Here is a 144,179-nt window from a genome sequence, read left to right on the forward strand (position 1 = left end):
CAGGGGAAGGAGAGGGCCGGTCAGTGGCACCGATGCCTTCGTCATCCAGGAACTGCCTACACACTCTGGCCACATGAGGCCAGGCATTGTCCTGCACTAGGGGGAACCCAGGGTCCACTGCACCAGCTGAAGGTCTGGTAATGGCTCTAAAGATTTCATCCTGGTACCTAACATCAGTCAGGGTACTGTCAGCTATGACATGGAGGTCTGTGCAACCCTCCAAGGGATATGCTTCCCCAGACAATCACTGACCCACCGCGAAAACTGGTCATGCTTGATGATGTTACAGGCAGCATACCGTTCACCACGGCATCTCCAGACTCTTTCACACCTGTCACATATGCTCAGTGTGAACCTGCTCTCATCTGTGAAGAGGACGGCGTGCTTGTGGCGGACCTGCCAATTCTGGCGTTCTCTCGCAAATGCCAATCGAGCTGCACGCTGCTGGCCTGTGAGCACAGGTCCCACTAGAGCGAGGGGCTGGTCTCCTGGTATCTCCTCCATGCTCTCGAGACTGTGCGAGGAGACACAGCAAACCTTCTTGCAGCTGCACGTACAGATGTGCCATCCTGGAGGAGCTGGACTACCTGTGCAGCCTGATTGGGCTGCAGGTACTGCCTCATGCTACCAGTAGTGACAAGGACACTAGGAGGAATCAGTCAGGGAGGATAAGAAGAGAGCAACTGTCTGTGGCCACCACATGCAAAACCATTCCCTTCAGGGCGGTTGTCTTGCTCTTGCCTCTCCACTGCACCTGTTGTCACTTTCATTTGCACCAAAGCAGGTGAAATTGAATCACAATCACTTGTGCTTCCTAAATGGACAGCTTAATATCCCTGAGGTTTAACTGAGTTGGTGTTATACTGTGACAATTAAGTGTTCACTTAATTTTTTTTGAGGAGTGTATTAAATGGCATATTAATCTGTGAACTCTAGTCGGCAAATACAAAGACGGGTAACACCTTTAGCGCGTCATTATCCGATATACAGGCTACACTGTGTATATAGTAGCTACGTCTAATTAATCGACAAATAGAAAACAATAATGCAAATTAATTAATTTGTTTTACTGACAAGCAAAAAGTCGCATAATTGTTAGCGACGTGGACTGCTTACAAACTGAAAACCTACCAAATAACTACAAATGCAAGGCGAAGCTAGGCGACGCATATGCGGCGGCTAACTAGCCCGTTAGCCAACTACAACGCCACGGTGCCTTCAACGGTTATCGCAGCATTTTAAATTGTAACAGGTCTCTTGTGCTGAAAACTGCTCAGCGTTTCATGTTACATACAGCTAAATGTTAGATGCAGCATCGTGTTTGCCCTGGGAGCTTCTTAGTGAGCTGCTAGCATCGAGAGGTAACTAGTTAGCTATATTAGCAGTGTTAATAAGGGGCTGGAATCTGACACGCTAATGTGAGATGTCGGTACGGTATCGCACAAACGAGTCCACCAACAATATGGACTTCTTCAGTACTCCGAGGTTGATAATGAAAAGTAACGACAAGAACAATAGATAAATTCGTCGTTAGCATAAGATGTCAGCGGGTAATTGGATTAACACAAACTGCTCAGTGTAGGTTCGTGGCAACGTTGCTAAGTTAGCTCACGCCTGCTATGCTAACAAGCTAGCGCACGACCGACTCGTTAGCCCAGAATTCGGTTGACGAGTGTGGAGTCCAAACAGGCGTGAGGTGAACTCGGGTGTGCCGCAGTTTGTTTTCAAAGAAGAGCACTGTTTTGAAAACCACACGCAAGGACACGCACTTTTCCGCTGTCTAGTGTCAATTCCTCAAAATGGGGTCTGCTAACGTACGTCTCCGCCATTTTGTGACAGGTTTTTCATTGAGCAAAGGGGTACGTGTAATGGTTGAATGTAACCCCATCAAGAAGATATCCGCTTGGCAGTTACAGGGAGAAGGGATCAGGAGTAATTTTCAGCCATCCCGTGAGATAAAAGTCGTTTTGAAGTGGTCAGCAAGGGATAGGGGCAGCTTACCGCACGGTTCACAAGCTCCCAGCAACAGATTGCACCAGGAAAAATAAATAATGTAGGGACCATATGTGAAGAACCAGAACATGTAAACAACGATCACAATTAATAGATTTAAAAGACACTCATTACGATGTTTAATGAAATTACACATTTTGAGCTGACATCATAATAACGCGTATTTACCGTCTCAAATTCCCCTCAAATCAACCAAATTGCAGCATTAGTAACTTTATATGTAAAGCTACGCCAAATCAGACCGGTATACTGCTGAACATATAAAATCAATCAATTTGTGTCATGTTGTCAATTAAGAAGTCCCACTCCTGTTGCGATGAGACACATCTGTCAAAAATGATTTAAGTGATGTGAAAATAAACACATTTTGGGCCAAATACGAGCAAAGAATTATCAGAAAATGTATGTGCTGAAATGTTCAGATGTATTCAGTCAAGTGGTCAATAGTTTGGTAAGCTTTTAGACATTAATCATGAAAAAGCACATGGCTACTTACTCCTGTATACATAGAAACACTAACCTGTTGTTTTTTTGTCTTAAATATTGGAAAGAAATAGTTCTTATGGAAATACAGTGTCCTTATACCTTATTTTGTTGTAGGGTAGTTTTCATATATGTCAAAAGACGACATAATTTCCTGCATCATTGATTTTTCGTGGCTGTATGGTATTTTAAGATACTGCTGTGGTATTATGAAATTGTTGGCTGACTTACTAATAATTAGTAATATCTAATATCAGTGAGGTTATATTTCATTGTCGCTCATTTTGAAGCCAGTTGTAAATAAACAAAGGCTTCACGTCGGTCAGGAAAAGTAGTATTTTACCACTAAAATGCGGGGTTGCCCTCCATCACACGCCTTGTTGGGATAACAAGGGAGCTATGTTAATTAGTGTTATCCCCTCCCCCCACGGGACATTTCCAAGTACCTCCTGACCCGTTTTCCAAACAGAGACGAGTTGTCAGACGGTCCCTAAAAAAGAAAACAGTCTCTATTGTTCCAGCACCCGCTCTGCTCTGGACGGTGCAGTGCCGCCTGTGGCCGCAGAGGGCGCTGCACGCATGGCAGGCCGGGCTCCGCGGCCTTCACATCTTTTTGTCTGAGAACTGGATCCCTCTGCCGCTCTACAGTGTGTGCGATAGCCTCGGAGCTGCGTCCGTACCACACTGTCAAACCACTCCAAACGAATACAACCGCGACCAAAAGCATTTATTCTACACATTCTGCCATGGCGTTTCTAATCTGCCGGTAAATCGGTCGTATTTGTGACTGTTCGCTGGAACTTAGTCCGGGGTTGAATCGGGCTTGCTTTCTGTGTGCATCAGTCTTTATTAGCGAGCTGCCGCTCTTCTTGCTATCAGCTATTTCTTTAACTTTTTAAACACTCAGCTTCGCGAATGACTGAGCGCCGGCGGAGTATGGGATCCTTGGTGTCTTAAGAAGCGACTGAAGTGGGGTTTAACCGTTTTTGCATGCAAAAACAATGGCAAATTCGACGGGGAAAAATCTACTAGATCAGCGAAGGAAAGGACAGGCTTTCCTGGACGAGCTGCGGCAATTTCACCAAAGCAGAGGGTAAGATTGGGGCGTCTTTATTCCCAAGAAATGTAACTTTAAATCCACATTGCATGCGACTGCGAGTAAACCAAAACAGTTATTTAAACATATGTGCCTTTATTTCTTGTTTTATCCCCTCAGATCGCCGTTCAAGAAGATTCCTTTCGTGGGTGGGAAAGAGCTGGATCTGAATGCTCTCTATATCAGAGTCGTCTCTTTAGGTGGATTTGCTAAGGTGAGTGGGAACTAAAAGTGGATTTTTCTCCACACGCCGCCGTCTGTGGACTCCTCGGTGGACCACTCTACAACTCCGTGTGTGTAAACCGGGACAAGTGTAACCCAGCAGAAAAACGTTAGTGGGTCGGTGTTGGCCTTGTGCTAGTTTGCCATGTATCTCTATGCAATGTGGTGGCTTGTGTTGTTGTGTGGTTTGAATTGAGAGTCCAACCGCTCGGAGTCAGAGTGCAGTCGGAGCGACTCAAAATTAGCGGGCACGTTTAACATCGATTATCGGCACGGAGCCCGGCCTCGGGAAACACCGCGTAGCGCATAGCGCTTCGCCCGGGCTTTTACCGGTAGTTTTCACGCAGGGGGAAGCTTGATTTTTCTTTCTCGCCATAGCCATCTTTCTTCGGCTTCATGGCTGATCACAAAATGTAGGCCTCACAGGCCCATACTCAATACAGTAAACGGTGGCGAAACCTACTCCAAAACCAAACGGGTCGCCGCAAGCCAAAGCATTTGTTCTCTGATGGAGACAGTTCGCAGGAGTTTAGCCTCGTTAGCCTTTATCGCCAAAATGCAAAAGTCAAGTTAGCTTGTTAGCTATAGTGCTAACTAGCCTCAACAGTAACGATAGTATCCTAAAGGGAGTCAGGCAGTTGTACTTACTGATGTGTCAAATGTAAATATGTGCGGTTAGCAAACATTAGCAGCTAATTAAACGCATTTTTACAAACTCCCCTCCCTTTATGATTGAATAGTTTTCAGTATTTTAAGATATTTTCAGCAGTTTGAGAAAGTTATTGATTAGTGATAGTGATATTGCCTCATTGGGGGAACCTGTAGCAGACCAGATGGCTGCAGTGTAACCGCTCTTTTTGTTGTTCTCTGTGTCTTATCTCCTAACCAACTCGTTTCCCCCCTCCCCTCTTTCAGGTCTCTGACAAAAACCAATGGATTGAACTTGGAGAAGAGTTTAACTTTCCAAGGAGTTGTTCCAACGCTGCATTTGCTTTAAAACAGTACTACCTTCGGTAAGTAGCCCGGCCATGCAGCTCTCTTCCTCTCAGGTAGCATGTGGGAAGTGTTTACAAATGGTAAGATGCAGTCAGCAGGATCTAGGCTCTCCGCTCCCCTCTGCTAGGAAGCTGCACTAGTATAATATTATGACAGGCAAAGCAAGGTCTGTCTTGTGTACACAAGCCATGGCGTGGTAGATATGTAGGTACTGGCCTTTTCCACACAAAAGAGCTCTGATCTGACTTTTCTAACAAAGGGAAAATATGACTGAATATTTCTTGACTCTTGGACATGGTTTTTGGAGAACACACTTAAGGAGTATTCTGTCTGTAATGGCCCCTAAACCATACACTAATGATTGTTATTCCTTTCTGAAAATGGTGTAGCCACAGGGCGGTTGCTGTTTGATGATGAGCAGCTCTGGGCGCTCTAACATGTGTAGCATTCAGCCTCAGCACAGTCAGCTGCCAGTGATGGGAGTCTGGTGTAAACGCAGCTCTCCCCAACAGCTGGCATTTGTGGTTTTGGTGTTACTGCTTTCTCTGTGCGCCTTTTCTTCTCCCCCCCTACCCCTTGTAACGATTGTTCCCATCACTAGCACCTGCCTGCAGGGGATTACACCTCCATGGCAGAGAAATAATTGTTTCTTCACGTGGATATTTTACGGGCAAACGGCAGGTCGCTTGGTTGATATCATAAGCAGCGGTTAATTATCGGGGCATTTGTGCTAAGTTGGCTTTTGGTGCAAGCTGTTGAAAGTGTAGCGGTCAATTTGAGCACTGCTGATGAGACTTGTAGCTCCTAAAAAGTTTACAGATAACTACTGTGCCTCTGCAGGAGAGATGCACCTCAGGCACATGTAGGTTTACAGTTAGTTGATGTCTTTCTGAACACCATAATAGCCACAAACCACTATTAAGCTGCTTTATATTTAGTGTAAATGATACAACGCTTTATGAAGCATTTATTCTAAAGCAGTAGATCATGTAATTTAGTGTGATGGTTTGCTTGGAAGCTCAGATGCCTGGAAAGACAGTTGTTTCGGTCTGTTCTGTGAGTGGAGGTAGCTATAGCGCAAAGGTGTTGAGTTTCTGTGATCTGATTTATGTGGGAACTTCTGCTCAAAGGCTTGGTAAAACCCTAACATTCAGAAATCTGCCTTTGTGTTCATCTCTCAGGCTTAGATTTGAGTGTGCCTGAAGTACCTGTCACTGAGAGCCAACTGATGATCTGATTTGTTGAGTCTCTATAATACTTTTCGGAGGACACAGTTAGACCAGCTAATGTGTCTATTATCTAATGTCAAAGAGTGGTTTATAAATACCAGTTGGCTGATACCTTGTTGTGCAGATGACAAGACGAAGCAGAGAATCATATGGAGCCAATAACATCATGACTGTTCTGAAGCAAGAATTAATTTTCACATCTGCTACTGTGATAATTACCTGTAAGAATTATTTCTGGAAGGTGGATGAGCAAAGGGAGCCTGATGGCTGAATCGGCCGGCATGCTGACTATCACACTCGTGTCGCGACAGCCGTTGGAGCTACTTTGTGAAGTTTACCTAAGGCAGTTTACTGTGGTTTATGTCGGAGGCAGTAGGCAGCTAGACTTGTCTTGCCTCAACCACGGCTGATAATAGAGGGACTATCCTCTCCTCCCTCATGCTGCTTTTTTGCTGACCATAGATAAATTAAATGTATCTTTCCCTCCAGTTTTTTTATGCAAGAGTGGACTTATAATGAAATGATTGTTTGGGAGAGATTTTCATTTCGACCTCATCCAGGGAGGTCAGGGGTCATAGCCAGTCACACAGGGGATATGTGCTCTCTGGAGCTGCTTTAGGTTCAGAGTCTCGCTCAAGGACACTTAAGCTGGGTGAATGTTTGCTAATATCAGGTGTTAATCATGATTATGCAGATGAATGACCATCTGTAGCCACTGGCTGCCTGGGTACTTTTAAGCTGTGTGGGCATTTTTCAAACTGCAACTGAAATAACTGCTAGATGTGTGTTTGTAAGGTGATGATTAGATATCTTGAAAGCTAGTAGTAGTTTTAGATCGAAAATTTGCTCGGTAGTTTGTATTTGGTGCAGATTCCTCATGCTTTGTTTTTTTACCAGAGTGAATTCAAATGAGTTTAAAGGACCAAAGGATACTCCACTGCTGCCAGGAGTCAAACTTGTGACTTTTCCGATACAGGATAGTCTGTCTTGTCGACCGAGTTTCCCCTGTCTGAATGAATAGGACGATCATGATGTGGCTCTCTCCGGTCAGCACTTCCCACTCAGAGCAGCGTAATAAGCAGCACTGAAGTTCAGTGCCAGCTCCCGCTGCTGTCTATTTGATATCTGAATGTCACTCGGTAATAAGTGAGCGACGCTTGCCAGAAACATTTTTCCAGCTCGTTTTCAACTTGTTGAAGCGCCGCTTTGACATCAGTCCTACCAATGGCGCTGATTTCATTCCGACTTCAGGGGGGAGGGAGGATTCACACTCTGGATCAAAGAGATGGCATCAAATCACACTGACACACTAAGGGCAGAGATGAAATGCAGCTGTTTTTGGCTCGCTTCGTTAGCAAGATCAGGACAAAATATATAAAAATAAATGAGAGGCGCTCAGGTGTGAGAGTGAGAGAATTATTGATCACTGAGGCATACAGGAAGATGTTGTCAAGCAGAGCTACAGATATAAAGGAAGGTGCTCAATAAAAATAATGAAGGTGGCAAAAACATGATGACCAGAGCTGCCTCAGGACTCAGAAATGCTTGAAAGCTAAGAAATGAAAATGAAATGCTAAGAAAAGATTTTAGTAAATTTTAAAAATGACTGAACAGTGTTACATTATAGCTACAATCTTTTTTTATTTTACCTTTTACATTTCCAGAATTTGGCACATTTACATTTATGTTCTACAGCTGTGCCCTCTGTTCCAATGGATTAGGTTAGTTACTAACGACTGCTTCCAGTTTCCCTGTGGCTAGACAGATTTGGGTGATTCACAGTCAATACTATTCGACATCTCCAAGGTTTTCCTCTTCCATTAGTAGTTTCATAAGATTTTGGAGAGGTTTGCACTAAGCTCTCAGCCATTGTGGAGAAACAGTCCTGACTTTTCGGTAATGCCGTCCCCACACTAGAAGATAATTGGGCAGATTTTGTCTGATTCACCCCTCCCGACAATTGCGGGGGTGTTTCGAAAAAAAGAGGCTGGTCCTAACAGATTATCTGGACAAATTATCCTGGAGTGTGAGGGGTTTAGAGACATAATCTTAATGTCAGCAACTGAATTGGAGTCTCCCCAATTTCAAATCCGATATATCAAATATGTTCGATTACTTCACATCTTGAAATCCTGTAGTGTGAAACAAACATGGAATATTGAGCAGAAACTTGGAATAGCTAAAAAGACAGAGCTGACTGGGAAGCATCAGCAAACAGATGTTGCACATTTGTGTAGAACAGAAACATGGCTGCTGAGAGCATGAGAAGTTCTTGTATCTCCTGAGCCAGGTGGACAGTAGAAAAGGGGACAATCTTGTGGAATTAGGGCAACAGTATTAGTGCTTGTTTAATGTCTGGTGCAGGATGTACAACCCATCTACTACTCGATGAACAAAGAACAAGAAAGTCAGCTAGTAGCAGTAGCTTGCTTGAGACTTTGCACACAGAGTGCAACCAGCTGACGACGACAGTACGCCACAATGTTTTGATTTTTTTGCGAAGTCACGTTTGATCTGTCAGACTCCTTGAATCACCAACCTGAAATCGCCATGTATGTGGTCCCGAATCGTCCAGTGTGCACATTCTTACGCTTAATGTTAAAACTTGGTTAAACTTGTTCTTATACCTATATTCTCCCATGTTTTTAAAATTAGTTTAAGATTTAAAGAGTTCTCTTGTGTTCACCCGGCATTAAAACCCTGTAGTTCGTCCAGGCCGCACCATAATTTGAGAGTGAATGAGACACTTCTGAAACAAAGCCTCTCGTGTAGCTACAGTCTTTGACTTCTTTTCTAAACTGCAGCACACTGAGCACAGTAGCCAAGTCAGGTGACAGAAACCCTGGTTCAACCTTTGTTTGCCCTCTCCAGTGCATCCCAGTTGGGAGGAAATCAGGCCCAGGAGGCACTGACATCGAGGATCCGCTCACTTGACTCTCTGTGTTGGCTCTAATCTGTTATATCTATTGAATTTTGATAAGGTTTGTACACATGGTTGGAAATATTTAAAAGTAGTAACTGATAGTATTTTTGCCTTGTTCAACAATAGAAATGGGGACCGTGTTGCTCTGTGATGTCCTGTCACATGGCATTTGTTGTGAGGAATGATACTCATCCAGATGGTACTTTGGATTTTTAAATTAAACCTTTATGTGATGAGCACATGTAGTGGACCGTTTTTTTATTAATCAGGGCTCAGTTGCAATAGTAAAGTACAGATCAGATTTCACCCTTTGACCCGCGCTACATTATGAGCAAGTTAGGCTTTTAGTTCTGCTGCCAAGGACAGTTTTTACAGTCCATAGTGAATATAGGAAAATAAACCTGCTCTTGACTATACCTCTTTCTGCTGAATCAACCACAGCTAGGTTATCTGTCTTTTTCAGAGTTGAAAATGCTGCTTCCTGTACAGCAAAATTACTATACCACACTTTCGGCAGCCACCTTAACTGTTTGCATTGTAGAGAAGCAGGTGCAATCACATTCACAGGTTTACTAATTTCAGTTGATATTTGAATGCCTCACATTTCAATATGAATCCTCTGCTAACACCAGATCCCTCGCACATGTGTTTCCTAACCGTTACTAGCTTGTGACCCCACTTTTAGGTCCCAAAATTCTCACGACTACAGCAATTAGTTGTCATGTGAATCTGAGCATGACATACTTTTCCCTCCATTTTCCAGGCTGCTGCAAGTGGATTATAAATTATAGTGTTTGAAACTCATTGAATGAGCTTATTTTAACTGAAAAATGGTAAATAAATATAATTATATCAAGCTTGAAGGTCACCTCTGACCCTGTCTGCAGATCCAACAATAACATGTGGATACCAAAGTTCAAATGCCACCACTGGTGCGGAGAGGAGCCTGTTTGATAGAAAGGCCTTTATTCCATTTAATTAGATGTATAGAAATGTAGACAAAGTTAGAATGTGAAACAGAAACATGTTACAGGAATTGAAATCATTTGGACATCACTCTATCTAGTAATATATCTACTTATCCATTTATGTGCTTAAGTAGTACTTTAGTAGTTGAAGTTAATGGTGTCAAACTGCATGACTAATGGTGCATGCAATGTCAAAAGTTTTGATTTTCAGATAACATTTAAGGAAATTATCACCTGATTTAGTCATTTGATTAAGTAAAAGATAACCGGCGATATTTTGGAAAGGAAAAATGGAAAACAAAACACTGAACTATCACCCAGTCTACACCACACACATTTCACTACCTTTTTCTGCTTGGCGGTGTTAGTTTTCACACCTGGTTATGAGATAATTCTGGGTACCATCATGCTTGTTGGTCCTGCTCTGCTTCCTGTGTATGTCGATGGACTCTCGCGCTCATCTGAAACATCTGGATGAAGTGGCCTTTGATCTGGCTTGCATTAGCTGTGTTTGTATTCCCCCGCCTCATCCGAGCTGCTGCTCAGACTTTAGAGATGCTCAGATGAAGACCGGTTATGGATAAAGATGAGGCTGTGAGGGCTAGTGTTTGTCGGTTTCGGCCTTTTTTTTTACAACATAATAGGACTTTTGACAAAGTAAGAGCAGTACAGTGCACTTGCTATCACAGATAACATCATAGGCTCATGAGACTTTGTGTTTTTGGCCTGTCTGTAATTTGACCTGCCCTCCGGCAGTGTTGGCCACCGCTGATAGCCTAATCTTCTTCGCTCAGTCTCCCTGCTAACTAGCAGATGGACAGATCTGCCTTGTACTTGACAGTGAACCTAGAATCTGATGTTATTCATCAGATAGATGATATGGTTACTAAAGGTTTGCTCTGGTTGTTATGAAGGCTCTTCAGTAGAAGGGAAGTTGCTTCACTTGCTCAGTGCTTTTTATACATAACTGGAGTTTATTTTCTGTATTTAGTTCTTTGCAAGTTATGGGAACCAGCTTCTGAGTCAAGAGAAGTCCAGAAGTACATCTCTAACATTTAGAGTAAGAAGATACCCATGTGTATATGAGGAGGTTGTATATACTCTATGCAGAAAATTCTGTCAGGTCTTTTGTTTCATCACTTACAAATTGATAAACCTACACAGCTGTCTGTTTCTCTACACTGTCCCTTATGTCATTCAGTAGTATTTTGGAAAAAATGAAAAACATTGTAGGGCTGTGTAACCAGGGCCCAAAAATTTAAATCTAAATTTTTTTTTAAGCTAAGGGACGATTAATTATTTTGATCGGCATGTTATCAGTCTTGGCCGATTTAAAGGTTTTATAATGAAATAGCTGCTTTGGCCCAAAACATGACGGGGAGTTGAAACAGCACTTTAATTATGCCCACACGACAGGGAACTGTAGACTTAGTAGTTGTTTTCCCCTCTGAATGTCTACATTTTAAAAGCATCTCTGCATCTGCCAGTTGGCCAGCACGATCAGTGTAATAATATGTTAATTTCAAAATGGGAGAGAATTGATGTTCTCTGCAGTTAGGTGGGGAAACAGGCATATATCGGTATCTGCATCAGCATTTAGCCAAAATCAGTAGGAAAATATCAGCATATCGGCAAAAGTCTGGCATCATGCATCCCTAGTAATTATTATGCATATTTAAAAAAAATACAGGCTATCACATAAAGCTGTGGACTATCACTACAGATGCTTCAACATAGTAGAGCCTGGTATTAATGATTTGTTTCAATATAAATATCAAGACGACTGCCTAGTCTAGCTAGCGACTAGTTAGCAACTTGGCTACACGGCGGGGTCAGCATGATCAAATAGAATCTGAACACTGTCCTAACACGTCCATAGCTTCACCTTCCTTAACAAGAGATAGCACTACTTCAGCAAACAAATCTTTATCAGTCACCACCACTACGAGATAGCTAGAGCTAGCTAGCCAGTTACCTGGAGTCTGGCAAAACATGGAGTCATGAGTTGGTTGATAACTGTGGTTAAAGTTTACGGGACTATCGTGACTAAAGACCGCTAATGTAGGCAGCTATCATCTGCATTACTTACTGAATAAAATAAATTCTTTGCATGTTGTAAAAGCTTAATTGTCCCGGAACAGACATTTCACACATCATGCACAAAAAGAACATTGAATTAAATGGGATATATCACCTAGCCCTAACCTACAGCACAACTGCTGCAACACTACGCTTCCACTGTAATCAGTGCAGAGAGAGCATTGCACATGTGCCTCAGAGATCCGCTCTACAAGCGTAAAAAATCTTTTATAGACACGCAACCCTACAACATGCATACATGGCTAAATGGTTCTCATAGGTTACATGCTCACTGTAGGATGTTATGGCCTCAGCTGGAGCTTGTTCCAGAATAAGTCCAAGGTAGAAAATACTTGCGTGATCATCAAGTTTATTTCCAAGTAGTCGGTGTGCCACCAATCTGAAAAGCTATCATGCAAAGGTCTCTTAAGTCAAAGGGAAGCATCTTTTCCTTGACGAGTATCACCTGTTTTGGCAGTGTGTGACATTTTTCTCTGGCAGAAAGCCTAGTTTGAACCCAGGAAATGCTGCTAACCGCTGAACTGCCGTGCCATCGAGATTGGCCAGCTGATAACTGAAATGGAAGTGCTTTGCACTTATGAAAGGCTGGAGTTGTATATGTTTAGCTTATTTTTTGTGTTGGCCTATCCATGTGCATCCATTGAGCACATAGGTGAAACAGACTTGTGAGTCTGTCATATGAGTCACAGGAAATCCATTAGAGCACAGGGGGAACAGTATGAAGTCAAGGAATTGAGTTTATTCTGTGTCCATGTCTTTCATATGGGTGCTGTCATCCACCTCACTTGATCCTAGCTCTATTGTGACTTAAAGTTTGCTTTTGAGGCGACAAATGGTCCGTTCTGTAAATGATCCAGCTTTTTACAGTATTTTCTCATTTGGCTCTGCCGTGAGTAAATGGTCCCGTGATTATTGACAAAGCAAACCACCCTCAGCCTGTGTTGGACAGCCGGCTCCATTAAATCCCAGCAAACATTTCAGTCCAGAAATTGGCAGTGGATGTGTTTTGCATGTCTGCGTCCACGTCCAGCAGGGGGCAACCGACTCCCACACACACAGACACACTGAGGGCATTTGGGCAGCCAGGCAGCTGAGAGTAATTGAAGCCAGGAGTATCTGCACTGGTGTGACCCAGATGACCATAAATAACACAATGCTAATGACAGTGGCTGTGGCTACAGCTCATCATGTCTCAAGCCTGGTTGGTTTCCCACCCTTTGCACTCGGTGTATTATTTTGGAGGGAAAGCACAGCTCTGTGTTTGCAGTGATAATACACACATTTCCCTAAACGGTTGTGGCTTCAGTTGGGTGGCAGTTGCTTGCTGCTCAAGTGGGAGGGGATTGGTGTTCCTCATCATGCATGTATGAAAAAGGGGAAGTGCAGACATGAGCAGCTGCAGTCAATCCCATGCCCCCACCCGTCTATACCCACAGCCTCTTTCCTGCTTATGCCCAGACAGCGGTTGATGACGCTGCAGTCGGGACTGGGGCCTATCTCGGCCGCTCTGGCACTCCCCACTCTCTCTCTCTCTCTCTCTCTCTCTCTCTCTCTCCCTCTCCCTCTCTCTCTCCCCCTCTACAAATGAAGGCTGAGTGTATTTATAGTCCAGCGTGTCACCCGGCAGCCAGCGGACGGGGGATTACCTTGGCCACGATGAACGAGCGGGGCCTCATTCAGAAACAGGCGCTCGCTCGGTGACTCACAGCTACACAGGCAGGGTTCACCACACTATCACTGCTGAGGTATTTTGCTGCGTGTGTGTTTGTTTTTGTTTGTCTGGCAGATTTCTCCGCATTATTATGAGGTGTTTATCGAACCTAAGAAGGCCTGGATCGGTATGTGCATGCTCATGGAGAATTTTTTTTTTTCCAAAGAGCGAACTGCTCGAGAATGGAGAATGATTACAGACGAAGATTGTTTGCTTTATGTTAGCTCACAGCTGTTTCTGCTGCAACTGGTTCATTTGTTTCTATAAGAAGTGGTGGTGTTATTTGTATTAAAAGTAGTTTGAACTACTAACCTCTTGCACTTCCCTGATCTGTCAATCAAAAAGACTTTTTCAATCTGACATGCTCTGAAATATGTTGCATTAAAGACTATCTTTACTTGTACTGTGATATAGAGATACAGTATGGAACACCTAAAGAAAAGAAATTTTCCCTTTATTTCTTGGGATGGTTGATAAATTCTAATGTTTTTTTTTCCCCTTTTTTTAATGTTGCACTTAAAGGTGTCCTTTGCATGATACACTGTTGATTTGTATGTCTAGTGCTTGCTACTATGGTGTTTCTGTGCTTCTCAGACCAGTCAGACGTGGGGGAGGGACTGTGAAGTTTTTCCCTCCAGTTCTCTGTTGATGTTTGGGTGTCTGGAGGTGATGCTCTTTGTCTCTCAGCTGTGGTTGCTAACACTGCTCCTGCTTCGTTCACACTCAGTAATTGTAGTTAGGTGGCTTCAGAAACTGTGGCCGGTTGTTCCAAAAATCCATATTTGTTACTTCATTGAATCATAACAATTAAAGGCAGCCTTTTTGACTCAGTAGGTCATACTGAGTGTCCTGTTGAATTGGGTTACTCGATCAATTACCAATATGTACAGGTGCCGAGCCTTTATGATAGCACTTGATACAGAGAGGGTGATTCATTGAATTCTTTATGAAATATCTGAAAGCAGTGATACTTGTTTGAGTATTCTGTACACAACAGATTGTTTTCCCTTCAGGCATGCGTGAAACTAGATGCTCTCTAGCGTTTGTCCAGCTTTGTGAAATCAAAAATATTTTCATACTGTAGCTTTTATTATTATTCTATTGTGGCTATTCATTTCTACTGTAAACATTTTTAAAATTCTTTATAAATGATTTTTTTCACTCTGTATAATTGAGGTAATTGTTTCCTATAAAGATTTGCAAGCACAACACAATTTTTCAGTATAAATGCAAATGAATTTAGAGAATCTTTATTTCAAGGTTCTGCTTAACAACATCACAGCAGCACCTTGATTTAGAGCCAAGGAGATGGGACAGGAAAAGCAAACAAGGAAAGAAAAATCATCCAGTCAAACCTGTATTCAGTTAGGATTGCAACGATGTACTGTTTTCAAGGTATACTCTGTAAAAAATAATAATAACCAACTTGCAGCACTTTGACATTTTTATGTTTCATGTTATCATGCTGCTTGGAGAAATAGACAGTTGAGTCTATCACAGAGTTAATAGTTCCTCTCTATTGAGGGACATTTGTTAGTCCTGGTTCTTGGTGTTTAGTTGCAAGTGTATTTTGTAAATCTAAGCAGGAAGAGCTTCTGAGACTAGCCAGCAGCTAGTTAAGCAATTTGTACTCACACATCACAGTGACAGAACGCTGCATCAACTTCAAGGCTTCTGCACTCGCAGGGAAATGTGTCTGCATAATGAAAAAACAAATCTTAAGTCACTCATGTCTTGGATAGAAAGTAGAGCACAAATTCACAGCAAAATTCACACCAAGCGAGTCTTGGCTGATTGCCTGTTTCTTTTCTTTTTTTCTCCCTCCACAGATACTTGGAGAAGTATGAGAAAGTCCACCACTTCGGCGAGGATGATGAAGAAGCGCAGCCGGGGAATCCCAAAGCCTCTCTTCCAATCGGTGCAATTCCCAGCTCTTATAACTACCAGCAACACATTGTATCAGGTAGAGACTCAACTTGCTTCTTGTGTACACCATACTTAGAATTCAGAAGCTTTCTGATTATGTCTCTCTCTCTCTGTGGTCACAAGGTTCACTCTCTGTTTCTGTCTCACTCACGTCTGTATCAAGTACACGGATTGAGTTTCTATTTGCATGCTTTCTTGTTTTCTGTCTCACTGTTTCATTTTCTTCAAGTTCATCCTGTCTCTCGGCCCTTCCTCGGCCAACTCAAACACTTGAGCCTCACGCAGATGTGATTACAGCAAAGCATCACTTCATCAGAGCTGTGTGTGAGATGCATGTGAAACTGTTCAGACCACAGGTCAAGCATATGCATGGAAATGTTCCTGAACAAAGGCTGTTTGTTTCTAGTGGGTGAATTTATTTCACAAGAACATGTTGAGGAAGGAAACATGGCGATTGCAAGTGTTGGTGAAGGGTCAGACGGCTTGAATGCCTCTTATGTTGTGTTACAAGCTGCAGAGTTTGGCCTGACCAGTTGTTGTTCTGTTTGTGAAACAGTTTAGTTTAACGGTTGAGAAATTTGCTGTGGTTGACGTTAATAAAAACATGTCAGGTTTTCATCTGCCGCCGCTGTAGTCAAGCAGGCAGCATTTTGTTATGCCGATGGTGCCCTGAACTAGTTTGTGAAAAAGTTAGACATTTGAAGACATGCGCTTATTCACTTTTTTGCCAAGGGCTAGATGAGAACAATGGCACCACCGATAGCTTGGTTTAGCACAAAGGCTAGAAACGGGGGAAATACTGTGGATAACCTGGCTTTGTCAAAGGTAAAAAAAAAATCATACCTACCCCCTCACCTGCAGAAAGTGTAAAAATCATAATTCGCCATTGTTATGGGGGTTATGTGCCAAACTATTTCTGGTCTGGGAGCAGTCGCTAGGCAACTGGCGGAGACTCAAGGAAGTGACTGGTCCCAGCCAACAAATAGTGAAACCGATGTTTTATTTTCCAGTTTTGTATTGAAATATAACAATGTTAATAAGTGAGCTTCAGAGCTACTTGGGAAGGTGGATTTTGTTACCTATGGACTAAGGGTCTGTATTGAGAACCGTCACTTTATTTGTACGGATTTCTGACTGGCCAGTCCCAAAATATTGAAAAGCTCCTAGACAAAATGTTTTTTATGTAACGTTAACTCATTATAACATAGCCAGCATTTACAAATTCCTTACTATCCCCAAATGATGATAAAGCTGCTGGCATCAGGTGTTTTCATTTGACGTTGTGTAACTGCATGTCTCTAGTCAAGGCTGACAGGGCAATGTGTTCAATAGTGTGGGGCCACTTTGCTAAATCTAATGAAAATGCAAGCAGTTGTTTGTAAAGGGAGGTCACTGGCAGCTTCACGAAACACTCACGAATACAACATTTGGTTTGTACAAATCAAATCTGAAGCAGTGCAGGGTGTTTGACTGCTTTAGTAAAGTGGCAGCTGCAGCTAATGTTGCGTCCTCAGTGCAGCCCCCCATCCAGGGCTGAGGGGATTTGACAAACTAAGAAATGTCTCGACATCGTCACGTCAAGGTAACACTTATTATCATTTAAAAGAAAAAGTGAAAAGGCTGTGGTTATTCACTCAGGACGCAGTTGACATCCACTTTAGGCACTTCTAATTTATGTTTCTATATAATCCCATAGTCATTATTCGTTAAGCAGCAGCCACATCTTCGTCAGTGGCTAGCAGAAGTCAAACAACCAAGTCCAACCCATTCTCCACCACTAGACAAGGAAAAACCACACAGGGAAAAACAGCAGAATGTCACAGGGCTGCCGCCAAGTTTATTGTGAAAGATTCAGAGCCCATCTTTACAGTGAAGTCCAGTTTGTTTAGGTTTGCTGAGTAGCCAATATGGTTATCACAAAGAGTATCAATAAGTATCATCATTTATAAGCAGCACCAGTATTGATATTGCTATCAATAAGGCCCTATTGACACCCGTCCCTACTTTGGACAGAGCAGCAGCTACACGTTAATTTTACAGACATGTGAGTGTTCTCATCCATCTCTTGACAAGATGGCAACTTAGCATATTTCCCAAAATGTTGAATTACTTCATTAACCAGTTAAATCTGGGCTGCCAACTGCCTGATCTCCACATAGAGAATTCTGATGTGAGATCTCAGCTCAGAAGTAAATTAGTAAAATCAGAATTTTTTTTTTTATTCACTTGTCTGCTAACTTCAAGATTTCTTAAAGTCCTTTGCTCTTTTGTTTCACCTTTTTGTTTTTGGTACATAATCACCATGGTGATTTTTAGTCATATTCTCATGACAATCTTGAGCTGTAACACCATCCATTAAACATCCCAGGTGCCTCACATTGCTATTTGATTAATTCTGCTTTTCACACAGTGAAGACAAGTACTGAAAAAAGCGTTGAAACAGAAAGGTCTAGCTGTTTTGTGTTTTACTTTGACAAACCTAGCTGAGGATCACCGTCAATTCTTAGCTTTCTGCCATTTGACCACTTCATGACTCTGCTCATTGTGCTTCACATTCATCACTTTCATTACCCAGTGACTCATTTAATTCTGTTTTCACCTTGCTAAGCACTGCTGCGTTTGAACCAAGGCTATGAAGCGTGCATCTGCAGTAATTGTTGGTGCCTTTTTTTTCCTTGCCCACACACACACACCTAAACATTGACTAATAATCTTTTAAACCCAAGCATGCTGCTGCTTTCATGATGAAAGAACAGCCTCTGAGTAACCACATCATATTTTATACTAAATGATTTGGTACAACTCGCCAAGGCCAGCCTCTTGTCTGTGTTGTCCAACCCTCCGTACTCCGTGAATGTGAGCTGTCCATTATCCTCAGTGTTGTAGTGTTGGCTGCTGAGCAGCTCTTGGAGGTAATTGACTATCCCGACAGCAGTTATTGATGAAGGGAAGGGAAGGGAAGGGAAGCACTTGTTGATTTTCCCTCCACCTCAGTTTAGATTAGAGCCTGCAGCCTTTTAGTCGCAGGCTCTTTTCTCTAACAGTCAGCCGTCTGCCTGCTGAGCTAATTGACTCCAAAACATGACCGGGTTAGGAAAAGAAACACAACCAGTCGTGAACTTCGTCTGTGGTTTGTAAGTTTTTCTCATTGACTACCCAGATGAGTCACACATTAAAGACCACAGAGGTTTTTCCCTTAACAGTGAACTCTGCAGTTACTTACTCTGTTGGAGAGCTTGTTTGTAGTAGCTTGTTTACAGAGCTACCATTCATTTAAAAGCTGCTAAACGCACTGTTTTTGTATTAACAAAAGCTCAAATGACAATTGTATGTGAGAAAGGTCGCTCATAGTGATAAACCCACAGTTCTCACCTGACTCTGCAGCTCTGTGCACTCCTATGAAGCTTTACTGCATCTTAGAGCTCATTGTTTGTGTTTTACAGCCTGCTTACTCTTCTGTTTTGAATCACATCACTGTTTACATTACGTCGTTGCAGCAAGCAACCTAAGGCTGTCTATGATATGTCAAAAAAGACCAGTAGAAAACTGATTCTAAATTACCTGAAACCTACTTCTGTACTACATATATAGAATGATATTGATGTATCTGCATTAAGCTAATGTCATCTGATGGATCTGCCTAACCGATTTAATTGCTCTAGCTACAGACCTTTCATATGTGAACGCCGTCTGTGCCCCAGGCTCTGAATTTAAATGTAACTGTAATGTAGTGGGACAGCCAAGCTGAAACCGTGCTATGTTGGCTTGGCAGGCTCAGTGATGGTTAATCATTTGACAGTTGGTCTGGAAATCTCTCACTGAGCTTTGGTCTGCCCCGTTGTCTCGACATGTTTTGCTCGTAGGCCTGCAGAAGCTTTTAATTCACTCCGCTCATAAAGCCTTGTCTGTCAAATTGGATGTCACACATCAGTCCACTGCACTTCTGTACAGTGCTGGGTCGCTGCAGGTGTTGGAGGACGAGCAGAGACAGACCGCTTCTGAATGGAGCTGTTGCTGCTGTAATAGCAACTTGACTGAATTACATTTGCCTGCACAAACCTTTTCAGCATGGAAATCAAATTCACTCAGCAGGACTCCTGTCTGCTTTGTGATTGGTTTCCAGGGGCAGCAGTCTACAAAGAATCCTGCACCAAATTGAAATATCCACTGTATGGAAAAATGATACCTATGCACAGACAATGAGAGATGGCAGAAAATCGAAGTATAGGATGGGAGGAAACTTGGGTCTTCTGTTGACACACTTTCACAGACGGGATCATCTGTCATTTAGTGTCAGTCATGATGGTTTCCCCACACGAAGGCTTCTCCAGTATTCAGGATTAGTAGTCTTTTAATTATAAAAAGCCCATCATGGAGGTCGACTGAGTCGGAGACAAACACAATTAAAAGTTAGAGAACATTCATGTTTCTCAGTCAGACAAGACACGGCTCATCAAACTAATTTGAACTAAAGACAGCTTTTACTGAACAGCTTAATGCCCCATTTGGTTTAGTTAAGGAAAAATAAATCTGAGTTAAACAGGATGGAGGTGTGCAGAGGAAACGGCACCACGAGGGCAACCAAAGGGTTTCCTTTTACTCTGCAGCTGTCAAGTGTCCATTGTGATATTCACATCTTGCAATGATGACTTTCAAAATTCAGACTCTTTAATTGTGTCCGTTGGTTGGTTTGTTGGGTTGTCAGCAGGATTACACAAAAATTAGTTAACAGATTTCCTCGGCCCAGAATAGACTCCATTAACTTTTGGTGGTCTGGATAAAAGGACAGATCCAGAAGCTTTTTTTTTTTCTTTAACATGGGCGTTCTTTTATGTTTTTGTTAATTTCTCAGGGAATAATGCATGGAAAACAGCCATATTTAGGTGGCTGGCATCTATGACTGAGTACAATTTGATGTGGATCTGAAGAAAAATCCAGATCTAGCAGATTTAAATATGTTTTATTTGATATTGGATTTGGTTTGAATGAATGAAAGCCGACTGTTGGTATGCGCTCTACTGAGTGCCATTCTAGTTCGTCTTGTCCTGGTTCATTTCGTCATTTAAATTCCTCCAGAGACAAACTGCTTGAGGTCAAATGTCCTGGCAGTGGTTTTATGTCACATCATTACATAACATTACACTGAGTGAGTACATTAATGCTTTTTGTGTTTGTTTACTTTGGTTGGCAGTAATGCTTCATTCCCTGGCTTTAAATACAACAATGAAATATGTATTTTCCCCATTTACAGACAGTTGACAGTTGAGGAAGTCGAGAAATATGCACATTTTTGTCATTTTTCAAGTAAAAAATGGTATTCAGCAATGTTCTGGCAACCTTTTATGTGGTTACTCTGCTGCTGGAACTCGTCCAGCAAATGTTGAAGTGGGTGTTTGCCATTACACAGAGCCCGGCAGCAAAGAACAAGCTAAAGACGTTTCCTTCACCTCTCTGACATTTAAACAGCAGATTGTATTATGTTTATAGTAACACTGAGATATCTTTTCTTTTCCAGACTATCTCCGCCAAAGCTATGGACTATCTACGGATTTCGTTCCGCCGTGCGACTACAACAAACTGGTGCTGTCTCTCCTCTCGGGCCTACCTAACGAAGTGGACTTTGCTGTTAATGTTTGCACTCTGCTTTCCAACGAGAGCAAGCACGCCATGCAGCTGGACAAGGACCCCAAACTGGTCACGTTGCTGCTGGCCCACGCCGGCGTCTTCGATGACTGTACGTACCCAGCCTCACTCAGATTGGGCTCTTTGTGTGATAATGTACATAACTCTGCATTCAGTTAGTGTATAATATCTACAAATTATTTAAACTGCTTTCAGTTTTCTCCTTTTTCACCTTTTTGTTCTAGGATCAAAGGTTCTCTGTAGCCCTCCTTAATATAATTTATCAAGGTGGACTTGCAAGAACAAGGGAATAGAGACAAATAATACTGAACTGAACTACTCTAAATGCTCTGCTCTAACCTTCCCTCTTTACCTTTCGTAGCGCTAGGCAGCTTCTCCGGGGTATTCGGGGCGGACTGGAAGGAGAAAACCTCGCGGGACTTCATCAGGGTAAAGTTTAAAAAACTTATTTTTTGGATGTGACCTGCTACGTCATCCGCAAGATATGTCTCTTGATTTGTCCATTATAAAGAGATATAAGACACTGCGTTCCTCCCCACAGAGGACCCTCAGAGATAAGTTTTCTCTGAGGTGTCGTAAAAACCGAATGGAGGGCAATTCACTTTGATCTCACTCAATTTAAGAGACATGCATGAAAGTTCAGTCACGACTCAAAAATAATGTATTATTTAATATACTCTTATTCATGTGTGCAGTATCTTGGTTATAAGTCCTTTAGAGAGGTCAGAGGTCACAGTCAGCCAATAGGAGGCCAGTATCTTTGTCAAGGACAATTTGTATAAAATTCAAAAGGCTTTGATGTGTTATCAGGGGAGGGCTGCTCTCCTACTCAGATTGTCTTCATGACATGGGGCAAGAGAGAACTCCCAAATTTGTTAACTATATAGTGGCGCAAGTGCCAGATTAAAGGGGAACTCTACTTATTTTACACATCAAAGAGTGTTTATTGAGCTTACCAGGCCTCTGCAGCCTGCTCCTTATCTCTGAGGCTGATTCTAGAATAATAACACCCCAATCTCTGACCAAACTGTTGTGATCAAGCTGCATTGTGAGTGATTGTAGCCACCGGGTCTTGATTAGGATGAAAAAAATAGTTTTACATCGATCTTATCTGCACGTTAACTTACTATTGCTAAATTTAGCTACACTTGAATCATTAGTACCATTATAAAAGCACTGCTAACAGCTGTTGTCCTTCTGCAGTTCTGGAAAGAGGTGGTGGAGGACACTGAAGTCAGGGAGCTGATCTGGGACAAGAGTGGCCCAGCACAAGGTAAACAAGGTTGGTGTGAAAAGCCACAGAAAGCAATAAAAAGCTACACTCCTGCATGCCCCCACGGTACATTTATTGACACCTAAAATGCAGCGACATGCTCGAGTGTGCAGACTTTGTTTACTGTGACTTCCTTTTCAGTTTTTCTTGTGTAATACCAGTGAGAGAGAAGTGGGGCGTGTTTTGTTGTGTTTTTAAGCCCCTTTTCTCCTTGGAAGTAGAAGTCCCAACCTAGCATACACCGGCTATTTCACATTCCCTTTGCAAAGGATTTTAAATAATGAATGAAAGCAAAGATCACATTGAATAAAACAGTGGTACCACAAGTTTAAATAAATGAGATACACCAGTGAAGAAATGCTACACCTGCTCTTGTAATAAGATGAAACTGACAAACAAGAGGAAGAAATCATGGTACAGTTTTAGGAAACTCTTTAAATGACAATGCAGAGTGATGCACTGTATTTCACAATTTTTGTCACGTTATATAAAGTTGAACAATATGTGCTTTCACCTTCATCTAGCATGGAGCTCTGAATGGTCCCTGCTCTGTTCTCTTTGCAGATGGTACGTCGTGTGAGGAGCGCTGGCAGAGCCTCTTCCACCCGCCACGGAACTCGGGTATCAGTGACATGGAGGCCCAGCGGGTGCTGCAGATTGCCGTTATCCTGCGAAACCTCTCCTTCGAGGAGGCCAACGTCAAGCTGCTGGCGGCCAACCGAACGTGCCTGCGCTTCCTTTTGCTCTGTGCCCACTGTAACCTCATCTCACTCCGACAGCTTGGACTTGACACGTTGGGCAACGTGGCTGCTGAGGTTGGTCAGGCGTTACTATTTGGACCTCTCTTTCTGGGTTTGGCAGAGTCAAAACTGTTGTTCAATGCCAAAATATTTTGCCAAATATAGAAAAAAACCCACCTTTTTTAGAAAAACTGATATTATGGATTTGAGTCAGTTCAGTAATGTAGTAAGAGGAAAGTGCCTGATGAGGAAGATCTGTTTCCAAATGTAGGTTACTGTGACACAGTAAACTGTCTTTTCTGTAGCCATCATTTCTAATCCAAAACAGTCTGAATCGGAGCCTGAGGAGGGCCAAGAAAAAAAAACTGGTAAACTGTGTAGTACACGCAGTGCTCTGAGCTGATTTAATTTATTAAATTCTCCAAAGCCCTCCCCTGTACAGTGTGTGTCCACTCACAGCAGACAGGGTTTGTACTGTTGCTGCAAATTCTTGGAAATTCTTTAAATTTAATGTTCATTGTTTCAAGAATTGAAAAATTCATCTATTTTGGATAAAGGGCTTGAGACTGCTTGACATTTTGGAACATGAAACTTGTTTGTGTTTTCCTGTAGTTTGTCACCGTTCCTTAGAATCCGTCGCAAAACAAAAAACATATTTTTAAGCACAATAACATCAGATTTGATTACATTTTGACTGTATAAGTAGTGGCGTAAGTTGCTGGAAAATGCTTAAAAAGGGCCTGAACTTGACTACAAAGCCCAAGCTTAGCAACAGTAAGGCACAGCAGGTCTGTCAAGCTTTTGATTTCCAAACTTGTTGAAGTGGTGTGCATTAGGCTGTATTAAAAGTGATGCTTGAATGAAGTAAACGTTTTGATCTGCTCGAACACGGGCAGCAAATGTTACCATGTCTGGCTAAGTGGCTCACTAACTACCAAGTGTTTTTTCCGAGGCCAAGGAGCAAAATCATTAAAGGGGCACCATGTCATTTTGGAGAAGAAATTCAAACTCAAAATTTTAGTATTTACAACATTAATGAGGCAACAATACCCACTCAGAAATATTTATTTTTCCATAACTGAATAAACGAGCCGTTCTCAGAGAAAAAAAGGGTCCCCACAACACTGTTTGTTTATGTTTGGCGGACCCTGCCACCTTTCTAGCTTCAAAGTAAAACAGCATGGAATTGTGTTGTCCTTTAAGGTCAGGTCATTTTGGTTGTTTATCATTATTGTTTTAGTTCAGTTAGCGACCTTTCTCTCCTGATTAAAATGCCTTCCCCAAAACTACATAGTGCACCTTTTAACTAACAGTCCATTAGTTTGGGGTTGTAACCAGCTGGTTGGAGTTGACATAATCTTCCAGAGTAATTTCAGCTGGCAAAATGTGCAGTTGTCAGTTAGAAATGAGAAGCATGCTTCCGTCTACATCCGTCTGAAATCTGTGCTGAACCAGCCACTGTTATCTTTCTAAAGCTAGCTACTCTAACAATCTGACATTATCTTCCCAAACCAGATGAACTGATAATGAGCTCAGAAACAGACATATCTGCTATGTTCATTAGGGACCAGTGGTGTGTTTACATATTCAGCTGTAGCTACGATTTCCTAAGAAATGAGGACAATATGTGCGAAGCAGTCTGTTTTTCAGCATAATTTTTACATACTAATTTTGCCAGGCTGAACTATCACACTCTCTAGCAGTGACAGACATACATTAAACCCAGACCTTCCAGTCCAACGCTGGAGGAAAAGTCTTAGATTAAGAAATGGAGATGTTGAGAATTTTGATTAAATACTGGCTGGCTATTAAGTCACAGTGAATACATTTCATGGGCTCGCCTTAATTTTAATATCACATTTATTGGTATGAGACGCATTTAGATGAGCCCATATCTATTTTTAGAAACTGTATGCATAGGGTCCCCGATAGAATCAGTTAAGCCTTTGATGTCTTTAATTGGATGGTTGGGTTTAGGACACTTTGTATTATCTTTTAATGTGAATAATATAGATACCCCTACACCATCTAATTTTGTTGCTTGTGTGATGTGACCACAAACACAGGTCATTAATGTCATGATGGAATCACTGTGTCATGGCTTTTGGCCAACTTGTTGCTTTTAAAATCCATTAACGATCCGTGTTTTTGTTTGTAGCTCCAGCTGGATCCGGTCGACTTTCGGACGACTCATCTGATCTTTCACACCATCACCAAATGCTTGATGTCCAGGGACAGGTTTCTCAAAATGAGAGGTGAGTTTTCAACAGTGACTCCTTGGTGTCGGTATGCCTTATGGAGCACCTCAAATTAAATGTGTTTGTATATCTGTGTGTAATTAAGCCATGGAGATCCTGGGCAACCTCAGCAAAGCAGAGGACAACGGTGTGCTGATCTGCGAGTATGTGGACCAGGAATCTTACAGGGAGGTAACAATGCTCCTCACCCTGCCTGACCTCATGCTCCTCATGGCCTCTTTGGAAGTTCTGTACCTGCTGGCCCAGCTCGGAGAGATTCCCTGCAGCAAGATCGCCTGTGTCGACCACAGCATAGGTATGAATCTTCTGTCGTATGGCTTTTTTAAAAAATTATTATTATAGCATGGCAGTTTACTTGGCTTGAATACATTTTTGGTTCATTCCAGTTCCTTCTACTTAGTAAGTGAATCCAGAGCTTAAAATCTAATGTCACAAGGGCTTAGTAGAGTTTTGGTAACGTGTCTGCCTGCCAAGTTTTATCACGCTAGTCTTTCCATTCATGAATAACTGGCTCAAATGTATCTTTCCTCCTACCCTTGAAATCTTGAAGGGTCTGGTTTGAATTGTGTTCTCACTGAAGGAATGAAACATCTCTTTGATCTGCTAACCGGCTAAAATGTAACGGCTTGTTTCGATGAGGCTCCTCTGTTCTGATCCTTTGTGTTTTCTTCTTTCTCATTCTCTCTGGTCAGACCTGTTAGTTCGGTTAGTGTCGGTTGACCTTCACACGTTTGGACCGGACGCCCTTACAGCGGTGCGGCTGATCGAGCATCAAGCCAGCGCTGACCAGGCTGCCGAGGTTCGACCGCAGCTGGTGGAGCAGGTACCTGCAGCCGTGCAGGGAGCACCGGCACCTGGTGAGTGTCTCGACATGGTCTCAGTCTGTTTGTCATGTGTAGTCTCTGGCACTGCTGAAGGGAGTAGGGTGAAAGCTGTGACTCTTGATTAGAAAATTGGAACAAATGCTGTATGCCTTGACAAAGGATTCATTACTAGGAGCGGAAAATGGCATTGTTTTGCTCTGATTTGAAGTGTGCAATGGTCAGATGAAGAGCAGACTAGTTGAAGTGTGTAGGTGCTGCTCGGTATTTTAACCACCAAAAGTATATTCTAGCATTAATATGGGAATTTCATGCGTCTACTTTGATCCTGAGCTGTAGGTATGCAAATAAAATTAGGGAGGCCATGTGAATAATATAAATGACCACAAGACAATGACACACAACAGCAGATCCATGTAGGGTTGCTGTGGCTATTTGTGAATCATGAATGGCTGGGTGAAGGTAATGGAGGAATCCCTCTGCCAATAACTATGTTTGAGTCACATGAGGTTTTAAAGATTAGAACCAAAAACACTACAGAGCAGCTTCATCATGATTAACCCAACACAAGATCAAATGAAAGGTCGCCTGTGGTCAGTCAATTGAAATCAATTCAACAAACTACAACAAATGGCCAAACAAGGTCTGTGTTTGACTAAGACAGACAGCCACTGCATGTTCCCAAAGCTACCATTCTGACAGTAAAAAATATAACTCAGACTAATTCACTTAAAGCTGCTTACTTACCTGTTGCTGAGCCACTATAGCACTATGCTCCTTCACTACAAATTGTTCACCACCGCAGTTTGCTTTGTTCCCAGTTCTGGCTGAAGTACCAGCTGTTTAGTCATTGCATTATTCTATTTCACTTGGAATAAGTTCCCTTTGGATTTAGATACTTGACTTCTTGACAGCAGACCTCAGGTGCAAGGAGCACCCCAGGGATGTGTTTGGAGCCCCTTATTGTATTCTGGATGCATACACAACTGTGTAGCCACTTTTTACTCCATTAAGCCTGATCACAGATAATAGTAAAAAAGGCGTACCTGGAGGAACAAGTGGACCTGACCCGCTAGTGTCAGGACAACAGCCTACTCCTGAATGTCAGCAAGACTAAGGAGCTAATGGCAGATGTTTGGAAGAAGTGAGTGAGGAACTACACCACCACCCCCCCACCCCCCCTTATTATCAATGGATCGTTGTTGGAGAGGTTGGAAAGTACCTTGGTGTCCACATCACTTGCTGGTCCTGCATATTAAGGTTTGGTGATGAAGGCAATGAAGAGACTGTTTCAGTCCAAAAGCATGAGGGAATTCTGGGTATTCCTTTAACTACTGAGGAATGTCTACTTATACACCATCAAGCGCATCCTAACAGGGACCATCAGTGCCTGGTACGGACGTGAAACCAACCAGGAACATAAACAGTGGATAATTTGGTAGAACATACAAAAGAATGATTAAGTCCCCCCCCCCCCCCTCCAATTCTGCACATATATTTATTAATATTCCCATTCTATTCAAACTCTTAAAAACTGGAGGATCTAGTTTCACTCTGATTGTCCATGACAACATGTGACTAATAAACGTGATTTGAGTTTTTAAAATTACCTTTGTTTTTTGCTGCCTGCTAATATCAGCGTGGGAAAAGGAAACAAAGGAGTGAAATGCAGATGTAGAGGCAGCTCTCCAAACCTGTCACAGTCAGTGTGTGAATTAACAGGTGACCCCTGGCGGGAATTTAGCACACCTAACCTTGGAAGTGTCATTCCTGTGCCGTTGTTGTGCTCCACTGGGCTGCAAAGTTATTAGTATGCTGACATCTAGTGGACAGCCCAGTTATTATTACAAATGAAGTTTATTGAATATGGATAAATTCACCATGTTCTTTTGCTTTGCAGTATTTCAGCAGTGTCAATTACAAAGAGGCATTAACATTTTCTCAATAATAATAATAATAATAATAATAATAATAATAACAACAATAATAGTTATTATTATTATTATTATATTGTTATTTTATTATTGTCGTTATTAACAATAATAATAATATTTACAGAGAAGCATTAACATTTTCTCTATCCTGTTTATTTTTGTCTTTTCAGTAACAAGGGTCCCAGTTCAGTCCACTCAACCTCCACCTGGTATTGTTGAACTAGATGGGGAAAAATTTACACTGCAATGGTAAGATTATTTCACCTTTTCCTTGTTCTTATGTCTGTAGTTTATGTCAGCATCTTTTCTACTTGCATGACAACCTCTCTGACTATGGTTTGTTTCTCCAACAGGCTTAATGCACACTTTGAGACAAACCCCGAGGGCACTGTGTCTCGATCAGAGATGTACTCCGAGTACCTGGCCACGTGCAGTAAAATGGGACGAAGCAACATCTTGAACTCCACCGGCTTCCTCAAATGTCTGCGGTCAGTCCTGTTTCCTCCCCTATCGGTTGCTTTTATGTTCCACCAGCACAGAGTAGTGATTAATGTCTGTGCCCTGACCAAGATTGTTTGGTACACAGCAGTTACTGTCTTGCCTCTGTAGAAAAGCTTCATCAAAGCTTAGCTGTTTAGAGCAAGATATCAGCAATTGTTTAAGAAAAGGTTCTCTAAAATTTCTTAGTTGCCTCTTATGGCATGGAACATTTGTTGCTGGTAGAGTTTCTTTAGAATGTATTGAAATGTGTGAATTATGTAACCAGAAGTAATAAATAGCTTGAGTAGAAGCAGTTTAATGAGGTTGTACTACATTAACGTAGCCCCTGCTTTAAATAGATGGATTGAACAGCTCAATTTGTTGAAGAAGATGTACTAAAATGTTGAGCATGCTCAGTAAACGTGCAAATTAAACTTAACTTTCAGCATTTGAACTTTTGCAATTTTCTCTCCGCCCTCCCTCTGCCACCACAGGACTGTGTTTCCCAACCACACGATGCGGCGGCAAGACGAGACCAAGGCCTCCAGTCAGGTCCAGATTCTCCTGGTTGGGCTAAGGCGAAGGTCGATCCCTCTGCCCATCCAGCTGTACTACCAGCAGCCTCAGCAGCAGCAGAACCCGGCAGCAGCTCCTGCACCTCCAGCAGCCCGACACGAAGCTCCTGGAGACCCTCAGGCCCAACCTCCAGGTAAAACTGTCATAATAAATCAAGTTTACTTTCTTTCATTCACTTTGTCTCTGTGATAGCTAGGAAGTTGACAATGCTACACAAAAATGTGAATTTTGTTTCCCCCTCGGTTGCTTTTGACAAGAGGCATTTGGTGGGCCAGGACAAGGTCCGAATGTCAGAAACTAAAGAGTTAAGGATTAAAAGAATAAGTACTCCAGTGGTATTATGTAGAAGGATGCTGGCAGTCTTGCAGAAAGATCAGAGTGAGTACCACTGAGACCAAGATGGCTGAAGTAATTACAAAGGCAAACATACTGAGAAAATGTGTGCTGGAAAGGAAGTTAGTAGTGGGAGCTTATTAGGGAAATTGAAACTGAAAGGAAGGCTGCTCATGAAACTGAACACAGATGACGATTGCCAGTGGTGTTTTAATTGTGTTCTGAAATAATAATGAAATTGGTACTTAAAAACATTGAATGCGATTATAAAAGCTCTTTAGAATCATGTCAACATCATGGTCATTATAGCTTTTCTTTTTTTTTTTAATGGAGCAACAAAATCACCCAGCTCATCATGTATGGCCCATTCAGGGTTGATTAAGGGGATGCTGGGAATTAAACAGAATTTGCCATTTTTCTTGTCATTAAGAGTCACCGGCGCAGTAGTGAATCTAAAAATATGTCAGATTCTGAGGTTTTTTGGCTTCTGAAGCGATCATGTTGGCAGGTGTTGAGCAGGGTTTTTACTGTAAGACTGTATCCATGTAGAGAATCCTGGTTTTTGACACATTCTGTTGTTGTCACAGTCCCATTGACAAATGCTTGACAATCCTTCACATTAACAAAAATAAATTGCCAGATACAGGTGGCAGCCCAAATCTGCTTTAATGTTTTACAAGATTTTTCATAAACTGAGAACACTAAGGCTTAAGTTGCATCTTGGACCTAAACAGTTCTGTTTGTGTTTGTGTGACCAGGCTTACCTCCCGGGCATCTCAGTGTTGGACCTCAGTTCGTTCGGGCCACGGGCCTCAGCCTCAACACTGCTGGTGCCGTCCCATCCATGGCCTTGACCGCACAGGAACCTCCCCATGCAAGCCACCTGACTGTTTCCCGTCACCCAGCGATCCCGCAGGTGCCTCTGCAGTTACCACCAAATCCTCTGGCAGCAGTGCAGCAGGTTCGACCTGGTCCGGTGGTCCAGATTCCGACGTCAGGGCCTGCCACTCAGAACCACAGCCCCCAGAACCCCGCCGCTCCACCTCAACAGCAACACTCCCCGATGCTCCCCACAGGGACGCCTGTCACGCTTTTTCAGCCGGTACCACAGGGCCACATCCTCACAGCCAGGGTACAAGGTGTGTGCCCTCCGATCACGCAGCACCCACCCCTGCCCCAAACCCCTCCACTGTGTGGGCCTCAGGGTGGAGCTCCCCAGGCAGAGGCTCAGTCTGTTGCACCCACTTCCACCATCCAGTCGGGGGGTGGTCAGGCGTTGAGTGTCATGAGTGTGCCCAATTCCCAGGGGTCCCGCGTCACATTTCAGAATATCGCCCCCAAACCAGCGCCAAACCAGTCAGGTGGACCAGCAGCCACGATAGCCACTCCTAACCAGCAGCCTCAGCAGCAGCCGCAGAGTGTCGTCATAGTCAGTCCCAACCCTCAGCAGAGCCCAGCCTACACCCCTGCCATACACCAGATCGTTCTTGCCAACCCCTCCACCATTCCCGGTGCCCAGACTATCCAGATAGCAGGGCAGCCTGGAGCTGCTTCCAACCCCTGCCCACCTCCAGCTTCTCACTCCAATGCCCAGTCCAGTCAAACTGTCAGCCACGCACTGTCCATGAAACGGCATCAACAGCAGCAACATCAACAGCAGCCACCGCTCCAAATAATTTCCCCAACTCCCCCCTCTCAGCCTACCTCCACTGAGTCCAGCTTGATCAAACAGCTACTGCTTCCAAAGCGAGGGCCTTCTACTCCGGGAGGAAAGCTAATCCTACCCGCTCCACAGGTGCCCCTTCCCAACAGCACGATAGCCCCTAGTCCACAGGTCATCTACCAGACAAGTTACAGCACCCAGAATCCCTCTCCACAGCCCCAGCAGCTCAATGTCCAGCTGGTTCCTGGTCAGCTTCCTGCTGCAGGAGCCCCAGCCCTCCAGACGGTCCAACTCTTGCCAGGCCAGCTAATATCCACAAGTAGCTCTGGGGCAGCTACCATCATCCAGGGCCCCGCGGCAGCGGGACAAGTCACATTCACCGTGGTCCCTAACACTGGTTTCACAACCTCTACTGCTGCTGTGGCCGCTGTCAGCCAGGGTGCTGTGGCTCCTGGAGTTCCCCCTCCTCCATTCTCTACTGGAACAGTTCCCCATCATGCCCCAGCAGCTCCACCACCACCATCATCACCACTGCCAGCTCCCCTCAGAGGAGACAAGATCATTTGTCAAAAGGAGGAGGAGGCCAAGGATGCCACGGGGCTGCACATACATGAGAGAAAGATAGAAGTGATGGAGAACTCCTCTTTGGCAGAAGGAGACTCCTCTAATGGCAAAACCAGTAACGGCGATGTTGCGGCAGGTGCCAAGCTGCTAAATGGTCGGAAGTGCATGGAGTCTAATCTACCTCCATACCACTCAGGGAACAGCCAGGGGGCACTCAATGGCCCGGCAACGGAGAGTCACCCTGCTAATGGGAAGCAGGCCCTCTCCCCCGGCCTGAACACCCCACTTGAGGGCAACCCCGACCCCAAAAAGACTCTAGTCAACGGCGTGTGTGACTTTGATCGGGGTGACAGTGGTGGCAACTTTAACAAAAACATTCCAAATCACATTGCTTCCAAACAGTACTTGGGGAACGGGGAGGTGGACCCCTCTGAGAAGAGTCACGGGCCAGATCCCCCTCTCCCCAGTCCTCCTCCCCCCCAGCAGGACACTGCCAAAGCCCAGCAGGCTGAGCGCCTGGCCAATGGACCCCAGGCAGGAGGCAACAAGCCTCCCTCGGAATTAACCAATGGACCTTTGGGGCTGGGCCACGCTGTGCCTGTGCTTAGACAGCAACTGCTCCCCAACTCTACTCTCCCCTCCACTGTTACTCTTACCTCCCAGAGTCCTGCTGCCCCTCCTGCAAACGGAGTGGCCTCTGAGGCTCGAGGTCTCAAGAGACCGGCTGAGAACGAGGACCGCAGTACAGCGGCAGCGCCCTCGGGGATCCCCAATAAAGTGGGAGTGCGGATCATAACCATCAGCGACCCCAACAACGCCGGCAGCAGTGCCACCATGGTGGCGGTACCAGCAGGAACAGACCCAAGCACAGTAGCCAAAGTAGCAATAGAGAACGCCACTCAGCAGAGGAACTGCTCACCCACACAGGCAGCTGGCTCTACGGTGAGTCATTGTAGGGTTAGTCTCACAGTAAGCCACATTTATCCACAGTGTCTTGCGGTTGTGTGACTTAATGTCAGGTCTGTCACTAAATGTGTCTTGCTTGTCTGTAATGCGAGACACATTTTGTGAGTATTTGCATTACTAAGGTCTCTATGGCGAGTGTGTTTGTCTAATTCAACACCTACCTTTTTGGTTGAGGGCTATCCTGTGACATTTTCATTGTAAACAAACGTTTGTTTACATTCACTGGAACATATTATGTGTTCCCTTTTTAAGTCTAGCAGGTTTGAGGGCATTTCCTACTGCAAAACATACCTTTTATTTAAGTTGATACAAGGTAGTATGACTTAAGATTTCTTTACCTAGAAAGAGCAGAAATGGCTCTGGTCTTTCACCAGTCAGTGCCTCTATCTGTCTTAATGCTCTGCTGATGCCTACAGCTGTTGAGTAGAATGAAGCTTAACCGCCAACAGAGAGACTTTCAAGAGTACAGCAACAAAAGGGCCACTGGCATCTTGGCATCGAGCAAAGAATACAGAAAGAGTTCCTTTTTTGTTGTCAGTGTGACGATCCTGATCCAATTTTTCACTTCATGTCTGTGAGATGCCATGAGAGACACTGAAATGAGAGTCCTGGGTAAAACATTACACTTGAAAGGTATTGGCCACATCACACCATTTGTGGCTTGCTGTGCATTAATCAAGTACCTGCTGGTAGAACACAGGCAGCTCATCAAAACATTGCACTACAAAGCCACTTGTGATGAGAAACTTCATAGGGTTTTTTTTTAATATGGTTCAGTATTTATTCTGAAATACACACAGTTATGTAACTGAATCAAAGTAACACACTATGTACTAGATGAATATTGTTTTAAAGGCTGCAGACTAAAATCTGACAATAACTTTGATTCGTAAATGTTACGCACTTAAGAAAATGGACTTGTTTGGTATTCAAATTGCTGTCTGTGTGTGTAGGAGGCTGTTGAATGTAAAGCATTGAAAAGCCTTTCTGTGATTCTCTCCCCCTGCCTGCATTGACCTCCACTAGAAATAAGTTTTAAAATCAATAATATGCCTGAAAGTAAGTGTGATTTTATGAGCAAAAACATATTTTTATTCGAAACGGACAAATACGCACTTGTGTTCGGTGGCTGGGTTCAGGTCTGATGAGTGAATGTTTGGAGGTTAAGAAGGTGAGGCCAGTTAAGACCATGTGGCTCTCACTGATACCCACCTCCTATAGCAAAGCAGCTGAGAGAACAACTTCTGCCACTAGACAGGTCGGGGTTACATCTCAGCCAACAACACCTTTCTCATGAGGATTTCATAAGAAATAGCTGAAATCCACATCATTCCTCTTATATAGAATGTGCAAGTAAGTTTTATTTTGTAAGCACTTTGGACAAACAAGAAATGAATGAGGGTTTTAATGCAGGTTCAGTTTTGGGTTGTGTTGCTCCTCGAAATGTTCAGGTGTTCACTCAAATGTTTAAAGTCTTAAACAAAAGCACATATTTCCCCTCTTACCTGTAGTGCTAATGCATTGAGATGTCTGATTTTGCTCTGCTGAATTACACCCGACTGTACATCTGCTCCTCCTCTACTGAGCTTTTTTTAGCGTTTTTGAGCACCACACGCCGAGTGTTACCTAGTGTCGCACCAAAAATATCTAGATAGATAAATGGCCCTACAGGTAAGAGGACATAGTGCATTTTTTTAAAATTTCGGGATGAATCGTCCCTTTTTAAAACTTTTCGCTTTTATAAACGACTCGCAACTTCCATATTTTACCTGTTAAGAAAGTGATCTGTGAATATCTTCAAATGGAATGAGGGTTATCACAATATTTATTTGACTTTCCTAACTCTTCCACAGCCTACGATTACCCCGTCCCCGCCCCCTGCTTCCCAGCCTTCGCCGGCGGGTAACCACAGCCCTCACCTCCCAGCACAGCAAACCCCCGCAGCAGCACCAGAGCAAACCAGGAAAGCAGGGCAGAACTTCAAGTGTCTGTGGCAGTCCTGTAAACGGTACGTGTCGGAGACAGACGGGCTGCCGCTCGTTCATAATTCAATATCCTTCTCTAGCCGCCGTGGAGCTTCTGCTGATGTGTTCTCGTTTCTTCTCTAGGTGGTTCGAAACGCCGTCTCAGGTGTTTTACCACGCAGCAACGCAACATGGTGGAAAAGGCGTGTATGGAGGCCATTGTCAATGGGAGGGATGTGAACCTTTTCCCCGGCAGAGACTGTCCTTTATCACGCATCTACAGGTAAGACTCCCTCCACTTTGCCTGTGGTAGGAAGTGGAAGAATTTCAATTTAAAAAATTATCTTTTTATAGCACCAATATTACTGCCTCAACTTAAGATAAAAATGAAATGCATAAGAAGATTTATCTTAATTGTTTCCACACTGTCTTCCAGGATAAGCACTGTTCTCGAGAGGCTTTGCTGGCTGGACTCAAACTAGAGGAGCAGCAGGCGCAAAGTCCCAATCAGTCTTCTTCCCAGTACATACAACTTTTTCTCTTCATCTTGATACGTGACTGTTGCATGAAACTACACTTTATTCGTTCCACTGTGTCTAATGGACATATAAACAACAGTGTGCGGATGGTGGTGTTTGAGTCATGACACTGACGAGTTGCGTGTGTGCTTGTTGTGTTTTACAGGACACCGCCAGCGGCAGGCAGTACTCCGGCACAGCGAGCACCGAAAGCAATCGTGAATCATCCGAGCGCAGCTCTCATGGCCCTACGCAGAGGCTCTCGAAACCTGGTCTTCAGGGACTTCACTGTGAGTAGAGCGAGGCTGACCATTACCACATCTCTCCCTGATTTTTCTGGGAAGTGGCGCGCACACTGTTGTATGACTTACAAAGCTCTTGGCTGGTTGAGGTGGACGTAAGCTGCTCTGTAGGCTTTAAATCCCACTGTTTCATTCAATTCATGGTTCAAACACAGGGTCAGGATTGAATGGGAATACATTTCCTGGTTTTAGTTAGACTTTACATATATTCACCCAATTTCTACAGGTTCAGACAAACATCATTTTATTTATTTGCTACTGTAAAAATGATACTCCATTGTTAAGGGCTCTCTAAACCAAGAATCAGAACTACAACAATGAAGGAGTCCATGTCACAACTTGGACAACGATGATGACAGTTGTGGTGTCATTGGGATCACATTCAGAGTGATCTGATGAATGATGGACACACTTACTGCCAATCAATATCCATCTGATTCAGGGTTAATGCAGTCAAGTTCATCATGTTCACAACTTAAATACTTATATTACTTAATATTAGGCTGCAAATTACAAGTAGAAGAATGTAATAGTTCAGTTAGTTCCTAATGGCAGATAGACTGCCAAACGGTATTTGGCACTGAAGTTCATTTTGTCCTTGATGTCCTCTTTGACAACTGCCAGGATAATTGATGTTACTCATACAAAAGTAATCAGTGTTGGATTCTCCGAACTCATTTTCTCGTCTTTGAAGGATTTTGTGAACCCATATCCATCAGGTATTCTTTTTGTTTCTCTTCACTATGCACAGCAGTAAAGTGTCATAAGTATCCTTTTCCTTAAGCTGCTGACACAGCTGGAATGGCAGCACGGGCTTGGCACCACTATTTTACAGAACGTTGTCATTCAACAATGTGGATGCTCACATCGTTATCATCGTAGTCATTGTTCCTGGTGTTGACAGTCATGTCCAAAATAAGTGCTCATTTCCACTCTGACTAAATATAATTCTTGTTTGTTTCCTCTCCCAGGATGAGAAAGAGGGACCAGTGACCAAACACATACGACTAACTGCTGCCTTAACGTTAAAGAACATCGCCAAGCACTCTGACTGTGGTCGCATGTAAGTGTCCTACTGACTCTGACGAATGTTTGTTGCCTTGTGACCAAAACGATGTCCCTGAATGTTACATGAGAATGGACAAAATCAAAAACACCTGACGATATGATGCAATCCAATACAACAGAAATGCGTGATCCATCCATCAGTGTTAGTTCTGGATTTCATGATGTTGTCAGTTGTCTTGATCGTACCTCGGTGTTTGGATAAAGATGCACTCTGACTTTAGTTTTGTCTTTCCTTGTCTCTCAGGTTGGTAAAGAGGCATGAGACGCACCTCTCTGTGCTTGCGCTAAGTAACATGGAGGTTTCCACCACGCTCGCCAAATGCCTTTACGAACTGACACGCTCGCTCCAGGCTTAACGCCAAAAGGACAACCTCTCTAAAACCCTCTCAACCCCCTCTCCTGAGACGAGAGGAGGAAGCAGCCGGTGAGCCGTAGCGGGTCCGCGGGGGGGGGAGCAGAGGCCGGGAACCGGAGCAGAGACCCTCAACCCTCCTCTCATCCCTCACCTCCTTCCTCACCAACCTGTGTTCATACCCCCTCCCCTCGCCCTCTCTCAACCCCCACACACACACACACATAAAAAAAACTGCCACGGGGTCTTCCACCAGCTGCCCACGAGGGGGAGCTATTTAAGACTGCTTCCCCGAGGGACTCAACCGACGAAACCCCAAACACGAGCACATTTTGTTTAAGTTCCTTTGTTATTTTTATTCTTCTCTTCGTCCCGTGAACCGATGTGTGCTGTTGGAGTGAGTGGCGGTCGACTGAAGAGTACGGGTGGGCGTGACGGAGGAGGGCGGGGGCTTATTAAAGGTATCCCACAGGCTTGGGCGGAGGAGGACTCAGCTGGCAACTGGCGCAGAGAATTTTTTTTTTTCTTTAGAAACTTGGTAGCTTGGTTTTCTTACTTGAGTCAATATATTTTCACTTATTTATTATTGAAATGAATACCATTACAATTAATGAAAAAGAATCTTGTAAATATGTTGTGAATATATATAAAGAAGATCCTCTTTCATGCCGATGCAGCCACTGGAGAACTTGCTCTGTGGAGTAATAGAAGCATTACTTTGGTAGGATTGAATAAAGTAGTATGTTTTTTTTTGTTTGTTTTGTTTGTTTTTTTTGCTTTTTTATGATCCCTGGTCACTTGTATCTAATGTGATTCTATACTCAGCAGTGGATGAATGTACTTAAAAACCTGTAAATAATTCTGCAAAGGTACTGATGCTGTAAAGCTTAGGGAGGGGGAAAAAACAGTTTTTTGTGGAACTGTGACATTTTTTGTATTATAATACCTTGTAGAACTCATTTTGCTGGCTGAAAGAGTATGGAATAATATATCTCATGTCATTTTGTAGAAGAAAAAAAAATATTGAAGGTATTCTCTTCCCTTCCTCTTCCCTCACACACCCTCCCCCTCAACACACACACACACACAAGTAACATATATCCACTGTAAGCGTTTTGTCATTGTACGGGCACAGTGCGCGTACCAAAATTTTTTTGTATTTGTAAATTGGTTTAAATACATGGAGTTTTTATACAGGTTTTCTCCTGTGTTCTTTGCTTTACGTGCAGGTATGATATTTTCTTCACTACTTTTTTCTATCTTAATATAGTGTGGAGTTTTATTGTACTATTTTTTCATTCTTAATACCATGCCACATTCCGGCTCACGTCCTCAGACTGTCCTCTCTACCGTGTGTTGTGTAACATTTATGACTGCCTGTCGTATTAGCATCTGACCGGGGCGACCCAACCATCCTCATTTCTGCGGTGTCAGTAGGATGTGTGACTATACATAGACCTAACAGTCTGTTAGAGATTGGCTTTATTTACTTTGGTGACTGTTTATAGTTTTTAAATAAAACACTGAACATTTTGCTTTGGTTTTTACGCTTGTTTCTTCTTGTTTCTTCACCCCAACCAACATCTCCTGCTTTCTCCATCAAAGTGCATGCAGCAGTGGATGTAGAGCTCTGATTCCCAACCAGAGCTACATGTATTCAACGAGGTACTCATGCAGCTGCCAAGGGCTTCATGGAAAGACTGTGGAGTAGCTCAACTAATTAAAAGAAATCCTACCTAATCGTCACATATTGAGTGAGCTCTAACACCTGAACGCTGTTAAAGAGTGCATTAGTTTAATTACCAATTGAGCAAATAAGTCTAAACGATTAGCTAAAGGATAAATGGTTGAAATAGGTGGCTAAAAGTAATGGATGCACAGTTATAACCAGTAGACAATTTTGAGGGGGGATGCCATTACACTTGTTGGCAAAATGACTAAAATACATCCCCCATGTTAACCTTCCATTACCCAGTAGATCAGAGTGCTGGGGTCCAGTCTGCCTGACTCATTGATCCTTAATATGACTGAAGTTTGTGTAAGTTACAATCTATGGCCCCGACCACGACTGAAATATCACTAGCCTAAGTGTTTTTTATTAATGAATCCAAGGGACTGTCCGTGGGACTGAAGTAGCAGACAGATTTATGATTGCAGCTTTTTTCTCTCGGTATCAATCTTCTGTCAGTTTCGTCTTGCATCTATAATATTCTCCAAACTACATTACAATGCTCAAATCTATTATATATTTTAGCCTCTATACTCTATAGGCCAGTGTGAACTTCATCAAATTGACAAGTAGCAATGAGTAGTCACAGAAAAGTCAGAGGACCAGAGCCACACTGCTGTTTGGGACAGAAAAACACAAGTAGTTAACATTTAGCTTAAAGTATCCTGATAGATAAAAACGTGTGATAGTTAGCTAAAAGTAGCCTAATGCATAAACAGTTGTAATGGCTAAAAGTAATGGATAAACAGCTGTAGGCTACTATCTGGCATAAAGTAATGCATCAGCAGCTGAAGTAATCAGCCAAAAGTAAGTTGTCATAGGCCTAGTTGGCTTAAAGTACTGAATAAAACAGTTTAAACAATTAGCTAAAAATTGATAAACAGTTGAAATTGCTATAAAAGTAATGATTAGCCTAAGCATACTAATAGTTGGCTAAAAGTAGGCTAATGGATAAACAGTTTAAATTGTTAGCTTAAAGTAACGAGAAACCGTTGAAAGAGCTAAAAGTAATGGATAGCCTAAACGGTTGTAGGCCTAATAGTCGGCTAAAAGTAATTAGCAGTTTGATTATTAGCTAAAGGTAATGGATAAACTGTACTATTAGGCCTAATTGGTAGAATAACAGTTGACAATGTTTTTTAAAAGTAATGAAAAAACAGTTGAAGTAGCCTAGTTAGCTGAAAGTAAACGATAGTAGTTGGAATAGTAGGCTATGCTAAAAGAAGAGGATAAATATCAAAAATTGTTTACCAGACTTAAATATACACTTTAATTGTAAGAAATCATTACTGTAATAATAATAACCAACTCCATAGAACCAACAGTGATAATCCCTTTATAAAATAAATAATAAATCCAAATAAACACTTGGGTGTGAATGTGGGTAAAGGGGCACTTCAGCTTCTCTGAGGGCTGTCTGACTGAAAAGGTTGGTGAACCGCTGGTGTAGAGAACACCAGCTGAGGACGAGTCTCTTCCTGAATCCATCACTACTCCCTGAGTTGTGTGCTAAATAATTCTGAACAGATGCCAGTGTTTTTAATATTCAGCACTCAGTTTTCATGGTTGGTAGTTGGGACTTCAAACAGCCCTCTTGTCTGATATAACCTAACAAGCTCCATTTACTGGCAAGCTCATCCTTTTGTTCTGTTCAACCACTGGACATTTTCCTTTGGCTCCTTTTTTCCCCCAACATAATTGAATTGTTAATGACTTTGCTGAGCGCTCCACTTCCCACAGCTCCCAAAACACACTTTGTGTTTAATCTTACATTACAGAGAACTTTCAGTATTCGTCAAAAGGCTGTATAGTGTCACATTTAGTTAGTGCTTAAAGCATAATATGACATCCTTCTGTTTATTTATGCTTCCAGTGCTCGCTGTGGTGGTGTTTATGCATCAGAAAGAGCAGGGAGTGTTGAGTATGCACTGCAGAGGTCTGGCTTCATAGCTGCTGCTGTCTTTTTACTCATGGTGGCCATCACTTCTCATTTTAACCACCATTCATTTAAGACATGAATTGTGTCCTTACTTTAATAAGGCTTTAAAGTACAGTAAATAATTGATTGAATTCAGGCTTCCAGTTGTCCTTTTCCAATTTTTTACATTATGGCCTGTCATAGTAATGAAATCACAGGTGTGACTAATAACACTGATGATGGTTCTTTTATATTCATGCGTTCAGGTGTCCCAGTAAGTCATGACGGTGTGACAGTGGGTCCGTATGCACAATACCAGGGCTCTGACATTAAAGCAGCTGAGGGGAGTTCAGTCATTATTCATTATTAATATTTATGCTCGTGCTTTCAGGTGTAAAAATGTATTTTGTGAAAAAGGCTTTGGTTAAATGACACATTACTTTTTAATTATTGTAAGTATTTTGCTGCTTTTTACAATGTACATGCTAGTTTTAAAGTCATATCATAGCTGTTCACTCATTTATGTTGCAAAGCTAGACAAACATTGCCATTTTCAGTTTCTCATGAACTAAAAAATGCTTCCACACTTTAACCAAACAGGTGTTGGCCTTCATTTTGAAATATGGATATACAACAGCTTTTGCAATTATTTATAATTCATAAAAATACAATTTTGTGAAGTATTAGGCAGAAAGGTTAATCATGGCTGGCTTGACATTTCCTGCACTCATGCAGTTTCTCTTTGTGACCACTAGAGGGCAGTGAGAAACCCCATTTCTACATTTAACGTGTCAACCGACAGCTCCAACGGCATGAATGCATACCAAAAATCTTTTATTAAACAACATTAAGCCTGCAAATTTTGATTTTTTTTTTTTGGCTACCTGAGGGCAGCGTATGAAATTATAAACAAAACAATAGAAAAGTTTATTTGGACATCTTGCTAGCAAACTAGTGTATTTAGCAGATGCAAAAACAGCGACGGTAACGTTCATTTGGAGTTGTGTTTGTGTCCACCTGTTGAATTTTAGTGCAGTATTCGCTCTCTTTTTGTTTCTCACCAGTTCCTGAGGGAAATGCCCGGCTCTTTAGCTGCTAATGCTCCACTATATTCACTAGCTAGCTGCTAAATGTGTCTATTATTTGTTGCTGGCCACATAATGAACTGACATATTTTTCCCTGCTGTGCCTGTCGTTGTTGCTTTGTGAGATGTACATATTGATATTAATAACGATTTTACCGATGATAACACTGCTAGCCACAAATGCAGTGTTGCAGTTCTTCTGTGTGGCCACTGGAGGGCAGTGAACACTGGTGTTTCTGAATACATTTATTTTGTTATCTCCTTTCAGCCTTGTGTTGGTTCTGTGCAAGCTATTTTTTGTGGACACAGAACAATAAATGACGTTCTTCCACAGGTAAAATGAACATACCTTGTGATGTCTTGTGTGGGCTACTTTTTCATTCAAATGTAGGCCTGCAATCAGTATGATAATACTGGTTTGCCCACTTCTGTGTACCAATAGACCAATCTTCAGTGCCCTGTTTAAACTCTTATAGACCCTTTGTTTGTCAGGTTTGTTTAACTGTATCTGGATTACCTGAAAATATAAAGACACTGTATGTCGACCCTCATTTTACTACTTAATACTCAAGATAGTTACATTATTCATTATTCATCATTCATTTGCCATATAAGCAAATATAGAGGACTTTTTCTGCTGGTGGAAGTTGAATACAGTTTGTGCTGCCTCCTGTTGCTGTTAATTCTTTGTGAATGCCACAAGAGGGATAAATCCACTCTGCTCTGTAATGCTCGGCGGTTCCGGCAGGGGGCGCCAGCTGCACCAACTCTCAGCCAGACCGCAAGACATGTGGCTGAGACTTTCTGAAAGCTACGCTCCGTTATTTGGCAAAAACAATTCCCGGATAGTACGATTCGTCAGCACTTCGTAGCAGGAGTTGGGACCCTAAAAACTATTTACTACGTGCAAAGCAGCTGCAGCAGCACTTAAAAGGTGAGTAACGACACTTGCCGCTAGCTAACCAGAGCTAGCTGCTAGCAAGCTAAAAGCGACGTAAGCAGGTGCTGTTGTTCGAAGCAGCTAGTTAGCTTCCAGCTAAATCCGCTTGCTGCCTGCTAGCTAACCGGGCTAACTTGTGACCTTCAATGCAATCATCGTGGCTAATATTAGACACTATTTAGCCATGTTTGCTGCCTTGCTAACAGCAACCAGCTAGCTCTCAGGTAGCTCTGTTTTTAGCTAACGTTAGCAGTAGCTGTCTGGCTAACCAACAACAACCATGTTGTTACCGTCGTGTTGGCACTGGTTGATCAAGTTGGTGCTAATTTAGTATCTTCAATAGCCAGGCCGTGCTGCTTCAAAACAGCAGCAATCTTTCACATGTATCTGCCTGTCAGCTCAACTGCTGCTTAGTTAGCTTCATCAATCACGCCCGTTTAATAGAAGTTAACGTACCAATTTAATCCGGCGTCAGGCTAACGCTTGGTTTACAAATGAAACGATGGTGGCAAGTTGACAGTTTGAGCACAATGCTAATGAATAATGGCCTGTGTTGACTTGCTTTATCACAAGTGTTTGGAAAATTAAATCGTAGCCCCCCATCGCCGAGGCTCTGGTCTGGGTCTGTTGAACAGATTTCAAATTTTTAAGATCGTCACAATGAAAGCGGTCAAAGCAAAGACGGGATCAGCGATCAGAGGCTTTAAATCTCGGGCACAGTCTGTTCACTCTCAGGCTGCTAGACAGGTCAGATCGTCTGCTGTTGTTTGATTTGTTCAACATGACTCTGAAGATGAAGTCTGCAAGGATAAGTCTGATAAACACATGTGGACATATTATTCAGGCTTCACCTGATCATAAATCTTGTCAGTAGCTGTTTGCAAGAGGTGTAGGCCACTGTTGTCTGTCGGTCACTGCAGCCAAACACAGTGAGTCAGTGTGGGAACAATATTTTACTTTCACTTCTAGAGTCAACTTTATCATAAGAAGTCCTCAAAGTTTAGAATCAGGACTAAAGCTAACAGTGATTTTTCTATAATGCACATAAGATCTTGACTGAAGTGTTGTTTTTTTTTACAAGGACTGACACCAATTATTGCTATGATAATTGATATTTGGAAGTGATTTTATTGGCAGTCACACACAACAAACATAGATAAACATAATCAGAAAAATGCTGAATATCAGCCCTGTTAATCAGCCAGGCCGGTCTATCCCTAATACATTTGTTGTACATTTTTTGTATAATCAAATTATAGCTGCCTCTTTAAAAGTTTCACGCAATAAAATATTCCTCTCACAACATACTGACTGATAAAAAGACCACACCAATATTATTGCCTATAAGATGTCAGGATAAAAAAAAAAACAGTTTTCAGTCAACATTGTCTTCACTATAAACCAGCTCCACCTGCAGCAGAAAACACGAGAAGCCAGAGCTAACAATCACATTTGTCTAGGATCCATGTATTTTCTCTGTTGCCTTGACCTGCATTTACATTTTTGAAGATCGGACCACCAAGCTTCTGATTTAGTGGATGACCACTTTACTTCCTCATCATCGTGTTCATACTGCAGCAGTCTCCAGATGAGGTCACCTTACTGTATGTTCAGACACGGCTCGTTTCAGAGGTGGTGCAGCTGCAGACAACGTCAATAGATTGATGATTTGGATGAGAATTCACCCATTGAAGGATAAAACAGAACTAGATTTTCTGAGTTTTGTCATAGGCTCAAGCCGGATATATATTTGGTGCATTGGTGGTTTGAGGCAAATTAACACACAATAGTTGACAGATTTGTGCAGATGATGTGAGGCAAAAACTTCCTTCACTTTCTGTCTGAAAAGCTGTACAGCGTCAAGCTCAAACGAGCTTACGAGATGTGGACTGACTTCTGTAGAGCTTAAAGTTATATCTAGGAGTTGTGGACAGGCTGAATTCGTAACGACTTAATACCATCCATTTCCTGGGGTTAGGGTTATCACAGTGCTATGATATAGCTTTATGGTTTTATTGATTGACAATTCAAATGTCAGTTATTAATGATGCTTCGAACTTTGATCGTGATGCTTGTTGTGGACGTTGTCGTGTGCTAATTTGGTAGACGCTGGCAACTATGGATCGTCTCTTGCCAAGGAATCTTGCGCGTCATTTTCTGTAAAAGAATGTGCACTCGTCCGTCCTGTTTCAAACGCAAGGTGTAGCTTGGCTCAACTTGACCTGACGCTCTTGGTATCGGGTACTTTTCAGGATTTGGTTTTCCACTGCAGCTGGCGAACTCCCTCTGTAGGCAGGGTAATGTAGACAATCGTCAGGTGAAACTGCCGTGACATCATCTTTAACACGGCATAAATTAATTAGAACAGTGGAGGATGTCCTTTCTTTTTGAGATCGTTCCACCGTCACCAAACAAAGGAACGTCTGCACTTCGTCTATTAACCATGGTGTGGTTTTGCAGGCTGACATATTTTAAAATCTGGGTCAGTTGAATTCAACAATTGTGGTCGCAGTTTGCAGTACGTGTACAGGATGTCCTTGTGGCGCAAGTGACGATTCTTTCTTACCAATCAGTGGTCTGCCATGTTTTCACTCCACTGTTTATTTTCGGCTCAGCTGGCTTCGAGCCTCAACCGAGATGATACCAAAAATGGTACTAGCTACTATCCACAACTTTTGACCAAAAAAGGTTGAGCTGGGCTGTACCATGCAGTGAAAACACTATATTCCAATATTTATGGTACCAAGACAGAGATCCATAATATATATTTGGTTCTGAAATATTGTGATATTTAATTCTATCTGTAACTCTCAGCTCCATTAGAGGCAGGCCACATCTTGTTGAACGTTCACTGACAAGATCATCTGTCTACATTTGATTTGTCCATCCAAATTACTGTAAGCGTTTAGCGTAGTAACTGTAAATTATCATCTTCATGCGCACAAGATTTGAAGGAAGAGTTTGGAGGTGCGGCTGCAGGCTACCTGTAAGCTAGCTGTGTCGTCTTTAACCTGTCATTTTGTTTCTTAATTTTCTTCAGCTGCACGCAAGTAAGTGGAGATGAGCAGTAAAAATACTTGGAGACTCACTGACCTTTTAATTTCAATGATCAGAAATGAAATACTTATTTCGTTTGATTGTCGATGTAGAAATGAAATCTGGACGCCCCTAGTCAGTTTTCTATTAAATGTTGTGGTGCTGCGGTGGCCGAGTTGAGCGTTTTTTTGTTTGCTTTTTCCCCTTAATTTGTGGGAACTGCTTGTGGAAAAGGAACCGGCTGAGCTGAAGATAAAATCATTAACAGACGCACATCATACTAAACATGCAACCTCACCTCATCTAGATTGGAACATCGCATCCCGCATGTTCTCTTCTAAAACGTAATAGTAAGGAGTGGAGATGGTAAACACACCAGTCTAACAGGTTGCAAATCACTTTGACAAATTAGTCTGCTACAGTTTGTTCTTTCACGTCTTGAAGCTGTGATAATGAGATTTTACAGTGATTTCCTGCGGGCTAAACAAACTACTGAACTTAGTGTACTTGATCAGCTGTACTCCTCTCGTGTGCATCAACAACACCTTCTTCATTTCCTCTCCTCTTCTCTGTGTTGTAGTGGTGATCAGGACAGCCTGGGCCGGACATGACTGGAGCTGGAAGTGGTGAGACACAGCACGATGATGTTTTAAGTGTCATGTTTTCCAGACCGGACTGGTCGTCTGCCAGATGTTCAGACACATGTTGCATGAACACTATGACCCATCAGTTGTACTGTATCCATGCATTCCCCCTCTGAAAACCTTTCTCCTAGCGCTGCTTTTTCTGCTCACACTGAGTAGAAAATATCACATCTGATTCATGAATAATCTTGTGTGTGTTTAGGCGGCCAGGGCCCGCCTGACGGGGCGGATGCTGAGGAAGCGGAGAGGTGTCCGATCTGCCTGGGCGTCTTGGCAGGAGGCGAGCTCGCCATGCCCGACAGCTGCTGCCACGTCTTCTGCCTCCGCTGCCTCCTCACGTGGGCAGAGGTGATTCTCAATGTGTGATAACATAGTTGTAAAGTGGTGAATTGTTGTTCCCATAATCTCAAAGCCTGTAAATCATTCAGACCCATGTGAACGGTTTCATCCTTTAAATTGTATGCATTTTGCATCAGTGTGTTAATGATGTTTTGTTTGTTGAATTCACTGTGAAGGTGCAGACGGCTCCTTCCTGCCCAGTGGACAGACGACCTTTCACTAATGTTTACAGATGGGACGGGAACCTCAGCTGTGTACAGGTCAGTCTGGATTTTACCGGTGTTTTAGGAAATCACGGCTACATTTGGCTTTCAGAAGCTTCAGAAACTGCATATACTTGACATTCTGTGTTTCACGTGTCTCTGTAGACGCAGCTTCTTTGCATAAAGCCAGTCAAAACATTACATTTCAAACACCATTTGCCAGTTGACTCGTTTGCACTTTAAAGCACTTTGAATGGCTTAAATCATACCTGCAAATGTCAGTTTAGGTGTTAAGTGATGTGGTTTTGATGCGATATGACTGCAGTAGGCTTGCTGCGGTAGCCGGTGTTACTGGTGTTACACAGATTACATTACCTGCCCACTGCCCCAACCGTTGTGGGAGTCGCAGCACAGATTAGCAGGAGTCACTTTTCACTTCTCACGTGAGAAGATGATAATCGCAGAATTTGTTGTCGAAGAAAAAGCGCTTATTTAGCAACATTTCAGATTGAAAGCAAATGCTGATAATGTTAATGAAGGAAATTCACTTTATATCACCGCACTAAGAAGTTGTAGGAATGAAGCCTGTCACGAGCAGCTCTTCATCTTACGGCTGACTGAGACTGCTACTTGTTTCATTCCTCCCACAGACTGTATAAAACTACATATTTCAGACTGATCCACTGTCAGTGAATGCTGAAAATAAACAGTCTTGTTTGTTGCGATAGTAGTAAATGCCAAACTCACCGACAAACACATTGTATTTCTACTTCATAATAAAAGTCAACTTGTGTTTCTTCAGGTAAATGTCTTTAATGTGTAGCTGCAGCAGTGGGGGTTGGGTCTGCATTCGTAGTAACTTAAAGGTCATATTGGTAATATTTTTATGTAGACAAATCATTAAAAAAATAAATACATCCACAAAGCTTATGGAAAAGTACCACTTCTCTTTAAAAACATTATTATGATTGTGAATCAATGATTGTTTATCTCTGTAAGGCAGTTGCTTCCAGTTTCCAACAAGGTTTGTGAGCCAATAGTATAACACCGTTGGTATCTGTGTTTCGTCAGCATCAGGAGTCTTGCCATTTACCAGTTTAGCTTGAAAGCTACAGCTACCACTCAGATTTAGTTGACATTGTGTTGCTGCCAGGTCGGCTGTCAGTCGATCGCACAAAGAGTCCACTGACCTTTGTGCACCAAAATTAAAAGTGCCTTTGTCATTGTTGTTTTCAGGTTCCTGTCAGGAAGCGGACAACTCAACTTGAAGCTGAGAGTTGCTGCTGTAGAAACCCCGAACAAAAAGTCTGTATAAAGTGAGTGTGAGCCAGTTTTTTTTTAAATTTTTTTTTTATCTTAACGTTAGCTCTTAAAGGGACAGTTCGCGTCTTTTGATGTGGGGTTGCATGAGGTACTTATCCCCAGTCAGTGTGTTACCTGCAGTAGATGACTGTCAGCTCTCTGTCGGTGTGGACAAGCAGCGAGTAGCGCTGGCAGGAAGCAGAACATTATACTGCTGAAAATCGTACCAGCAGCAAGACGTGTTTTAGACACCTAAAATCAGTCCCACCCTAAAAATATATATTTATGTTTAAGTGTACGCTATTATTGAAACATTTTTGGTGCTTTACGTTGCCGTCAAACTCTACACTACATTCCTTCAACCGTACAACGTCTATATTCCTCCTCACAAGCAGAATGTAGTGCCAAGGGAAAAGGCTGTTTGACGGCAACGTAAAGTTCCCATAATGTTCAAAGCATAGCCTACACTTCAACGGATATATATTTTTTAGGTTGGACTTGTACGTCTTGTTGCTGGTTCAGTTTGCAGCAGTAAAATGTCCTGCTTCCTGCAGCTTCTCCACACGGGCGGAGAGCTAATGGTCATCTCCTGCAGGTAATACATTGACTAGGGAGAAGCACTTCATACAACCCCACATCAAAAGACCTGAACTATTCCTTTAAGCTATACTCAAAGGACTTTATACAGATCAGAGAAAATCATTAATGAGATCTACTTTGTCAGTCACTCATCAGGAAAAAGTGATGTAGTTGAATCAAATTCTATGCTATTATCTTGAATCTCTATGATGGTTTTAGAACAATTCCAGTTTTGTTTTCTTTTCAGAAACAAGCCCACAAGAAGATCGAGACGGCAAAAAGTGGAGAGGACGGCAGACGCCAAAACAAAGGGCCTTGTGAGGAAATGTACGTTAAAACTCCTCTTTCTCCGGGAACATTTTCACATTTTGTCAGCCGGCTCTAACAGTCTGTAAATGTCTCTTCCAGGTAACGATGATGACCCCTCATCATTGAGCAGAAAAAAGGTGTTTAACATCTGTTCCTTTGTCATTGTCCTATATTCATGTCTGAGTGTTCATCTTCAGTGTTAATCTCATCGGTGTTGATGTATTTCCTCCAGGTGAGAGGAACAGAGTGCTGCACATGGTCACCGTCTCCCTGTGTCTCATTAATGACGGCATCGGCTCAGGACGTGTAAGTCAACTTCCATCTATGATCAATTACGACAAATACGGCAAAACACGGAGGGTGTTTCCTGTGGTTTACATAGCAAAATGAGATGAGATGCTTTGGTGATCATTATCTTCACTAGTCGCCATGTTGTTGCCTTATCAAAGAGAATTAAAGTAGGCCAGTTTACAGGGACGGCAATAGGTCAGGGGGATGGCGTTTTAAGAAAACTTCCTGCTGGAGTACAAATTACTACAAATGTTTTCAATTTTGATTACTCAATTACAGATTTATTATTTACTTTTCCTTACAGGCTTCTTCCAATTATGTATTTCCCATCAGTATCAAAGTCTGACATCATTTCATTTAAGTCTTAAATGTTCACCTGCAGCATTTTTTTAGGAAGAATGCTAGAAGTGTAAGTGATTCAGTCTTAATTGGCGGCACATAAACAACTCTAAATGTTGATTTCATACTCCTGCAGTGTAGAGCCTGTTTGGGTGGGAGAGGACGTACCGTATGACACCACGTTCAAACAGTGCAAACCCCAGGCGCAGGACTGTCCGTGGCTTTCTCCAGCTGCTCCCATCCCTGCTAACGGCACCTCAAGGTAATGAAATCCCAACTGCGCACTAATATCACTGTGTTTGCCCCTGATGATGTTGTTGTTAACACTTCCAAGGCCATGTTCACACCAAACAAGTTGGAAGCAGTTTTCTCCTTTGTGTTCACTCTAATATAAGTACAACAAAAAAAAGTGCCTGAAGCAAAAAGTTTTCTTGCTTTAGGCTGCGTTGTTGCACACAGTGAGCTCTCTGCTGTTGTGTTCTAAACCAGAGGGAAGTCCTGAGTCACAGGAACTATAATGCTTTGGTTTAAACCAAAGAAGCACACAGTGATTGAAGTCATTGAGGATTATAAATGCACTATTTCGCTACAATTGTGCCGTTCTCATATATTGTAATTAATATTTATCATGACCTGACTTTGGATTCATGTATTAGGGAATCATGGGTTTCCATTTTTCACACTATAATTATTTTGGTAACTGGTGTTATGAAGTTATATCACCTGAAATACTAATATTATATAAAGTATAGAAATAAACTACTTCACTTCCTGCTTTGCTTTTGTCTAATAAGATCTAATAAACGCAGATCATATTTGCTATACATATAAAATTCATCGTTCATGTGGTTTTACACTTTTCCACAGACTTACAGGGAGTAGTAATGTTTTAAGAAATACAACGATGATCCAAAGAAAGCAAAGAAGAAGACTTAAAGCTATTCAAACATGACTTTAAATGCCTCAGGATTTAAAATGTCAAAGAATTGGATTTGCAAATGTTTGCAGACTCATTTGTTTGACCTAAAGAATACACACACTGTGTTTTGGTGGATAACACTCAATCTGAGAATAATTTATCTATTTTTTTGGTTTACAAGAAAACTCCACAGGGTACCCTTTTAAAAAAAACAACAAACACCATTAATAGGAGCAGGGTGGTTGTTAAAACCGTTGCCTGGAAATGACTTTAAATGCAGCACAGTGGCTGTCGTCATTGTTTTAGTTTGTTTGTATTTTCATATAAGTCTTGATCTCTTTTTAGTGTTAATAATTCAAATAGTTTTTTAAAGCTAAATGTTTGTAAACAGCCACAGAGCCTGACAGAGATAAATGGACTGTTTCATTGGGCTCCTACAAGCCCCTAGCACCACCAGCCACTCCGACTCGTACCTCTGCAATACGCAAATGTGTTATTGGTCTAGCTTCCTGCTGGTCGGGTGTGTCCCAAAGGTGAAATGAAACCTTCACCACCGCAGAGCTAATTTGATTTGCACATCTTGAGGCAGTGAGATTTCTCTCATGTGAAATTCATGCTCCCGTCCTGTTAAATGATACAACTCCACACCGCAAACTGGTCGCGCTCTGCCTGTGTTTGACGAGGCTACCCCGTGGCTACACAAAATCAAACTGCTAATGACGACAAGAGCGCTGTGCTGTGTTCACGGTTCACTTTGAAGACTATGGTAGTCACGTTAACAATAGTAGAAACCATAGGCTGTGTTATTTCACCATGGTGTAGTGAAACTATTCCAACACACTTTTGCACAGCATGTGTCCAGTTCAGTTTTAGTTTCATAATAACAAAACACTGTTCTAAAGTGATGAAGACATAGTAATGTGACCGTGCTCTTTTTTTCTTCTGTCAGTAACAGAAGTAACAGATTGCATGGTATCTTTGATCTAAGTTGTCTGTGCGTGTTGTTGATTTTACAGGCAGAGTTTCCATCCCAGTGGTTGGAACCACAGCCCATTTCCATTCGGACTATGCTCATCTCCCTTTACCTCTACTACACTGTTTGGACCCGGTCATTTTGGTGAGTCTTGTCTGAGTTTTGCAGCGTGAATAATTTTATTTTACATTGGTACTTAAAGCAACACCATGTAGAAAAAGACACTGGACCATCAAAATGATTTTGAAGCTGTTATTTTAAGCTAAAAAAGTTACATACTGTTGCTTTAATGTGTAAATGGAGGGATGTAAACAAATGTAAATTCCTTGTTCTGATATGAATAATATTTAGACTGAGTTTAGACCTACTTTCTATGTCTCCGTGCCAGCGATGGTGATCTGTCAGTATGTCCGGTGAATATGAACACCTAAGGGGGATTTTTTGCATTCGGCACAGATTTTTACTCAGACTTAAAGATGAATTAATCAGATTTTGGTTATCAAAGGTCACTAATACCTCACTAAACACGCCAATTATGTAAAAATTTCACACAAATGTTAAATAGGATAAAATAATGAAATAATGACGATTTATGTCCAAAAGTTCAAAGGTGAACTTCAATGTGATGTCATAATTTCCTTCCTTCTGAAGGAACAGGAACTTTAAAACAACAATGAAAGGTTTAAATAAGAATGTGCTTTATTATATGATAAATAAAGATGTTTGGTTGCAACATTTACATCAGTGTGCTCTTCGTTGGCAGCAACATATACATATTGTGTATGTATGTGGCGTGTAAATGGCAGTAGCAAACAAATAAACACAGAAAGTGAAACAGTCTAGTTGACTTGATTTTTCTAAATGAGTTACGCTCGGTCTACATTGTCTGTGTTTGCGGTGTGTGACGGCTGTGTCATGGTTACAATTACATACTGTACAAGCCTGGTAGCTGCTCTTTAAGATTTTAAAGAAACTGCTGGTTGCATCTGCAAATACATTTACTCACATAGTATCTCTCCCACAGTGTTTCAAGGTGTTGTCTGCGCCATCACGTGTCCCAAAGGAGGAGAGAAGAGAGGCGGTCGAGCTTCAACCTCCAAAGCTCCCACCAAAGAGGCCGAGTCTGTTCCAGCCAGGCGATCTGGACGACACAGTAAAAGCCAGGAAGAGGCTCCTGTACCTGCCCCGTCACCGCAGCAGTCCAATTCGTCCGACTCAGACTCGTCTACCGGCCAGACTGCCAAGTCGGGCAGGGGTTCTCAGGCTCCAGCAAAGAGGAAGGGCAAACAGGTAACAAACCGAAAGGCCAGTGGGAAACGGAAAGCCCCAACAAGAAAAAAACGATCTCCTGAAGTTGTAAGCAGCCCGGCAGCAAGTGAGGAGGAGGAGGAAGAGGGTGATGTGGCTGATAACATGGAGAAGGAGGAGGAGGAAGAAGACAAAACGGATAAGGAGCAGGATTTCAACAACTCAGAGCAGCCGCAGTCTGATGCTGAAGAGAACCTTGATAAAGAGCAGGATGGTGTCAACTCTACTGATGAGCAAGAAGATGCTGAACCTTTGAGTAACGATGTGGGACAGGACAGTGATGAGACTCAGGAACAATCCAATGAACATGAACAGAAACCAGATGAGGGCGACAACGACCTGTCTTGTCCCTCAGAGCATGATGAGCTGTCAGCAGCAGAGTCGGATGGCGAGCAGGGGAAAGAGGACGAAGAGCCCCCGAGCTCCGTTTCCTCTGTAGAAAAGGACTCTGAGATAAGGACTTCACCGTCACCTTCTGACTTTCAGAGTGCGCCGCTGGAGAGCCAGACCTCTCCACACAGCCATGAGGAGGATGATAATATGGAGATTTGTGCAGAGTCGGAAGAATTCAACAATGAAGAGTCGTCACAGGAACATAAGGCTGAATCATGTGAGAATTCTCCACAACCAGCTTCCCCCTCTGCTGGAGAGTCGGAGGATGACTTGGTTGTCCCAGAATCTAAAGCTTCTGACGCTGCTGATTCAGAGAAAGTTGGATCAGAAGAGCCATCGGCAGCTGACAGCTCTGGAGAAGGAACCAAGGATGACTGTCCATCCAAGGATGACACTGAAGTAGTCGCGATGGACTGCAGTTCACCCATCAGTGAGCATGGTAACGATTCTATTTTAGATCTACCGAAGGAGAGCGCCGCTTCAGCTGCTGCAGAACCTCCTGCATCTGAAAGTGAGGTTTCCAAGGACGAGAGCCACAAGGACCAACAGGAGAGGGAAAAGAGCCAAGAGAGGAAGAATGGCCGACAGCGCCGCTCTCGCTTCCACTCCCCAACTTCTACCTGGTCACCTAAGAGGGAGTCCAAGCGAGAGTCATCCAGGCGCTCACGCTCACGGTCTAGAGAACGTGACGGCAGTCCGCCCTCTAGCCGCTCATCCCGAGCTCGGAGCAGAGAAAGAGACAGGGAAAGGGACGGTGAGAGAGACTATTCTAGGAGAGAGCGTAGTCGTGAAAGGAGGAGGCGCCGATCCAGGAGTCGTTCTAGGTCCAGGTCCCGCTCTCGGTCTGGCTCACGATCCAGAACAAGGTCCTACAGGCGAGGGCCCAGCCCTGAACGGCCACCCTCCAGAGAGCAGTCTCCCCAGAGGAAGGAGCGTAGAGGGGGCTGGAGGTCTGGGCAGAGCAGCGGGGCTGGTGGTGAGGGACGGAGGTATCAAGGAGGCGCTGGGCGCTTTGAAAATGGTGTGCCTACAGAAAGTTCCCCCGAGCGCCAGGGCTGGTCAGATAATCCTGACTGGGTCACAGAGAAGAGTCGTAGTGATGCTGAGAGCAGGAACCGCGACTCCAGCAGCGGCTCACGCTGGGAAGACAGCCGCAACAGTGGCGGGAGAGGAGAGCCACGGGGTCGGGGGGGTCGTGGAGGGTTTGACCGCGGCCGGGGTGGAGGACGGGGTGGCAGCAACCGTAGCTTCTACAACCAGCAAGAGGAACCAGCCGACAGCCGCTGGCAGCCCAGAAACAACTTCTCAGGTACAGGCAACAATTCAGGGAATGATGCGTACAGCCGCTTCAATGAAAACCGGGGCGGTGGCCGGAGGAAAGATTCAGACCAGGGAGACTCTATGGTTGACAGGTCGGGCTGGTCATCAGCATCCAGCTGGGCTGTCAGGAGGACACTACCCGCAGACGTTCAGGATTATTATTCCAAGAGGGAGAGAGGACCTGGAGGCTGGAACCGACAAGAGGAGGAGCAGCCGGCAGCAGCAGCAGCAGCAGCAGCAGGTCGAAACCCTCCTCAATTTTGTCCCACAACTTTGAAACCAGACTTCTGTGTACAGTTATTAATCTCCACTCCAAAAACAGCACTGCTGCTGCTTGAGAAAATGCAAACAATAAAAACGCAAGTAATAAATCAGACTTTAAAATAGGAGCAGCAGTCTGTGTTTTAGATGAATGTTCTCTTTGAATCATAGTGCTGTAGCTAGCCCCAGGACCTAACTGTGAACAGGCACGAAACAATAATTATCCTGTGCACATTATATCATTCATGAATTCATTTAATATTGCTATACATTAATATACAGTGCTTTAAAGCAACTGCAAAATTTAACAGTTTTAACAGTCATTTTTCGAGAGAGATTCTTAACTTTGTTTTTCTTGGTCTGCAGATCCCGCTAAAAGCGAGCCTCCTGCCCAGGCAGTCCCGGGTAACGCCCCTGTGCCTGTGATGAACGCGATTCCTCCTCAGCTGAATGTTCTTCACCATCACTACCCCATGCAGGGCCCGCGAGGACCTCTGCCAGTCAGCTTGCAGCCCGCAGCACCGTACGCCATGCCCCCTCAGGTCCCTGTGCATCTCCACCCTGCTGTACCACTGCTTCAGGTCCCTGCTGGCGCCACTCAAGGCCTCCCACCTCCTCCCCCACCACCTCCACCCATGCAGCAAGGCAGCCAGACAGCTGCAGCTCAGCCTGATGGCTACATGACACAGGTATGGTTTATTATGGATGAAGACAGAAATTGCTCAAATTAAAAAAATAACACAAGTACTGTTCTTTAGCAGACTTTTCACAGTCATTCTCTGTTTTGCTCTAGATGGCGAATACAATGGGTTATGGGAAACCTGCCCTTCTCCCCACCCCAACCAAAGCCGTGCCGACCCAGGCCCACCTGGCACCCAGTCAGGTGTTACCATCCTCTACAACTCAGCCCGGCTATCATAACAGGGCTCAGGCTGACAGCTCCAAAAAAGAAAAGGTAACCTGCTGCCACCGCTCTGCCCGTCACGCCATCACAGACCATCTTTCAACAAAGTGTTACGTTTCTGTCCATTTCTGTCTATTTTTTTTGGAGAAATCTCATTTCCTCTTTCTGCTTAAGAAACAACAGATCCAAGAGAAAGCTATAAATGAAGTGAAGACAGCCATCAAACCCTTTTACCAAAGGAAGGAAATCACAAAGGACGAGTACAAAGAGATTGTCCGCAAAGCGGTAGAGAAGGTAAACTCTTTTCACTTTGACAATTTCACCACCAATTGATTATTTACTTAGCCCTACTCCATCCCTTAACTTACTTTGCTTAGCCTGCTGCCACCATTACCTGGCACCAACAGTATTTGTTTCTAGTGTGTTTTAGAAACATCATGGGTAATGAGGCTGTTGCTGGTGTTGCTGGAGTGTAAACTCAAATCCAATAAAGAGCACAACAGAGCCGCTTGCGTTAGCCTAGACTCTGATAGCATCCAGGAACAGCTCCCACACAGTGGAGAAATACTTTGCAATGATGGTGCGAGTTGTGAACAGTGCTTTTCTTTTATGTGACCTGTAACCCCTCAAAATAATACTGCTGCGGTATTAAGTTAGTTGGCCAGGCATGCTAATAATTGCAACTTATACTAGAGCTTTACATGTTGGTGCTGTGCCTAGTTATGGTTGCAAAGCTACATTTGGGCAACTGATGTGCAGGGCAGTAAGCATCTTCCCCGGCCTGCCACTGAATATTTGCTGTAATTGTGAGTGCGTCTGACTCTCACTGTGTTGTTTCCTCAGGTGTGTCACAGCAAGAGTGGTGAGGTGAACTCCAGTAAGGTGGCTAACCTGGTGAAGGCCTACGTGGACAAATACAAGCACGCCCGCAAGAAATGAAGCCCCGCCCTGCTGCTGGCGCGGCGATGCCCTCACAGACCCATTCAGCTGCTCAAGTGCAATTTCCTCTTGCTGGAATTTGGCCTCCAAACTGAAAGACAACGGAGCGCCAACATTTTCTTTTTTTGATATCTACCTTTTATTGAATGATGAAGATTTTTTTCTATAGATTTTCATATTTTGTTAGAAAAAGAATTACCCAATCAGAAATTGTAATGCAAGAGCCCTTTATTTTGCATAGATCATGTGACTTGGGAACTACTGTAAGGAGCGCAGGGTAGCGTGTGGGGGTGGGACGGTTCATACTAAAGATGCAACGCTCAGTGACAACAACAGCTCATGTAGTGGAGAGCCTCTCCCAGGGTGCCGGCTGGTACGATGAATATCTCCTATTCGGCATCCTGATGGCATAGCTTATTAATTGAATATTGTCAATGTTCTTTTTTTAAAATATTATATAATATTTCAGATGAAAGCCTAGTTTAAAAAACAGTGCATTGCCTTTATTAATCTCTGTGGCCCGATGACGGGCTGGAATCTGATGAGTGTGATTGTAATCAGGGCCCTGATTGGTTTAGGAGATGCTAAGTGAGATGGCCAATCAGCAGTGAGTGTGTAATGTAAGGCATAGGACCTGGGGGGACAGATCGAGTGAATTTAACCCCACCCCCTGCCTGAATGTGTAATAAATGTCAATGGATGAACATGAACGTTGCAAAGTATCCAGAGAGTAGTGAAATAAATTAGCTGCTTCCTGATGTGCTGCGTGTGTTTGTCAGAGGCTTCACATGACGGGAGGAAACGTTTCATATTTGTTTTCATGTGTGTTGTTGAGGTGTTTTTGCTTAACACTTGACAAAAATCACATTTGAAACAATGTGTGGTATTTAGATGTTTGCTTCCTTTGTTTAAACATAACGGCTCCCCCTACTTATCCCACAGAAAGGACTACCAGACATCAAGTGGAAAGTTTCTGTCAACTAAATCGGGCTTATTGCTGTTAGATTAGGGGTGTTGCACATTCTAAATAGAAAATCAATGGAGATAAGCATTCAGTATCAATCATCAGCTTCTCTTTGTCTTTTTTCTTCTTCCATCCCTGTCTACTTCTGCGCCTTGATTGGGCGTTCAACGCCAGGCCAGAGAAAAACAAAAACAACACTTGCACTGTTTGTGTGCTGCTTCACACACGCTGCAGAAAGTCACCAGGATAAGAAATTTGAATCCTTGTGGGTTTTTGTCGAGGAAACTCAAGCTGTTTTCTTTTTTGTTCTTGTGTTAAACAGATTGTTCCCAATTGATTAGAGAAATATTGTTATTACATTTTAAATAAATTATTTAAATTTGACCATGTGGCAGTAGTGTGCTCCATTCCCCCCCTAAAGTGTGGGGTTTATACTTCTGATTGGTATTATGTTACCATGTTGTATATTTTTTAAAGAAGAATTTGAAAATGTAAATGACATCTGTTCTTCTTTAGCAATCAAGACTTGATAGTTGTACAATGGCACAGCCATCAGTGCTGGAAAAACAATAGTTTTAACCAAAATTGGACTCAAATTGTGACTAAAAAAGAAAATGAAATTGAATCGTGACACCCCTGTTAGACACAGACAAGGAAAAAAACCCTGAAACCTGCAAGAACTATTAATATTTACTGTCCTTGAGCTCTTTTGTGGGTCTCCACTGACTCCTGAGGAACAAATCTGGCTTTTTAGCTGCAAAATGTTCCTTTATGTTCACCAGCTGGTCGCTGACCGTGTCTGTCTGCCATTTGTTGCTGAGCAGGTAAGAACAGTGGGTGTTATTTTAGAGCTTTTTAGCTGAAAACTGCTGCCCAAAAAAAAAGTATGAGAGCTGAAGCAGAACATCAAAACTGGGTGTTTGGCAGTTAACATTGAGCAGAACCTGGCTGCGAAGCATCAAATATAAAAGACTAGTATTAGATCAATATGTCTTCAATAAATGTTGTTATTGAAGGATGCATTCATATCTGAGTCACAGCAGACGGCCTCCAGTGAAGACTAAAGGCATAGGAATTATGTTTCCAGACTCATGAACAAATAAGAGCTGGCATTTTTCACTAAAGACATTTTGACAAGTCGTATATAATCCACTAATAAACAGATGATGACTTCAGTTTGAGGGTTCTGGTATTGTACACATCTGTCACACCGTCATGGTTTACTGAACAGAAATGGAGCAGAGCCATCGTTAATGTCATTAGTCACACTTGTGCTTTTCCTATTATGACATGTCCAAATGTGTATAATGCCCACAATAAAGGTTTTTCCTGGCAGTGAAGCTGGTGTCGGAGTGACTGAGGTGTCAGTCAACTGTTGGTTGTGCTTGGTGGCAGAGGAGATCTAACTGAAACAAACATGGTGGAGTTGCTCAAGGAGCAGAAAGGTCTACAGTAAAGGGGCAGAGTGAAAGATATTTTTTTAATATGAGTTACAGGAATACATTTTTAGGCTTAGGGTTAGAACCAACATGGACGACAAGTCTTAAAAGATAAAAATGAAAATTTGAACATCTACAAATCTATGACAACTGCATGGGCAAACTAAATCTGCTGCTAAGGTCAATATAAGCAGCTCCAGAGCTGTAACTTAAAAGTACAAGTACTTTAATGCTGATGCCTCTGTTTAACTTACATGAGCAAACAAGATCGTCAGCGAGGGGATCGGCATTTCTGTACAATTAAATTAGTTATTCTTAATGCCTGTCAACAGGTCGGATTCCAATTTATCGAGATCAACTAAGTCATAAAATTATATCATTTCTTTTACGCTGGAGTGCTGAGGATGTGAGACAAAGGTTACCTGATTCACCATCGCCATCTTTTGTCCACAGGGGGCGCCAGAATCAACAGAAAATGAAGTTTCTTGTAGTAGCTTTAATTCACCCTGCTGTGTTGATAATCCTTAATCAGCTGTTTCCAAGCTCAGTTGCAGGCTTGAATGAGAGAAATTACACATGAGCTGAAATGTTGGCCAATACATATTTTCCTGGCATGTCTTTACATCAGCGCTTTCACGATATTATCCCAATAACTGTAGAAATTTTGGGGAAAAAATGCAATCAGATTCACCTTTAACCCTTTTTTCACTGCGTGTTTTGTCACTTAAAGTGATTTTTAATATCATGGTAATCATCAATACTGGTGATCATCTTCATATACATATTTAATCTGTGTGGGATAAATGGGTTAAAGGCTTTGTCTCCAGCTGTGGAGTGTATGCTGTTGGCCACTAGGGGGCAGCATCGTCAAGACAAAAAGAGAAGTTCATCCCAGAAGAAAAAGCCTCATTTGAATTCTGCGCTGCTCTCATGCTTGATGAGCTTCACTTCTAGTCCGCCAGAACTTGAAGAATAATTAGACCCCCATAATTATGACAGTGTCTTTGTCCATTTGGAGAAGGCACACAGTAAATACTTTAATCTGTTTTACACACTTGGAGATCATTAGAACTTCTGATCTCTTCAGCACTCAGTTCTGTTTAGAGTACTAATGAAATATGAGTTTACCTTTAGTGTCTTTAACTCTCTTTTCTTTATTATTCTAAGAAGAAATTTAAAGGCATTTTCCTTTAAAATCTGTATTGTTCATACTATTCGAAATAAAAATGGTGTTATATTTATCACTAATAAGACTCCTACTGGCCCCTGGTGACAAGAATCCGACCAGACATTTGCTCAACTGCTCATGGAGGGTTTAAAGGGTAACACCACCAATTTTACATTTTACACAATTTTTTATTTTACCAATTTTTATCAGAGTGTGTTTACAGGTCTTGGGGAAAACCACTGTATATGTGAATAGAAGAAGTTTAAAGCCCTTTGTGGCTCCAGAGGAAGCTGGATGTAATCTGATGAATTGCCTCCAGTGATGTCGCTAAGTGGCTAAGTTGCATTGTGGGCAATGTAGGCGGCAGGTTTTAAAAAGAAGTGCACTGACTCCTTATTGACAGTTTAAAAACAAATGATCAAAATCGATACAGAAGAACCAGAGATATAACCTTTTTTATTCCACGCTTTCTTCTTCCTGGCACCTACATTACCCACAATGCAACATAGCCACTGAGAGACATCACTGGAGACACTTTATCAGATGACAGGCAGCTTCCTCTGGAGCCACAAAAGGCTTTATAGTGTGTTTTTTTCACATGTGCAGTAGTACTCCCCAAGGCCTGTAAACACATTCCAATGTGTAAAATCAGTGGAGTCACCCTTTAAATCCTCCATCAAGCAGTTAACCAGGAAATGTCTGATCAGATTCTTGTCACAATTGGCCATTAGGGGGTCTTATAGTTCATAGTTTTTGAAGGAAAATGCCTTAAATTTCTTCTTGGAATAATAGAGGAAGGAGAGTTAAAGGACAATAAAAGCAACTTAGAGGAACTTACGGCTCAAGAAAACCTCAATCTCTAAATTTTTCTCCTTGGTAAATTGGTGAGTAACCCTTTAAGCAGTCCTAGAACAGTTTAAAGTTCACCAACCCTGCTCAGACAAAAAGGAGCTAACACAGGACACAAAGAACACCAACAGTCCACGTTATAGATTCTCTTTGATTTTAATTGGACCTTATTTACAGGATATACATAGTGTTTCATTGAAACAAGAGTGTAACACTGGCGGGCAAAGCCCTCTTTGCTCCTGAGGTCAAGAGATGGCTGACGTGCTCTCCAACCAAGATGTGCGTACAGAACATTTAGCTGATCCAGGATCGTGTTCAGGGGCAAAAGGAAACAAGACTGCTGCCGCTGTATCAGTGGCTTCCACATGTAACACAGTTTTTCACAGAATCAACACAGTAGGATAATTCAGTCAGTCTTAACGGAGATGAACGGTTGAAGCTCCAGTGTGTCGGAGACGATTCAATATCACAAATTCACCAGCAGCTCGGGGGTTTTTCGTTTTTTGTTTTTACAGCTCCAATGCATTATTGTAAAAAAAGGAGAAAAAAAAAAAAGTTCAAACAAAACGAAGCGTATGTACAGTTGAACTCAATAGATATATATACATATATATATACATACAATATTATATAAATATAGTAAAATAGATTAAATTACATTGATTTCACGGTCTTCCATAAATAGATGTTGGACAATAACAGTTGGTGATGTGTTAATTTAGTGTTGGAAGCACAGTGCACCGTCAGATGACAGGTTCACGGCTCGACCGGGAGCGAGTCCACGCCGAGCGATCAAGTTCTTCGTTGTGAAACACGTTGAAAGCAGAAAAACTGCACAACCATACGTAAAAACACTCAAAATGTTGTGACAGATGGTCTCCATAGCTTTTTCTAAGTTGTTGTTTGGTTGACTGTGTTTAAGAGCACACCTGACCTCTGACTTTTCTTTCTTTCTTTTCTTTTTTTTTTTGCAAGTTTAACAGGTACATTACAACCACTGCATGTGGTCAAATTCAAAGTATTCTCCCATAAAGAAAAACATTTTAAGTTTCCCACCTCCCCTGAGTGGGGAGGTGGAACTGGAAGGCTCGGTGGCCTCCAGGTTCTCGAAGCAGTAGTGTCGTCGCTGCACACGCTATTCCAACAAGATCTTCAGCAGGTTATAAAGAGTAAATACAGTCGAGAAAAGAGTCCTCGTGTGAGGAACTCTGCAGCTCCCAGTGTCGGGTTTGAAAAGGCAGGTTCTGTTGTCTTACACTATGTTTAACGAGGAAAGCTGACACTATAAGCAAGGTTAGAAAACCTTTGTACGAATACTGAATAGGCGGTGTAGTAGGCCTCGCCTGTGAAAACTGACATGTCTGGTTTTTTTTTTTCTCCACAAGTGTGCTGAACAGTAAGTGCTTTTCAATATACAAAGATGCTTTACAAATACGTTTTTGGCAAAGTAAAAAAGGAGAAAAAAAAAAAAGACGACAACAAATGTTGGAAGGAACTTAACCGTCCTTGAGGAGGATGAACTTTCAAGTCTGTTGCCTCGAGTCGATCTTCGGGAGATTGGCGCACTTCTCTCAGCAGGATTCGTTGTTGCCGAGCTCTGAGGTCACAGCCACACACACATAACACCGTACCTGAGTGTAAGCTGCATTTTTGAACTCTACGACTATGTCATTTCGGATGTGAGGCACCTTCAAATATTTGTTTTCAGCTGTACCATAACTACAAAAGAACAATCGGAAATTAGAAAAAAAACGAGCAAAAACAATGAAAAAAGTTACGATAAAAAGAGAAAAAACAAGTAAAACACCATCTTTGTGGTCTATAACAGCATACTGTACAAAGTTCGGATACATTCTCTCGGAATGGCATGGTTTTGTCGCTCAGGAAAGTCAAAGCCGAGCATCAAGTGAGTTCGTTGTGTTTTTCTTCTTTTACAATAGTTTTCGATCTTCGTTGGTTGCGCGGTCGTAGCATGCCCGCCGCCGAGAGACTCCTCCCTCCTCCCTCCTCGGCGGGACGCAGCGGGAGAGGCGGTGCTTTAGTGTCCGTCGGCGTGTGCGTCCGTGCTGGCTGAGGCGTTGTGGATCCAGTCCAGGACGATTAGGCTCATGCTGCCGATCATGACAATGAAGCCGCATATCAGGAAGAGGGTCGCCTGGAGAGGAGGACGAATTCACATTTAGCTAACAGTCTAAAAATGCGCATATAGACAGCTTTCAGGAATTCTGCCAGCTCTCTAACATACGAGCGTCAGTGTAAGAACTATCTCCTTACCCCAATCTTTTGCACAGACTTCATGGACTCCTTCTTGACCAGTTTGATGTAGAAAGCCGAGGGCAGGATGAAGATGAGCATGGCAGCAGCAGAGGCACCTATTTGAGGGAAGAAATTTGACATTTTAGTCACGTTTTCTAGGTCTCTTTGATGCTTTTCTTTTAACAGCATTGTCCTACCCATTAACACACACATAGACACTTACCAATGAAGCCAAAGATGTCTCTGATGGTGGGGACAAAGATGACCAGGGCATTGGTGCCGGCCAGCAGGACCATGGTGATGATGGTGTGGCGGATCCAGCTGAATTCCTTGGAGGCGCACAGGAGCTGGTTGACGGAGGTGCGGATCTACACAGAGAGAAACAGAAGGAGATGGTTATCCTACATGAACGGCTGAGTTCTTGTGGCGGCAGCGATGTCAGATCGGCTCCATCTCCGTGACACTTACAGGGAACAGCACCACGGGGACGGTGAGGGTGACGGCGGTCAGCACAGCCAGACGGACGATCAGCAGGATGACATCGGACTTGTAGACCTTGGAGTAGGTGTGCAGCAGCTCAGGCTCCACATGAACTGCATCACAAAAACAGAGAAGCAAACGTTAGCATGCTAACACGCTTAACTAAGGTGGTAAACGATTAAACATTACACCTACTAGACATTAGCATATTAGCTAGCGTTACAACGGTGTGTTATTTTAGCAATATGATAATTATCTCAGGAAATATCACCGTTTAACGTTATGCGCTAATACACAATTACTATTTTCATTAGCTATTAGCTAATAGCAGTTACAATGAAGCCTTATGAACTATTTTATGGTTGAACAAATGTTTTACTTTAGCCTAATTTCACAAAACATTACATCCTAACAGACATGGAACCTGATATAAACTTGAAATATATTTATTTTTAATAATAATTCAATACTGTAGATATGCAAATGTACACGGTAAAGTAAATGTCAATTTTCAAACTACGGTATAACTTGATACCGGTTTATTGTTAAAACCCTGATGTTAGCATTGTCAACTTGAGCGTGATAGCTTGTCGAAGTTAGCATTTAGCTTAACCTAAATTACAGCCTCAAAGACAAGCTAGCACGGTTGTAGACTTAGTTGTATTTTATGGAACATGCCAAGAAATAGTTCAATATAGTTAATATTGTTTGTGTTTATCTCAGTAAATGTGAAAACACCAAACCTTCTCTGGCTAAAAACTATCTTGCCCTAGTCTTTTTGTATTACCGTCGTTGCCTCCATTTTTTCATTTCCATTATGTTCCTTCACTATCTGTTTTCAAGGTGGCAACCCCCACAAAGCAGGTTGGAACAAACGTCACGGTGATTTCTCAATCCCTACTCGCCCTGACTCAAACTCTGTCTGCACCACCCAAATCAGGTTCTGCCCTGTCATGCCTGTTGAGGAAGTGTTTGCTCACTCTCATGCTGTTGTATAATCAGTTGGACGCTCCGTTACGCGCATTCATATCATGTCCCTGCCATAACAAACAGGAACACAAACATGTTGGCACACTGGCCGGCTGCATCAGGTGGGTTTTTTTCGCAGCCTTGCATAACAGGCCTTGTGGATCCTGTTCCAGGCAGGACACTGGCTGTTTAATTTGGACTTGAGAGCTTCTACCTGTAACTTTGGATGATTGATTACTCTGACATTTGGATTTTGAGGACAATGACCGCTTGTAAACCCACACAGGCACGATTACATGCCAAGACTATTCAGCTAAGTAGTGCCGCCACACATTCGGCATACATTATTCATAGTTTGTGCACATTAACCGCAATTGTTTTTGTCGATTGTCAAAGAGACTCACTGTTGAAGGTCAGGTATCCGAAGAGGGCGGCCAGCAGGTACATGATGAACATGGCCAGGAAGGACACGTTGGCAACGCCCTGCATCTTTCTGCGGGAACGGCTGTTTGGGCGAGAGAAGGGGGGATGTTTAATTTAGACACCGGAACAGTTTTTGTGCAAATATGAGACAAACCCTTGCGTTTAAATCTGTTGGGTAATGAAACAATAGCAGTGCACACTCACTCTTTCAGCTCCTCATACATGGGCAGGATGGCAGGGTGGCACACGAAGGCGAAGGACAGGATGGGAACAGCGTAGACAGTCTGGAAAGCAGAGCAACAAATTCCAAGTTAAACCCCAAATATCACACAAGGTTTTTGTTTCAGTGCGAAATTAAGTTCTCCAGATGTTCCTCTCACCTGAGAGTTGAAGACAAAGTACTTCGGCGTGCAGGCGTCCTCGCTGTAGTCCACGGCGGTGGTGTTCAGGTGGGACAGGGTGGCGTTTAACACTTTGCTAAACGTCTCGTTCAGAGCGCTGACGTCTTCGGGCAGAGGGCACGGGATCTGGAACTTCTTGATGATCACCTGGAGGACAAGACATCAGATTTTACGGTTAAGTTAGCAAGCGCGTGTTCGCTCATCACGAGAAAGAAAAAACCCCACCGAAGCCCGACTGCTAAATCAAAACAGTGAACATCTATAACCCAACCGTAAAAGATATGGAAGTTGCAGCCAAATCTCATTACAATCTATTTTTATGATGTTTTATGTTTTACAAGGGTTTTATTGTCAATGAATCCTGCTCCGCCTCTGTTTGGGAAGCGAGGGGAGCCGCAGATTCCATGGAAAAACTGAAAGTTGTTCTCAGACTCATCTGGCACAACAGCCTGGCTCGTGTGCCAAAGGGGATGTGCCGGAAATACGTGTTTGTGTGGTCGTGTGGTTGTATGTGCGATGAAAGAGGAAACGGTGGGTTTTCCTCACCACAATCAGAAAGAACACCATGCAGAGCAGGGACAGACCACTCGTGTAGCCGAGGTAACCTGAGGGGGAGAGGAAAAACACAAACATGAGCTTCTGTTTTTAATGAGAGCAGTTTTATCACCTCCCTCTGAGCTGTGAACAGATTTTTTTTTTTCAGCTGTTGCACACATGCCAGTGCGTCACTAGCCCTTTACCAACCCTTTATAGACACACACACACATGTTGCTTACCCAAGTTCCTGAGCAGTGACAGCGGCAGGATAATGACAAGCGTCACCAGCAGCACCAGGTAGTCACCGTTAGTGTACCATTCACTGAAACACAGCAGGACACGACATGTCAGTGATACAACATGAACCATAAATTAAAGGGGCATGCCAACAAGTTGTGCATTGTCTTCTGTGGCTCGGGAGGAGCTCTTTAAAGTAACCCTGATGATGTCATCATTCATGGGAAATGTGGGATCCAGTGATTTAGGGGCTGGGCCCGTTCATCAGAGTTAAATTCAGGATATCTCAGCCCGTGCTGCTTCGATTCTGACCATTCTTTTTCTAACCTTTCTCTCACAGGTCCGCCTACTAAATGTCAGTGCGGTGCTACATCAGTGGAATGTCTCTTTAATAACACACGTCTAGATTTTGCCTTTGTTTCAGGCTCAGCTCAGCTTTAACAGCATGTATATATCTAGTAGCTTTGATCACATGCAGGCATCTTCCTCCGAGCTGAGGAAAAACTGAATAATCAGCACCACGAGCGGACTTTTCTCACATGAAACTGCTTCGCTGTCAGAATCTTCTTATACAATCTTCTGATCAAAGCTTTCCGCTGCCGCTCTGACGCGTCTCGTCACGTCCTGTTTTTTAACCAACAATTGAACGTCAGCTGACACAAGCTGCCCTGCGCAGGATGACTGCATCGCTCGCACAAATAGATTTAACAAAAGCAGCACTGAGCGGCAGAACCACATAAATCTTTTAAACTTGAAGCGAGGTCGCAGTGAGCTCATCCCCCCCCTCCCGCGCTCTGTCTCGATGCGGCACCGGCTGCATCTACTAAAAGGGCTCTTTGAAGGGCCGCGAGGAGAGACCGAGCACTGTCCGTCCCTTTAAAACGTCCACACACACACACACACACACACACACACACACACACACCCTCCCTCTCCTCGAACAGAAGGACAAAGACGAGGCTTCCCCTTCCCCGGCTCTCAGCACTTGAAAAACAACCGGCAGCCATTTTGCCTGATGTGCCACTTCACCTTGAGTGCCTCAGCCAGGCGAGGCGTTCACACCTCGTTTGAAAATGACTCGTTCTTTGGGAGATGCCTGTCCGTCAGTTCTATCACCAAAATCTAGGTGTGTAAACAGTCTGTGTTGACTTTCGGTTAATAGTTAGACCTGAAAAACTCTTCTGATGTCCGATCCGAAACACCACCAAAATCTAATCAGATGATCTTGTTAATCTGTCCTCAGATTTCTTGGAAGTCAGGCTTGTTGTAGAGTTAATTCTGTTAAGTCAGACAACGTGGATGTTCTTTAAACGTATCTGTGTCTTTTCTGCTCTAGGTGCTGCGAGATTGTCACCTTTATACGCTTATTTCCAACTTTTCCAAAAGAAAAACAGCAAGTACTGATGACAAAAAGACCTAAATTATGAAAATTAAAGGAGGAAAGAAGAGTTTTCCGCCACTAGTAGCACCTAGTGGCGCGTACAGAGACGCTTTGGTTTCCACTTTTAAACACCTGCATGTGATCAAATGTCTTTTTCTTTATAAGTTTGGAAGCCAATGTAACATTTGGTAACTCACCCATTGCTGGCTCCCATAAAGGATTGAATGACGATGGGCAGCTCGTATTTGACGATGTAGAGGTAGCTTGACATGGCTGCGAAGACAAAAACACTGCAGTCAGTATATTTCCACGTAAATCGAGCCAAGTCGTGTCCACGAAGGAGACTCCACAACAAAAATAGTGATCTAATATTTGAGATGGAAGTGTTCAACACATTCTCGCAGGATGACTCAAGTTTTTACTGGAAGCTGCTCCGCATTCCCAAAAGCACACACTCTGGCTTCCATCGGCCAACATCTCTGTTTTTCTTTTTTTTTTTTTTTTCCCCTCATGCAGTCAGTTTAGGCACAGAGGAACAGTGTTTCAGCTCGTGGAATAAACACAGCAGGTCAATTATAGCTGCATAAGGCTCTCTTTGCCGTTAAAGTGCCACGGTCTCTCACCTCCGATGTTCTGCATGGTGATGCAGCAGGAGGCGGCGAGTTTCCCCGGCATCCCAAAGGCTTTGTAACCCAGCTGTTCGTACACCAGCGCACCTGAGAAGAAGAAACGCGCAAAGAAAAAGATTTAGCGTTCAGAAAGACTTCAAGAAGCCACTGGGAAGGTTTGGATACGCGACTTCCTGATGGACTCACCTCCTTCGTTGGCCGTCTTTAGCAGCAAGTGGACAGAATACAAGGAGAAGATGGCGACGGCCATGAGGAGAATCCTGTGAACAGACGAGAGGGATCTTTTATTTGATGTTGGACGGGAATTACAAGGAAAAACGGCAAAATCAATGATGAACTGGTCCTGATGGACGTTGAAGTGCAGCTCTGTTACACGTGTTACTCTCTAGGATCAACGCCTCTATTGACTTTAACGGCCAATTCAATGACAAATGTATTTCCCTGACTGTGGTAAACAAACACATTGACATTTAGCTGCTGTGAAGGTGAGACAGTCCTCCGCCTGAGCGGCACAAGGTGTCTTACACCAAATCAATTTGCATGTTTGTCAGGATACTGGTGGTCAGTGAAGGACTATCACACCTTCGAGTCTGCAGAAGTCGTGAAAATCATCCGATGCGAGGAAAAACCTGCATTTCCCCACATTTTGTCGGCCCGATCAGCAGAGACCTTGAAGGCAGCATCAGGCTGCGTGTTCTTTGTCACGAGCAGCGTCAGCAGGGTCGCCAAGGACGAGAGGTTTCCCTGAGCGGGATCCTCTTAGCGACCTCGGGACGCTGCCGAGCCAGCACAGCGTGTCTGGTTATTAATAGTCCAGGTGAAAATTAATCTCCGGGACATTTGAGCCCCGTGCTGTAAAGATGCAGCGCTTCCACCCTGCGTGTGAATGTCGCCTTTCACAGATGTCACTAGGCAATTTGAGGGGGGAAGCCAAATGCATCCCCCCTCTTTATTCCCTTGCAGCAGAGAGAGTTCAGTTCTGTAGTCGCAGGTGAGCAGAGCGAATCGGGCCCATCCCCCCTTCTGACAGTTCTTATCGAATATAGCAAATATGTGGTTTGGACGACCTTTTATGAGAGTCGATTTGTTCTGCTAGAGGTTAAGAGCGCCGGGCCGTGTGTCGAAATGCAAACAGACAAACCACGTAGTAGCTTTTAGGCTTTTGTAATCCCCAACTTCCTGACGGTGAACCACGCTGAGCTCCATTCATGATCTCCCGTACGTTAGCTCTCCGTTTATGTAACTCTGGCCCAAATGCGGTGGGATTAGCTGGGATAAGCCGCTTCTCCTGCCACTCCCTGTGTTTGTAAACTGACATACGAGTGCCATTTGCAGCTGCCTTCCTTCTTTTACTGCTTCTACTCATGTTCTTACAGAAAAAAGACACTCTGCCGGGGTTTCCTCGGCTGCTTTCTGGATCCTGACCTCTTTAGACAGCATGTCTTATGTGTGATTTAAAGCAAATTGGTGTTTCTTGGAGAAATGTGATGGACAATTTGTAGATATTGTCATCTGAAATTGCACTTGGTGACCAACAGGGGGCACTCTCATTAAAAATACATGATTTGCCTTGAGGAGAACTTTCCTTTTTTCAGTTTTTCCCCACTCAAAATGAACTCTCTCCAGTTTTATCTACAGCAAACATGACAGCGAGTACTTCAGCCGTGGAGATGTGTAAACTTTCGATCCCAGCGCGACCTCGGCACGACAGACAAAACCGCACCTGCCTCTGCCGAACACTGTGGTGGATTGTCTTCACTTTGAACCAGCTTCTACGACTGTAGTGAAACTCCAAGATCTGCATTCCTCGAAGGTGCTTTGCAGGTGTTTTTGCCTGGGCATTACCTCCAAATCCCCCCTTTTTTTTTTTTATTCTACCTCAGCATGTAAAATGTAGAACGCTTTGAGTGAAGACAGACTTACACAAAGAGGGCGATGCCAGTGTTGGCCATGGCGTAGGACAGACCCAGGATGCCACTGCCCATGATGGCGTTGCCCAGGTTGAATACTGACATGCCAAAGGAGGCATTGCCCTGGTGCTGTGGAAACATTAAAGGTTAGGACATGAGGAACAACTGATCCAAGAAGGATAAAAGTGTAGATCTGTAGATAAGAGAGGCTCTTACATATTCAGTCTCATACTTCTTCTTGCCCAGGTTGTGTTCAGGGAGGAAGTTTTGACTCTCTGCGTCGATGTCAGTGTAAGGGCTTCAGAGGAAGAAGAGTCAGATACATGAGCACTACTCACTGCAGCAGAAAGGAGCTATTTCTTTCTAATATTTTTCTCATTCACACATATTATTTTAAACCCAGCCTCACCCGCTCAGTGGGACCTTCTTGGGACAGTCCTGGTAAGTGTACTCATTGCTGTTGGAGCTGCTGCTGTCTTCCTCCGGAGAGATGTTGAAACGGCTCATCTCAGTCTTGGCAGTGGGCTGTTTCATACTGCACATGTCAGATCAGGAAAAAAAAAACCACAACACTTTTATTTATTTATTAGTCATGTTATTACGCAACCCTGCCGCCTGCGCCACGCCGTTATTATTATTTTTTATTTATTTATAGCTGTGCGCGCCCGCGTTAGAATAATCAATATTATAGTGAGCGGGCGCGCCGCCGCAGCTCTCTCTCTCTCTCTCTGTCTCTGTCTCTCTCAGATCATGTGACTCCTCTTCGGAGGGGGGAGGGGTGGTGTTGGGGGGGGTGAGTGGGTGACGCACCGGCAGTGGAAAAATACCAGACCGGCATCCGAGTCCACCCGACATCACCTCAGCCCCGCTGTTGAAGCTGAATGACAAAAAAAAAAAAAAAAAAAAAAAAAAGCCGCAGTACGCACCCGCTGTCTGTGCGCACATTTCCCTCCGAAATCTCATGAAATGCGGATAAATCAGGGTGTGTCAGCGCCTTGTTTCCCCTCGCGTTAGATTTATTAGACGTTTTATAGCGCACAACCACATGACATTAAGGCAAAAGGCGTCATGTGGATATTATAATAATATAATATAACATCATATTTCTCTCTCGGCTGAGCGGTCAGCACATGTAAATCCAAAACAGAGCCCGAAAGGCGGAACCCCAGACGCGTTTAATGACATTATTTCCACAGCCGGCTCGGATGGAAACAATGGCACGTGTTGTCTCTTTATGGGCATGGCTCTCCATTTTGCGCAGAGGCTCGCGCTCAAGGTTCCCTGCCGGCTTTATATGATCACAGCCTTTTGTTTTTAAACCACACACGCACGCACGCACGCACGCACGCACACATGTCATCCTTTACATCCAGATTGAGGTTAATTATTATTATTATTGTGGAAAAGCCCGTGGCACAGCCAGACGTGAGTCCAGCACTGCAGCATCACTGTCACACCGCTTCATTATTTATTTATTTGTTTGGACCAGGGCTGACCTGGTAAAGAAATGACGCTTCGGGCCTTTCAGAAGGACATTTCTGTCTCTTTACAAATAGATGTGGACATCTCATCTGACAGGGAATACTTTGAATAGTGACTAATTAGCCCCCAAAGAGCTGGCAAGGCATCTACTTTACATTATATAAGATTCAGATCATAAACAAAGACAGACCAGGAGGAGATTATTGATATGTATGAATGAAAAACAATAAAAAAAAGGAAGATGTTGCCATTTTTAAGCTTTGAATTGTCTCTCATAGATTGTGCCGCCCACATCCGGTAGTATCTGACAGTAAATGATAAGATTCCGGCATTCTTACCTGATGAAGATGTGGCAGGATGCCTGTAAAATCCGTTCAGTAAAAAAAAAACACAGAGACAAATGTCCGGACGATTTCTTCTCAAAAGCCGCCTGATTCCTTGAGTGTGTTTAGGCAGACTATCAACAAGCTGACAAATGAATGAAGAGGGCCTATTTACCAGGCAGGATCTGGTTCAGAAAGCCGAAACAGTTCAAGTCACAGAATTTAAAAAAAGAAGAAGAAGATACTCTTAGAATAAAACCGACCGATGCGTAAAATCAGAAGGATTTAAAAGATTTGTTTCTAATTCAAATTCCCAGAGATGCGCTGCGCTCGGAGAGAGGACCCGGTTCTGCTGGAGGAGGGGTGAGGACTCACCCTTTTATAAAGATGAGCATTGCATCAGCCCGGACCCACAGGGAGGAAAGGAGAAGGAGGGGGGAGAGAGAGTGTAGGCAGGGGGAGGAGAGGAGGAGGAGCAGCCTCACTCGCTCAGATGGAGGAGGTGGAGACTTTTTTACGCGCAGCGCTGGTGTGGGCTTTTGTATACAAACAGAGCGAGTGACCTAGAGACTCTCCCCTGGAAAACCACAGGAATCCTCTAGTAGCTTTTACAATGTGTTTTATCAAGGAGGTGTAATGAACACTGTGATAATAACAGGTGAGATCAAGGTAATAGGTGGGTCATCATTACTACACACTGCAAATGCCTGAAAAAAAGATTTGATCATGAAATTGCATCAGATCTTTTAGTCATGATGTGAGTAGAAACCCACAGGGCAGTAGTTCACTCAGTCCCCCTTCATCAACACTCACCCATCAGCTTCCACACAGGCTCATTTGATTTGATTTTAAGCTGGATGTTACTGCACACTATTCATTATTTAAAGTTTTACTGTTTAAAGCCCGCAGATAAACTGCAGAGCCGCCCGCTTGAAGGCAAAGTGGTCTCAGAGTGTCCTGGATATGTGTCAGTCCTCATCAGGGTGTGAGTGGAGCTTCAAAGCAGACCTCCCTGTCCGAAGGAGATTACGCACACACACGCTGTCATGTGACAGCAGCGGTCATCCTGATCCTCATTCATGCAGTTACCCCCCCCCCCCCCCAGTCAGGTGTGTGTGTGTGTGTGTGTGTGTGTGTGTACACCCGCAGCCCAGCTCAAGTTTCCAGTTTGTTATTAATGCTGCTGCTGTGACTCAGAGACGTGCAGGATGTGAGCTGTCAGGCCGGTTTCTACACTGACCTTTGTCTCCATATAGAAGTTTAACAGTGACTTCTGCTGCTGCACCTTCACTGCTGCTAACACACAGTGACTACTGCTACAACTGCAGCTGCGACCACTAGTACTTAATACACTACTACTACTACTACTACACAGACTGCGACTAATTCTTGGACCCTTGGCTACTTAGAATTTATACTTCTGCTTTGATGACTACTCATGCTGCCTCTTGTACTACTACTACTTTTTGGACTATTACTTGTACTTGTTCTACTACAACAGAATTGCTCAACTACTTCTAGTACTTGTACTACTACTATTACTTCTATTCACACCAAATGTAGTACTTTTACCACTATAACTTCTTTCGCTTGTAGAACTATTTCTAGCACTTGAACTACTACTACTAGTACTTGGACAACAGCTGCTACTAATATTTGTTCTACTACAGCAAGTTTTGCTCATACTACTCCTAGTACTTGTAGTACTACTTGTAGTCACACTACTTCCATTACTTTTACCATCACTACTTCTTTTACTCTAGTGCTACTACGATGTCTGCTAGTGCTACCATCACCACTACCAAAACTACTGCTACTTGTACTTGTACTGGAATACTTGTACTTCTACTACTGCTTCGCCTACAACTCATACTATGTGTAGTACTTGTACTAAGTTTTGCACACACTACTACTTCTACTTTTACTTCTATTAAGACTACTTTGAGTACTTTTACCACTAGAACTATTTTACTTGTAGTACTGCTTGTAGTACTAATTCTAGCACTACTTCCGTGTCTGATAGCACTACAAGTCACACCACTCCTACTAGTACTACTACCTGTACAGATATTTCTACCACTACTACAACTACTGTTACTAAGTCTAGTACTTGTAGTACTACTACTACCTGTTCTACTACAACAAACTATGGTCACACTTGTCCTTGTACTTTTACCACTACTACTTCTTTTACTTGTAGCACTGATTGTAGTACTAATTCTAGTACTTGTACTACTACTACCACGTCTGCTAGCACTACTACTACTGCTACTTCTATGACTACTCTCAGTATTACTGCTGTTCCTGCTTGCATCAGTGATGACCTGTCATTAAGGTGTAATGACCACATTGCTGTCATGGTTCTATTTATATGCTCTCAGGGGTCAGGTTCAGGGCTGTGCATGCTCATGGACACTTCAGCAGGGTGTGGGATCAACCCCGACTCACCTGACCTCCTGTCACTCCTGAAGCTCAATTTCAGGAAAGGATGACCTTAAATAAAAAGTTACCCATGATGCACATTTAAGAATGAATGAGCAGCAGTCCAGTGTGAGGCCAGCGTTATGACTCTGCCCCAGTTGGAGGTGAAATGTCAGCAGCTGACGATAAAGAGATCTTTCTTTCTGACACATTATGCAACATTATTATGTATTTAGCTCTTGAACCGCTTTACAAAATGTTTCACGGCCGCTTTACAAAATGTTCACGGCCTCTGCAGGCATTTTGGCTTTCTGATCTTGTGACACGAGTAAAAAATTACACACATACCACTGCAGAGAGCGAACAGCTTGTAGTGATGATGAGACAGGTTTTGGAATGTAAACACTTTCACAAAGCTGTGCAACTCTCCTACTGTCTTACAGCGAATACATTTCTCATGTGAAGCTGCCTTTTTTTCCTTCTTAGTACATTTAAATAATTTCCCCTTTTTTTAAACGAGGCGGAAGTTAAACAAAACAGGAAGAGGTGGTTTCTGTTGCTGTATCTTAAAAGTGAAAGTTGTTGGGGGAGAATAAACAGTGCCCTGTTTTATGTTGCTACTGTCACTGTTATGCATTTTTCTTTTGGTTGCACGTGGATTTCACTGTATTAAATAAAAATGTTTCATTTAGAATAAAAGCCATGACATCTGGTTGGTGCTGAGTTGTGATGGAGGAATGACAAGAAACACGGTCACACTTTATAGTAACCATTGATATTATGGTTTTATAGTCAATTAATCATTAGTTAATCATTACTTAATCATTACTTAATCATTAGTTAATAGTTACTTCACTGTTAACAATGTAATGTATTATAAATCATTTATTAAGCAATTGTAAATGTTTATAAACATCAACTGCAACTTTACAATAACTAATATATTGTTTCTAAAGCATTTCTTTCTTTGTTAACATTGAAATAACTTTCAACTAAAGTTAAATTAACTATAATTAATGATGCTTATTATAAAGTATATTATAAGTGTTACCAGAAACACTACAAACTTAAACTCAAATGCATCTCACTGTATTTACAAACATGCTGCTCTCTCCAAAACCATGTGTAGGTGAATGCAGGTGTCACTGATTCATTTCACACGTGACCTTTGGCCTAATAAGGGAAAACGACACACCCACACACACACACACGGACACATGGACACATGGACACACACAGATATCCACTTGGTGTAAAGGAATGAATAATTCAAAAGGCGACACATTCATGAGTGAAAGGACACTTGTGTTGATTCTCTCACTCTCTGTCCCTCATGATCTCTCTGTCACACACACACACACACACACACACACACACACACACACACACACACACACACACACACACACACATATTGTGCATTCCTCTGCCCTCAGTCACACATGAGTACGTTTGTGTGTGGCTCTCTGAGTACGAGCCTTTGTTTGGGGCTTTAGCTCGACCCAGCAGATCTAAGACGGATCAGGAAACTGGGGCGGGGGCAAGGGGTGCAGGAGAGGACGTGGTCTGAACACCAGTGCCTTGTTACCCCCCCGTCCACACATGTAAAATTTCACGCACAACATTTCGCTCTGATGTGGGTGACGCCAGCTGAGCCGGGTCTGGTCCGGGGTCCTGTTAGCAGTCTATGGTCAGACAGGTTGGAGAGGGTGTGAATGGAGGCTGAAACTAGCCGGCTAACACCAAAACTACTCCTCTAGCTCGCGCTACGACCCTTCCAGCCCTTACTTCCATTATTTCTGTTTCTATTATGCTGAGCCGTGCTATTTATACCTCAACCACCTCTCCAAATGCTGCTACCAATAATGGTGACTTTGTCATGTGGTGGCTCACAAGTAGATAGAGAGCCAATTCTGAGAAGTTAGGAAACAAGGCTTTCACTGTAACACTGTCTGCAGTGAGGCTCTGCTCGATAGCATTAATGAGCTGCCTCCGTCTGCAAGCCCACAACAATGGCGCTCAGCAAACTTGTTTGGGTGTGTGCATTTGTGTGTGTGTACGTCGAGGCTTGTCTTAAACAAACACAGTGGAGTTTGTATGCACACACCTTTGCGGAAATGATCACAAGTGCAGACATCAATTTTCTCAGTCTTTTTCGTTGTGTTCGTGGCAGATGAGGCACATCCTGTGACTATCTTTGAAACGAAACCACGGAGGTTTCACAAGAAGCACTGCCACTGACAATCAAAATGAAGCTTTACCTGAAGCTTTAATACGTGGAAATAACCCAATTACATGTTCGTTCACTGACTCATTTTGTGGTCAGGTGAGAATAATGCCATTTAAACCCCGCTGTCTGCACCATAATACCCTGCCTAAACAAAAATACAAGTCTGAGTCTGCCTCCGTGAACGTGAAGTGAAAAGGTCACCAAAACGCAACCCAGGAAACAAAAACAAACACAAAAGGCCGGTCATAATGAAGACACAGATGATATTTAATAGCCAGTAGTTCCTCATTCATCAGCGCACTAAAGGCATGACGTGCAGACAAAAATTGAGAGAGTCTGACGTTTTGTGAATTACCATTCACCATTATTATTATTTACTTCCTTGGTGAGAATAAGATGAGAAAATTGTTTGTAGGATGAATCGCTGGAGCTGGGAGACGATTCTCTTAACCTAGCAAGAGCATATTTTCTGAAATGTTGAACTACTATTTCAGGAAGCAAATTATTGATGTAGTGCCTGTTGTCAAGATCTTATAGCCTCTTAGTGGCTATAGTAGCTAGCTAATCCACTACTGGCTCTAGCTTCATATTTAGCAGGTGAACAAACATGGGAGTGGTAGGCTATCAATCTTCTTGTCTAGCTCTGGTCAAGAATAGCCTGTGAATGAGCGTTTCTAGCATGAGCTACTCTTTTCAGCAAGCATTGATGCAGTGCATGTTGTCAAGATATTCTCTTATCCAAGTCTGGCTTCTGAACATTAATCCTCCCCACCCCTGACTTGTATCAATCAATATTAATGATAATTAAAAAAAAAGGACTAGATACATTTTAGTGAAATAAACGTATTGTATTATAAACTTACTCCCAGTGGCTCTATACCGCCTCTTAATTTGAGAACAACTGATCTAAAAAAAGAGAAAAGATGCTTATTTCCCCCAAATTCTAAATCATTTGCTAAGTGTTTCCTTGCATATTCAGTAAGTGTGAGGAATAATGTTTTGAACCAAAGCAAACTGCACATCTGTAGATAACAGGGAGGGAGGGTCGGGGTGAATGACCTCCAGCTGTAGACGTTCGCTGGAGTATTTACCTCCAGTAGTCGACAGACAAAGCTCAGGCCTCCCACAACAGGATCATCAACGTCTGTATGTATGGCAGGCTGGTCGGACTTGAAGGATGAGTGACTTGGTCTGTTGTCATGACTGGGGTTCTTTCAGATCCTACACACCCATCTTCCTCTGTACATTCCATACTCTCATACTGTACAGTGTATGTGTAGTGTAGCTGATTTCCTCATAGCAGCTACAAGAAGGATTACCTGCAACATCAAATGAAAGATTGCTGGCAGTAGACAGAGGAGCCTATGCTTACATTTTCCAAAGCAAAGTTTTACTTTTGCCATCATATTTTTTGACTGATATTGCAGAAGGATCAGCGAAGAGGAAAATAATAGAAATGGCCAAAGAACAAATAAAAGAGACGGCGATAAGGCACAGGTGAAAACCAACCCAATCGGCAGAATAAATGTTGCCAATGTAAACTTGACACTTCTTTACGTTGAAACTTTACATTTCTTTAGGCTCAATTTTCAATTTCATGCTGTGATAACACCTGGCTTATGTTCTGGTCAGGTTAAGACAAAGGAACCTCTTGGTATGGGTGAAGAAGGGATCATGGCTTGGCTCACAATAATGCAGTTTTCAGTCTGAGAAACACTACAGCGTTTGACCACAGGGGCCGCCAAAATCAACACAAAATGAAAGTCCCTTGCACATTTAAAATCAATCACAAGGCCACATTTTGCTTTGTTGTTTCATTGGTTCCTGAAGTTTGGTGACCTCACCAATACTGCTTTTTAATCCAGTACTTTATTGGTGCTCTTTTCAACAACTTTACTTTTTAAAAGCCAGGATTAAGAACTTTCTAACATGTAATAGCTGTCGTAGAAGTTTACATATTAATCCCGTTTTACTTCAACTTCACCTACACTGATTGTACCCACTCACCCCAGCCCCAAAGCTAATAACCTTCTCGGCAGCCGTCCATTTTCTTATGTAAATCCATTGCCCACTGACCAAATGATTACCTCTCAGGACATCATATTTAACTGTGCCAGTCTCCCACCAAGCCCCCCCTCCTGCGCCCGGACCAGATCGCTAACACCACCTCTCCCCACCTGCCCACCTCCCCCCAGCCTATTCTTATTAACTTTTCATTTTCCCTGACTTTAGTTCGGGGATTTTCTTGCTCCTCAACCTTACTCACCCCGTCCCCACTGTGAGTTCTTGGAACAGTTAACCTCTAAGGAGGATCTTTATTACAACAAAGACGGACAACTTTTTTTCCCCCCCAACGGAGGAGATCTCATGATCGGCCATGCTTTATTAGGAAAATAAAGGTCGTTGGGTTTTTCTCCACCGGCTCTAGGTGTGAACAAAAAGTCAATGCATAGATCGGTATGGGGTCAAACGTGTGAGGGTTATTTCCACGATGAGAGACGAGTAGGAGATGAAGTGAGATGGAGACGCTGCTGGAGTCAGGATGATATCTGGTTACTGATGAGCTATGACATTTGTTTCTGTGCAGCCAAACAGAGAATTTCCTTTTGTGTAGATATTTAACCAAAGTAAGAAAAAAAGAAAGAAAGAAATCATGCTACAGAAGGAACTTTACTCCAGAGGACTACATTTTCTCTGACCACTGGGATTTCATCTTACACTCCTTGTTTTGTAGGTGTGTTTGCTTCTAATGTCTAAGTGTGTGTGTGTGTGTGTGTATGTGTGTGTGTCCTTTCTTTGATAGCCATTGGGTGCGTGAATGCAACCGCCATTTGTCGCTGGCGACACAAAGGAGGCTGGTGGCCATCAGACTGAAAAGCAAACAAGTCGCCAAAGAGGAAGTGAGTTATCTTTTGGAAACCTTGTCATGTCGCTCACACAGACACACACTCACAGAGGCATAGTTGATCCTGATCGGACGTGAGGCCTGCGACAGGATCAGGGTCACTACGTAAACACTCCTTAGCTAAACACGACCTCCTAACACAGTGGGAAAACCCACAGAGTCCAACAACCATCACTGGGTTCTCTGCACAGTTTGGATTGAGCTCCGGTAGATTTGCCTCGAATGTCACAATGGAAGTTTGAATTTTCCGGACAGATTCCCACGTCAATCCCAACCACTTCCGGTGTTGTCTTAAAAATTACTGCAAGTAAATCCTAGTTAAAAAAAAAAAAGTCATTAGGTTGGTTTTACTCTGTATCTTCAGCCAGTTAGGGTAAGGGGTAGGGTTTATCAGGATTAGGGGTTAGGTCAGGGTTAAGGTTTCATAGGGATAGGGCCAATTAGGGTTGGGGTTTCGTGCTAGTTATGGTTTATTTTTTTACAATGTCTAAAGAACCCTAAAGTGCTTGCCTGAAGTCTTGAGAGACTGTCTTGAGGGTGTCACCGTTATTTGGCACTGCACATTCCAGCCCGATAGTTCCTGGGTTGTCTGAAAGTGCTTCCTTGTGTGGGAACTTAGCGAACTAATACATTGTTGAGTGAAAAAAAAAAACTTCCCCATGCCGCAGTCTTCTTCCTTGTTCATCACATTTTGAGTATCCACCACGTGACAAAGGAATGAAAGGCAGACAAATGCTTATAATCTAAATGTAACTGACAAACAATAGAGGAAAGAGGCAGGGATAGATTCTCAGCAGCGCAACACATAGTTAAGGTGTGTTTTTCTTGCAAACACAGTTCCGTGTTCATTCAGTGTGAGAAGCCAGTGAGGGATTGTGTTCTTGTCACTGCACTAGTGATTCTTGCTGGTTGTTTCGAGGAGGAAATCTGGGGGGAATAATTAAGACTGCTGCATCCTCCAACCTCCTGGTCAGCATCCTTAATGCCAGGTGAAAAGATATAGTTGGTGCCTCCATTTGTGTCAGAGGAGGCACATGGCCGTCTATACAAGAATAGAGTAAGCTGTGAACACAACTAAAGTGACTGCAAGCACATTGAATCACTGCCGGTTTTAGATCCTTCCTTCCCATTAATTTGATTTTAAACCTGACAAGATGACTAGCTAGCTAGCATCTCTAAGCCCAATTTCCAGGTAAGGCGCCCCGTTTGACCCACAGGCTACAATCTCAGCTTTCTACATGAATTATTAAACTCAGCTTCCCAATGTCTAGATGTGCCGGAGCATCTCTTGATTCAGGAGCATTACCTTAGTAATCCTCTTAGTGGTGGGAAAGTGGTTTAGCGGGCGCATTCTTTATGACAGGAGTACAAATGGGGGATCACGCTAGCCTTAGGGGCCCCGGAGGGGAGGGGAGGCCGCTCGTCTCGCTCTCCAAAAACTTTCCACCCAGGATGGACCTCGGTCAGTCCTGTGAACCCGCTGACTCCCTGTTCGCCTTCGCTGGGCTGCTGTGGGATGTGCGCTCTTTAAAAAAAAATGAGAGCAGAGAATGAAACAGGTAGAGGGAAAGGAAATGTGTCGGAGGTCATTCCACGACTATGCTAACCATCGAGCATATTTCTTTACTTGCATGTATAGAAATGCAAATTTCTACCTTTGACTGTCCTATGTGATAATGTCAAAGATGCTCTGCAGGTAATGCAAACTGATTAGCTTTCATTACAAAAGGTTGATGGAAAAAATGTTTTTTCGCTTGCTTGAGGTGGATTTCGCTTTTTTTTGTAAAAAGAGTCAATGCTCTTAAGATTAGAGATGGAAAACCTTCCTTCAATAAGTTCTGCATAACGAACATTTAGCTTACTTGACTGTTTAAACAGAACTGGTTTTGAGGTTTATTGTTGATGCAAAAAATTACTGTTTTTGTTTCCTGTTTGCGACCTCTACTTCTTCTTCTTCTTCCTCTCCTATAGCCATGCATCACGTAGCCTAGACCACCAACTTCTGACAGAGCTATTTGTTGTGCAGCCCAGTTTATTTGCATTTCTTTTTTTTGGTTTAATTTATTGTGACATTGCAAAAGTCGGCTTCAAATTCACTTGTGTTCTAATATGGTTGGTGTTATATATCGCATGCTTCGGTTCTAATCCTTTCTCCCTGTGTTAGTTGTTCACGATCTCCTGAAACATGAAAGTAAGAAAACAATTCTGAGTGCATTTATATCAAAATCCCCGTCTTGTCCTGTGAAAAAATATCTTTCATGACTCATTTTTAACTCGGGGGACGTAAACATACACCACACACGACTTATAGCTTGTGGTTCATGGAAGCTAACATGGCAGAATCATAAGGAGGAGGTTTGTGTTTGACCTGTTCACTGTACATTTACGACACTAACACAGAAATCTGGCACTTTATATCTGCTTTGTCACTTAAAATGTAATAAATAAGACAAAGGCACTGATCTTCTTATATAAAATGAATTAAAAAGTACTGCTCCGTTTTATTTATTGTCTTTACATGCACCCCGGCTATTCACTTGCAGCATCATGAGTACCTTTGGCCTACAAGAGGTAAAACTGTGAAGTTAGTGATCTCAGTTACTCTACTCACACGGCTCCAGCTGTTCGACTTTGTGGGCCAGTTCACGTGTGTTTGTGTATTTGTGCGCGATAGTGTAGCTCTTAAAACATGAATCGAGTCCGAAAGTCTCACACTACCAGCGGGGAGAAAAAAAAAATGAAAAAAAAAGGGCAGATGGAGGTAATTCGGTTCACAGAGCAGGGTAAAGTTAGGGCACCGCTATGGCACAGGAATTAGTGGAGCTGCAGCGACTGAGAGGATTAGGACCCCCACACCCCCACACCCACTCACACACTCACAGAGACAAAGTATACAACTTCAATCCGGCCAGAGAGGGTCGTTCCTGAAAAGCCACTTTTGTTTTCGCAGACCAGAGTCTGCAACACCGATTTGTGACTGCTGAAACAGGGTACTCTGTGTATCACCCAGCAGCATGAAGCTGGATCAAGTGCTTCTCAGTTTAGAGGAAAAGTGGACTGGTGCACAGTGATTGACTTGCAGCCTTTAACGGTGCAAGCAGCCTGATGTTTTGACCGGTCTGTGTCATCATCAGACTCAGACTGGACAAAAATATGAGGCAAATGCTTTACTATTCTCACGTAATGCAGGTTTGTAATAGTGGGTAAACCTGCTAAAAGTAGGCAACTGACTCCTTTCCCATTGCCAGTGGATGAGTTTGCCTTTCTGTCTTTTTTTGTTGTGTCAGACGTCGTCGTCGCAAATGCGGTGTAAACACAGGGAACAGCAGAAAGCAGCAGATCGTTGACCTCATCAGACTGCAACCAGAAGACATTAAACCTGTTTCAAAAATAACTCTGGCAGAGTACGAAACAAACACCCCTGGTCTTGTGCAGTTCTTGGGTACAAGAAGTATAATCTTTTCACAAACAGTGCAGAGGGCAAGAGACCAGATGTCATAGCAATCCGTCCAATAGCTGTGGAGACAGCCACAAATGTCAACACAGCCTCTTGCCAGCGCTTTTTCCAAACTAACTCTAAGGACGACTTCCCAGATGGTTCTGTGTAACAAACCATCCGGCACATCTGGTAGGCCCACGCCAAATACTCCGAGCCAATCGTTTTCTTAGAGTCCCTTAAACACTCACCCACCCAAGTGTGTCGGGCGTCATCAGTGATTCTGGAAAACGATAGCTGATTGTTGAGTCTTTGCGGCCAACACAAAGCGTCTGTACTTGATGAACTAGGAATGACACTCAACAATCATATGTTCCTTTAAAATCACTCGGTGAACTTGATTTGTTTACAGACAGCACCTGACAAATCCCCTATAGTATGCCTTTGAGCCGGGGTCATGAGATGAGCATGAGATATTGCATTCACAGTGATCATGGCCTAGATTTTCATATGACATTTGAAATATGCTAGGTCAACCATAACAGTGTAGATCAGAGACTAGAATGAAAACTGATAACAGTGCTCACAGTGTTTCAAGTGTTTTCTTCCCCCGAAAACAAATATAACATGGACATTTTTTAAATAACTGCGACGTTAGACACAAAGTCTGGTCATTTCGTGATAACCTCTGAGTCCCCCTCCTGGTCTGCGTCTCTGCTTGTATGGTAATACCCCTTCAACACAGGAAGTATAATGAAATGCCTTTGCTGTGACAGTTTCCTCTCTGCAGCTGGAGGTGAAGAGGACACAAACAGAGTCTTCGTGACGGGAAGAGGTGGCGCCGTGAAGCCAAGCGTCACATACAGTAAAATAATGTTCGAGCGACGTCCAGAAGCACCAGTGTTGTACAATGTGTACCCACACTCGAGTTACATTTTGTTTGGTAACAGTGGGAGTCACCCATAAGAATAACAGATGAGTAAAAAAAAAAAAAAATTTAAAATGTGCTGCTCTGGCTCTGATGCAGCTACAATCTGCTCATGAACCGGTGACTAAAGTTTTAAATAAGTGTAGTCAAGTAAAAAGTACAATATTTGCCTCCAAACACTGTAAAGTCACAGAAAATGGAAATACTCAAGTAAAGTACCTCAAAATTTAAGTACAGTACTTAAGTAAATGTGCTTAATTACTGTCCATCACTGAAAAGCACCATATAATGCAAATGGTTTCTTGCAGCCCATCATTCACACAGTGTGGGGAACTAACTTTACGAGCTACTACCGTCTGAAAATAGTGTTTTGAGGATGGCCTGCTCTTCTCACCGGGTGCTGTAAAACAAATTAGTCGGGGGCTTTATGAAGGACAGGACTGATTCATGTAGCCCTGATGAGCAAACTTGTCCTTTCCAGAGAGGGTGTTTTATTATGACTATAAATAGGATATGATATCAAATTCCTACTCCCTCAGCCCACTCATAACTCCAAAATAAAAGCCACTGCTTTACAGAGGAAAACTCCTGCATGATGAAAAGTTACTCAGAAAGTTGCAGACAGCTTTACAAGAAAAGAGTCAGAGGTAGCAGGGTTTAAGACATGGTCAGGATAAAAAACATGACTATAGCCACACTTACCCAAGAGACAAATATATCTTGCTGTGCTGTGCACCAATAACAAAAGTTATTGGGGACAAAAGAATAAAGATTAGGAATAATTGACTTTCTTGCTGAGAGAGAGGAGAAGATTGATGCCACTTGTCCTTTTTACACAGAGATCCTGCTACACTGCTGCAATGAGGACTTTCCATTATGCTGGCTTTGCTCTTCACAATAAAACAAACTACACCAACATAACGCCACCACGGTGTGAGTTTGGATAGCATGCCAGCCAGAAGAAAAAAAAGGGATGTCGTGTAACCAGAGAGAATCCACTTAAAGCATTTCGAAATAGAAAAGTCTGTAACGCCAGAGATGGCGGTTGTATGACACATATTTCAGCAGTTTAAATACGTTTTGGCCAGAGATTCTGGACACGCAGCTTTTATGTTCCGATGAACATTAAAACTGAAGTTCTGACTCTCTCCCTAGTCATTTAGATAGGGGCCTGGCCTTATTAGCCCAAAATAACAGTCCGGAGGCGTTTTCCAAAATGGCTGCGGAGTGGTAAGACTTGCCTGAAAAGACTCTGGTGTTACCAAAGAAGAGTGTGGCCAAACACCGCCATGTGATGCACTGCAGCCCCTCAGGCTTACATTGTGAAAGAGGCGTCTGTAAAACTGTGGCCAATTCTTTTTTAGCGTCACTAATTAATGTGTTATTTCTTATTTGTGTAAAATGGACAATTTGTTCTTCTTGATTTTGGTGCTCCTGCCGTGGTTGAGTAGGCTATGTAGTTTAATCATTTCGTAATTAAAATGGACAGGATGAACTTGTCTTAGTTCCTGTCTCGAACAATGTGTTCTGTAAAGCTTGATGTGGCTGCGGCCCGCTTCCATCAAAAATAGACTTTGCGCGTATTCTCCACAGAGCAGAGCGGAGAGCTGCATCATGGACGCTGCTGAAACGTGCCGTGGCGAAGCCGGTGGACACGCGAAGATTGTCTAGAACGGCTGTAATCAGGGTTAGGGTTAGAGGTGCTAGAAGATGGATTTTAAAGATTTATTTGGACAGAGCCAGGCTAGCTGTTAATCCCTGCTTCCAGTCTTAAGATAACGTTTCCTAGCACTAGCTTCATATTTAGCATTCACTTCATGTATTTTTTCATATGCATTGTACTCACAAAAACAAACCGACATAAACCAGCAAAAACAAAAGCATAAAAAGTTTCAGTTTATAGAGATTGTTTATGTCTTGAATGTAACTGTGCCGACACCACGTCTGTTTGGTTCTGAAGGCCCAGATCTGTGAATGACTCATTTTTAGTGCAGCAGAGCTATTACTGGAAATGATTTTCTATCTGTGGCGAGTCAACACAGTTTGTTGTGCATGTGTGTTACTATGAGTGCAGGTATTTGACAGAGCAGTGTGACACAGCACATATGACTAATTGATTTCTAGTGTGTATGCTAACCTGTGCTCCTCCATCTACAGGACGTCTATGTTGACTGACTAGAGACGTGTTAGTCCAACTGGAGGTATGTTACATAATGTTTCTCATATGGGTTTTCAAAAGGATCTGTCTTGGATTGGAGGGTCAGGTACTGCACAAGTGCACTCTGTGATCAGTTTCAAAATTTGGGATTCCCCCAAAGAGAGTTTCGGCTTAGGAGGTTGGGGTTGTTTTTCCAAAGCCCGGTTACATAAGTGACATCAAATGAACATGGCCGCCCCACAACAGGTCTTAAATACACTTTCTTCAGATCACATGCTCCTTAAAATACTTCTAAACCTTCTTCAATCCACCAGCATACAAATAAAGTAATACACCTGCAATTAAGAGCTCTGGTGCTCATATGCAGCTAAACAAAGACTTTAATGTTGGATCATGTTTTTTTTCCAACACATTTCCCTTGTTTGATTTCCCACAATTACACAGCAGCAAACAAACAGAGGAAGAACTGGGGTGTTATCGTGAGCTGCGTAAGCTAATATGGCTGAACAACAAAGAAAGGAAATCAAGGATGATGATGTTACAGTATTACCATTGTTCTTTGACGGGTGATCTCTGAGAAAGAAAAACATTTTTTGGATGGAACTCATGACCTGTCATTCAAGCAAGGTCAGACCAGTTCAGATAAATTAACACAATGGTCTTCAGTGTTCATGCACAATTTCTCATCTGCTCTGACCTGGTTTCAGCCAGGTGAGAATACACTGAGAGGCCGCATTTGGTACCACTGAGGCTCCGTTACCCAAATCTGACAACCGTGCGGCTTATCAGACCCTTCTCAAACCAACCTAGGACTTCTTTACGAATGAGGGCATTGAGGTGTTGTTGACCGCTGTAATTGTGGTGATTCCGCAGCCCGTACTCACTCCCAGCACACCAAATACAGCAGTCTGGTCAGTGGCCACAGTTTGAGACTGTGTTGCAACATTTGTAAGCATGACACCACTGGATATTTTTAAGAAGATCTTGGGACAACTCCCAGCTGTGTTTGTGGTGACAAAACCAGGTATTTTAAACCAAAAGATGATCTTTTTTTTAACCTTACCAACTGTTTTTTGTGCTGAAACCTAACCAGAGCATGGGCGCAGCGCTTTCACAGCATTAAGTCGAAAAATGAACCTTGAAAGAAATTAAAAGAAATGTAAACATTTCATATCCATATCCGTGGTTTGCAAAAATGTACACTGCCAACATTTATTCTGACTATTGGATTGGTTGATTTTGAGGAATTTTGCTTATGGAAAACTTGTATGATATATGATGGTATGCTGAACGATGTTATTGTCTAAAATATCCCCAAAATGTTCACGTTTTGCTCGGCCCTTAGTATGATTATGTTACCAACAGGGACAGCATACACCAGGTGGATGAAAGATTAACCTGTGCAGCTGTATTTCCTATCACATTTTGTGACTATGCAAAACCGGCATTAACTGTACAAGCTGTTGCGAAATACCTTCAGTTCATTGCCACACAAAAAACTTCATCCGGCCATGACTGGGCATTACAGCCCGTCCACCTGCAGTTATGTTGCAATGGAAAAAAAGACAAAAATAAACACAAACCACGTAAAAACACCAACACCTGCTGCAGCTCTCACAGGACCTGCATGTCAGGTTAGCCCGGATAACAGTTATGACAACAGTGCAGATGACAACTTTTGTATACTCATTATATGAAACGATCTCTGATCTCTGCTCCATTTCTTCCTCATTTAGTTGCTTGGTTTGGCTTGTGTGTCATATTAACTTTTACTGAATTTTAAACGAGGCAAAAGTGTTGATTTGACAGTTGAGTTGAGTCTCTGAGGGAGTGGGAAAGTACAGCTGGGTTAGCAGATGCTAATGGGCTCTGCAGTCTGGTACAGTTATGTAATGTATGATACATGAGAGCCAGCTTAGGGAATCTGACACGAAGTCATCAAAACCAGGACCTACCTGCTTCCTCCATCCATCTCTCAACCCAGAACTGTCATCCTTTTGGTGAATAACAAGTTTTTCTTCTTTGCGTCCCATAAACGGATTTGTGCATCAGTTAATTCAATTTTTACCTTCATACACTTTTTGGACTGCAGGAAAATACAAAAACAATGATATCCTGTATTGAATGTTAAATTGCTCTACATTTATTTTTGTGGTTGTATTCCTGAATGTTCGTCCTTTAATAAATGTTACTTTGAATATAGTCTTTATTTCGCCATCAAGGAATGAAGGGCAGGGCCGACAGTTTTTAAAATGAAAAAGATAACTCAACAACAAAGCTTCACTCTGTATTAGAAGTGCTTTTCTCCCCTTGGTATATCATGTTGTAGAATGTATCATCACAAATGTCATCTAAAATGTAATTTGGTTAGAGAGGTTGGTGATTTTAATCTTAAAAGGATAAATCCATTAATTTTACACATTAAAGTGTGTTTACAGTTTTTTGGAGAGAACTACCACTTATGTGAAAAAAGTAGTATAAAACGTTTTGTGACTCCAGAGGAAGCTGCATGTAATCTGATAAATATCCTCCAGTGATGTCACACAGTGGCCGAGTTGCATTGTGGGTAATGCCAGGTTCTGAAAAGCACAGTTATAACACTGTTGGACTCATTATGGAAAGTTTAAAAACAAACTGGAATGGCTTAGTAGATCACATACCTCCACCAAGATGCAACAGTCAACTTTAATTCATTCAAGCCTAAGCCAATATCATATAAAACATATTTTAACCCACTACATCCAGATTTTATTAGGATCCACATCAAATTGTAGGCACTTATAGATAACCAACCAACCAACCAGTTAAATACGTCTGATTTTTATTTCATCAAGATCCATGCATTGTTCCCTGAGGAATTAACAAAAACTTTAAAAAAAAAAATGCCTTTCTGTATCTCACAGTGTTAAAGAAAGGGAGGAGAAATTCTGGATCTGTCTCTTTATCCGAATATGCACCCAAAATTAACTAGGTCTATCTGGGGCCGAGAACCTTTCACTAGTTTCGTGGAAGTCTGTTCTGGAGTTCTTGTGTAATCCTGCTGACAAACCAACCAACCAAAGGACCTGTGGTAATTAGCAAAATCGACACAGCAGAACCAGAGATGTCACTTTTTTTTATTTCATGCATTCTTCTTCCTTTGTTACAACCTGGTGCCTACATTACCCACAACGCAACATAGCCACTGAGTGACATCACTGGAGGCAATTTATCACATTATAGGCTGCTTCCTCTGAAGCCACGAAAGGCTTTATGCTTCATATTTCTCACATATGCTGTCCCTACTGTAATCACGCTTTAATGTATATATTTGTCGGACTTTACCCTTTAAATGCGATGTATCCTTAAAATCAGGTGATGGGACAAGTTTTATTTCAAATACATTAAATATGTTTTGAAGTCATACTTTCCAATGTAATGCGTGCCTTCAGGTGTGCACTGTAACACTTAGTCATGTAAGGGAGGAGCGTAAATATATTGTCCAGTCATTGTTATTCAACAGAGAACAGGTGTGCAGGGACGGAAACACTGGTTTGATGTTCTCATCTATATATGATGTACATGAGAATGGTTTGGGAATCAACTTTTCTTTCAACATTTTTTATCTTCTAAGAACTAAATGTGTTGCCTTGCTGAATCAAACTCAGTGTGAAGACGAACGAGCATAAAGCACCAAAAGTCACATGCTGCAACAGCAAAGCGGCCTGGTACATATCTTTTTATTTCATCGTCAGTCACACAGAGAGATGTAATATGAGAAAAATTTGTCCCCCACTGATGACAGTTCTATTCATTGATAGCCAAAGGATTATTGACTTTTGTTGTCGCACATGTATGTGTGTTTAGCCAGGTAGCTCAGAAGGTGTGATTCAATTCCAGACATTTCTTCTATTGTCTTTATCTGTGTTGCATGACTTAAACTACGTCGCTGTAACGTAGGACTGGCCCTGCTGCTCCAGGCCTAGATCAAAAGTGAGCTATCTTGATCTTGCAGAAGCCAGGAAAATAAAAAAATTAAAAGGGAGAAGTGTTGATACTACAAGGTGTTGAAAATTGTTTCCTCAATAAACCCAATTCATTTGGTTCGTTTTTAATGTGATTTAATGGGCCGTGTTATGGCTGCTTATCTCATCTGCACTTGTTTGTGTCACATTTGCCTCTTTATGAAAGCACTTTATCAATTTTATCACCTCACTATCTTATTTTATGAGAACAACTGCACAGTGAGTAAAGTGTATGGAAGTCCTCTGTTTGCACCCAGACAGGCCTCCAGGTAAAAATGCTATAATACTCAGAGGCTCATGGGTTTAAACATTCCTTTGTATGCATAACCGCATTTACAAAATAAGTCAGATTCATGAGAGCGGTATTTTAATGAAAGATTAACTTTTGGTCCAGCATTTTTAAGCCTTAATACATATTGTTAGTTAATGCATGTTCAAGCAAAAGTCCCCCCTCTGTTAAATCGAAAGAGACTTCCTGTTTTGGGCACTAAAAATACATGACAACATGTAACTGGTCACAAAGAATGCTCAGCAGGAACTTGCAAATGTTTTTCTTTTTCATTCACTCAAGGAAATGCCAGCGAAGTTGAGCATAAATGTCTACGCAGATTATATCAGACAGCAGTGTAACCCCTAAATTCCCCCAGATCTGTGTTCAGACCATCTTCTATCCAGCTTCTATTTCTGCCATTCAGTACAGTGCAGACAGGAAGTCAGACACCGAAACAACAACATAACATCCGGCTCATTTTCATAATAAAACACTCAAAAAGCGAAGCCGTTCCGCGACGTACATGCAACCAGTGGAATTCCCGGGTTTCTCTTTAATAACTCTAATACTCTAATAATAATAATTTGACAAGAAAGACCACTTCTTTGCTGAACTGTTAACAACTCATGCCTACACAAGGCCATAACCTGTGAACCAACAAAATATGACAACAGATAGGAATAATGACAATACATTTTATTATTAAGTTAATGCCGTTTCCTCAAAGCACATGTTTATTTGTGTGTGTGTGTGTGTGTGTGTGTGTGTGTGTGTCTGTGTGTGTGTCTGTGTGTGTGTGTGTGTGTAAATACACCTTATTTGGGCATAGAACACTTGAGGTTCAACAGTTAGAATTTTGGAATTCTGACTCCTTTAGATCAAAGCATCAAAGCCAAGTTGTATATATAGCTTTACTGATATCCACAAATCTTAGTCGAGATCTACAGACCTTCATTGAGAACACTGTATCGACCTTCACGGAGATCAACATAGACATTCACGGCGAACTACATTGTTCTTCAACAAGAAACAACAGAAAAACTACCGTATGGAGACCATACCTATTTCTGTTTTGACGGAGACATCATCCCTCCACATGGATGACGAGGTAAGTACATCAAATTTCCAACAGTTCAGTCAGATTCCATCAGATGAACTGGAAGAACAGGTGTGCAGCGATTTGGATGTGCCTCTGTTAACACCAATAACTTTCATCGATTTGCTCAACATGTATCTCAGTCCTGTAACAAATGAGGCATGGATGTCTCTGGCAGATGACAACACTGATGCTGACACAGTCAAGCAGCTGACCGAGCTGTGTCACAAGATTGTGGAAATGATCTCGATCTTGATTTTGAGGGATGTTGCACCTCAGGTTCATCACTATGGACAAATGTCCATGAAAGATGCCAGCAACTCCTGCAACACTTCTGTCACATGGAACAGGATTGAAGCTCCACAGATGGAGCGTAACTATTTCACAGTGACAGCGGAGGATGTCGAAGCTAGCATTGGATATTCACTTCACGTTTGTTTTGGAATAGTGATGAAAGTGAAAGTGAAGACGAAGTCTGACAACTCTGAACAACTGTTGCAGCTTGTTGCTAAAGAGGTGGCCAGGGGGGTGAACCACGGACTGGCTGTTCTCACAAACCTCCAGTCTACCTCTTTTCAACAACTGCATCAATCTGTTAAGACTGAAATAGCAGAATCTGAAACCAGACAAATGGTTTATCATATCACCCAAATATTGAAAAAGTGCCTCAACGGAGAGAGCGCTGAGACCTTTAACGATGAAGACCAAGGCAGCCATACGTGTCAGGAATCCATTCCTGTTGAGGTTGCCGTGGTTGAGGAATATAAAGACATAGAGTTGACACCTTACATCTTTGAACAAAAGCCGCAGCTGGTTGAGGAAGAAGTGATCGATAGTCACAACCACAAATTGGTTGTTATCACACAGTCAACCACCTCTCAATCTGGAGAGACTGAAACACTGAAATGTAAAACTCAGCATAAAACAAGATTGAGTTTCTTCAGACTGAAAAACAACAAAGTTGCTCCAGTCTCTGAGACTGTCACATCAGCGTCTGACAGTGAAGTCTTCCACCTTGCTAATGGATCAACACCGCTGCATCAGAAGAAGCAGAAGAGGCCCGCCATTGCAAGGATGTTCTCTTGGATATACCGGGCTGTGACATCATTTATCGTCTTCATGAGAAAAATCTAGTGTTTAGGATTTAATGGCAGATTGCATTCTCCCATCGGCTCTCTGCTTCTGCAAGTCCAATCATTCCACGCCCAGATAGCAAAATTGTACCAGACACAGTCATCCGGTCACATCAGAGTGATTTTAACGATCTATTGGCAGAGAAGGTGTCACAATCTTCCAAATCCCAAATATGATTTGTACCTGATAGTTGATTGTTGAGTCTCAGGCTGGGTGTGTGGGCCTGAATGTGTTGGTACAATTTTGCTATCTGGGTTGGCAGCTCGGGTCAGACGCCAATCCAAAGCGTCAGTATTTGATGACCCGGCGATGAGACCGAACAATCAACTATCAGCTGCATTTTGATGGAGTGAGGACAGCACTGAGCACGTTTCCTCATAGGAAGAAGGTTGAACATATGATATATGTTCTCAGCTCTCTTCTTTCCTTTCTGGAGTTAACATGTGCTCCCTGTGTTGATGTGGGTTTTTCCCCGGGTGCTCCGGTTTCCATCCCACATTCAAAAAACATGTAACATCTTAAAAAGATGTAAAAGACTTTGACCAATCACAGAGCAGCTGAGAGAGCGAGCCCTGTGATTGGCTGTTCTACTAAAAAGATGCGCGTTCACGTCTCTTCGGTGGAAACCCAGTCTGCAGCAATGGTGGATAACCGGACAGGAAAGATTGCCATTCCACAGTTGGAAACACCCGCTTTCAGTGCAAAACAATCTGAGAAGAGGATTGGTTGTGTGGGCTGATTTACTATGTAAACAGCCAGGTGACAGTGGCTACCGATAACGTATTGTCGGAAGTTGCTAATACGTTAGCCTTCTGCTAACCGTAGCTAAAGGCATACGGCTGCTGCTAATACAACACTGATGTTGACACAGTCAAGCAGCTGACCGAGATGTGTCACAAGATTGTGGAAATGGTCTCGATCTTGATTTTGAGGGATGTTGCACCTCAGGTTCATCACTGAGGTGCAACATCCTTTGACGACCTGGCGATGAGACTGAACAATCAACTATCAGCTGCATTTTGATGGAGTGAGGACAGCACTGAGCACGTTTCCTCATAGGAAGAAGGTTGAACATATGATATATGTTCTCAGCCTTTCCTTTCTGGAGTTAACATGTGCTCCCCGTGTTGATGTGGGTTTTTCCCCGGGTGCTCCGGTTTCATCCCACATTCAAAAAACATGTAACATCTTAAAAAAAATGTAAAAAAAAATTGTTGTATATTTTGTTGAGTTGTGTACCTTAATGATCCCAACTGTTTCCAACATGTTCAAACTCAGAGAAATCTACAAAGGTTACTTAAAGGCTCGGTAGGCAGCTTATTTTTCGCAATATAGGGCAAAAACTTCCATAATAACCTTGGGGATAATGTAAATGAAGTGATGTGAGAGAATAACAGACCTCTGTGCCTCCTCTAGGCTCTGTTTTTAGCCTGCAAAGAATATGGCCCGTGACGGAAGACTTTGACCAATCACAGCAGCTGAGAGAGCGAGCCCTGTGATTGGCTGTTCTACTAAAAAGATGCGCGTTCACGTCTCTTCGGTAGAAACCCAGTCTGCAGCAATGGCGGATAATCGGACAGGAAAGATTGCGATTCCACGGTTGGAAACACCCGCTTTCAGTGCAAAACAATCTAAGAAGAGGATTGGTTGTGTGGGCTGATTTACCATGTAAACAGCCAGGTGACAGCGGCTACCGATAACGCATTGTCGGAAGTTGCTAATATGTTAGCCTTCTGCTAACCGTAGCCAAAGGCATACGGCTGCTGCTAATACAAGATCAAGTTCATGTTGCTACGTTAGAGTCACTAACACATTGCGACCATCTTATGAACTAATTCAGCACTGTTCAGTATTGCCTCTTGTCGACATGTGGATAACGCATTTTATCCTAGAAGTTTAGCTACAAATGATTTGTGTGTGCGTGTTTGTGTGTGCGTGTATGTCTGGTGGGAGGAGCTCGGGTCAGAGCTGAGGAGATGAGACCCGTGTAGACTCAACGATCACCTTTTTTCTAGGATTGCTGCCTACCGAGCCTTTCAGGTAACTGTGTGTTTCATTTGGTCGTCTGTCGCTTGCTTCTGGGATTGAGCCAGAGAGTTAGAAGGAAGTCGGCCAAAAAGATTAAATGTAGCGTGAATAAAACTTTTAAACATTACTCATTGTCTGTGAACATATGTGCCTGAGCCATGCATGTGCTTTACTGTTTACTAGCCATAAGCTAGCGAGCAACAGCATGCTCCAAGGGTGTGTGTGTCTGTGTGTTCGAAATCAGGTCAACTGTCTGTAACCCTGTTGAAATGTATTCATGATAATAAGAATATAAGTGTTAGATAGTTTGATAAATAGCATTTAAGGTTAAAATGTTTAAGATTCATTGACCAGCAATGAAGTTACAGTATTGCTCAATGACAACAATGAATATTGGGTTATTTTCATAGGTTTACTGAATACGGCATTTAAAATGTTAATTATTGGTTGTGTAATAATATATGTTAAAACGCTTTGAATATGCCTGTAAGAACAGGAAAGAAAGAGTTGCACAAATGTTTTGTGAATTTATGTTATTCCTTGACCTTTTGTGCAATGAGAGAATCACATTCGAGGTCAAAGGCCGAGGGAGTGGATGGACTGAACGTGAAGAGGAAGTGAGGGGGATGCGAGAGAGTGACGAACAGAGGAAGACGAGAGAGGCGTGTGGTCTGCTGAAAAGTGAAACACGAACTGTTTAGTTAATGTCTACGCCTACGGGAAAAATTACTATTTCAAACTCCGGCTCTAGGCGTGAGATCACGGTCTGGTAGGCGCAATGCGCGCAACCACTGGCGCCTAATTTCTGGGTCAGCTGGAAACCGATGCAGCCCTGAGACGTTTTTGCAACCGGGAAAACTACGCTGCTGACCCACTGTGGCCACTAGCTCACAAATACTAAAACAATTAAACTACAAGCTAAAGCTAACCTACACCCTAACGAACTAACTAACGAACGAGTAACTACTAGAACACAAAAAACTAAACAAGCTAACTATCTAAAATTGTTAAATAACTTCTAAATACTATAAACTCACACCTAATAACTATAAAATTTCCAAAAAACAATCTATGCTATGCTAACTACCTACTCAATACTCACTATACCTCTGTAAAAAGAATTTCCCCTTGTGGGATTAAAATAGTATAATAAATTAAATAAATTAAAATTAAATTATTCGCAATTCTCTCAATCCAACCTACTTGCCACAGATTGCAGAGTCGACAGGTGCTAGTTTTATAGGAGGGGCGGGGCGAACAGTGGTGGTTCGTGACGAAAGCTGCCTCCAAAACGTCATCGGCCTCCATCTCAGCCAATAACAAAATTCGATTGTAATAGCCGGGTTTCAACCCATAGAGATCAGTCACTCTTACAATTTTACAACAAAGTTTAGTTACTCTTTAATGGTGTTAGCTGTTGACCAAGCGGCTAGTAGTGCTTTTGCGTGGACTTTGCTAACAAGCTAGCTACCAGCGAACTCAACGAGTAAAGCCTGTGTGGAACTACGAGACCGACGACAAACACAAAGACCCCGACGGAGCCGGATAGCATTGCCGAGTGGTGGACTTAGTCAAGATTGTCAGCTGCGTGAGTCTTCTCTGCAGCCATGTGAATCTTCTCGTCCTCTCTCCTCCTGCTTCTGCTGCCTTGGATCCTGAGCGCGGGAGGCTTCATCCATTGAGGAAAGGTACCATTGGCTGTGTCCGAAATCACTCACTACTCTCTATATAGTACACTACATAGTGAGTACGCCATTTTGTAGTGCTGTCCGAATGTCTAGTGGTAATTATTATACCCTATATAGTGGACTCAAAGTATCCCACAATGCATCACAAAAAGTAGTGTACAACCGATGGTCACTAACCAAGCAATATTTACCATCATGCATTGCGCTGAGAGAAAAATGGCGGACAAACGCTAGTCCACAACTGGCGTTGAGGTATGACGTTTCAACTGCGCGACAGCAGTGACGCAATAAACGGCGCCTGAGTAGTGTCCGAAAGTGCTTTTTTCTTTCTGCCGATGAGCTCCCTATGTAGTCCACTATTGTGGACTCCCTATGTAGTGACTAGGAAGTAGGGAATTACAAAGTGATTTCGGACACAGCCATTGTTTTGTTTTTGCCTTCGTGGCAGCCATTTTGTTTCAGGCTACAACGTACACGAACTACATTCAAGCCTGCATCTTTTGAACTTGGTATTGTCATTTAGGCTATTTTATTGCAGGCTATTTTATTTTATTTGGGCCAATAGGTTTTGAATGTTTATGTGAATGCATTTGACTTTGAGACTTGTAAAGCGTGACAATTGAAAGAAACACTGAAACAATGAATTCCATTTTTCTAAGTAAATAATTCATACTTTTTTATAAAACAGGTGTGGTTATTGATATTTTAATTTAAGACAAAGAGTAATTTCTGTTTGATTAAAATACTTCACGTGTTCATTAGTGAGCTAGAGGTGCTGGTGGTCAGATTTAGAGCTAGGCTAGCTGTTTCCCTTTGTTTACATTCTTTGTGCTAAACACATAATGCTCAGCGGGAAAGTGAATTAATGTAGTTTGCAAAAGGTCAAACTATTCACAAGTAATGCCCGGCCAAAATAATGAAAACTAGGAAATATTCATCTGCTCCACACTTTATTTCCATCTGTCAAAACAGACACAGATCTGGCGTCTGCTTAGTACTCAAAACAGACCCCACTATTTGATGAAATTGGCTGTACCCCAAATAATGATAAAAGCAGATGTCATTGTGAGGTTGTCAGAGTGAATACTCATGATAGTACAGGTGATGAAGGACATCATCGGTGAACGCCATCACTGTGATTAACCAAAGGTGTAGGACTCTGGTTAATATGCTGTTGCATAACACCGATTCAATTTCCATAACAGCTGAGTGGAGTCAAACACAGCGCTGCTCTCTGAATGACAGCATCAGCGAAATGATCGTAAATGTCACCACCGCTGAACGACTTTGCTGAGCAACATGGAACAAACTGTCATTGTAGAGGAAATGATTTTTTATGTGTGTTGTTGGACTGGTGTTGTGTAACTGGTGTCCAGGTGTGTGTTTTAACATGACATACGCTCAAGGCTGCTGGGTAGGGCTGATGGCCCCTCTGAGATCAGCATCCTGCTTCCATCAATACAACAACAGGGTCACATGTGGCAGACATCTCACACGTAGTCACAAATGCTGAGCCACACCCAAACACAACCAGGCACACCATGAGCGAACACAAAGAGGCAAAACATAAACTGTTGTTACAGTGAACACAGGTTTCAGTGTGCCAACAAGCACAGGGTGTGATGTCCTGATCATGTGACCTCCAGGATCCTATCAGCCTTTGGCACACATACACACCCCCCACGACTGCACATGCACACACACACACACACAGCAGCTGAACGTCACACAGCACAGCCCACGTCAGACACAGAGGCAGGATGTAAGCCATGGGAAAAAAAATAAATCATAAAGCCCTTCAGGTGACAGTCGTGACCGGTTACTGAAGGAGAGAAATCGCCATTTAAAAACAGTTAATTGACTTGTTTTTAATGATATTGTGCCCTTGCTTGATTGTGCAAAATGTACAGCTTGGCAGTCTTTATCCTGTATATTTCATACAGTGTTTTGAGAGATTAGAGTTAAGATTCAGGGTATTGAAGTATATTATTTAGTATTCCTGAGACACATTTTTAAAAAAAAATGTGTGGTCTTAGAGAGAGTCTAATAACTGGATATTTCTCACATTTTTCTTTTTATCAAAATATATTTTTGTTTCTTTTTGCAGAGTCATTAAAACAATAAACATCCATGCACCACAACACACACATACATATTAAGCATCCTCTCAAATTTTGATACCAACAGTCCATCAGAAACACCAACACAGGATTACGTAATTAGGAAACAAAAAAACGGTAACTGTATCCTGGTGATGCTACAGGAAAAAAGATGTAATTAGATTACAGATACACTCAGTAAAAAAGGAGGATTACGTTTCCGAACAATTGTGTAAGCGGAACTTGACATGAGATTGTTTTGTCAGCTGCCGTTTATAAGTTTGAGATTGAATTTCCCATTTTACTCCGCTTTGTCCTGCTTCCAGAAATGTCTTTACAGTCTAATTCTGCCAACCTGAATGACATTTCTGCTTTGTTGTCGATACATTCAGTGTGGGGGTGGGATTCGGGTCACCTCCTCTCAGGTACACGGCGGCTCCTGAGACTCTCCGAGTGTCAGAGATCAGAGCTGGCTGTTTGATTTAGTGTGTCTTGCTGGAAGGTGCTGCGTGAAACACACCAGCAGTGGCAAAGATGGCGACACGGTGAGAGAAACCACGTTACGGTGTGAGAGGGCAGCCATGCCAGCCGATGACACACACCCCAACACATAGCCTTCTCAAAGATTATAAAGTAGGTGGTCTTGATTCTGACCTCTGAGTCTTTGGGACAACTGAGCACATAATACAAGAGTGTAATAGTGCAGCAGGTCATGGGTGTCAAAATAGGAAAAAAACAAACATTCCTTAAAGGTAACAGAAACTACGTCCCCCTGATAAGACGAGAGACAAAAAAGAGATGGATGAAGTAAAGGTGGAAGAGTAAATAAACAGAAAGATGGGAAGGACAGAAAAGGGACAAAATGTTTTGTTTTTTGTTTCAGACATTTCTGAAAATTAAAAAATAAAACTAAGCAAATAAATGTGTAATTATATCATACTGCTGCAGACTGGGATCAAATCCAACCAAGGACCTTCTCTGTTTTCATTTTTTAAGGGTGGAAGGGTGAGTAATACCCGAGAAGAAGCATGTACTTCATGGTGAGTGATGTTTTAGTAAACAGTAAACTAAATGTTCAAACATTCATCATTCATTTCTCAGAAACAGGCAAAGTCGTGACACTGAACTTTTAAAATCTCTGACTCTCACTTCACCCCTCCAGTTGTTTTGTTTCCTCCTCTGAGCACATCACACCCTTTCCAAGAAAAATGCCGAACGCTTGCTATCTTTGCAAACACTGAACTCCAACCCTGCAGTTTCATATGTCTGCGTGAAATATACTGAACTTACATACAGTATGGTGGGACATCTCATCCTGAGCACCTCCTGTATCTCTGTGTTCACATGAACATGAAGTGGCATCTGCTTCCACATTTACCCTTGATTGTCTTGAAGATTATAAGTATTACATTGACAAATCTTGTTTGATGACTTTTTACATTTTTTTTTTTTTTTTACTTTTAATAAAATGAATAAATCCTAACTCAAGCACGCAATTCTCTTCTGAACTTCACAGCTACATTTTAGACATCTATTTCTTAGCAGATGATATATAATTATACTTTGCTGTCAACCCTACTTATACAAGTAGTTTGGTTGCCTTACAAGATTGAAAGCTTACTTACTAAGATTTGGCCACCTGTATGACTGACTACAGCTGCACAGAGCTGCCAGCTCTTAATGTTGTTGGCCTACTGAACCTAGACATACAATGTCTGCATAAAAGGCTCTTCTCATGTCTAGATTTGCTACCGAGGGTGACCGTACATTTGCTTTTATGGTAACCAAACTGTTAACTACTGTTCACAATCCAATTTATTTAAACATCAGCTAGGAACAGCTTGTCTTGTTGCTGAAGTACCGTTTATGTTCAGAAAAGCTACAAATAAAGTTACGTATATTGTGAAGTCTTTGCTGTATTGAGGACATTGTACAGCAAATAGACCATTCCTGTGAAACAGGATGATTCAAGGCTGAATTGTCACAACAAACACCTCGGACCAGCACTGTTTTATCTATATTGGATTACTCTGTTACCACTTTATGAGGATTGAAGCCTTTTACAACGCCGACTGTTATCTTAATGTTAATGGTTAGAGTAATGACATCCCTCTGAAGATTACTTCCTGTGGCTGAGATAAGATCCCAGAGTGACAAAAGGATTGTGACTCATCATGTTTTCAAGTTTACAATCCAAAATGACATATGATAAGTCATCTTTTCCTTGAAGTGATTTGAACAAGGCGTTCAGTTCAAAGGTCACTGCGAGACAATTTGTCCAAACGGATAATGTTAAGAAATAGAATTCCCCGCATGAATGTGCCAAAAATTCCTCAGATAAGCTCCTAACAGTACAATGATAGGTTAATAAATTATAAATAGTCTTTGGTTAATCACGTAGTTCTTTATTCAGCATCAATCACTTTTTAAAGTAGGTGTTTATGTTGTATTTTCCATTGGACTGCTCTCTCTGTGGGTCTCTCATGAATGGCTTTCCACATGAAAACACAGCCAAGTGAAATGTAAGTACTCATCAAAATTAGATGCATCTAAGATGACAGTTTACCATTGAAGCTTGACCAAAGCTTCAGATGAAATAAAGAATTTACAGTAAATAGATGCTCTGTAATTTTGCACTTACTGTGACCATTTCACAATCTCCATGTCTGCAGTACATCAACATGTAAACACATGACACGTCAGTCGAAGGGACAAATAAAGCAGGCTGAGGCAAATGTTGACGATGATCTTCGTTACTACTATATTGTGGGTTGTGTTTAGGTTATTGCAAATGCAAAATTTCAATTTCACTTTAACATTTAAACATTTTTCAGCCTCAGTTCATAAAGAAAAAAGTCAAAATAAACACCTAATACTTCTATTTTTCATTTGTTTCCAATGTAATACTTTATTTTATTTTTATATTTTTTTCACAAATGATAATGTCAGTATTATATATATATTGTATATATTAGTTTGAATGTAAATTAATCTTACATTTTTTTTGGTATTTGGTGTTTTGCCCTTTGCTTTAATGACTGCATGCACTTGAGCTAGCATGGACTCCACAAGTTTTTGCAAAACCTGATGACTCATGTTATCCCGGCATGATTTGACAGTGTTCCATTTGTGGCAACAAATTGTCAGTTAAAGTTTTTGCTCTAAATCACGTTACATAGACTGTCAACCCATCCCACCTCTGTAACTTTCATACAGACCACGAGGCAGAATAATGGCGCATTATTCCCACCTTCAAAATGCAGTGTAAAAGGGCCTTCAGGCTCAGTGCACTCATGTTCATCATCAGAAACTTGTGGAGTCCATGCCAGCTCGAGTGCATGCAGTCATTAAAACAAAAGTGGGACAAACACTAAGATATTCTGAAGTGTAAGAACATTTTTCAAACTTTTCACTCAAATTGTCAACCTGATGTTATCATTTATAATGAAAAAATAGTACAAACATTCATAACAAATGCAAACTAGAAGTATATGACTTTTTGACCATAATGTATGTCTGAGTGGAGTTTAGCAAGTAAGTCTGGTTCAGCTAGTTTTAACATAATTCTCTTCCAGATGCACAATGTAGCAACATCCAGTCTGGCTGGTGTGACCTGCTCTTGCACCAAGAACAGAGTGCAACTGACACAGGCTGGAATGAACAAGTTCAGGTTCAATCTCAATTTGGAATTTTTTAATTTGCAAAACCCACGATGACTCACTGCTGTAGTTCAACTACAGTCTATGTGGTAGTTCAGTCGCGCTCCACTTGAGGCAGCTAAAACTGTAAAAAAAAAAGCCAAACTGCACATCAGTGTGTTGGCTTAATCACACAATCCTCAGCAGATTAATATGGAAAAATGTAAATTCCCACGATTTAAGATTGTTAAGGGGTTTGGAAAGCTGCTCACAAGTGCTCTTTCTTTCAATTCTGCTGGAAAAAAGTAGTAGTCTAAAAATATCAAAATATTAAGTAAATGTGTTCATGTAATGGTTCCTCTTATGCTACATGTACACCATCCTTTGAAACGGTGCAGTAAAAACATCCCTGTGAAGCCGTCCTCTGGTTGCTCCACTTCATCTTATGAGGCTCCTCCAGACATTGTCGGATAACTTAAAAATGTTTTGTCGGCACGAGAACAGAGACGGTATTAAACCCCTTTGATGCAAAACCAATATCTTTAAAAATTCCGAAACGGAGAGGGGATTTTGCGAGAATGTACAGTTGTCATTTAAAAAGGCTTAGTCGTGTTGTTTTCATGAAAGAGACAGTCACAGCCAGAAGGAAGTATGTGAGTTATTGTACAAGCAGGGTGAAGAGATTCAGACGGAGTCAGTACGGAGCTCATAATGTAAATCCACGGAGCGACCGAGCACCTGATGGTACTTTATTAAAGCGAAAAAGGACCTCTGGCAGCACAAACAGGTATTATCATTCAGTGTCTGTTGTGTTTGTTCAGTAGAGCTGCTGTTCACTCTGCTCTCACCCTCTGCTCTCTGCTGTTATTTCCTTCAGGTGCTTCAGTCGTCTTAAAAACCTGCCATGACATGGCACAATAAGATGGAAACGCTGGGTTGATGTGATAAAAAGATAAGTGAGGGTGGAGACCGGAGAACAATGAACACTATTGTGTTCATGGTGTTGCGGGAAAAAAAGTGTTTTTATTTTGGTGCCATTTGGTGCCAGGCGCTCTTGGCTATAACATTTTGGCACTGCACTACCCAGATATCACCTGTCAGTCAAACTATTAATTACTGTGAACTATTTTCTTTGCCAGTCAGTCATGGTGGCCAGCTCTACTGATAATACCAATGTATGAAACGTGATACAGATCTCTTTCCCTACTGCGGAGCATTTCACCAGAAAGGGATCAAACACAAAGTGTACAGCCAACTTTTCCTGAACTGGATTCAAAATTTAAACAAAACAAAGTTAAGCCCTTTCTTTCTTTATAAAAAATGTTGCAGGCTTGTTTAACACAACGTGTCAAAGACACTAAATAAGCAGCGTGAAGATATTTTTAACTTGTTATACAGTTTTGCTATGTCACCATGCATCATCACCAAAGGGGGTGTGTACTATACACACTTACAATGGTTTATTTAAATATAAATCTTAATATAATCTGCCTGGGGCATCTTTGTCAGCTGGAAACTACTGCCAACAATTGTTCAGTTTATTCCCAATGAGGAACCTGTGCAGAACAGCAGTGTAGCTGGGAAATGCAACAATCTTTTGGCTGAATTCACAAGACACCTTTCAGTATCCCATCATCATTTGCCTGCCAGAATATTGTGTAATAGTGCGTTCAGGCGATTATTACGAACAGAAAACTACATGTGATCCTATTTTATCTCATTATTCGCAGGCAAATGTTTAACTTGGAACTGAGCAGTGTGTAATCTAATGCAGGATGTGAACAATGGACAGCTGAAATTAACTGTTAGCTCATGGCCTGTGCTTATTGTTGAGAAACATTTGCATGTGTGGATTAACAATAAACCTGCTCCACTGGATCATGTGTGGTTCAAACATCTCATCACGTAAACTCAGGTAGCACCAAGCTCCCTGTTTTCCTCTGGTTTTTACACTTTGTTGACCATTTGAGGGTCACTTCCTAAAGGAGTGTTTCATAAAAGGTGGCTCAGAAAAGCTTGGCTTATTGTGAAAAGCCTGAATTAACCAAACAAACTGAACCTGGATCAAACTGTTTCATGTGGTTGGAGTTAACGTGAGCAGTTTAAGTCTGGTTTATTTCATGACTTTGAAACACAGACTTGAGACATCAAGCAGAAGAAAACACATGTTCAATGCAGCCAGAGTAACACATGCAGTATGCAGAAATATATTTTCCATAAATGTAAATCAGAGGTGCTCAAACTTTTTCCCTTGGAGGGCCAAAAAGCAAACATCTATGGTATTGTACTGTTGCGATTCAAAATGGTAGAAAGATCCCAAGTTTCTACATCCTACATATTTAAAGATCATTTTTGGGCAACCCTGATGTAGGTCTACAACACTAGTTTTTTTTTATTATCTGTGTTGATTCACCAGTGTTATGACAATATTTCCACCTTGCAGTGACATATTACACTCATATGTAAAAGAGTTGGCACAGACTTGAACATGTTGGAAACATTTGGGATCATTTAGAACCGGGAGCACAAAACCGGAGCATCCGGGGAAAACCCACATCAACACGGGGAGCACATGTTAACTCCAGAAAGGAAAGGCTGAGAACATATATCATATGTTCAACCTTCTTCCTATGAGGAAACATGTGCTCAGTGCTGTCCTGATAGTCGATAGTTGATTGTTCAGTCTCATCCCCAGGTCATTGAATACTGACGCTTTGGACTGGTGTCTGACCCGAGCTGCCAACCCAGATAGCAAAATTGTACCAGACACGTTCAGGCCCACACACCCAGCCTGAGACTCAACATCACCCTGATGTGGGCCGGATGACTGTGTCTGGTACAATGTTGCTATCTGGGCGTGGAATGATTGGACTTGCAGAAGCAGAGAGCCGATGGGAGAATGCAATCTGCCATTAAATCCTACACACTAGAAGAACTGAATGTAGGATCCCTGCGTAAGTTACTCATACTGTGGTCCACAGCCCATGAAGACGATAAATGATGTCACAGCTCGAGATATGTGAGAGAACATCCTTGTGATGGTGGACCTCTTCTGCTTCTTCTGATGCAGCGGTGTTGATCCATTCTCAAGATGGAAGACTTCACAGTCAGGCAATGATTTGTGAGTCTCAGAGACTGGAGCAACGTCTTTGCTTTGAAGCTCAGCAGATTGAGAGGTGGTTGACTGTGTGATAATAACCAATTTGCGGTTCTGGCTATCGACCACTTCTTCCTCAACCAGCACCAGATGTGAAGTGAATATCCCACGCTAGCTTTGACATCCTCCGCTGTCACTGTGAAATAGTTACGCTCCATCTGTGGAGCTTCAATCCTGTTCCATGTGACAGAAGTGTTGCAGGAGTTGCTGGCATCATTCATGGACATTTGTCCATAGTGATGAACCTGAGGTGCAACATCCCTCAAAATCAAGATCGAGACCATTTCCACAATCTTGCGACACATCTCGGTCAGACGCTTGACTGTGTCAGCATCAGTGTTGTTCATCTGCCAGGGACATCCATGCCTCATTTGTTACAGGACTGAGATACATGTTGAGCAAATTGATGAAAATCACAGCTAAGAAAATCACAGCTAACTATTTACCTATTTATATTAACATGTTAAAATATTTACAGTGCCGGTGACCTGTTGAGTCTGCCTCTGATTCTCTTGCATTTTCCTTGGTCCAAGTCCTGCTGGCTCCTGATTGGTTGGTGCTGTTGTGTTGGAAGCTGCTCTTTTAATGGAGAATATTAAAAAGCACTGCTCAAGAAATTATCTGTCTCTTTTTTTTATAGAATAGTCCGGTCAGCACCAACGAACCCTCATGTTGCACTTATGTTATTATTGTAAGAACTTTTCATTATGAGCTTTTAGTTTTTTCATATAATTGCCAACTTGCTAACTAGTGAGATTTTTACTGTATGCTACTTTTCTTGTCAACTGCCCCCATTTGGTAACGCTAATCCGAGCTCTCTCCTAAAGAGTTTTTCGGTGAATTAGTTTGACTCAGAACCTCTGCAGATCTGTGCTTCTGAGGCTTTTTTCCCACACAGATAGTGGGTTATTAACGGTGACCGTATTCCTGGAATTTACCCCACTGTACGGAACAGTACAGTTAATCCTCATAAAAAGAAGATAGAGGTGAGGGAGGGGGGGCGCAGGGAGAAAAGGGGTTGGAGAGAGGTGGGTGGGGGGGAGTGTGCTGCACAGTTGCAGAGGAAAAGAGGGGAGAGGAGGGAGAGAGAGGAGAGGAGAGTGTCCGGCACAGAAGAAAATAGCAGAGGAGCGGGGAATCATGAAAAATTGAAACAGGAAGAAGAAGAAGAGGAGCGCACGAGTGAAGGTGGGTTGTAAGGAATTTGTACAGAACAACATGTCTACATTCGGCTAAACTCACAAAGAACAAGCGGGTTGGTTTGGATTATTCTCACGGGAAGGTGATGAGTCTAATGCGATGTCGCGTGCGTTGCTTTATTGATTCAATTATTGAATTATGTTCTGCATCTGAACATCCTTGTAGCTTTTGCAATAGCTATTTCTGACATTCAGAAACAATAGATCAGCTTCACCGCCTATTTTCCCTGTCACACTATGGCACAGTCCATTGTTGGAGTACAATGATTAATTTCAAATGGCTGCGCTCACAATGAGTCACACTTGGGCTGAACATCGTCTGCATCCTGATGTGTTATGGTTTGTTATAATGTGTCTGTGTTGCTATCAATCATGCACCCAAACCCTCCCATCTGCTACCACAAACAGGATAAATCAAATACGAACAACAAAGTTGACTCCTGGGAATGAAATGGGAACACATAGTCATGCATACTAAGGATCCGGTCTGTATGGTCAACTGGATAATAGACTGTTTGAGACTAGAGTGATGGAGTTACATTAAATTTAACGTTCATGCGTCAAGACAGGGGAGAAGAAGAAACCAAAGGGCAGAGGGTTGAATGTAAATGTGTTGATGGAGTCCTGAGCATGGAGGAGAGTGCTGACAGCAGAGCGGGGTGAGGGGAGGATACTGCAGGTTATCATCCAGAGGTCAAAGCTCAGCGCTGTTGTGTAACCAGATTTACAACAAAACCGTGTGGTGGAATGTGACCTGCATCCTGATCTGGCGATGCTGCCTGCGTTCACACTCACTCCGGCGTGTCCTTCTCAATGCAAACACACAGACACACACACACACACACACACACACACACACACACACACACACACACACACACACACACACACACACACACACACACGTCAGGAACACAAACACACCTGCAGCCTGAGCTACACAAACATGCCTGTGTAACCTCGGTTGCACAATATACTTTGGATGATTTCCGTTTTGATGAAATGCTGAAGCATTTGCTGAGCCACACCTAATGCAAATTGTGTCAGAGGAGATTGAACAGTCATCAGATTAATTTAAAGTACTGCGGTAAAAATATTGTATAAGCACACCGTACAATTTCATTCTATTAACCAAAAATTGAGCAGTTTGCAGGCACAGATTTATCCTTTCCGATCAATGTGATTGTTTAAGTTGGATACAAATCTCACTGGTGTCCAGAACAATTGACCCGGATGAGATGTTGCCAAACACTTTCTCAGCGGGCAGCATGAAAGTCCTCAAAAAAACTTGACATTAATGTTAGTGAACTTGATGACCATGACCTTACCAGTTTGCACACTGACATAACAGATGGCAATGTTTTTTTCATTTAAGAACAGAAAAAAGTGTGATGCATTGTTAAGCGCATCACATTGTATGTTTTGGACTAGAGACGGACTGATACTCAATTTTTGGGACTGGTTTAGGAAGTAAAAAATTCCAATATCAATGCGTCAGCCGATAAACAAATTTTTTTTGCGATGATACCTCAAATGGGGTTATCAAACTCTTTTGACAAGGATATGCAACAGTTGAACAATAAACTTTATTATCTAATTATTATTTAGAATTTGAGGGCTTGATTTCTCCACTGTCCTTGTTTTTTTATTTTTTATTTGAAAATATACTTGCTGAAATTTTTTTCCCCCATTATAACCATTTCCATGGCTCTCTATGTCCTCCATATGTTTTGACCAGTTTGACTTTGGAGCCCAGGTAATGTACTTGGAAAGAAATGGAAAGGTTACCTAACTCATTCCCCCCCACCGCCTCTTGTTTTGATCGTCTGGGAACATTACAAGCTGGTGTTACATGTGAGCAGTAGATGCTAGCTAGACAGACACATTTATTACTACAGGCCTAATATCGTTTGATCATTATGCCAGAAACATGGCTTTGGTTGATGCATCATGGGGCGCCAGGCTGGACAGACGTTATGTAAGTCTTGGTTTGACAAAAAAGGATCCTTTTTAGTGTTTTAATGTGGCAACTCAATCAAAATGTGAATTACATAATAGTGCTTCTACTGTTTGTTAGCTTGCTTAGACTTGGAAATGTTCTTTATATCCATAATCAATAGCAGGTTTCTTGTAAATAAACAGAAAGACAGTCGAAAAAAACGTTTTCATTTCACATTTTTATTGTTCATCATAATGAAACAGCATCACTGATACAAAAAACATCCCCTTTGTTTGGGTAAAATTACAAATCTGAATGTTCAGCCGGATCCACAGGAAGCAGAGACACTGTGATCAGCAGAAACATCGAGCAAGTGCTTCTCCACGGCTGAGGGTCATACAAAAATAAGGCAGGTGGTTCTGCACTACTACTTTCTAAACACTGTCAAGATGAGCTGGGAACTGATTTTTACAAAAATCCACAAGACGACTTCTCATCTAGGCCAGCACGATATACAACAGCATTGTACAGCTTGGCTCAATCATGCAAAAGGTGAAGAGATGTGAAGTTATCTAGAAGTGAGAAGATAAAATTCATCCAGACTGAATACCTGAGATACTAAAGTGGGTAGAGGTGCTGGTGTTGAGCAGAATAAGCCACTGATGGCAGGAGGCTCATGAAGTTACAGCCAAACATTCCTTAAAAAAATTGCGTGGGCCTGATTTTCAACTTGAAAAAACAATCCAATATTGAACATTCAAAATGAGTACTGAAGGGGCTTGTGTGGCCCCTTCGCTCATGAAGCTTGCTGACTTTATCAGGCCGTGGAAAGCTTCAGTTCAAGTAATGTCACGGAATTAAAACCTCAAGGAAACTGGGTTTAAAAAAGGTTTTTCTATGACAGCAGTGATATAAATTATAAGCCACGGTAAGGTGTGAACTACAACTGTGTACGATTGTCCTGGTAGAGCTTTAAAACTGGCAAGAATGGAAAGGTTCTTGTGCATTTTTTATACAGCAGCACGTTAGAATAGGTGTACAGCTAAACGATAGCATAGGTGTACAGTTATATGTTAGCATAGGTGTACAGCTACACGTTAGCATAGGTCTACAACTACACGATAGCATAGGAGTACAGCTACACGTTAGCTTAGGTATACAGTTACCCCTTGGCATAGGTGTACAACTACACCTTGGCATAGGTGTACAGCTAAACGTTAGCGCAGATGTACAGCTACACGTTAGTTTAACTGTACAGTTATACGTTAGCATAAGGGCTATGCCATGAGATAAATAGCAGAAGAGCCATGAACTCTTTTAACAAATGATCCAGATCCTCCCTGTAGTGTGGTCATGAAATACTTTCGGATGATCTCGTCTTGCCTCTGTCAAGCGTTACAGAACTGTTTTTGAAAAACACATTCAACATCAATACTGCTTACTTGTGGCTTTGATTAACAACCCAGTGTTGGTCAGCATGAGCCAATAAGCTACAGAAACGCGTCGCCTTGTTTCTGAGACTTCTGGGGAAAAAAAACGTGTTTTGAAGTAGGCCGTTGATTAAAACATCCTGATATGACAAATTGACATTAACACATTAAAATGGATATATAGAGACAAAAATTTCTACAAATATACAAGCTTCAAATAAAGGAAACAAACCTACTGTCATACAGCAAGAAAAAAAAAAAATCTAATACATGTTATATATTTATATATATACTAAAACGAGCACTGGATTGCAGAGGCAGGAAACCCACAACAACCCAGTCACAGACAATGAGTGTCAGTGTACCATAAAATAAAGATTATTTACAGAGCATATACAATTGGCCAAAAAGACCATGTTTGTAATCCAAAAACATGAACATTATACACTATTTCATTTGAAATATCTATTTGTTTCACGTACATAGATCCACAAAGGATCTATTAATGTTGTCGACTTTGGCTGGATATGTCCGTGACACGAAACGGCATCGGAGAAGAGGTGAGATGAGGTTAGGATGGTGATGGCGATTATTTTACCAAAGGCACCGGTATAAAAAGCCAGTTATAAGGAGAATATACCAAAGGCACAATTTTAAAAACAACTGTTGAAGTTCTTATCTGATAATTGAAGACCAGACAATTTAAATCTTGATCTTGTCAACTAAACAGATTAAGGGGACCAATGTTTTTAGCTACAAAATCTACCTGAATTTGACTTGTCCATTTAAAGACAGACCTTTTTTTTTAGTAGATTAGATAATAAGCACAGTTTATCAGCTTGTTTTACACAAAATAAAGGGTCACATCCTAGCTTAATATGAAGCTAGTGCAGTTAGCTAGGCCTGTTGGTTAGACTGAAGGCGAGGGAAAACAGCAAGCCTGGTTTGGTCTAATTTAAAACTGACCAACTAGCTCCTCTAAAGCCTTGTAATGTTGAAATATTATATTTCATTAGCTGAATTTGAAAACTAAAAGAAAACACTGACACTGTAAAAAAACAATTGTGGTTTTCAGTGACTTAGCTAGCTCTTTTCCTCGGCTTCCCGCCTTTTGGCCTGCTGGCTGTAACGTTAGCTTAATATGTAGCATCAAAACATGATGTATCAATCTTTTCATCAAGCTCCCGGGAAGAGAGCACATTCCCGAAAATATCAAACTATTTTTTAAAAAGCTGAATAACACGAGAATGAGGGTTTTATGGCACGAGTTTAACATATTTCAGTGCGGTCTTGGCACCTTGCGTACGGATTTTAAATCAGCTTTTTCACGTTTGATTCTATTGGTTGAATTTAATTTATTTTTTAATTGACCAATTGTACTTTTCGAATTGTTTTTATCCATACTTTTGCCAATTATTTATAAAAAAACAACCAATGGTTTGATATACCTTTCAGTCCAGCCCTGTAATGCCTAATAAATTATTCCAGCAGGTGTAGATATGAGTGTTTGAAATGACCTTTAACTTCGTACAACTTGGAGAGCCGTACGAGGCCAAGTAAGATTATGTACATCATGCATTTTATTCAGTAGACACACTAAATTATGTACATTGATACCTGGCGTGTTCAGATCCCTCTGTGACAGTAACACTGAAAGCATCCCCTTGCTTCGTGTGCACAGCCGGGATAACAACAGCCGCCGAGGAAGCCCCAGCATGAACCAGAACGACTAAATCTGTATGTGCATGTAGACTTTGGCAACGCTTCTGATTGTTAATATGTAGCAGAGCAGCAAAATAAAACAAACTTATGAATAAAAGTTCTACATGATTGAAGTTGTTTTAAGATGGACCGACTGCTTGATTCATTTTGAGAATTTTCCAGTTGCTTGAATGCACATGTACAGGGGTTGTGTGTGTGTGTGTGTGTGTGTTAGCTCTGCACACAAAGTGAAACGCTAGATGCTAGAAGGGCTCCTTGGTTCAAGGAGGACGACACACTCGACCTCCAAATGTCTTCTTCAAGTGCAGAGGACTGAGGGACTCGTATCGTCTTTCCAGCCCTGCAAATCACAGTCCACAGATCTGCTCCAGGTGACGTGTGTTTGTTCTGTCTCTTTACAGCTGGAAAGAACAATGCCGATGACAATGATGATGAAGATGATGCTTTCAGGCTGTCTTGGTGGCACGTTAAACAAGAGTCTGCTTCCCCCCTCTCCAGGTTTTGATTGCGTCGTTTGTGTTGTGTCACATCCATAAATTTACAGCAACAAAAAGAAGACAAAAAAATGAAACGGAGCAAAAACTCTCCCTCCAGTGATTCTCTCTGGGAGGAAAAAAAATGAAGATATCTTAACCTGGCGCAGCACTTTATGTCTATAAGTCGTGGTTTTATGAGCGACGTTTAAAATCTGATGAAGGGAAGGGGACTGCTGCCGATGAGCGTTGATCCCTCGTTGTTGGACCAGATGATGGAAAACCAGAAGAGAAGCGGTGCGGTGGATGTGGAGGGGGTTTGCTGCACTCTTTAATGCGAGGAAAGAAGTGGGGGGCTTAGTGACCAGAGCCGGAGCCTGAGGGGTTGTGGACCCAGTCGAGGACGATGAGTGACAAGCTGCTAAACATGAAGACGATTCCCACGACTAGGAAGATGGCCGCCTGAAGAGAGAGAGACAGAGGAGGGATTAAATGTAGTCGGACGTGTGATGACACACAGCAGGAGGGGGGCGATGTATATTCTCACGAGTCACGTTTGGAAAGTGTTATTCCCCTCCCCCCCCCGCCCTCCCCGGGGGGATAGAGTGAGAAAAATGATACAGTGAGAAAGGTGTTGATAAGAGTGTGTGTCTGTGTGTGCGTGGTTCTGCACACTCACCCCGATCTTCTGCGGGGAGCGGAACGGCACTGATTTTACCAGGCGGATGTAAAAGGCAGCAGGTAGGATGAAGATGAGCATGGTGGCTGCAGATGAACCTGTGATCAGAACAGGAAGAACACAGAGTCAGTTCATCGGATTCGCTAACTTTTCAAGCTAAAATGTCAAACATCCACTGCTTCCAGCTTCTTAAATGTGAGGATTTGCAGCTTTCCTTTGTCATTTATGACAGCAAATGAAGACTTTTGGTCTGGACATTTTATATTCTTACAAATTAATTAAATGTCTTAAAAATAATCCTCAGATTAACTGACGATGAAAATACTTTTAAGCTGCAGCCCGTCAAAGTCGACACTTAAAACTTGACCTGAAACTTCGCTCAGCCGTGTGACATCACATCCTGTTAAAATACCAACAGTGTTGCATCCTACATATATTGTGTTGCATTTCACAGTCTGCAATGAACCCAAATATTAAAGCCCAGCCTTCAGCACCTATGAATAGATAAATTAATGCTCACAATGCACAGATGTAGCATGTGATAACGAATGAATCTGGGAAATATCTGCAAAGAGCTCCATTTTTACAAATTTCAAGCACATAATTCGTTCTATTTTTTTGCCAAAATAGTTTAGACCTCATTTTCACCAGTGATCTTCTCTCCTCCCACAGATTGATTCACATGTCTTTGCCGTTACGACATCTTCCTCTCTCTTGGCAGCTCCTCACAGTTTAAAAGTCCTCTTGAGATCTCCTAAATATTGGCCTGGATAAGAGTCATTTCCTGGGTTTGGGAAATTTGATGAAAGTAGAACCAAAACCTGAATCACTCTGAGAGTATTTTGGCCTCTTCCAACGAATTTCCCACCCTAACTTCATAAATTGGGCCATTGTTTGACTTGCTCACTTACTTGGTAGGGAAGTAGGACGCCTCTAATTTACATGGTCAACCATTACCCATTTCCCTTTTTGACTTTCTGAGAGTATTTTAACCGTTGATAGTGGTTTGTGCAAAAAGGGCTAAATATCCAGCAGAGACGTCTACATGTGTGTGCTGGCGGAGTGAACGTGAGCGTTTGGATCCGGTGGTCACAGACTGCTCACGCGACCGCACAGCTGACTCGACCCGACATGTTAAGCTGCTGTACTTCCAACGTCTTTACTTAATAAAATGACCCCTGAACTCAAGCTGTTAACCATTTTCCCATGCGGTGGACTCTACGTTCCACGCTTTTACTGTCTTAACATCTGACCCTTACATTACATTCATTTCAATAAAAATTTAACTTTTTATACAAACTATTTCCCGTGTGTCAAAGCATTTTTGAGGCTAGACTCACCGATGAAGCCGAAGATGTCTCTGATGGTGGGTACGAAGATGACCAGCATGTTGTTGAAGGCCAGGATGGCGGCGGCGATCAGCATGTGGCGAGTCCAGCTGAACTCTCGACCGCTGAACAGCAGTGTGGTGATGGAGGAGCGGATCTGGGGGAAACGCAAAGGATTCACGTTTTTATTCAGTGCAAATCATATTATACCAAAGATGTATATGTTCACCATCAGCTGACGGAGAACCGGTTTGTTTTTAATATAACAATATTGCATTCGACCTACTACACACTGGATTGTAACAAAACATGTGCCACTGGTGTGACTCTTCTGCGTACAATCTGCCTCCATAACAGAGCCAAATCATTAACAACTACAGTCTGCACGTCTGCTGGCCTTTCCCTGAGGCTGATTCCAACACTTGGCCACAGACTGAAGTGTGTCAAGTCCTACAAGGCTACTGTGTGTGTGTGTGTGAGCGAGAGAGAGGGAGAAAAGAAGCAGGAGATCCCAGCTAAGACGCCTGGTGCTGCTGAGCCACAGGCAGCCTTGTTCAAGCCTCCAGTGGGTGAAAGGTCGCACGGATCAGGTGAAACCCAAGGCACCGTCGGCTCGCAGGCCACACGGGGAAAGGTTGCAAGGGGCGGCGTTTAAGCGGCGCCCATTCAAAAAGGCAGGGGATTATCTCCCGCAGCGCAATGGGACCATGGGATTGCATCAGCCAGTAGTGAGAGCAGGGCGGGCTCGCCTGCAGGGGGGGAGGTGTGTTTTAACACAAAGCTATCACTTGCAGTTGACTTTTTTTTTTTCCTCCCCTGCCAACTTGTCTTCCTTCCTCTCTTACTTACTAGTCAGATATTAAAAGCAAATGAGGGCCACCAGTCGCCATGACAACACTTTAATTACAGCTGTGGCTGACAGAAAATATAAGACGGAAGAGGAGTTTCAGAGAAAGTCACTTCTGAAACAAGTGCCGAGTTGTTCTTTTTTAAGAGCCACTGCTGGCACAACACCACAGGCCTTCTTCGGATCCTTTTAAGTTTGACTTAAGCACAAGATTTATATCCAGTTAGCATGGCACAGTGGAAAAAAAAAAAAAATCACATTAACTGGATTTTCTGCGCTGTCAGACCGAACCAAGTGACCTCCATCATGACGGTCAGTAGGCAGCGGGATGACGCCTGGGCTTCACTGCTCACTGCCAAAAAAGCGTCACCGCTGAAGACAGAACTAATTTCTTATTCGAGATAATGACAAAAAATTTAACCGCATCTCTCGGTTAAGTTCTACAACCGTACCCCCACCGCTGTCTCGCCTTCCCGTCGGCCGTTGCATAATCAGGCCGGCTTGGAAAACTAGAGCCCGGACGCGGCATTTCTCTCCAGGGCTCCAAAGTATTCAGCACCCGCCTGTTACCTGGGGTAGAGCCTTTGGAGTTCACCGTGTGATATTTGCACACTATTTACTCCTTAGTCTTTACCTGTCAGAGGCCTGCACACACACATGCACACACAGAGTATGTTGATGGACTAGTTGTAGGCAGCCGGATTGGCCCGGTCACATCTGGGTTCAGCCGGTTAGCAACAAACCAGGAACACAGCTACGTAAGCTACTTCAGCAGAATGTTTCCATCCTGGAAGCAGATGAACCGTGTGCACCTCACCTTATTTACTGCAAACAAGGCTTGTGTTGTCTCAGTGAAAGTCAGGATTTGTGCACGTACAGGATGAAAGTGTGTTCATAGCGAGAGAGACAGCAGCAGGCACCGTGTGATAGCTGTTAAATATGAGTGTTGACTTGTCTTTCTAAACCAGGCCACTTTTTTTCTTTTCACAGCCACGCGTGCGCCGATGCTGAACGTGAACTGAAACTTCACGTGGCAGGGTAAAAGTCCCCTTCACATTAAAAATACGAACAGGAAAGCCATATCAGAGAGACACTTTCTGACCACAAACTGTGAGCAAGACACCATACGTTTCATGAGGTGCACCGAAAACAAAGTCAAGAGAAGGACAGAACAAAAACATGATGCCATGAGCGTAGACGTGAGCTCTACAGTGGCAACACTGATACTCGGCACCATTTCACACCCGCTCTCTCGCCCAGAAACCTCACTGTGGCAGAGTTTAAACCACACACAGTGTGTCACTGTTTCAAAGGATTACTATAAAATGTCTTTTGGGTTGCCAGGTTGTGAAAAATCTAGGGCTGGTGTTAATCCTACCAACATGTACACCTGTGTTGTTTTTAGGACCACTAATGACTGTTTTACCTCAGACCTTGAGGAGACGAGCTGCAGTGCGTCAGGGCCAAAATGATTTAATAAAGTGCTGATTAACATTTATGAATGGAGACTTAATGGATTGTTATTAATGACTCACCAATAATTATTTCTGCAGACTTGTCAGGAAGTGACTCACGACCCTTAATTAATGACTTTCTTAATACGTATAACTTCAGAATTGATCATATTAAAAATCAGACCCATCCATATAAATGAGTAGGGAGAACCGACAGCATGAACAGGATTTTACACAATCTGGCAACCCAAAGTTGTTTTTTTCCACTGGCTATAAGCTAGCCGCCATTTTGTTCTATTGTGGCAGATCTGTAAAATGTGAGTCAAAGTTATATTAACCATTAACAGGAAGTGTGACCAAAATAAATGAGCATTTAACAGTGGCGGAGTCTGCCATTCCCATGAACGATTCAAATTGCCTTCCTATGCAGGAGGACTTCACAGGAAATGATGCAAATTAACTTATTGATATCAGCCTCAGTGTGTACCTGGAAGGAAAAAACACTGTTACAACATTTGGGGCTGGACAAGAATTAAAAAAAAAAATGTTTTGAGATAACTACGGACATTTAAGCTAACAAATACATATCACAAAAACACACAACAAAGGCCTACTGCTGATAGCATGGAAGCTAATTGTTACATGCTAATAGCTAAGCTAAATATTATTGTTTGAAAAGGGGATATAATCAGTGTTATTGTTCTGTGTAGGCTTAGAAAATCAAAGACAATTCAGACGATAATTAACTAGCCTATAAATATTCTTCACTTTAGTCACCTTTATTCACGTTTAGTCACTTTTCTCAATGTTTTTATTGTCCAAATGTCTGTCGCAAGTTTAAGCTAACGACTATCGGTTAGGCTAACAAATACACCTCACAAAAACAGTATACAGTGGGTTGAATAATAGCCTCCTGCTAATAGCATGCAAGCTAATTGTTACAAGCTAAGAGCTAACTAGATAAATATAATTGTTTGAAATGGTGATATAGTTACTGTGTTATTGTTCTGTGTAGGCTTAAAAAGAACAAAGGTAGTCAACTACTTTTTTCTAGAGAAATTACCAGAAAGAAAATGTTTAGCAGGATTAATTAACTAACCTACAAATATTCTTCACTTTAGTCACTTTGCTCATTTAGGTGATTCTACACGTGTAACAGAACTGGACCAAAAACTTTTTTAAGTAAGGTGAAACCATCTCTTGACTAATGAGACCTTAAAACAAGCACTCAGGCTCAGTTCCACATAAATAAAGGTGCGAATGAAGACTGCATAATGTGAAGACATAAAGGTGACGGTGGTGCCGTTAATCAGCTCGTTTGCGAACCTCTCCCATGGTTTCGACCTCCAGCTGGAGCCTGAGAACTGGGGCATGTTTGACTCCACATAAAGCCCTTTCATTATATACTGGATCCTGGCAAAGCCCTTTGTGATCTGGCCTCTGCTAACATCTATCACATCTTCACGTGAATGCACACCCACACACACACACACACACACACTTGCATGCCTAAACACATGTCTCTGAACCCACACACCCACACATACATTCTCTCGTGTAGCACTTCCCCACCGGAGCCGAGGACAGTGGCAGACAAAGCTATTGTTAATCTCTCGCTGAAGGTCGGCCCCATTTCCCCGCAAAATTAAGGTCAGGGGGATTCAAGACGAGATCCTCAAATGTCAAACGGAATCTTGGCAGAGCGGTGTGACTAAGTAGTTCGTTTAAATCTGATGCCTCACATGCATCCAGGTCCGTCAATCTGTCGGCAGCGTTAGAGTACACCGTTTAATTTACTGCGGGGACAGTGATTAGTTAATTAAACATTCCTCGGTGTGCACAAACGCACATATCCAATCAGGAATTCATGCACACATTAGCTAAGTCAGCCATTGACAGCAACTAGTGCCGACTTCACTGATTCACCGGTGTATAACGCAGGCAGTGACTCACGTCTTCTCTTAGGTATCCATGCAGGTACACGCAGGCTAAGACCAGTTTTCTATACAACCTCAATAAAGGAATTTGCTTGACATTTCCTCCTGCACGAGACTGCAGTGGAATCTGAACCCCTAACCCTGGCTGTGTTACTGCCTTGCTCTTTTCACTGGGCTACATTTCATCACAGCTGCTCGCGGCATCCCATTTCAGTCCTGCGCTCCTCTGTCCTTATCAAACTTTTATCCCCTCTGTTGTCTCAGTTCTCCTCACTCTCACTTTCTCTGCGTCTGTTACCTTTACACCCTACACTTCCCCACGTCAGTTAGATTTATTATGAATTAATATTGGATTGGAATCAAGTAAAACTGTTTTATATCAAGTGCCCTCGCACGTGAATAACAAGCACGTGCCAGGAGAAAACAGAAACATGCCAACGACATAATTGCATATTTGCAGTTAACCACAGTGACGGTGTGTGCGTTCCTAATTCCAGTCGGAAGCGCTACACTAAAACGAGAGCGTGGCTGTTCAAAGTATTAGAACGTGCTCTTTCTGTAAGAAGTAACAAGGGGTCAACTGTCAGAGAACGGATGAATCATAAACTCTTCTATTGATACAATGCACAAGGTAGCACGTCTTGTACAACAGCTTGTACACAGTAGGGAGGATGATGGTGTAAGAGATGATGAGACATACTACTGTAACAATATGTCTCTCAAAAGAACTCATTACTCCGCCTAATGGGTTATGTTTTCACCTGTGTCTGTTAGTTTGTTGGTTTGTCAGCAGGGTTACATAAAAACTACTGAGCAGATTTCCACGAAACTTGGACGGAAGATGGGTCTTGGCCCAGAATAGACCCCATTAATTTTTGGATTTTCTGGATAAACGGATGGATCTAGGAATTTTTCTCACTTTCTTTATCATTTTGAGGTGTATTTAGGTGGCTGGTATCTATGAGTGAGTAGAAAATGACTATTGACTTTGTCTTTTTGATTTACTGAGAAAGTATCATCTGATAGAAAATCCTATATCTGCCAATAAATCCCCCCTAACTTTAAAGGTGCACTATGTAGTTCTGGGGAAGACATTTTTTTTTATCATTTTCACGACTGAATAAACAAACTGACCCTAAAGGACAACACAATTTCATACTGTTTTGCTTTGTTTGTATTTGCTGGACCCTTCATACAGTTTTCTGGGGACCTTATTTTCCTCTGAGAACAGCTTGTTTATTCAGTCATGGAAAAAACAATAAAACTTTGAGTTTATATCATTACCTCAAAACTACATAGTGCCCCTTTAAAGTGAAGTTAAGCTACGTTCACAGGGACATAAATCAGTGATATCTGACTCTCTTTCACATTTCGCTAAATTCCAATATCCCAACACTCCCAGATGGGATTCAGGTGTTTTCTCATGGCCACCATCATCCAGTCATCAGATAGCTTCTCACCGTCTCTGACGCAGATGCAGACTTCTAAGCATTTTCGATCGTTAACCCGTTGTACGCAGAGATCACGCAATACTGCTGCAACCAAGACTTTGCCATTACACTGGCTTCAAATGCTTTGTTACATGTGTGACCTACCTACTATCTCACTGTTTTTACACAGTCGATTCAGCAGAACAATAACGCCCCCCACTCCTCGTTCATATCTTTTATACAGACTGGCAAAGTGGAATAACGGTGCAAATTCTCCGCCTTAAACGGGCAGTGTAAAGTCTAACACAACATATTTCGAGGATTGTGCACGACACAACCTGATAAAGGTTTGCGTTTCTGTCTCCCTCCTCTGCCAGCCCACCCCCCATCTCACTGGCTCCGCCTCTCTGTCTCCCTGATGGTAGCGGTCAGGGTGAGGGTTTTTCCACTGTCCGCTCTGAGGCTGTAAACTTCCACTGCAGAGAGAGGGGGATCCTCTCTCACATTCCCCTCCACAGAAAAAAAAAAAAAACAGCAGTGGATGCCGAGAGAGGGGGGTGCGCTTGTGTGTGTGTGTGTGTGTGTGTGTGTGTGTGTTAATCAGAGCAATATGGGGGAGAACATCCAGTGTGAGAATGCAAGCATCAGCTAAATGATTAAACTATGACAAAATGTGACATCACATTTGACGCCTGAAGGTGTGTGTACGTATGAGACAGTGGATATGTAAGAGTACAGATAAGTGTGTATATTTATATTCTGTGACTATGCACAAGTGTGTGTGTGTGCGTGTGCGTGTGTGTGTGCGCGCGTGCTGTGTCAAGCTGCGTATTTCCTTGGCATGCAGTCGCTGCTGCATCATTCTCTGTCAGCACTTTCCCGTGACCGAATATCAACAAATCTGCTGCCCCCTTGTGGCTGCCGGCTGTACCCGCAGCCACTTCAGAAATTATTCACAAATTATCAGCTGCTGGTCTTTACATGGAATAACACATGTTTGTGTGTGAGCATGTGTGTGTGTGTGTGTGTGTGTGCATGAAAGCTAAAACGGGGCATGAAAGCTCCTCTGGCTGGCAGCCATTTTTGTTCTTCTAGTGTCAGACAAGGGCCAAGCTAAAATTAGCCCATGAACATATATGGACGGGGTGAGAAGGCAGAGGAGTGTGTATACGTATGTGTGAATGAATGTGACCGAGGCGACATCACACACAGGCTAACCTTTGACCCCCATCTTGAGAGAAAAGGGAGAAAGGGACATGAAATGAGCAAGAGGGGCGTTACTGTTGATATCTAAAGTGTGCGTAAGTGTGTGTGTGTGTGTGTGTGTGTGTGTGTGTGTGTTGGCGTAATTAAAAGGTGTGGCCGTTTACGACCTCAGCCTGTGTGCGTTGGGATTTGCGATGACGACACGAGCAGAACAGTGTGTTCTTTTTTAACCAAACTGCCAGGAAAAAAACAGCTGCATCCAGAAAACGACAAAAAAAAAAAGGACTGACTGCAGCAAACACAAAACACAGTCTGTAAGCAGAATGACACAAAGTGGCAGTAATGTTGCTGTGAATGAGCCGGTTTACAAGGAGCTGGCTGCTGTTGGCCAGAAAGCTCAGGGGGTGGTGCGTGTTTGCCTCAAGAACATGTTTGTGCGCTCTGACGTGAATCAAATTATAGCAGCGCTTAAATGAGGTTTAATTTAAAGGCGCTGGAAGAGATGACTCATGAAAAAGACGGCGGTGCAAAAACCCCTCGACATTAACCCCCCCAAAAAACATGTTAGGCTTTTTAAGAGACAACACACAGACTTTGTTTGTTCATGTGTGATGTACTTACAGGGAACAGCACGATGGGGACAGTCAGAGTGACGGCAGTGAGGACAGCCAAACGGACCATCAGCAACATGGTGTCGAACTTATAAACCTTGGTGAAGGTGTGGAGCAGCTCGGCCTCCACGTTGTCTGTGTTGGAAGAGAAAGAAAGGAAAATAATGTTAAAGATCTGTAAGAAAAATGTATCAGGAGCTACAGAAAAGCTTAATTTAGGCACAGGAGAGTAGAATACGGTGTATCTTCAAGATCCCTCTTAGATCGCCAGACGATCAGTGTTTCAGTTCATCATAATGGTCCAGATAAGGGACCGACTCTGTTGGCGGTTACTTAACACACACAATTCTACGCCATTTAAGGTCTACGATCGGATGTGACCATCGCTGCTTTTGCGACGCTGCTGTCGTCGCTCTTACCATAAAAGGTGAGGTAGCCAAACAGCGCTGACAGCATGTACATGATGAGCATGGTTAAGATGGACAGGTTGGAGACGTTCTGCATCTTTTTCCTGCTGCGACTGTAGAAACAACACACAAGAGCACATTTCCCTTATTAGAGAGGTTCCACCACACATTCAGTACATGCAGGAACATTATAGACAGGTTGAGATACATCCCGATGTTCAGGATTAGCTTTTTTTCTAGGACTAATGTATTTGATTGAGAGATTGCAACTTCAAAAATAAGTATAAAGAATAAAACAATGAAAACAAGGTGGTTCTTGCTTGGAATACATAAAAAAAATCGAAAAAAAGTTAATATTGAAAAAATCGTGAAAGTAGACTCGGTAGGCTCGTACAACTGTCATTTAATAGTCCACTTGGTAGTTCTGATGTAATCGGTTTCCTGACTTTTTTTAAAGTAAAGTCAACTGTTAAAATTTACGTCAAATTTAGACAAACATACTTTGTAAGATTTTGAGTTTCTGTAGTGTAATTCTTCTGACGCAGATATCCTGTTGCCACATTTTCACTGCATACCTGAGTGACACATTTCCGAATTCTTTCCCCCCTTTGTCACGTCTTAAGCGCACTTTTCTCATTATCAGGAAAACCACGTCACTGACCATTGTCACAGCTCATTGGAAAACAAAAGAAAATACTTCTGCACGTCGTCAAAAAAAAATTGTATTGTATTCATTGTTCAACAGCCTGCGCTGCCCAATGCCACAAGAGACGTACTGCATTGTCCTACACTGGTGCTTATTATTGTCACATTACTTAATAACATGCTTCAAACAGTGTTCTGAGGACCTTATGTTCCTGAGAACAGCTTGTTTATTCAGTTATGGAAAAAAATAGATATTTCTGAGTTTGTATTATTACCTCATTAATATTAAAATAAAAAAATATAGATAAATATTACAATTCTGAGTTCTGAGCTTTCTCCAAACCTACCTAGTTCCCCTCCATGTTTTGGGATGGCAGCACAAACTTGCAAAGATATCTCCAAGCTTTAGCACATAAAAGACCATCTGCATGGCTCCAAACCGACTCTTACAGTTTGATTTCGGAGATGGTGATGGTGCTTCACTGCTTGATGTAAGAGGAAGGAAGTGAACTTACTCTTTCAGCTCGCTGTAGATAGGCAGGACCTCAGGATGGCAGACAAAGGCGAAGGCCAGGATGGGCACAGTGTACGCCGTCTGGGGAGGAAAGGACAGAAAAAACGAAGACGTAAGAATTTGGCTCTGTGCGGTACCAGTCAACCGTGGCACCAGCATTTTATTTAGACCTTTACTACGCCTCATTATTATGTAATGGCAGTCAGAAACATTCTCAGCATTTAAAGGTCTTGCTACTTCAGGTTGACAGATGCCATAAACGTGTCAGGACATTGGAGTTGACGTGTTTGTAGTTGTTGGTCTGAATCCAGCACTGTCATCTTTAGGTGGAACTGCTGGCGGGCGTTCTGACCGACCAACCTGCTCAGTCACGGACCGAAGCTAATGTCGAGTGTTTGATCAGTCAGGACTTGAAGGTTGGCTCGATGTCTCAGTGCCTTTAACGATTCCGCAAACTGTCACTGCCAGTGTCACTCCCCAACTTTCTCATCTGACTCACTTGGAAACTTTCCCTTGGGCCATAATTCCTTAAGCTGCAACTAGCGAGTGTTTAAAAGTCCAAAATAGCACAAAAGAAGCAGGTAGACAGTAAAATGACTGCTTCCATCTTTCGACACTCAGACAATTACAACCTTGGTGAATCAAGTTAGCGCAACTAAGCCTTTGTCGCAGTGTGAATGTAGCGTCGAATTCTTAGCTTGATTTATGAACACATTGGCCCAGGCACAAATCCCTAAGCACACACAATCAGGAATGCCAAAACACGCCCTAAAAACCCACCTTTACCAAACATGTCTTAGCAAATACTTGGCATTCAGTTTCTGTTGGATTTATAGGTTGTAAGATGCGTTTCCATGTGAAAACCAAACAGTTTGATATCGTTTTGTGCGAACGTAGCAGAATATTGTGTATCTCCTCATTTAACAGTGTACTAAGCAGTGCAATACTTGTCTTTTATAAATCTGTAGTCACTGATTCAAATGGTATACTCAATCAACCATTGAGTAAATGACCCACAAACATCTCTACCAATGAGACTAGAAAAAAAGTGTTTGCACTCAAAGCTAACCTGGAGCTTACCAGCCCCATCGTACCTGTGAGTTGAAGACAAAGTATTTGGGCGTGCACATCTCCTCGTCGTCGGGGTGAGGCTCGACGTGGACACCGGTGGAGTGATGAGCGTCGTGGCTGCCGAGGCTTGCTGGGGAAACGTCGGCACGGGAGAAGTCCATGTGTGCTGTCAAGTTTTGTGACGGGTACATGTCGGACACGTTCATGCTGAGGTTGGACGAGTGGTGGTAAAAGAAAGGAAGAGGGCACGGCAGCTGGGTCTTCTTGTAGATCACCTGGAGAAGACATTATGAGGTCACGTTAAAGAAAGATTAATAAAGAAAATTCACTCATTCAAATTGGGCTTTCCACAAGAGCTGGCACTGTGACCGTTCTTCAAGTTTATTTGAGGATTTATTTTGCTAATCACGTGCTAATCCTACATTTCCTTCATATGTAATGTTCTAAACAAGCAAACTACAGCGACAGGTTTCTAAACAGGGCACTCAGACAGTGTAACACCCTGTAGTCGCCACCCCTTTAACCTCAATGTACACAAAGTCAATCGATCCATTCTTAAAATTCACATATTGATTCTAACACCTTTAATAAATCTAATCAGCAGATGTAGACAAATGACTGGTGCGCCTTGAGGATAACTGTTCTGATGCCTGAATCCCACATTGTGCTTTGGTTTTAAGGAAGCTGAACTTACCACACCCAGGAAGAAGACCATGCAAGAAAGGGAGAAACCGCTGGTGTAGCCCAGGTAGCCTGAAGACGAGAAAACATCAGAGATTGAAGAAAGAAACCCCAAACTTCAGCCATGACAACAGTATCAGACACCGATTTAATGTAATGCTATATGCTATTCTTACTCTGCACTTTTGCACTCTGTACTGTCTTTTAAACATTGCCATCTATTCATTCTGGTGTCTATTCTCAGATGTGGGCCACACTGTTGTGACCTATATCCCGAAATAGACGAACGAAAATCTGATACGAGCAGCCGTTCAGATCGGAGCTGCAGGGTGAATAAAGGTCTGTATGGGACAGCAACCATATCTAATACCTGTGAATATAAATGTAATGCCTGTGAACAACAAAATCATGACTGAAGTTGTCATTTAATTAATGAAACGTAGAGGTACAGTATAGATCCTGTCTGCCTCTGTACGTCTAATTGTCTTAATTACATAATCAGGCGCAGTGTACAGCCTTTTTTGGAGCGGAGCCAGTTGAGGGGGCTCTGACTCTCGCATTCATAAATTACGTCTGAGCGGCGGAGCTGACTACAGGCTTAATAGCAGTGTAACTTTACAGTAACTCCTAATTGCCGGAGCTGACTAAGGGCTCCACAAGTGTTACATTACTTCTGGTTCGGCAGATCACAGACAGCTGCAAGAGCGTGGAAGTGAAACGCTAAAACAAAACTGGCTCCGGACTGCAGGAAGTGACACGGATCACACCTTTTAAAAGTCAGTACGATCTCAGAAGACTTTGAATTACAGCTGTTAGAGGACATGGTGAAAAATATGCAAATTAATGGAAAAATGGCATTTTACTGATCACTAGTGAGTCCTTACCCAGATTTTTAAGGAGAGACAAAGGCAGGATGATTCCGATTGACACGAACACCACCAGGTAGTTCCCGTTCAGGTACCACTCACTGCAGAGAGGTTAAAATGAGGTCAGAGCTGACACTTTATACGAGGTACACACACAAACACATTTATCTTCGTAAGCGCACACACTCACCCAGAGTTCTCTTCTAAAGCCAAGAAGGTTCGGATCACTTCGGGCAGCTCGTACTTCACGATGAAGAGGTAGCTGGACATGGCTGCAGGAGGGAGAGGACGTGACAGTGAAGGCTTTAGATTCACTGAGATTTTAAATTTAGCTGCCATATAGTTTTAGCAATCGTATTAAAGTGCATGAACCATCATCATTTTCTAACCAAGCTTGAAATGACTGCCTACCTCCGATATTCTGCATTATTATCGATCCGAAAGCTGCCATTTTCCCCGGCCAGCCAAACGCTCTCTCTCCCAGCTTTTCATAAATGAGGGATCCTGTCAGAACAAGTTGATGGAGAATTAGTCATGAAAAACAAACCAGGCATCAACAACAACAGTAAGTGAGATACATCATTCTGTGTGTTGAAATATAGTGACATTTTCTGCTCTTTTTCCTTGAAATTCCCCAAAGTAAACGTCATCTGTTGCACAAACAGCTTTTCAAAGACTTCTGAGTTTGTGGCCGTGCATATATAATGTAGAAAATCCATTTTTTCAGCTACTTTTCTTGATGTTTTCCTGCCTTTCAACTAATGCGGTCAGAGGGTGTGAACATGTTGCGGTCAGAACATGAAGTTAGACATTACACTTCGACAGATGTCGATAAATTAATGAATTGCAGTCTTTTAAAGATACACTATGGCATCTCTATCTGCAGAGACTCTGCCCTGCCTGTTCTTTCTTATTGTTCTTGCTGTGTACAGGGTGTTTCTGGGCATCAGTGATTCTAAGGAAAGAAAGTTAATTGTTGAGTCTTGTTCCCTGGCTGTCAAACACCAATGTTTTGGATTGGCGAGCGACCAGTTGGGCTTAGTGAGTCATCAACCCAAACCGTCAGTCTCTGACAACCTTGTAGTGACATTTAACAATCAACTATCTTTCTCCAGAATCTCTCACTGCACATTTGAATGGCGTGTTTACAAAGAGCAACTGACAAATCCTGCAAAGCGTGCCTTTAATTACACAACCCTTAACCCTTTTAAGGTGCATTATGTAAGAATTGGGCAACTTGAATTCATACTCCCAACGAATGGCGACAGCATATAACCAGAGTTCCTGCTAACTGCATTCTTTTTATACACCCATGACTGTCGCTACCGTTAGCTTGTTAGCTCAGAGACATCTTTGACATGATGTCAACACTGTACTTTTAGAGTCCTGAAGAGGTCAAACTGTTTAACATGTATATTATTTTGCAGAAAAGAAGCAAGGCAGGGAGTAAAAATAAACATTGCAGTTGTATTTCTATGTGATCAGCTTGTGAACCCTTCGATTCATCTTGTGTTTAAGTTTAAATTTTTCAGAGGTCATTTGTGTTTGGTGAACCTGAAGTTAACATCAATACCAACCTCCTTCTTTAGCGGTCATAAGGAGCAGATGAACAGAGTATAAGGAGAGGATGGCCACAGCGACGAGGAGGATACTGCAGAGACAGAGGGAAAACAAAGGTCAGCCGCCCGTGCAAAATTAAAACATGTCACAGTTATTGTCATAGCTCTGTGTGAACATTCGCACTTTCCAAAACATTTAACTTTGATGTGGCTACCTTGGCTCAGATGCGGCAGGTGGCCACTATTTCTGTTTCGAACATCAAAGTGTTAGTGACATACTGCAGCTGCTTAGACGAGTTGATTGTGTGTTTGAAGGGCTCGTCTCGGGAGAGGTGGTGCGTTTTCAACATGACTTTTATATGGTGCTAACATGACCGGTGCAGCGTCACGTCAGTGCTACGTCAATGCATCCATCCATTGCATTCTTCAAATAGCGCGGTGTGTCATCGGGGTGACACTGGAAGGACTGGGACTTTTACGGCTTCCTGCAATGATTCTACCCTGCTCGGTGTGAGTTTTCAGGATAGAGATTTTTTTGTGCTGGTGATGCTTTCCAAAAATCTTTATGATACCTTTACTGACAGAAATTCCTTAGTATTCTCTTTCTGCAATCATTTTCCAGTGGCGAATACAATATTTCGTACTCCATTAACACTCTGACATAGTTACGGTCATGAGGTGGCCACACAGCAGGGGCATGGAGGGGAGCCTGCATGGGTGGGATTGAGGGGGGTAGGGTGACAGCGGGGTGTCAGATGCTCATGTGAGTCTTCCAAGAATGCTGATAATGCATATGCACGGGACGAACTGAGCTGGGCGAGAGATGGCGGAGGAACCAAGGACATGGGGTACAGGAGTTCAAACATTTCCATGTGGTAGAGCTGCTCCGTATTTCGAATGGTAATGTGATGATGATCAGAGCTCATTTAGTCCGACTGACCAGTCAACACGTGAACATGTATCCTGATGACTATGTTGATCCCCTGAACTCTCCTCATTGCTACCACTGGTTGTCATTAGTAGTTTTGGGTGAAATTTCTGAAGAACTACTGATTAAATTTGCTCTGCACACCAGGTGAACAATTTAATGCATCCAGTACTTTGGTTTTCACTAAAAATTTTAACATTAACAATCTTTGCTGTACTTTTTGTTTAGGGCAATACTTATCAAATGTTAGCATGCTAATACTCTAAACTAAGATTGTGAACAAGGTAAATTATACCTGCTTACATGCTAGCATATTAGCAGAGTCATTGTCAGCGTGTTAGCATGCTGATGTTAGCATTTAGCTCGACACACCACTGTGCCTGAGCACAACCTCACAGAGCTGCAAGCATGGCTGTAGAATCTTTAAACTAAAATTGTGGTGTCATAGTGCTAACCCTAACCCAAGACTGAGGATGACACTGTAACTGAAACTAGTCAACTGCAACAGGCCTTTATTCAGAATTTTAGGAGAGGTCACAGTGCCAACAGTTGTGTAACAGAAATGTAATGAACAACATGTCACAAATCTTGAGAACAAAACAATCGATACACAGGAAATGGAAAGTTTTCAAGAAATATTAAATTACATGAACATCTACTCTTTGGAATTTCTGTAGTAACTCCCTGCCTGTCCTGTCAAGTCATTTCATCGAACACACCCACGCATGCAAGCTGTCAGTTTCTTTGTTCTGCTGCAGGAGTACTTACGTGAAGAGAACAATGCCAGTGTTCGCCATAGCGTATGACAGGCCCAGAATGCCGCTGCCCATGATGGCGTTGCTCAGGTTGAAGACAGACATTCCGAAGGAGGTATGGCCGGGATGCTGCTCAGAGAGAAAACAATGAATAAGGAGAGATCTGTATGAGGGAAACAGATGAATAACACTGAAAAACATTTCAAATCTGCCTTATGAAATATAATCAGTCTCAAATAGTTGACAGCACATTTAAAACTTGTGTCGGTAATGTAATTGTTTTAAATGCTCACCCTGCATTGCAACAAGAGCAGTATTTGGCATTGTGCAGCAAACCACACACTGGTCTGTAATTCCAGGACAAACACACCCTCGCCTTCCCCGACACTGTTAGATACTAATTGTTTACAGCGTTCCCAGTAGTTATTAGGTTTTATTGACTGGACTTCTCTCCCTTCATTTCCAATTCGACTCGTAACTGCCAACATTTCCCAGAATATGACTGGTTCCCCCCTCGACTGGGAAAGTGCAAAACAATATGTGGTGCATTTGAGATTGATTGCACAGCACATACTTCTGATTTATGAACATACTATAATACCTTCTTCTCATAACCCTCATGCAGCAGGTCTGGACTTCAAATAAACCCCCTTGTAACTGCAGTTAGTAAACTACTGTAGTGGTTGCTTACACTTCGATATTTGAGCTAGTCTCATATCAAAATTCATTATGAGTATTCTGCCGACCAGGACAGTCTTGTGGCTGCACGGCATTGTGGTCCATTTCCTGCTGCCTCATAGATACAACCCCCGATTCCAAAAAAGTTGGAGCTATGAGTTAATCATAAATTAAAACAGAGCGCAATCATCTGCAAGTACACTGTGTTAAACCGCAGCTGTTTCACACAGTGTGCCAACAGTTTTTTATAAACTGGGTGGAACAAATCGTACCGCATCCATTTTTTTTGAATACCTTAAATATACAACCGAGGGATATCTGTATTGTAATGGTGCACAAAAATGACAACACGCCTCTGACTGACAGACACGAACGACAACAGTGCTGTGACTCGTAAGATTTCTTACGTATTCTTCGTGGTATTCCTCATATTTCTTCTTCTTCATCATCCCATTTGACAAGAACTTCTGGCTTTCAGCGTCATCATTGTCATCCAGAAATTGACTGCAGGTACAAAAGAAAGAAAATCCAAAATCAGCACATGCACACACAGCCAACAGTTTGCTTTCTATCACCTTTTAATGGAAGAATAGTGGCAGTCATGGAAAAGAAGATGTCAGGTTACATGACACTAACAGTATGGTCAGTCGGCGGTGGTTATCTGAGGTCAGCTGGGTTTGCTGCGGGGCTAAATTTACCAGTCACCATAACGTTGTCAATCAACATGATTCCGAGCAGCCACCCTTAAGTCACACTGCCCTGATAATGTATAAGTTAATGAGCTTCTATCCAAAAGTCTCCAACTGGAGAGGTGACCTAATTAATGACATTGTCTTAATCAACCTTTAACCTATCACTGACCAACTAAAACATGTAAATGCAAGAGAACCTGTTAAGCTTTCGTCTGTCACTAGTTCAAGTTACCGTTTACACAATAACAAGGACTATGTTCCATTCACATGTTTCATTGAATGTAATGAATCTAATTCATCGGGTTACTTGGATAAGTTCTTTTGATGCAGGAATTTGGAGAATGCGTGTACATGCAACACCGTAACCCGGTTAAACTAAAACCCAGGTCTGTAACAAGATTTGTCCCCTAGACAGGCTTTGACTGCAGAAACTGAGCTGGATTAACTGTATTTCTCTTATGTCATTCATCGAAACAGTGCCGCTAGTTTACACGATGTTTAAGACTGAATGATGCAATGAAAATGTTGGGATGGCATGAATAGTTAAAGTCAATAACAAAAACGTAACCTCTGCTGGCATCTTGACCTCATTGTTGCTAACCTGTCGATGGTGGCCTTCTCAGAGTCAATGGGCTCTGTGAAGCGGTCGTCCAGGCTGTTGGTGCTGTCATCGTCACCCTCTGTGGAGACTTTCCTCAGCTCCATACGATCCATGACTCCCGGCATGGTGGTGCACAGAAGAACGAAAGGCAGAGAAGTTTGGTTTTCAGGACCTCGGGGCTCAGAGTTCTCAAGGAGATGTGCTTCTTCCTCGAGCGTGGCTAGACTTTTTTACCTATAAGAAAAGATGTGAAAGGAAACATCAGAGGAAAGTTTCAGTGACGTCTATGAAGATGTCTGTTAAGATCAACAAGGGCTGTTGCTTCGCCAAGTTGTAAAGATTCACTAACTCTTCACCACAGGAATGCACTTTTTCAGGCCTGCAGACGCATATATTGTCTGACCTTATCGGCCTCAACGGAGCCCTTTGGCCTCGATGAAAAACACTTCAGAGTAAAATGGGCCCCTCCACCCAGCAAATCAATCCGTCCTACTTCCTGGAACAGAGGGACAGTTTGTTATGTTACCTTGAAGGGGAAAGCTGTGAGATGATGCAACCTCGGTGCCTCACAGCTTCACCAACAGTAGCAAGACTGAACTCCTGTTAGCTGAACTACTATTTCCATTTGACTCCAGCTTGACTTGTGGTTTAAAAAAATATATTCTGTGAGCAAGATCCAGTATATATAATGAAACACAATGCCTCTCCTAACATAAGGAACATATTACAAGCCAACGGTGACGTCCACAGATCGCAGGCTGGAGTTTAAGTCAACAAACCTTGAAACCAGGTCAAGGATGCAGCGGGTTCATGAGGCCGCCTGACCACCGCCATCAACAGGCCTCCTTGTTCATGTACGAGCTGGTTTACTCATCGCCCAGCACCAATAAAGAAAAAAAAAGCCAACAGCACTGCAGGGGAGGCCAACATTTTCCATCTGTGGCGTTCATCATTAAATTATAAAAGGACGAGATCAAAGACCTGTATGATTATAAATGCTACTAACAGCCAAATTATTTAGTGCTGGATGTCACTCACACAAAGAGCTCTTTCATAAGGGTGAAAGGAAAAAAAGTGCTAGTCACTGACAAACAACACAGAGAAAACACAAACCATGGCGACAATTACACAACCACAGAAACAGTGGAATCACACACAACAAGGGAAACACGAGAAAAACACTCTTTTGTTTTCAAAGAATTTACAGCAGCAATTAGTGGCGTTTCAATCCTGAGAAATGTGGCCAGAGCACTTTTTTTTTATGTTTTGGTACAAAGTCAAAGGAACAGTTTTGGGATGTCTGCTTATTCGCTTTATTGCCAATATAGACTGAAAGACAGATACCAATCTCATATCTGTCCATTCAACATGAAGCTGGAGCCGGCAACAGTTAACTTAGTTTCGCATTAAGACTGAGAATAGCTACCCTTGCTCCATCCAGAGGTATGGTAACTAGGTTACAGTCTTTATGTTATGCTAAGCTAAGCTAAGAGGCTACTGGCTGTAGCATCATATTTAAAGTGTGTGGTATTGGGTGGATCGTCTCCCCAACTCTAACAAGAACTATTCCTTTACAGTAGTCATGGGACGGCTACTTTTTTTTGAAGTCCTGAGGATGAATTAAAGTGTGATAGCCTGAGAAAAGAAGCTGCTCTGTAGTCTGGCGGTACGGCACTAAAACAATGTTTACTTTGTTTCACTTTTGTCCACAGGGGGAGCCAGAATCAACAACAACGAAAGTTCCTCATAGCAGCTTTAAGCTTACTGGTCTTGACGAAGGTGACTGTCTGGCCGACATATAAAAAGCAGGGAGAGGTGTGTGAGAGTTTGCAGCTGTTTAATTCACGTTATCTCTGAAAGTTATTTATTTAACTGGAAGCATCTAACAGTCTCCTCCCTGTATGGACATCAAGAAATGAAACTCACCAATAGATGTCTGTTAAGCAACTGTTCCTGACATCAGAAACAGGATCTTTTGCATCACCATGTGTTACGAGTGTTTACAGTCAACATGCCACTATGCAGCCGCAGAAAGCTTTCCATTTTGCAACAAGGTTATCAGCAGAAACAAAGTCAGAGGTGTTAAAACTCTCCACCTTGACCCGATCTGGAAAACTTTCTTTGAAATAAGGTTTTTAGTCATTGATAGGCCAGTTGTCTTTTCCCCTGTGATCTTGCCCTTCGGAAGTAGGCTTCTTTAAAACCATATGCCTTTGAGCCAACAGAGATTAAGCATCTATATTACCGTTAACAACCGCATCACACACACCAGTACACCTAATCTCTCTGTGTCGCTCTCTGCTGTGTGGCAAGGGAAAGATGGAGAATGGTGTTCATTTTTCATCGCCAACAGGATTAACCTGTCTGACTTGGTTAACTTCACGCGATGCCGGGTTTAATGCTGCCGTTGTTACAACCATAACATTATAGAGGCGCACGTTTGGCAGCGTGCCATGCAGCAAGCTCGGTATCAGACTGGCTGAAACTGGCTGCAGTTCACACCTACAATTACCATAATGTGTGTAAATTCATCTCGAGTGGCCACTTAATGGTGGAACTAGTTTTCCTGCTTACATTTAGTCCTCCCAGCCAGAAGAAAAACATTTGCATATGGCCACTCAATCTGAGGAGAAGACTTTTGGGGCTATTTGCACTCTGGATAGAAACCACACAAAAACACAAAATGCCAACGAAACAGCTAGAAACAAAGGTGACAAATGAGATTACAGAGACAAAAAAAAGTGAACACTGTATGCAGACAAATACATTCCTGAACACTGTGTCCTGGGATGCCCCCCACACGTTTTTACAGCTGTTCATTTGAATGTGATGAAGCCAGACCACGCACTGGCCAAAACACACTGCTTCATGCTTCAGGTAGCTTTTTAATGATTACATTTTTAATGAAATTCATTCAATTTGACCCTCGGTTAATCTGAGAGATGATCAGCAGAGAAGGAATACGTACGAGTTAGTAAAGCGTGCTGCGGAGTTTAAAGCAGAAGCAAACATGCAAATACAGGCATGGTCGCTTGTGAAATTAGAAAACAGGAAGAGGCAAGCAAATCAGACTTATCAGTTATCGCACTTCCTGCTGTCTGCAGCTAAAACATGAAAGAAAAGCAAGCAATGACTACTAAACTTTATCTTGAGTCAAGATGTTCAACAAGCGTAGAGCCAAAAGATCACAAAAAATGCTTAAATTAGAGATCAAGAGGCTGAGATGCATCTTGATTTGCAGAATATCGTACAGCTTCCATGTGATCAAACATTCATTGTGAAAACAAAAATTTTGTGCACTGAAACAAAAAAGCTCCAATGACAGGAAAAAAGAAGATTTGCTCTCAATCTCTGTTTTTACATCCTTCCAACTTAAACTATTTGAAACTCAGAAATACTCATCCATGCCTTCGCTCTGAAAGCACTGCCTCACGCATCCTCCACCCAAACAAACTCTTGCATCAGCCACTAACTTCCAGCAAAATTGCTTCCAGCAAGGCGCAGTGCAGAAACTCTGGTCTGCTTGACTCACAGTGAAAGACTCAACAGAGGAGCAACTGTGTGTTCCTCAAACTCACCCTGCAGCAGCAAAAACAGAGAAGTCAAGAAAAGGCTTTTGCTTAAAAAACAAAACAAAACAAAAAACAAGTTCTGAGAAGAATTTCCATTTCTTCCTCGACTCCACTCAGTGTCTCAACTGCCTTGTTCTCATGCATTGTTTACATTCTTCATGCAAAGCAGGCATACTCACTTAAGGACTTCCTTAGAGAAGGACTTCCAGGATTGTTCCTTTATTTTCCCTTAGACTAAGTGTGTGTTCTGAGACGGGTGATAGACCAGTGAATGGGCGAGGAGCTGCGGCTCTTTTGTAACTCAGGTGAGAAAGCAGGCTTTTAAAAGGGAGGAGGGAGGGCCTCTGTCGACCAATGAGGGCGGTCGGGGGATCACTCAGTCCCCTCCTCCTTTGAGCACACCCTTGTTAGTCCCCTGATACACAGAAACACACACACGCGCGCGCACACACACGTCTGCCTTGACAAAAATGAGCGAGAAGGCCAAATACTTTGGGAAACTAACAAAAAAGAAGGAAAAAAGTATGAACTCTTTCATTAGAAAATTCTATAATGATTATGAAAGAGGATAGATAGATAGATAGATAGATAGATAGATAGATAGACAAACAAAAAGAAGAATTAAAGTGTAACGTTGTCTGAACGTTCGTCAGGATTAGACTGACCACTAACAGACACCAGTGAGTTCCAATGCTGTTAATACCCAGAAGCCCCTTCAAGATGTGATCACATGACGTGCCACATGACCATCCAGTTTCATACAAGTGCAAAATTATGCAGATCAAACTGGATGTTGACCACAGGTGGACTGATGAGCTGACACACACACACACACACACACACACACACACACACACACACACACACACACACACACACACGCTTCAATACACTCCTTCTTTTGTACCTACAAAGATAGGCACGATTGTTTGCACGTTCAGCCGGGCACATGCAGAAGCCCACGAGCTGCAAACTGTCAGAGGTTTTGGGGTAGGCTGTGCCACCGGACGGCCAATCAGAGGACAGCGTTGGAGATGTCGCTGTGCCCAAGGTCATGTTCATGTCAGGGATGAGGCTTTATCTCCGTCCACTTTGTAGCTTTGTCCAAATCGGAGGAACACGCACGTGGCATGTGAGGAAAACGGCAACGCTGTCTTTTTTTCTTCAAAATCAGCTGCTGAAAGGTTTTTGAACAGTGAGCAGCTGAGATTCTACACTACTCCATCATGAATAAAGTCTAAACTGCTTGATAAGAATGGATTAATTTTTATCTAGTTGGTCTTTTCTCTGCTGACAGTGCAGCAATCCTTCAACTTCGGCTACAACAGAACAGAACAGAATAGAATAACTTCACTGTCCAGCTGAAGCAGGAAAATTGTCTTTGGTCTCACCAGGAAAAGGAGTGATTATTTGCATGAAAGCTTTTTCACGGATCAGTAACGTGGAAACAATGAACCAAACAGGCCTTCATTTACAGCCGCAGCTAACAATTATTGTCACTGTCGATTAATCTGTTAATTATTTTCTTAGTTCTCAGATTAGTTGTTTGGTAAAATGTCCATCAGTGTTTCCCAAACCTCTACAGGACATCCTTAAATGTCTCGTTTTGTCCACAACCCAAAGATCAGATACTCAGATTACTCTGATCACACTTAAGAAGCTGGAATTTTGACTTATTTTTTCTTAAAAAATTACTTAAACCGACTGATTATCAAAACAGTTGGCATAAAAAAAGTCAAGTCAATTCAGAATTATTGGTTTGGTTTACTGTAATAGAGGTGTTACAAAGCTGTGGCTAAACAGCAGCCACTGTATCTACAAGTGACAATAATGTGCTAATGCCAAAGCAGTAGTACAAATAGAGAGGAGTAATAAAGTCAGTGAACTCAACTACGTTTCTCAAAAAGGTTGCTCACTTTAGCTAACACAGCCACCATAAACTACTTATTACACTGGACAAGCTAAGGCCTGTAGCAGCAACAGCCACGTTAATTAAGCTGAGTACGGGTGTTTTTTCTTGCTTATAAATTCATCTTTTCATTTGAAAGAGGAGGAATGTGTTATTTCATCTTCTGAAAGTTACATAGTCTCGCTTTTAATTCAATCAACATCTATCTGGTTCACAAGGTCAGAGACTTCAGAGAGCAGCCAGCTACAGAAGTGACTGAGCTCCGTCATCAAGGTCAAATACATCACACACATGAAAACATTACGACTTAAAAGTGTCTAATCGAGGCAAAGAAACATCTCTGACCGACGTCTCTGTAACAGTACTGTTGCTGTTGAAGCAGGAATATTGCTAATGCTTTCTATACATCTCAAAGACTGATTCGGTGTGGGGACTGCTGTTTCTATTATCAGCAGAGCAAGACTTAAAGGGACATTCCACCAGTGTTACACGTGAAGATCGGTTTGTCATGAGAGGCGCTATTTAGACTGAAAACTGTTGCATAATGTCTTCTCTCGCTGTATAGGAAGAGTAGCAACGTCCGACAAAACAACCCTGATGATGTCATCAGCAGAGAGTCATTTAACAAGCAGAGGCCTAAAGAGTGATGGAGCGTGATGGGAATAGTAGGATTTTGGGGAAAATGAGGATATCTCAACCTCTTTGACCAATGTTTTTATTTTTTTTATTCTGTCTCTTGCAAATACCACAACTTCATGTCATTGCAATACAAAAATACTTGATTGCCCACTTATTTGCAGATTACTTGACACATTTTGGCAAAACTGTACTGCCCTACAATAACTCATTAATATCTTTATAGTGTAAAATAAATCCTAAATGAATTCTCACATTTTCTATCTTTGAAATGATGTTGCATCATGTTGCATTGTCAAGTGTCTGGGTTCATGCAACTGCGTCCTCCAGACTGACGTGTGTTGTATGAAAAGGACACTGCTGAGTGAAAACCACTTTTGATCTGTTTGAATCAGGCTCACCCGACATGGATGGATGTTTGTCAGGTCTCCCACTCTTTCGGTTCTGTTCTGACTCTTTCCAGTAAGTGTTGATCCTCCTCTCCCTTGTTTTCTGTTCCGTGCCAGTGTGCATGAACCAAACCTTCTTGTAATAAATATTTTTGCAAATCTTACTAACAGTGTCCACCTTGCTTGCCAAGATATTTTGGTTCCCTTGATGCTTAGCTCAATTTTCCAGAGAATGTGTCCGTGTGGTGCAGTGTCTTCATTCTAGGTTCTGTTTTGACACATGGGTTGGTAAAGTGATTGCTCAAATAGGCTTCAGAGATGAGGCAACACTGTTATTTCACCCAGCTGCTGATCTTTGAGGTGGCTGGTTCACTGTCAGTTAACATAAGGCCATCGAGGGTGTTTCCGTCATGTATCGGGGGGGTTACTAACCTCCTCTATCTCTCACGTGACACAACAGGGCACAACTTGTACCTCTTGTAGATCAATCAGTCCCCAACACACACTTGCATCCAAAACCACAACAGCCTGTATTTTTTTGTTGTGCAACCGGTCGTCCCAACAACTCCGTCAGCTGGAATTTGAAGGCCTCTAAATTAAGCTTATACATCTCAACCCCATGTGACTGGCTGCAAATACCACACAGTGTGCCGGTGAGTCACTGGCCAGATGACATCCAAAATCTGCTCAAATGTTAAAATTAAAGAAAAGTTTTCCTGAGACTATCTGAAAAGGGTAAGACATAAAGAAAGGTGAGGATGAGTATGATTTCTTAAACAATGCTTTAAATCTTTGAGCTCTTTGAAAGGAAGGCGGTCTCTGGAAGAATTTCTCAGGTCAAAGGCGGCAGATATTTCCGTCTCCTGTCTCAGCTCTTCGCACTTGTTTGCGAGTGGGCGACTGTTACGTGATGTGACAAACATCACGACACTTGAGTCATTATTATTTGTATATTTCCTGCCACAAATAAAGTTGATTTTTAAAAACACCACACATCTGATAAAACAAATTTAAAGTGGACCGATTAAGCTTTTTTAACTTTTTCCCTGTCCTTCAGTGTGTTATAGACGCTCTTGTTCATGTAAAAAGGTCTTAAAAGTTAGTCCAGCGCTCCTCCCTCTCACAGAAAACACTGCTCCTGAAGTGCCTGAAATGCCTCGTCAGTAGTCCCGCCTTTAATTCAATTACTTATTACATCACTACGTCACCATATCACACATTTGCATAATTTATGTCTGTATTCACGGCAGAAGTGAAGCTAACTGGAACTGAAAACACGACAGAGCTGGCCAGAGGCACGGTGAGGGGTGCTGGCTCAGGCCTGTGTGGGCTGACCAATCAGAGCAGAGGTATTTGGGAGGGGGGGATCTTAAAGAGACAAAGCATCTCAGACAGAGGGGGAATACAGTGCTGCTGCATCAAAGCATGGAAACCTACAAGCAGTAACCAAAAATAAAATGATGAACCTGAAAATGAGCATGTGTCCTTTAAAACAAATTGATTTTAACTTTATTTAAGGTCTGTTGGCCAAATGTTTGTTTGTATTGGAGTGTGCCTCCCTTCTTTTGTTTGGTGTGTGCGTCCGGGTCGGACGTAATTTAATTTATTTTCTGTTAATACATGGTGATAAATCAAACCTTCTGTGTGTTTTCGTTTCTCTATAATTTATCCAACATTATCATAGGTGTAAGGGAGAAATTTGCTGTTTGTACGTTTCCTTTTTTGATTAAATAATTGAGGGAGATTGTTGCACAGTTAAGGACTAACAAACTGTATTTGCAACTGGTGTTCATGAATAAGTGTTCTCAGAGTTAATGGAAAATTATCGAGGCATGCTTGCTTCACATTTCAGTTTCACAAATGATCACACAGCTGCAAATGCAACCACAGTTTCTTTACTGGAAGCCACAAAGTGAATGTAATAAAAAGGTTTGGAAATACAAATGTAGTTGTTAATGGGAAATGGAGATCATCAGCCCACTTGTCTGACCACTAGTGAGTCAATTATAACAACAATCCAAAACTGTCAATCAGAAACTTACTCGCCTAATTGGCTCCAGCTGCATAAGCATCCATAGCAAACTAAACATGCTGCTCCTCCCTGAGAGGACGGTGGATCTTGGGTCCACTGGATGAGTTGTTAAAAATCACTTTCTATTTGATGATCAGGATCTGGGCTGAACCCTAAATCCCCCCACCCTCCTCTGGGGTTAAGTTAAAGCAACATTTCGACATTGTGGGAAATACCCTCATTTGTTTTCTTTGCCAGTAGTTGAGAAGAGCGATACCACTCTCATGTCACGTCATGTAAGCCAGCAGCTGATTAGCTTAGCTTAGCATAATGACTAGAAACAGGGGGAAAAGCTAGCCTAACATTTTATATAGAGTTTGCTGAATATATACAAAAACCAAAGTGTTAAAACATCAAGTTGAGGTTTTTCAGAAGGTTATGTTGCAGACTATTTCTTGGGTGGGAGCAGTGACTTGTCGTCAAGCAACCTAAATATACTCGAGGATACAAAGACAGTGCTAGTAGGCAGTCTGGGTTTTTCCCAGACAGAGCAAGGCTAGGTCTTTCCACCTGCTTCCAGTTTTTATGCTAAACTAAGCTAATCTAATAGTCTACTGACTGTAGCTTCATGTTTAACATTAACATATGAGAGTGGTTTCCATCTTCTCACGTAATTCTCATCAAAATACAGATGGTCAGTTTCCCAAAATGCACTATTTCTCTAAGCTTATTTCTCATTGGCCTTATAAAGGTTGGGGTTGATTGAGAAGAGTGGTAACAGAAAGTGAATCATAAGACAAAAAATGTGAAATGCTGTCTGCTTGTGGCCCTGTTGAGGCTGTGGATCTCATGTAAGTGGTGAGACCATACCCAACTAATCATAGCTACTAATCAAGCATGTCATGTAGGGCAGATTTACAGCCGTGGTGCCTCAGGAGGCTCCTCTTCTTAAGTCGTAATATGTAACATTTCAGTCCTTGGGCGGCGAATGGTGGGGCTACCAAAACACAACCACATCATACAGAGCTGAGAGCCACACACATCTGTGTGTGAACGGAGCGCACATGCTCCTCCAGATGATCCAGGCTGTGCTTCCACTTGGGAGGAATTTATTATCTGTGACAAGTTGAGACGACTCCCTCTCTCCTTTCTCAGAACTTTTTTTCTCTCTTCATATTTAACATGTGGACCATCAGGCCATGTCATGGTCCACTAGTAACATCTGGTTCCAAGAAATCATGTGCTCACTTCTGTATTAAGGTTAGAGCAGCTTAGCATTTCTTGTAGATTGCCGTTTAAAATCACTTTATTTCGTTTTGCACTACATTTTACAGCACATTTAGCCCAGAATCCCCTCATCCTGGAATTTACTAAATCTGATCCAGCCCTCTGATATTTTTAAAAGATGGCAATGGTCATAAAGTACCAACCTGACAGCTCTGGTGTCTAGTATTGGCACTCAGCTGCATATTTCTGACTCTCCAGCTGTACACGTGGAGCGTATGTAAGTGTTTCAGCCAGAGCCATCATTTATCCCCTGACAGGTTCTGCAGACCCGTTTCAAACTGACACCTGATACGCCATTTCATGTTGCTATATTACATTAACAGTTGCAACCTACTTTCCATTTTTCTTTACAATGACTGCCATTATACTTCATGTTCTGTTTATCCAGATGTGTGTATATGTTGAACGAAGGTCTGTACGAGACATGTTTATCTCATGGGCTGACAGCTTATCAGCTCTGTGATACTGTACTAAGGCACAGCGGTAATTTGAGCTAAATGCTGACATAAGTATGCTCACAATGAAAATGCAAACATCCTGCTAGTGAGGGTCGGATTTATACTCAAAACATCATAAATCACTCTACCACATTTCATGGCAATCCAATACATGTTGAGCTATTCCAGTCTGGACCAGAATTTTCCATCCCTACAGCCACGCTGCTAAAATGGCACATAGAAATAACACGACTTTCAATAGCGTACAGTACATATGCCCAGTAAGTCAAATTTTTCATGTAAAATTACATTCTGTGGAAAACAGATGCGTCCAAAAAATGTCAGTTGACATAGTAATAGAGAGAAAGTTGAAGTAAAGCTGAGGTTGGGGTTGATTGATGGCTTAAACACAGGACTTTCATCCAGGAGACAAGTTGTCACGTTGTGAGTACGTATGTAACAGATTTAACTTACATTGTGAGAACCATGTTTTGACCAAGTTTAATAGGTTATGGTCATGTTTTCCTAAACCCAACCAAGTCATTTTGTTGTATATTTGCTGCAAAGTGAAAGTGTAAATGTAGTATTTGTTTGCCTATTAATACCTGGTAGCACTGTACTCTTTAACTGTTGTAATAACTTGTGTGGAGTTCAAACACGTCAGCCAGTTTCCTAAAAGCTGAACTAATGACAAGTGTTTAACTAAGCAAGACATTAAAGGAGCTCAATAATCTTCTGGCCGAGCTTATACAACTAAAATGTACAGATGTATGACACATGAGAAGTAATGAGATCACAGTACTCCCCCGTAGAAATCGCTGAGCAGGATTAACAAAACTTTGACTTCCTCTCATCCCATCTCTGTTGTCCGACAGCATCTTCAGAGTAAGTTTGCACGAACACAATATTTTCAGATATGTTTAGTATGTATATATGTTCTTCCAGTGTTACCTTATTTTTATCTGGCCTGAAACAAAAATGAACATCTAACTGTTCTAAGCATTAACTGACTGATTAACCTGACCGTACTTATGAGGAAAACTGCAACTAGTGGGTTAACTATGATGAAAAGTCTCTGTAAAATTCCTGGAAAGCCGGCAGAAAGTCACAAACAAAGAACATTACGTAAACCTGAATCAGGATTTCTAATTCCACCTGACGCTGTGTCTTTGTGTTATAACTGACACTGAGACTTTGAAGTTGGATGATTCAAAAATCAAATGGAAAGTTCTAAACAATCGAACTGCAGTGAAAAGACAAATAAGACAAGGACTCTGAATCCAGTGATGTCATGTGACATTAAAGGCCAGTTGGCCCTCAAGCAAACACCATACTGGCCTTTTGTACACAAGCCTGGTGTGTCCTAACCCTGTTTGTGAACCCATCTTATCAGTCAGTATTGATCTGCATGCTCGTGTTGGCTCATGATGACGGCGGCATCTTGCTTTGTAACAATATGTAATTCTTTTCAAGCTCAAGGTTTCGACATTGACGTCGGTAGGAGGAGGAGGAGGAGGACACTCAAAGTCTACTGGTCCTGAGGCTTTATTTAAGTTCATCCGAAAAGCACAGATTTAGATGAAGTCAGTTTATGTTTGACCAAGAGACCAAGAAAGTCTGTGCTATTTTTCACCACATGTGCATTACGAAATAACACCACTAAGTGTAATTTGAGAGGGTACAGGCAGTGGTTTTGTCTAAATACCTAAGCTTGTAAGGTCACCTGTACAAAGATGTCATTGGCCATCAAGCCTGTGGGACAGACTGCTCATTCAGCAGGACGCCACATTTACAGAATAATCTGCTATTTTTGTTGATTCTCTGGTTTGTCCCAATGTTGAACTGTGGCAACTTAAACAGAGCATGACAAACACTCTGTACAGAACATTGTACATTTTCAAGTCAATTAATGGTGTACAAATAGTGCCATTCAAAGCAATGATCTGACTGCTTATTTAAAGACGTCAGATGGCATGACTTGTCACCACTCAAGTATGACAGGCTGTAATCAGAAATTAAGTGAAAAGAAGACAGTTAAAGACATTTTGAAGGTCTGAAAATACAAAACTCGCCTCAGCAATTCAACTTCCAGGAGCCCTGACCCTGTCTACGATCTCTAGCAGGTACAATAAGTCTTTTAACATGATCTAAGTATGAATTCATAACTTAAAACACATCAAACACAGCAAAATGGGTCATTAGAAAGCCCTGTGCTCTGACACACTTCATTATCTTCACTGATTAATCATTATCTTCAGAGTATATCATTTTCTGTTGCGTCAGTGACCATTAAACTGGCGGGATCACAGAGGCCAACAGTGGGACATTAGGGCATTAGTAAGTTTTGACAAGCCAACACATTGAAAGAGTGATAGCGAGGATCTAACGACCTAACCTCCCCGATCATCATCCCTCACTAGGATTACGTATCATTCAGATTTTATTGATTGAAATTCTACTTTCAGTCCCAAGTGCTGATTTATAATGAATCCTGGTTCATTTTCTTGGCAGTAGGAGATGGACGTGTTCAGCGGTTTGTGACTGCTTTTAACCTTTTTACCTTTTACTGGAAATCAGGAATGATTGATACATCGTAGCAACCTCTCTAAGAAAGAGGATTAGCGTCCTGTTAGCATGGAGAATGCCGGTTCCTGTTATGTGACAAGGATCCTATACAGGTTCTTTGTTAATTGAAAGGATTTCACCGAAAGCTGATCCCATATTCAGGCCCATAATTCGCACAAGGTATCACGTGAGTGAGGAATAAGGTGGATAAAGTTACCTTCAGTAGC

The 144,179-nt window shown here is 42.4% G+C and overlaps 4 protein-coding genes across 9 annotated transcripts in view; 2 read left to right on the top strand and 2 right to left on the bottom strand.

Moving 5' to 3' along the window:
• The first annotated feature begins 580 nt into the window (after nucleotides 1-580).
• On the top strand, nucleotides 581-38,657 carry arid2 (AT-rich interactive domain 2). Of its 5 annotated transcripts, none has more exons than XM_084345508.1 (22): nucleotides 581-784; nucleotides 3,404-3,589; nucleotides 3,713-3,806; nucleotides 4,730-4,827; nucleotides 15,571-15,704; nucleotides 21,183-21,401; nucleotides 21,672-21,739; nucleotides 22,514-22,592; nucleotides 23,148-23,398; nucleotides 25,482-25,578; nucleotides 25,667-25,876; nucleotides 26,274-26,438; nucleotides 28,507-28,585; nucleotides 28,690-28,824; nucleotides 29,311-29,525; nucleotides 30,484-32,894; nucleotides 34,772-34,926; nucleotides 35,027-35,165; nucleotides 35,319-35,404; nucleotides 35,567-35,690; nucleotides 36,674-36,765; nucleotides 37,015-38,657. In XM_084345508.1, the coding sequence occupies exons 2-22, from the start codon at nucleotides 3,498-3,500 to the stop codon at nucleotides 37,124-37,126; spliced, it is 5,055 nt and encodes a 1,684-aa protein (XP_084201634.1). In that variant the 5' UTR covers nucleotides 581-784; nucleotides 3,404-3,497; the 3' UTR covers nucleotides 37,127-38,657. The 5 variants fall into 5 exon arrangements, with proteins under 5 accessions (XP_084201634.1, XP_084201632.1, XP_084201633.1 ...); XM_084345506.1 differs by lacking the exon at nucleotides 581-784 and adding an exon at nucleotides 1,252-1,361; XM_084345507.1 differs by lacking the exon at nucleotides 581-784 and adding an exon at nucleotides 1,345-1,434.
• A 3,947-nt stretch (nucleotides 38,658-42,604) lies between these two features.
• Nucleotides 42,605-57,611, top strand: scaf11 (SR-related CTD-associated factor 11). 2 transcript variants are annotated; one of them, XM_084345167.1, is made up of 15 exons: nucleotides 42,605-42,788; nucleotides 46,411-46,456; nucleotides 46,677-46,822; nucleotides 46,990-47,073; nucleotides 48,253-48,332; nucleotides 49,145-49,224; nucleotides 49,306-49,343; nucleotides 49,439-49,512; nucleotides 49,973-50,098; nucleotides 51,772-51,872; nucleotides 52,753-54,990; nucleotides 55,377-55,699; nucleotides 55,804-55,965; nucleotides 56,089-56,208; nucleotides 56,758-57,611. In XM_084345167.1, the coding sequence occupies exons 2-15, from the start codon at nucleotides 46,438-46,440 to the stop codon at nucleotides 56,851-56,853; spliced, it is 3,687 nt and encodes a 1,228-aa protein (XP_084201293.1). In that variant the 5' UTR covers nucleotides 42,605-42,788; nucleotides 46,411-46,437; the 3' UTR covers nucleotides 56,854-57,611. The 2 variants fall into 2 exon arrangements, with proteins under 2 accessions (XP_084201293.1, XP_084201294.1); XM_084345168.1 differs by having other exon boundaries at nucleotides 56,098-56,208.
• A 3,799-nt stretch (nucleotides 57,612-61,410) lies between these two features.
• Nucleotides 61,411-72,664, bottom strand: slc38a2 (solute carrier family 38 member 2). Its single transcript, XM_084345904.1, has 16 exons — nucleotides 72,317-72,664; nucleotides 70,906-71,031; nucleotides 70,713-70,794; nucleotides 70,510-70,625; nucleotides 68,773-68,846; nucleotides 68,581-68,673; nucleotides 68,155-68,230; nucleotides 66,579-66,661; nucleotides 66,349-66,407; nucleotides 65,782-65,949; nucleotides 65,606-65,685; nucleotides 65,383-65,483; nucleotides 63,998-64,122; nucleotides 63,753-63,897; nucleotides 63,548-63,645; nucleotides 61,411-63,428 (listed from the first exon to the last, which is right to left on the bottom strand). Exons 2-16 carry the CDS (start codon nucleotides 71,028-71,030, stop codon nucleotides 63,312-63,314), a joined length of 1,542 nt encoding a protein of 513 aa, XP_084202030.1. The 5' UTR covers nucleotide 71,031; nucleotides 72,317-72,664; the 3' UTR covers nucleotides 61,411-63,311.
• A 36,187-nt stretch (nucleotides 72,665-108,851) lies between these two features.
• slc38a4 (solute carrier family 38 member 4) overlaps nucleotides 108,852-144,179 on the bottom strand; it is a 38,484-nt gene continuing 3,156 nt past the window's right edge. Inside the window, exons 2-16 of the mRNA XM_084345424.1 lie at nucleotides 131,147-131,380; nucleotides 130,261-130,357; nucleotides 129,189-129,304; nucleotides 127,511-127,584; nucleotides 126,345-126,437; nucleotides 126,124-126,205; nucleotides 125,952-126,034; nucleotides 125,081-125,139; nucleotides 124,410-124,661; nucleotides 123,317-123,396; nucleotides 122,169-122,269; nucleotides 121,760-121,884; nucleotides 114,277-114,421; nucleotides 112,937-113,034; nucleotides 108,852-112,719 (exon numbers count right to left, since the gene is read on the bottom strand). Of these exons, the coding sequence (XP_084201550.1) occupies nucleotides 112,615-112,719; nucleotides 112,937-113,034; nucleotides 114,277-114,421; nucleotides 121,760-121,884; nucleotides 122,169-122,269; nucleotides 123,317-123,396; nucleotides 124,410-124,661; nucleotides 125,081-125,139; nucleotides 125,952-126,034; nucleotides 126,124-126,205; nucleotides 126,345-126,437; nucleotides 127,511-127,584; nucleotides 129,189-129,304; nucleotides 130,261-130,357; nucleotides 131,147-131,271 (1,635 nt within the window). The 5' untranslated portion in view covers nucleotides 131,272-131,380 and the 3' untranslated portion in view covers nucleotides 108,852-112,614. The remainder of the gene's footprint in view (nucleotides 112,720-112,936; nucleotides 113,035-114,276; nucleotides 114,422-121,759; nucleotides 121,885-122,168; nucleotides 122,270-123,316; nucleotides 123,397-124,409; nucleotides 124,662-125,080; nucleotides 125,140-125,951; nucleotides 126,035-126,123; nucleotides 126,206-126,344; nucleotides 126,438-127,510; nucleotides 127,585-129,188; nucleotides 129,305-130,260; nucleotides 130,358-131,146; nucleotides 131,381-144,179) is intronic.

Source organism: Pagrus pagrus (genome assembly GCF_965226575.1).
Source record: "Pagrus pagrus genome assembly, chromosome: 23".
NCBI lineage: Eukaryota > Metazoa > Chordata > Actinopteri > Spariformes > Sparidae > Pagrus > Pagrus pagrus.

Excerpts from the sequence above, each read along its gene's own strand:
- arid2 (XM_084345508.1), top strand. The coding sequence starts at position 3,498 with ATGGCAAATTCGACGGGGAAAAATCTACTAGATCAGCGAAGGAAAGGA. Across the intron at positions 21,740-22,513 it reads CCTCGCGGGACTTCATCAGG|TTCTGGAAAGAGGTGGTGGA; the intron begins GTAAAGTTTAAA and ends GTCCTTCTGCAG. Across the intron at positions 23,399-25,481 it reads TGGGCAACGTGGCTGCTGAG|CTCCAGCTGGATCCGGTCGA; the intron begins GTTGGTCAGGCG and ends TTTTGTTTGTAG.
- scaf11 (XM_084345167.1), top strand. Across the intron at positions 49,225-49,305 it reads AAAGGGCCTTGTGAGGAAAT|GTAACGATGATGACCCCTCA; the intron begins GTACGTTAAAAC and ends TGTCTCTTCCAG. Across the intron at positions 55,966-56,088 it reads ACAGCTCCAAAAAAGAAAAG|AAACAACAGATCCAAGAGAA; the intron begins GTAACCTGCTGC and ends TTTCTGCTTAAG.
- slc38a2 (XM_084345904.1), bottom strand. The coding sequence starts at position 71,030 with ATGAAACAGCCCACTGCCAAGACTGAGATGAGCCGTTTCAACATCTCT. Across the intron at positions 68,231-68,580 it reads CACCATGCAGAACATCGGAG|CCATGTCAAGCTACCTCTAC; the intron begins GTGAGAGACCGT and ends TTGTCTTCGCAG. Across the intron at positions 63,646-63,752 it reads AGACATCTTTGGCTTCATTG|GTGCCTCTGCTGCTGCCATG; the intron begins GTAAGTGTCTAT and ends TCCCTCAAATAG.